Raw genomic sequence first — 131,994 nt, 5'->3', positions numbered from 1 at the left:
AAAATAGGCCTTTTCTCTCCCGAGAGCTTGTTCCAAAACTGTGGAACCCAGGCTAGCAAAGAACATCTGCAGCCATTAGTGGAAACCCTAAGAATTCTTGTGAATAAATAGATTGGAAACTAAGCTGGAAATTTCTCAGTGAGATATAAATTTTAAAAAATGAAATCCAGTTGAAGTACCCAGATTCCCTGGGAGAATACAAGTCTAGCCAACCCAAGTCTAAATACATGTGGTAGTGATCACTGTATGCTGTTTCCAGTTTATCATCAAAAACAATCATAGCGAAATTATTGTCATTCAAATTTAGCTTCTAATAAAGAAATGTTACAAACCTCCTTTATAATGAAGATGTTTGTTAGAAAAAGATGAAACAATGCATTTTTAAAAAACTTCCTCTCTTTTGGTTTTTTTTTTGCTGTTGTCAGATATCTTAGATAAACTTTAAATTTATCAGTAAAGGCCACCAATGAAGAGCAATAGAGATCAGGTAGATTTAAGGGCTGTAATTCAAATTTTATATTGGTCTGCTTTTTAAAATATTCATGTTGGTAACTCCTTGCAGATCAGACTCAGTGAAAAACTGTTCAAAGGCCAAGATCGCTTAACTCTTTAGACTTTCACTTTTATACTCTCTCTTTCCTCAGATGTGCCATCTTCATTTCATTTGCATGCTCACTCTCACAGTGATTAAGCTAACACAGCCCTTAGAGACTGTCTTCAATTGTTTTGATGTTCACCACTGGCAGAGTGCTATGAAGCAAAACATTCAAGTTATAGAGATTATAAGTTAATAGATATGAGTTACCAGCTTCGTGGGAAATACTTCACCCTTATAAAAAAAAAAAAGGCAATATTGTTTGGCTTGATTTAGTATAGCTTTGGTACGTTGAATAAATCATTTGCAGCTGGCTTAGCCCTGCACATGCTCTGGGGGTGAGGAACACATGCATGTTATCAATTCATTATTTATGCTGCAGCTCGTTACCACTCATGTGCTGGACAGCGACATCACTGTCTACTCTACATCTGAGGGTATAATAGTAATGGCAAGAGATATCAAGCTGTTGGGAAGAAAGCAAAAGCTAGACTGTGGTTGGATTAACATTTGATTGCCTAAACAGTACAGCTTTGAAAGCATGGGAAAATTTGCCGAGTGAGCCTGCTGGATTTTTTTTAAAAAACATAAAGCCTGCCAAACTCCCAAACCCAAGGCAAAAAAAAAGAGCTTGTGGAGAACTTTAATTAAAGTAAATGGGGAAATCTCCCCTCCTTCTTCTGACAAAAACATAAATACGTTATTTTGACTCTATGCTCAAACTGGTTCTTTTTCTCTACCCCCCAAAAAAGGTTAAGCAAGGAACACTCACAAGTGTTTTCTAGTGTTCCAGTCCCTATTCCCCTTTTTTTTGCCTATTATGGTGAAAAGGAGAACGTCTGTTCAAGAGAACACTGGCCCAAATTGTTCCAGAAGACCTAGTGCTTCTCAGAAATATGTGCATGTACCAAGTGTTTACTCAGTTTAGTCTGCTTTGGAGGCAATATGAAGTTTTCCCCCACTCTTTGCTGTATGGATACAGACTGCTGAAGTGACTGTACTAAGGATGCCCTCTACTGAGAAAAAAAGGATAGGAGTCTAAATCTAAGGAGAGCTACAGAGAAACTTCACCAGCTAGTACAAGTAATAAAAGACTGCTTGCTTTCAGGTGTAGAGAACACTGAGCTTTATTTCATTTTTCAATTTGAGAACAGTTCTGGTGAGTGTGTGGACAGACTTGGCTACAGAATTACAAATTATAGGGATCCTAGTAAATTAAACAGGGCATGGGAATGTTCCCAAGCAATTTGTCTTGATCATTGGCATTGTCCAAATGCTGGAAGGGACTCCACACATCTTTGGATGACATCAATTAGCAGTTTCCTGAACAAATTCTAGGTGTGACTTGGCAGTTGGTACAGGATAGTGTCCATCTTGAGTAGGGTGGATTTGACCACCTCATCTTGGGTGACCAAGGTGCTTAAATACTACAGATACACATTGCTCTATACTAGCTGGAATCATGCCAGAAAATGAACCTTGGCAGATTTAAATTATCAATACAGATGAAGCCTTAGAAAACAGGGATACAGGGAGCCTGAAAAGATCAACTGCTTCTTGCAGATGGGGCAGATCGTGCCTGACAAATGCTTAGTGCTCCTGACAGATGTTTGTCCATACAGTTCTCAAAAATCTCTAAGGACAGAGATCCCATAATCACCCCTGGCTGCTCATTAAATTGATAATCGTGCTTGGTTTTATTCAAATCTAACCTAGATACACCCTAGAGCAAAGTTAGGCAGCTATTTTTGTGTCCCAGTAGACTAAAGAAAGACTGTGTTTCTTTTCTCTTTGCAGCTACCATTTAAATATTTAGGATAACGATACGTGGTTTCAGTGTTTTCCTCTTAAAGTTAAAAATACCGAATTATTTTAAAGTTTCTTGTGAGTCATGGTCGGCAGATCTCTGAAATCACACACATATATGAGATATTTAAGTCAACATATTGACAACTCACAGAGCATAAGAATTCAGCCAGTAAACTGACTCATCCTCTGTTGTCAATGTAAAGACATACCCAGCTCCCGAGGCTGAGTCATCTCATGCAAAAACAGCTAACTGAGGTATGATGAGCATGTTCTAAAGATACCTATTTCTAACTGCTGACAACAGAATTAGTCCAGTTTTACTAATTCCTAATGAAAGATTTACAGAGAGTTGCTAAAACAAGAGCTGGAGAAAGAGACGTGATCTATTATTGCTAGTGCCAAATCATCTATCAGCAAATCCTGAATTCTTGAAAACCACAACACCTGTGGCATGTTCCTGTAGCAGCCACCACAAGCCCAAGGAGAGACCAACGGCCTCTGGGAAACATGAATAATTTTATTCTTCCTTATATGCTTTTGTGATCAATAGTTTTCTTGCAATCAGCTTGCACATGGGCTGCAGACATTTATGAGAAAGCAGGAAATGCTGTGTATGCTGGACAGGAGGATGTGATCACCACAATGTTTTTGTTCAGAGGAGTCTCCTGAGGGAAAAATAAACATTCTGTCAGAATGCAGTCTACCTGGTCTTTGTGTTATTATACACAGAGTGACATACAAAGGGTAAAGACACTACTGACCGTTTATGAATGAACCCTCAGAGTGACTGGCTTCATTGAACCCATTCTCAGAGAGGTATCCAAAACACATCCTCCAGCATTTTATCCTCTTTTAGCTATGAGCAGGAGACAGATATAACTAGTCATTCTTCTTGGAGCCTGAATATCTTCCACAGTAGTAAGAAAAACATTTGTAATGGAAAGCAAAACATTTGTTTTCTCCCCAGAAGGAATGCAATACTGGGAAAATTATTTTTAAAATTATGTTGATCAGATGCATTATTTACCAAGTTTTCTCCACTCTGCCAAAAGGAAGCCCTACTTTACTCCCAATTTCTCTGTCAAAAGTGACCTCTCTCTCTAATGTGGGAGGAGGGAGCCCACCAGCGCTTTTTCATTGACACAACTCCCTTTTCAAGAGTCTTTGAGGTTTTTTCCATGTCTTTTGATCATAGAAAGGATGGAGCCAGACAGGCAAATGCTTCCCATCACTTCATGTCCTAGCCATTATTATCGGAACTCCTTTGAAGCTGAGAACCTGACTCTCTTATCTGTGCCATTGTCTCACCTTTCCTGTTAACTTCTGCAGCCTTTCCTTTTAGAGTTTCCTTTGCCTTCACAAAGCACTCAGATAGGCACCAGAGAAAGCAAAAGCACACAGCCCCTGAAAGAGTGCAGTTTTCCAGAATTGCCACAGAGGCAGTTTCCTGGCATGGAGAAATAGTGGGGGTTTTAAGAGAATCTGCACAAAATATCATAAGAAAGTGATTTCATGGTGACTATGACAAATCACATGGTACATGTTGGATGGCATTCCCTGATTTCACCATGTGCCTGGAAGCTGCAACATACTGGAGTGAGACTGCAGGTCCCCAGAGGCTGAGGCATCCTCTCACTAGGGCCACTGGTGACAAGGAGCCCTTAGATAAAGCTCAGGTATTTGTAAGTCTTTCTGTGGAAGGATATTCTGTAATCTAAAAGTTGTATGTCTAAAGATTGGATTGAAATCATTGCTGAGTTCTGACTTCTACAGTGCAGATTTTTCTGTACTGACATTCTCACCATGGGATACACAAATCTTTAGACTTGTGTGAATAGTTGGTTACCTGGTAAAACAGCAAGGATCAAGACTTAAGTATATATTTTGGACATATTACAAAAATCCTATGCCCTAGTGTATATTACCGTGTCCCGCAGCCGTAGGGAGGAGGAGAGAAGATCCAGCAGGCAGGAATTGTGCAGCAAGATTGATTTATTTAATTATTTTACAAACTCTTTTATAGACTTTTTCTTCATAGTCTAATTGGAGAAAGGATCAGCCACCCCTTGGGGGTGATTGGCTAGAATCCTAAAACATCCATTATCAAAATATTTTTCTACTATACCATAAACAAGACTTTTCAAGGCTGCAGGTGTTTGGTTGTTTACATAACTCTGCTACCTCTTCTGTGAGAGAGAAAAGTCTCTCACGGGCTTAGAAAATAGCAAGAAAATCCTTGCTAGCAGCATTTTTGTATCCACATGGACAGATGAGTTTTAAATTACATAATGAAGTGCTTAAATTAGGAGATTAGTGTCCTTTGCATTTCCCTATAATCAGTGGAGAAAACTAGAGAGGCTCTCCAAAATACTGGCTAGTACCTCTCTCTGAAGTAGTATTTTGTTGTAATGCTAATACAAAAAGTACATGTAGGACATTATTTGCAGGCAGAGTTAATATCTATTACTGATGTAGGTGGAAGAATTAGACAAGCCTTTAGGTATAGAAACATTTCTTAAGGCTGGAAAGATAAACAACAAGTGCTTTGACATCTGGAACTGAAATTAAATAGTATATCCCTGTTAACACTTTTGGTATGCAAAGGAGGGAGTTATCAATATGAATTGTACTGAAAAGGAAGGTATCCTTAGGAAAATATATTGTTAAGAAAGAGAAGAACTCATAGTTGCTGGATTTTTTTATTTTTTTCTTAATAGCTTTCAGTTTTCTTTCAATGGCTTCACATAATAACTAAAAACATCTTAGTAACTTTTTGTAGTACTAGCATTTTCCTAGTGAAAGCTGCAGTCTCAGCTTTTTCTAATGAGGACTGGAACATACACAGAGAAATAACATCTCAGGAAAGAACTGTATGAATATTCATATTTTTGTTTGGTAGAATAATAAAAAAGAACAGAGAATGGAAAAGTGAGAACAGTTCCAAAAGAAATAAGTAATCAAGGTAAGATTTTTTTTCGCTTTCAAACCAAGCTTTTGTGTTGTAACCATGCCACACTTTTGAAAGAAGATTTTTGGATTAATATAAAATGTTAAATGTTTCAATTCTAAATGAAAGGTATTATTGGTAGTTTAGATAACTTCATATCCTTTTTTTTTTCTTTTTCTTGTGGTTTGTTTAATTTAAGGCATTGCTTAAATTAAAATATTACTTCAAAATTAAAAATTAAAAAAATAATTGTGAATATATCCAAAAATCCATAGGCAGTCCCCTGATAAGATCATACCACAGATTAACATTATAACAGTATATTGTGGGATTGTATATCTTCTTTACAGGTAGTCTGCTTTGAACTCCAATGTCAGCAGTCTTTTGCTATATCTGTGAGATAGAAATGGACTTTTACTCTCTGTTTCTAGAAAACCATGCCCTAAAAATTCCTTTTGTACGTGTAGGACTCTTTGAAATTACAGCCATACATGTGACGCGCTACAAGTCTCTTAATGGAACTTTTTTGGACAGAGACAGGTGATTGATCAAAAGTGAAACATTTCTCAGAAATTATATGACACTGACAAAGATGTTAAGAAGAACACATGGATTTCAGAATCTGCTGATTGTGAAAGCTTCCACATGAAAGCTGACTGTTCCTATTCTTTTGCTTGCCTTGCTGATAAGCTACCAAGTGGATTGCTGAGGAGCTGAGCCTGAAGGCTGCCAGCCTTTTACCAGCACGCATCGTAGATAAATAAGCAACACTGTGAAATGCATTATTATCAGAGTTTGGTGCCTCTGCCTGGTGCCACAGGGTACAAATTCTGCGAGCAGTGTGTACCCAGAAGCGCTGTTCAGCTTTAGCCTCTTTGGAGAAGACCATGTCCACTTTCCATATGTCACGAAGTTACTTCTGAGCACCTTGTGTTCGCATACATCCCGAAAACACTACACACTAAACACATGCTGACCAACAAGCCCAGAAAATCCCTGGCACTTTAAAGAAAAGCTAGGATTGCAATGCAGAGCATTACTTTGCAAAACTGTCCAAATTCCAGCAGGACTTTCATTGTTTAGACAAGAAAGATGGCAACAAAAGGACTACCTTAAATGACCTCTCTTAAGTGGAGTGTTAGCTTATGTCACAGCAGAACATCAGTAGATCTTGAAAGTCAGGGGAATATCATTAATTTTAAACTGAACAGATGAACAGGCTAATACAAGGTCAGAGACAACAGCACTAACACTGCAAGGAATATATACGCTAAAGAAACGAAAAATAAAAGTCAAGCATCTTTCAAAGCTGGGTTTACACCCATAAGGGAAATTTATACAGTGGATGAGAGCAATGTATTTGGAGATCAATATCATTCATTACACTACGAGAGAAAGCTCTCCCCTCTTCAGCATTAAAGTAAAATCCCAACAGCATATGATCAAACCTGAATTTTTAGATTAGTCATTGCAAAGGTCCCTTTGTGCAAAATCAGAGGATGATTAATTTCTTTTCAAATCAGACGACAAGTAAAGACCAAAAACAGGGCCGTTGTAGACAGGAAAGTTGGATGTATTCACTTGTACAGACACAGAACAACCCATAAATGTGGTAAAAGATAATATGGTCTCTACAAAGCAAATTTTTTGAGACACATCATTGGTGTAAAATATTTTTCTGTCCTCAGAGACATCACAGCATGTTTGTCTATATTACATGTTATCTTTTGGAAAAATAAGCCACCATCTGTCTTGTATTTGGTAACAAGCTTTTTGCTTGAAAATAAAGTAAACATTATGATGGTAAGACAACTACCAAGGTCAAAGTAAATAGCCTTTTTTTCCTGAGGAAAGACAATAGAGGACCATAATCAGTGAATCTGAAGAGTTTTGGAAGGATACAGTGATATTCTGCTAAACAAAACTAACATTTTATAATAATCAAAATAGAAATTCCATCAAATAAGAACAGTATTTTGGGGTGAGAGAATGGACTGCAGCAAGGTCAGGATCATCATGGCCTGCTTGACTGAACAGAGGAGGAAAAAGTGCAAGTCAGTGGTTCGTGCATGTCCTACCAAAAACTAAGCATTCAAAAAGACAATTTTGTTTATGGTGTTTGTTATAAAAATGTACGGGATGCTACCCGATAAAGCTGCAGGTAACTGAAACTGCCATGGAAGTCCCGAGAATACACAGAGGAATACCTTTCTTCCGTTATGCATGTATGGCTTGGAAATTGAATATCTTTAATAATTCAATGACACAATAAAGATTACAGAACAAAACTGCACTAGAACAGATTTTGCAGTCAAAGCATGCACCTAGCAATCGGATAATGAGAGAAGTCTGAGAGAGCTGGAACCCTAGCCTGGAGAAGAAAAAGCTTGGAGGCAGGGGGAGGTGGATCTTATCAAATGTGATAAAAGTACACATTGATATATTGATGAAGAAAAGCAGCCAGACTCTTCTCAGTGGTGCCCAGTGATAGGACATGTGGCAATGGGCACAGGTTAACACACCTGAAATTCCATTTGAAAGCAAGAAAAAAGTATTTTTTACCCTGAAGTTGATCAAACACTGGAACAGGAAGTCCAGACAGGTTGTGGAGTTTCCTTGAACATATTTAAAACCTGACTGGACATTTTCCTGGCCAGCTTGCTCTAGGTGACCATATTTGAGTAGAAAGAGTTGATTAGATCATAGAATCATAGAATATGCCGATTTGCAAGGAACCCCTCATGATCACTGAGCCCAACTCCTGGTCCTGCACAGGACCATCCTCAAGAATCACACCCTGTGCCTGAGAGCATTGTCCAAATGCTTCTTGAACTTTATCAGGCTGGTGCTGTGACCACTTCCCTAGGGAGCCTGTTCCGGTGCCCAACCACCCTCTGGGTGAAGAACCTTTTTCTAATATCCAACCCAAACCTCCCCTGACACAATTTCAGTCCATTTGCTTGAGTTCTGTCACTAGGCACCACAGAGAAGAGATCAGTGTCTGCCCCTCCTCTTCCCCTTACAAGAAGTTGTAACTGCAGTGAGGTCTGTCCCCAGTCTCCTCTTCTCCAGGCTGAACAGACCACATGACCTCAGCCACTCTTCATATGGCTTCCCCTCCAGACCCTTCACCATCCATGGCCCTCCTTTTGACACTCTAATAATTTAATGTCTTTTTTATATTGCTGCACCCAGAATCGCACACAATATTCAAGGTGAGGCCACCCCAGAGCAAAGCAGAGTGGGACAATCCCCTCCCTTGCCCAGCTGGCAATGCGGGGCCTGATGCACCCCAGGACATGGCTGGCCCTCCTGGCTGCCAGGGCATTGCTGACTCTAATTTAGCTTTCCATCTACAGTGATCTCAAGAGCTCTGTGATCCTGAGACACTTTGAAATGGAGAGAGCAAGCAGTTAAGCTCTGTGGACAGTCAGGAGTTCAGCAGGGGCCTCAGTGCTTGAGACTGCCTTCTTTATCATGGTGTTGCAGTGAGCCGTGGCCAAAGCCAGGGTCAGCCAGATCAAGTGGACCCAAAGGTCCATTGGTTTGATGCTGCCCCAGCCCAAAAGCCCTGAGCACTCATAAGGCTGTGATCCGTGCCTTACCTGTAGCCACGGTTCGCCCTTCCCCGCATTTCTCATATCAGGCCGCTTTTCCAGAGAGTTCTATGTTTGTCAGCAGCTAATTGGTCCTTGTTAATCTTCCCAGCCTACCCCTTCCCCATTTGCTGTAATCCCTTCTCCCCGCCTCTGTAACACCCTGTGGCTGATGTATCATTGGTTACTGTGTGTTTTCCACACCCCTTTGGCAGGGGTACAAAAGGCTTTGCAAGCCGCGTGGCTTTGGCTTCTCTCCATGGATTTTGCTCCTGAATAAACTCCTTCTCCCCACGGGAAGTCCCTCCACCTTTTTCCTATCTCCTTCGCATGCCCTCACCACCGGTGGGCAAGGCGAACCCAAGCAGGTGCTTCGCCGGCCCTCTCACACCATGGTCGGTCTCTGTCCATCCTCGCTCGAGGCAGGCAGAAGATGGCTCGGTGCCCGGGACATCGTGCTAGCCGGCACGGCACTGTAGCAGCAGCAGAGATGGAGCCATTTTACAAATAGCCTTTCTCCGTAGTCCAGAAAGGAAGGACATGAATGTCAGTGAGCTAATTGCCCAGTAAGGTAACTAAAGGCAACAGCTCCAAGTCCAGACACTAGGTAACTTGAACCAATGCAATTACAACTGCCTAGCACACAGCACATCAAGACACATCTAAATGGCAGACGGATGTTTGCCATAAAGTTTCCTGCTCATGCCATGAGACCTGCTGGAGCTCACAGTAACTTTATCACTGCTTGGGTAGGTTTCCCTTGCAGGACTTGGCTGTGTGAGAGGTCACCCTCTTTGTAATTATGGCTGCTACTTTTCTTTCTACCATGAGGGTAGTATGAGGATAAAGCCTTGCTAGGCAAAGGATGTGTGCTGCAGAAATAGTGGCTCACTCCTGCACACTCAGAAGAGTCCATGAGAAATTAAGTCCTTTCTTTTACTCCATTTATCCATGCATCTTCCATCTGGATTTCCCAATAAAGGATTATAGAAATCCTTGATTAACATGGCTATTTGGTTTGTACTTCCTATCCAGCCAGCAAATGTGTGCAAAATATGAAATCAGACATACCACAGGCTACCTCTTCTTCCAGAGGGGACGTAGGAAGGGAACCCAGGTCATTTACAAGTTTGTTGAATCATCAGTGATAATTACTAGTTATTGTTATTTTTGTATTTCATTAGGAATAACACCTATGAGGGAGCAGGAACGTAGGAAACACATTTATAACACAGTAGATTCATCATTTCCACTGTTCGTGAAACAGCTTGCAAACCTTTTTCACTCAGGGGTAACCAATTCACTTTCAAAGAGCTTAAATGGTTAATGATTGTCCACCTAGTGACTCAGAATTTTATTGATCTGTCTGTACCATTTAAACATGAGCTATCCTTCAACTAAATGCCCGGTTAAAGCTCTCATATTCACTGAATTTTTTTTAATAGGAGCTGAATTGGAAGTTTTCAAGCTTCTTCCTGTGACCAAAGATCCACAAGTACTTATCTTTTTCTCTTTTTCCTGGTTTTTTTTTTTTAGATCACAAAGTTTTCAGCGCTCTTAGGAGAAAAACAGAACTATTTTGATGAAAATATGAGATAATACCAGTTATTTTGCTAGTCAAGGACTCACACTGTAAAGCTATTACATTGAACAAGTTCAAAACACTTATAAGAATGGAAGTAGGCTTTAACTTTATTAGCCCATGCAGTCTGCAAGAAGAAAATTATTCTGATGTTTCAAAGAGACTGGGTGTGGGAAGTCAAAACAAATTTTCTCACAAATTTTAGTTTGATTTTTCTTTCCTGAATGAAATAATGGAAACTACAGCTTTTATAATTCTGGAGGAAGTTTTCTGGAAACAGGTTTTCTGCAATTAAGTTGGATGAAACAGTCCTTAGTAGAAAAGTGCAAAACAGAAAAGGGATTTAAGCCTCCAAAATGTAGAGAACAGAATTCATGAAGATTTTACTGAATTGCACAGCCTAACCCCGTCAGCATCAGATTTAACCAACTTTACTACTATTTATTTTTTCAGTTATCATAGCAAAGGACAGCAAATGCTCTAGATATTTTAGAGGGCAGGCACAACTAGGCAGTTATTAACCAATATTATTGTGTCTAAAAATGAGCTGAGAATCAACCCGCTTTAGAAAATTCCATGTTGGAGCTGCTAGTGTGTCGCGTGTAGACTTTGGTATCAAGCATAATAACCAATCTGTAAAAGAAGAAACCATGAGTATGTATATTTTTAGAGCTAGAGGAATGTTTTGAATTCAACCTGACTAGACTATATCAGAAATACTCTCAGAGAGGATGTTCTCCAAGTTATTTGTAAACCCATGTGCTAATGATTTATTTTAGCCAAGCAGGTGAGATGCTATAATTCAGGGCATAACAAATGAAGTATTTAGTGTGCCTTGCACATACTAATCAAAGTGAAGAAAGGCAAAGGGAACAGTCAGAGCTTTCACAGTTTGAGATGAGAATACATTTTATGTGAACAGTAAATATGTTGAAAGGGAAATTCTGGATGCTCAATTCTGGTTCTTTGTATTAAACAATAAAAATATTTTAAATGTGGGCTTGTCTTTTAGACCGTAGATCAAAACCCAGTGCAGTGCAAGAGTACCCAGTGAATGCAGTTATCAGAGAATCCATCTCTTCTCACTGGTTGAATTTTAAAGAATTTTGCAAACCAAATATACCTTCCAGGTAACATTTTTCCTTCTCTGCTCACACTTCAGAGATGCAAGTCTAAGCACCTAAAGTTAGGGTAGGAGTTCAAAGTACTGTTTTGATGGGCTAGAAACTACTTTTGCAGAATTTTCTGGCATGCAGTAAGGAAGAAAACTATTCATCACTAGTATAGGAGGAATGTAAAATGTTATGATGAAGACCAGCGAAGTACTCAGTGCATGCTGTATATTAAGACCAAATTTTATGCAAGAAACATTGTTTTGACAGTGGACAATAAAGTTTATGAAACCATTAATGTGAATTAATGCCGAAACTTATGTATATAAGACAAAACATTCTTAGTACAGGCTCAGAAATGACCTTCCTCAACAGCCCAGTTTCTTGTACAACAGAAGTTTGAGGGAAGCAGCCATTTTGTACTGGGGACGAGCTGCAATCGTGAACAGGTCAAACTAAACATAAAATCTATTTGCAGAAACTTACGGAACTTGACCAAGAATCTTATAATTTAGTACTGTTTGGTTTAGAAGAGAAACTGTATTTCCTAACTCAAGAAATATGGAAGCTGAAGAGAACATAATTCAATTTTATTCCCAGAATGTGGTTACCCACCTTTCTCTGAGAAGTCACTGTCAAATTTATAAGTCTCCAAGAAACTCCAAATTTACTGCACATTTAACTTCTGAATAAGATAATGGGCTGATGGGAACTGGAAGAGTAGATGGCCCATGATCTGTGTCAAGTGACAGGGCACTCAGCTTTCACTGTATCAAACAACACGGTTTGCCCCAAAATCATGCTTTGGGATGTGGTGGGGAAATCAGTAGCAGGTAGCTGATCTATGCCATAGTATTTCTTGTGGAGAGGGAAGCTGTAGGGTCCCATAGACCCCAAGGACAGGGTGACATGAGATGGGGGTGGCAGAGGAGCTAATGGAATCCTGAAGGACCTTACCCTTCCTCATCCTCACCCCAGATACAACAGCATCAGAAATAGTGGTTATAAATTTCTGAGAGAGACGCCAGTGTAGCAAGCGTATTCATATGTTCACAGAAGAGGGAACACTGGGGAAGGAACTTTAGTACTATTCTCTGTGTGTGTGTGTGTGTATATACACATATATATATGTATTTGTTGATGTCCAAGGTTTGCAATGCATGAACTATTTACTTAACACATAAAGTCACTGCCAAGGAATATTTTTATCGTCTATTGAATTTGGCAAATCTGGATTCTGCATTCATCTGTTACTATTTGCCTTTTGTTTTCTTCATCTGTTACAGAATTAGTGATTCGAGTCTGTTCTGAAGGTGTCATTTATCATTTTGAGCATCTTCATGTGCTTCAGTCCTGTGTGATGACTGTTCTCTAGTGAGGCTTATGCATTCATCCACTGAGGTCAAAGAAGTTCCAGTCATATTCACATCCCAGTGTTTATGTAACATTCAAATATTTCTATTTAGGCCTTAAGGCAAGGCAATGGACACCTGCTGTTTGATACAGAGTTCCAGTGTTTACCCAGGAAATGAAAATGAAATGCAGAGTTTTATGGGAGGGATATTTTATGGGAGTTATATATTTTGTTTGTCTCTACAAGGCGGTCAGATGGATTAATCCACCTGCTGTTGTTTGGTGAAAATGGGAAGATCAGTTCTTCCAGCTCCTTTGTTATTATTGCACTTTTATGAATGTGTTGTCATTTTAAGTAGTTTATTCTTTTTACCTACAGACAAATATATCACACTCTTACGTGTGAATGATTTGTTTGGTTTAGGATAAGAACATATGCACAATGATTTTCCTATTGACTACAATAAATTGTGTGAAGAAGTGTTGCCATTTAGGAGCATTTCAACCTTGATTGATATCTGTCTCTTTTAAAAAAATCTATTTATTCACCTTTCTTGTGAATAAATCCTAGAATAGTTTCTTTTCAAAATTTATATTTACATTTTTTATATTTTGCAAAAAAAGGCAAAAATTTCTACTCCTTCAGGCAAATCTTAGATGGTGGGAAATGCTGCAAGTGTTCTCTCTATGAGGTTTTCTCTACTCAAACACCTAATTCTATAAAACCTAATAAAGACTAAAATTTTCCATAAAAATTCAAAAATATTGTCTAACAAGGCTTTCCTAGATCATACTGAAAGTCCTTGAATTCCCATCTTCCATGTCCAATTGAATATAGGAATAAAGCACAATATTTCCATTAATTTTTTAAAAGGGAAGTATGAGTTATTTTTATGTTTTACTGCCTACCAGTTTAGCTGTCATTGATTCTTTGCTGTGGCTGATTTGCTGTCATGTTCTATTTGTAGTCATCTGCAGCCATAAAAAGCTGCCAAACACTGCTAAAAAGACAGTACAAAAAGGCTTTGCACACATTTTGTCCTATTGTTACAAAGAGCTTTCCCTTTAAGAATATGCTGTAGGTGAGATTTTTTAAGACTTATAATTGAATAATAATTAGAAATTGATTGTGCCACAAATAATTTCTGTCATTTGTCAAATTAATCATCAATAACTTTCCATATTGGTTTGTCACATTTCAATGACTGAGCAGTTTTGAGCCAGAAAGTCATTCTAAAACAATTTTCTTTTTCTTTTTGCCCAAGTGCAAGGAACTGGATCAGGAATGGAATTCCACAGCCAGACCAGACATGGCACTGAGCTGATCTCCTTCCTTCTGGGGGCCATCCCTGCAAAACTGAGCTGTGTGCACCCAGTCACAGAGTGTAAGAGAGGGGAACAGACCTACACCTTCTTTTTTCCTTCCTCCTCCAAATACCATGGCACACTATTTGTATGTGGACCAGAACACAGGCAGACAGAGGAGTCTGACATAGACTAAGCCTTCTCCACAGATCAGTACTATAGTTATTTAACCCAGTCTTTTGTAAAGAAGAGAGTGATGTTCTCCATTCTGCACCTAGTACAGATTTGATGTGATAGACCTATGATGAAAATGGTGAGGAGAAAAATAGGATTTGGGGGGGAGGTTGCTTCAATTCTTGCTATCTGGTGATGTCTCATTGAAGGCATGAGATAAGAAACAAGAGGGATCATTGTCAACTTTATCCCATAGAGTCAGAAGGATGTTTACTTCCACTTATCTGGTGGCTACCTATGAGATATTTATCAATATCTGTCTGGAAGCAAACACACCTTTTTATGAGGTCTTTGTCACCTCACTCTGGGTTTATACTCAGTCTCCATGGAGCCTGAGAAGCAAACGGATGTGAGCAGTCTCGACCAACAAGTGAGTGAAACAAAGATGCCAAATCAGGAAGACAGCATTCCTCCCTGCACACTCTGAGCAGCCAAGGAGAGGGAAGGGAAGGGAAGGGAAGGGAAGGGAAGGGAAGGGAAGGGAAGGGAAGGGAAGGGAAGGGAAGGGAAGGGAAGGGTAACATTTTCATTTTAGGAGCTTTCTTCAGTACAATTTCTGTGTAACTTAGTAAAAAATTGAGAAACTATAGGAGAAAGGATAGACACCTACTATCCTGATCCTCAAGTCAGTTTTGGTTGTTTATCCACTGATAATCTAATAGAAAGGAGTTAGCTATGTCCAGCTGTGTTCCACTAATAGCTCTAAGGGCTCCACAGGCTCTTTGGATGAAAGATACTAAATAGCATTTCTGTTCTGTTGTCAATTTTCTGTCAGTGTGCTAACCACCCAGCATCTCCCTCCTTCTGTCAGCATGCGAGACACTGCTCTAATCAGCAGCACATGGGCATTGTCATTGTGTCAAACGAAAGTAATCACTGGTTTGACAAAATCTCATTTTTCATTTTCTTCTCCAAGGGGCTTGGGCAGTGTTTGAGTGCCTGTACTCCTCATCTTGAATCCCAAACTGCTTTAGATGACAGACAGACACTCATTTCCTAGCAACAGCAATTTGAGTGTTTGAAGGTGAATCAAAACAGGAACTGAAAATTTCAAACAGGTAGTAAGATTTAACGGCTTAGTGAATTTTAGATACCTACAGGATTAAGCAAAACTGGAAATTGACTGACTTTTGGGAACCTAAGTCGCAGCATAGGTGGGGTTTTACAGACTGAATCCTGTTCAACATTTTTATCATCTGATACCTTAAATGAAGCGATTCAATCACCTGCGTGATCAGGCAGATTTCTTTGTTCTTCCACCTTCTGTGTCTCCTTAAAGAGAGTTTTCACTGGCTTTTGAGCTTACAAACACATTTAAGAATGCCTAAATAGATTTTCTGCAACTGCATTTACAGATCACAGTTTGACAGTCTGGGTCTTCAACATTCAGAATGTAGCCAGTATAATTTTGTTTCTTTTCCCATGATCATGAACCCGTGATTATTTCGAAGTCCCCACCCAACTCCAAATGGAGTCACTGGGAAGCGTTACCTCTGAACTTGATAACAGCATTCACCTTATTTGACACGGTTTGGTGCTATTGCAATAGCTGATAACACACAAGAGCAGGAGGGGGGAACGAGGGGGAGAAAGACATCCCAGGGAAGGAGCAGCAAGTGCTTGCACAAACCTTTCTTTCAGTTCAAGTATGTAAAGTGAGATAAATGGCCAAACTGCAGACATACTGTATGCAGCAGGAGCCAAAGGCTGCTCCCCAGATTGGCAGCTCCAGAAACCATCAGCACCGGATCCTCTCAGCAATTACCAGCTTGGAAATCTCCTTCCATTGATAGTGATGGACATAAACCAGCTGAGTCTCAATAGTGAGAGAACAGAGGGAGGAAGAGCCAGACAGCAGGACACAAACAGCACCAAACACTGGGACCAGCTGCAGCCTGCAGGTCACACTTCCATGTCAACAAAAAAATGTTATTTAATATTTTCCAAATACTGAAGCAATTCATCACAAAGTATAAGTGGATCTATAACGTCTGAGATTGCCTGTTGAAGATTAACTGGATGTATCACATTTCCAGTGCAGCAACTTAAATGGGAAACAAAATAGCCTGAACCTCATAGGCAAGGCACTTATTCATTCTCTGCAGTAGCAGGGTTCCCATGCTGGTCAGCCTCAGCCATGTCATTAAGGAAATCTTCATGCCAGAGCATTTGTATGCATGAAGGATGGTGCTAAAGCAGGACAGTGCCAGCCTGTCGGAATTCAGCTGATGTGAGAGTCTGATCAAATGTACGCAGCTGCCTTCATCTAATCTAGAGCCTGTACAGCACAAAATTACTGTGAATCACCAACTGAGACCGGAAGATTATTGTTTAAACATAGAGACAAACTGGCAGTGAATGGTTTGCTACTGGAGGGTGCCTCTAAAAATACCTACTTTCCCCCGCAGACAGTCTTCAAATGGACACCAGGCTTCGTGCCTGTCAGAGGTGGCACTTCCAGAGAGCCAGAGCTGCAGCAAGCTGCCTGCACTCACACGCTGCACTTGCTTCACACAGCTTCAGGATTTTATAACAGAACAAAGACCTTTAAAATACACAGCACAGAGGGAAGTCCCACATGAACTTTATAGAGAGGTGAAATTGTGCCACATATCCCCAAGTGTAGATGAAAACAAAAGAGTTTGGAAGTGGCTTTTAATTTCTGGCTTATTACTTTTTAGCACATCTAACTCAATCTATATCTGTGTTAATTGTATCTAAAAAACCCTAATAAATAATAATTCAGTGCAGAGCCACCCAGCAATGGTAATGACTGACATTTCTGTTCCCTGACTTCTGACTGATTGCATCCCAGTTGGACTCCAGCACTGGTGACATTGCCTCAAGTCAAGAGCAATGCTTAGGTAGTGACTGTGGAGCAAGACAGTTCTGACAGGAACTGCAATGCTGTCCCCTGTATTGTCCCTTCAGAATAGTCACTTACTGGGAACACTGATTAAATGCAGCACTTGTATGCCACAGTACCAGCTCTTCTACCAGACCTCAGGAGTGGGTTCATGTGCCCTACTTCAGGTGTCTAAATCTTAGATGGGCAAGTCTGAATACAGCAAACAGAGGAAAAATAAATCCCTCAGCATTTAAGCAAAACCTCTCATCTGACCCCAAAGCATTTATTTTTTCCCTCCACAATGTTCCTTCAATAAATTTTTAAATAATGTATTTCTACTGAGAATAAAGTTCAGTGCTGACAGTTTGAAACTCTGGTACAGCTTTTTACTCTATACACATGCAGTCAGCTGGAAAAGCACTGCCAGAGTCATTTACTTAGAATGAAGAGGGAGGAGGACATGCCTGTTCTGGTTTTCTTTTTCGATTTTTTTTTTTTATTTTTAAGAGCTCTCTAATTTTCCCGAGAGCAGTACCAAGGCTTGTCAATACACATCTATCTGAAACTGAAACCCTAACAAGCAAGAACCAATGGATATGCAGCCAGCAAAATTTCAAGTTCCCTTCTGATAAAATTCCATCTTTCAACAGCTTTTTCAAGAGTTAGCTTTGCACTGGAGTGAAGGAGAGGTGGCAAGGAACATTCCCTGATGTGTTGTCAAATAAAACAACTTCACTGGCAATATGGCTTGTTTGAATTCAGTTTCATGTAAATTTGAAATAAGCATGCCCCTTTTTTTCTTAGAAACAGTCAGCATTGTCCTGCATTTTTGTACTACCCATCATAGTTAATAACACTCTCTCAGGGTGCCCAGCTGTATTTAGCAGAAACCAGTTCAGACCCAGCACAGACAAATTCTGCCCTAGAAGTCAGATGTATTAATTAGTTAATAAGTGTAGGGCTGAAGGAACAAGCTTGACAAGAAACTTCCAAGTGATGTTCCAAGTGATGAGACAGGGACTCGTCTCAGCATGATCCCAGCAAGGGAAACCACCAGGGAGAGAGAAAATTCCCACCTAACATGCAAGGGTTGGCTACAGCCAAAGCTTTCAGCATGACAAGAGAGGAGCAGAGCAAAGCAGGACTTTGATCTGCCTGGAGCAGAAGTGAACTTCTGATCATTTAAAAAAAGGAGGATGACTGACAACTGATGAAACCAATTTCCTTTATCAGAGCTGGAGGTCTCACAATTAGCAAAGTTTAGGACAATTACAGGACTTTCTTCTCTTCTAGGTTTTGTGGTTTGTTTGGGCATCACTTTACATTACTGCATTACGCCTGCACTTTTCAGCCTGAAAGGACTTTTGGCTGTGTGCTGAGATCTCTGCCCTGCAAGCTGATCCATGAAGTCAGACCAGAGAAGTTTCTGCACAGCTGAAGGGCTGTGCTGGGGATAGGGCTCCCCAAGATGAGAGTGTTGGAGATGCCATGGTGGCAAGTGACAGTGGAGGAAGGCGGCTGCTACCCAGGAAAACAAGTGCCAGCTGAAAGAAGGGAATAATCATTGAATTCAAAAAGGCAAGAGGAGATTTTTAATTGACAAAAAATGAAGAAGGGATTGATTTTAAAACCCCTGACTTGTGAGAATGCAGAATAGCACTGCACAGAATTAGCAGCAGCTCTAAAAGAAGTAAGAAAATCTATCCTGGGGAAACATATTACAAGATTTGGTACTGTCCTTCCTGTTCAAGCTTTCCAATGAAAAAACAAAAAACCAAACAAACACCAACAAAAAACCAATGCAAGTTGATCTTGATTTGTGTGGGCTTTTGAAAGAAAAAAGGGTAAACAGGTGATGTGCCACTTTATGTAATTCACATATTTTACCACTTTGAAATGTGTAACATTATTTGTGCTGTTTGTGTTGGTGATGCATTCTTACAGCATCCAAATCACCTCAGAGGTGAACCGTGCTGTGCACACATCACAGGAGCCAGCCCTGTATGTCCCTGCACACACACATACACACACACCTCCCTCCCATTGCTAGTCAAAATAAACACAGCAGGCAAAAGGTCTGAAGAGAACCCACAATTACAGAGCTGAAATGTCCTTGTTTACAGCGAGGCAGCAGTGAGGCAGCATGGTGATGGGATCCTCACCCAGACATACCCATGCTCACTTCCACCAGGAGGTTTTACCACTTCTAAACCCACTACTGAAGTTGGGAAGCCAGGTCTTTACTTCAAAGCTGAACAACCCTCCTTCCTTCCTGGACTGGAAGGACTGTCCACTTCTAACCAATAACACAGTATTTAATGCTCAGTTCTGGTTTTTGGGAAGTGGAGGAGCGCAGGAGCAAAAGGCGAGGAAGCTCTGCCTTGCCTCCAGTGTGTTCAGTTCATGCCACTGTCAAAACTCTGCACAAATGGAGTCACAAGTGAGCCCTGCTCACTTGGCAAGTAGTTTGGATGTGCCTGCATTGGGTCATGCAGTGCCCAAACACCTGCCTTTTCTCCTGAATCCATACCATAGCCTTTCTGGTTTCTTGTCGCCACAGGAAAATATGTGAATAAAAGACTTCCTTGTTCTACAGGGTGTTGAAAATACAAATACATGAAAGACAAAAGATGCTTGGATCCCATATTAAGGGAATCATCCTCCTGTTCTGCAAGAATTATTTTAGCAAAATGCATCTGACTGTTACCAATTTTAAGATTTTATTTTTTAAGTGCCAAAATGTGTGTACAAATGCATTTTGAGAGAGAACTTGATACACTCTGGTCTTTAAAAAGGACAGATCCTTCTCTGTGCTGAATTTTTTTTAAAGTCCTTAAAAAACAATAACCTGCCCTTCACCACCACTACCCCCGGACTCTTACCCAGAGGCTGCACCATGTGCCTAACTAATCAAAGTGTTGTGTTATGATTGCCATGGTGACTGCAGTCCAACAGCTGCCTTGACATTTCATCTTCAGCTGCTTTCAAAATGCTTTCTTTTTGCCAAGGAAAACTTTTCACAATTATTAATTTTTTACTATGCACTGTTCCCTCCACTTACAAAATAAATATTTAGGAAAAAAATCAGCAGAAACTGCCTCAGTTCTAAAAACATATTTTGCTAATTGCTTTTGTTCTCATCTCAAGCAATTTTAAAGGTTTCTGAGGCTTTAAACAAAAAAGCTTATGCTTTGTTTTGAAGACCAATGATTGTGCACTACTGTGTAGGGTCACCGCAGGTGGCCAGGAGCAACCTCCAGCTCCCAGGTGCGAGGGCAGCTGCCCAGCCCTACCCAGCCTCCCTAAAGAGACACAGCAAGCCCATCCTCACCCTCCAAGCCACCCAAATACAGACATCTCACTTTGTTGTTTCCCAGTTTTGCTGCTCATTCTCCCACCAATGCTTTCATCTCCATGCACATTTCTCCTGGAACTTTCAGGCTGTTTCTACTTCTACTGTCTTTTGAGGAGGTGAGGAGATAAGATAGTAAACGACACAGCTAAACATGTCTGTTTCTTTCTACCCTAATAGAGGGCAGGTTGTGCATTGCAAAGCACCTGGCTGGTGTGGAAGCCCTCAGGAAAAGTTTTGGGGAAGTCAAAGAAGGTGCAGCGGTGGAAGACCATGAACTCCCCTTGTGGCATAGCCATAGGGTTTAGCATCTGAAGTGGCTACATTTCATGTACAGACAGGGATAAGAAAGCACCATACAGATTTTAAGGACATACAGAAGAGCTCTGCTAACTGAAGATTCGTTTCACTGCTATTCATTTCACAAACAAGCATTTTTTAATTAACTAAGCTGGTCGCCCCCTTTCTTTTCCAAAGGAGGGAAGGTCATAGACTTCCACTGAGCAGCCTGGGACATATAAGAAAGAACCTTCTCTGCAGCCTTTCAAAGCACTTTCTCCCAAAGATGCCTTCCCATCCTAGCCTGCACTCGAGGATGTCTTAGATAGACTGGTGCCAAGAAGGTGTGGCTGGAGACATGCTGGGGCATGGAGATGTGCACAGGACATATTGAAAAGAGATTGATTCAAAATCCCAGCAGGCTGGATTATCTGCATCTTGGCCAAGGTAGGAGACACATGATGTGTGTGTGTGTGTGTATGTGTACATGTTGAAAGGATTCTGACAATAGTAAGAATAAAGTTAAAACTCTGAGCCATTTAGGCTGACAAGGAGTGGGTTTAAAATGAAAGCTTCAAACCACTTTTTAACAATTTTTCTTTAATTTTAAGATATGATGACAAAATCAAATTAAAAGCCCTTATCTGAAAAGCATGTATGCTTAACAGGAGGAAGAAGGAAAACACCTTCAGAAGCAGTCAGCTTCCTGTCTTATGTTTTTGAAGTTGAGCTGATGGCTCACAGGACGGATCTCAAATATGTATATATATAATCCCCACAGCTAAAAGTCATCTATTTTAAAAGACAAGTGTTTGCTCACCCGAGGAACATTGTATTCAAGCTTCAGACTTTGTGATCCATATGGATTTCATCAACTTGTTTGCCAGGAATTTAAGAAAAACAAACTTTATTCATGTTCCTTAGAGAAACGAATTCACTTCATGGTCTGCACAAAAAGAAATACAGCTTCAGAAAAAAAAGCCCAGAGCATTCCTGGAACTAGAAGGTCAGAGAGCCAAAATAATGGATCCACTTAATAGGAGAAATTAGTGACTTGCAGTGGCATCTTTATCAGTGCTGGAAGTACATTTTTTCAGCTTAGAAAGTGATTTCATGTCACATCCCATAAAGGACCCCCAACCACGAAGTGCTTTCACAAGCCCTCCTAGAACCAGGCACTGCCACTGTTCTGAGAGCATTTAACTTCAAGATGGGGGTATATAATCCACTAGGAGCACATCTGCCTGCAGACTTACCTTTGAGGAGCTAAAGTTAGATGAGATGAGACCTATTCCATATAACCCTGTAACATGCCTTGGTATATTCTTTTGTGTGTAAAGAATTTAGTTGTATAACCCTAGGTTTGGTTTTCCAAGCTTGATAAAAACCTGTGGACCTCTACATAATTTATCAGTATTTTGTTTTCTGTATCACAAAGAACAGGCAGCTTCCGTAAGATGTGTTAACATACATTGCTGCTGCAAACAGAGGCATTTATCTCCAATGACACTTGCTTTAAAAGTACAGTCTAATGCAGGAAATATAAATTCTGATTCATTCTTAAAGCAAATAATTATGCAGATTAATCTCCATACTGCCCAAATTTAAATAGGCAGCCTAAAATTAATGTATGGCAAATCTTTATGGTTGCAACATTATAGTATGGTATCTCATCAGCTTTTAAAGAAAGCTGTATTTCTGCTCCATGAGTGGTTTGTTACATTGAATTAATGTTGCATTAGAACCCTTTCAGTAAGTCAAATCACATTACTCACTCATATAGCATTCTTGGCAAGCATCAAAATACATTTTTAATACTTAGGAACTGTGAGATTGAGCCAGACAGTGATCTGATGTTTAAAGCAGGACAAGGCACCTTAAGTCGAAATTGCAACAGAGGTGGGAAAAAAAACCCCAAAATCTATTTAAGTTCTTAAGTCAAAAGGCACCTACTGTTGGAAAATGTTTCTACATACCCCTACATCCTGAACAGAGTAGAATAATTTAGCCTTTTCTTCGCATGTTATTGTGAAAAATAACTTGTGAAACCACAGTTATTTTTCAAACAATACTGAGAAAAATCCATAGCTGATCTGTTCTTAGAAAATGAACCTGATCTATTTTAATGGTGTGTGTGGGACCTGTACAGCCTTGTGCTGTCAGGGAGGGAGGGACTGTCCCCTTCTGTCCTCAGCTGTAAAGGCCTCAGCAGTATTTCTTCCATCCCTTCCTCTGAGCAGCATAAAGGGACCAAGTCACATGAGCAAATCCATGGTTACCCCTGTTTAGCATTCAGGCGATGACACTTGGCTTGCTTTTCTCACGGCAACAACCTCCCTCAGATGCATTCAACCTCTTGGCTGTCCACCTTTCAACGAGTCTTCAGGTGGCTCATGGATAGACACTAAAAAAGTGAAAAGTCCCGCACGTCAGGGGTTAATTTTTATGCCGATGATGACTGTAGCTGTTTACTTTTAAAATAAATGCCTGAGATACAGTGCAACCGGCTGAGTGCACAGCCAAAAACAGACCTCAGGAAATCTTTTTGACAGCCAGGATTGCAGAATTGTTAGCATGGGTCTGCATTGTGGTTAATTTTTTTTTTTAATTGAAAATAAAAAGGTTGTGAGATCTCAAGGAAAAAAGCGGATGCTACAGAAAAAAACAAAACCACAAATGGCCGGTTTCTAAGAAGAGACATCTATGAATAGCACAGCATAAATAACTTTTTCCATTTTATCTGAAGGATTATTGTGGCTTTTCACCCCAGTTTATTTCAGCGGAAGTAAAGATGACTCTGTAATACCAAGCAAATAAACCAGCCTAATATAAAATGTTCACTAGAGATAAGAAAGCACACTAGGTTATTTATTGCTGTGTTTTTGTATTTTGTTTCTGTTGTCCTTTGATCTGTGCTAACACAGGCATTAAACTGACAGCTTAGGGTCACCATACGCACCAGGATATTGAAAGCCAGTCATGTAAAAGAGAGTATCAAATTGTTCATTTAGAGCAAGTTACAAGTTTTGGTTAATCACTTCTCCGGGGTCTAGTTCCATCCATAAAGATAAAATGTTTACTGGATTTTTAAAAAATTAGTAGATAGAGACACCGTGTGTGCTCCTGGCTTTTTAAGGTATAACCATCTGCAGCAGATACCGGGGTTGATTCTGCTTCCAGTTACAGTGGTGTAACAAGAGTTGCTTCACAGACGGCAGAGGAATTTCAACAGTAAATGAAAAAAGAATAAGGCTCATTGTGCTTTTAATTTTGTTTCATGTAGGCAAGAGGGGAGAAAATTGATTTTAGTCCCAGCCTTTTTTTTCTCATACATGTCACTGATGCATTTTCAACCCTTGGAGAATTGGTGAATGTGGGAATACAGGCTCTAATACAAAACAGTTGGCCTGTTTTCAGTTCCTAACACATACTCCAGAGTTCATGTTATGGTTATCAGAAAGAATCTATGAAAAATGAAGCTGCACACAACTGCAGACCATCAGCATGGCTTAACCCCGTCAGGCGGGGATGAAGCAGGAAGTGCTTTGTGACACTGACTGGCAGAAATACAAACTGATGAAGAAAACACGCGGCAGGAAAGAGGGTCTTAGACAGTGAGTTAGAGCCGGGGACATTAACTACAACTATACTCTGCCAGGGCTGAGATCAGAGGAGCTTGACATGCTTGTTAAAGGTTTCATCAAAAGGATTAGTTCCAGCAGCTTTTTTTAACCTTTCCTACAACACAATTTACCCAAAGGTGGCCGAGGGCAACAAGGGCTGCCCTGTGAGATAACATTTTTAATTGTACAAATGCCATTCTTGATGTCATAATCCCGAGGTTAATGCAGTTGCAGGTCCTGAACAGATGTGGTGTAGGCTGCCCCGTCGTACAGAGAGGTGGCCAAGCAGGCAGTGAAAATGGCCACAGTTCAGCAAGGAGTTAAGCAACTCTCCTGGGTGTTTTCCTACACTTTCCCTATGTACTTTTGCACTGTATTAAATGTTCTCTGCCCATACATAAAGCAAGCAAACAAACAAAAATATTGCTCATACAATGTGTGACCAAGAATCAAGAGTCAAGTAAGTATAGCCACTGCCTAATGGCACAACTCATAGACAGGGCAAGGTGATCTGTGAATGAATGAAAGAAAGAAAAAGGGGAAGAGCCCAGAAAATATTTGGATCCCACCATGCTAAATCTTACACCTTGTTGTACTTTAGCAATGCTGATTAATAAGAAATAAGTTTCAAAAGGAGAACCCCGACATCTTCTTTAAATTCAAATACACCAGCTAGATTTTAGCAGAGATCATATTTTACACATTTTGGAAAGAATTTTTTGATGGGTTTCTGGATGATGTACTCGCTTCCTCCTTAAAAAAAAAAAAACAAAAAAAACCCCAAACATTTCTTAAAAGAAATGTTCACACCACAGAGTTCAAAGAGAAAAGTTTTCTTCACTTTTAAACAGAGCAAATAGTTTGCTCCATGTGTTAAGTTGTTGCCTATGTCACCAGTTCCCAAGAAGAAAAGCATGCCTTGTTGATGTGACACAAGCATGGGAAGGTTGCAGATCAGTTAAATAAGAGAACTGAATCTGGGCAAATAAATTTTATGTGGGACCAAGTCAAATATTTTTGCACAACACTTCAAATATCTGCAGCATGGTACAGAGTAGTTCAGAGAAACTCATTCACTGGAGTAGGAATGGGTGAAAAGCAGCAGATGAGGACACTCTCTGATAAAGGGCAACCCCATTTTGTGTGTCAGAATTTGGGTTGTGTGTCACTAGAGGGTGCAGAAAATTGGGTCACTGCCATATAGGCTTTAGAAAAGCTAGGGAAAACCAACAATAGGTCATATTCTTCTTTTGTATGTCATCTGTGTGCCTACAAAAGAGGATTTGCCCCCATCAGATGCAGCAATTGTGATTCAGCATCTTCTGCCCTTAGACCTCACTTATCAGGGGTAACTGTGCCTCACAAGATCGAAGGGTATCTTTCCATGGATGCACATTTCTCTGCTAATGACCACAACCTTGTATCTCACAAATGTCTGAGGAATTAAAAGATCGTTAGAGTGATGCTTTGATTATCAAAAATATGGTTTAAATTTTGGACTTCTGGGTTATTAAATCCTCTCTTCAACCATTTCAGTTCTACATACCAGTTCAACCTCATGTGTCCATAATGCAACAGTGAGGTACTAATGCAGTTTATTCTTGCAAGACATTGCACAGAATACATCTCTTTATGCAAGTATGACTTTACAGTCATTAGGGCTGAAATTGCCTCACAAATCCCATCCTGTACTGCTCTGCATCGCTACACTTTGCAGCATTTGGCAAGGAAAGCCCAGTGTTTGCAAAAGATACGTAAAAGGAAGATTATTCTTCCTGAATACCAGCTAAGATAGGAATAAAGATGAAAATGATCATACAAGGAAAGGATTACTTAGTGCAGTGGAGCCAATTTACTCAAGAAAACTGATGGAATTGCAAAGGGAAGGCATAATTTCAAATAGGATTTGGGGGAAAGCTAACAGGTGCTGGGGAGCACTCAGGTCAGATGAAGACATCTGCTAGAGATGTCAAGAGCACAAAGGTAACTCTGTGTCTGGGAGTAGAGGGTAGGATAAAAATGACAACTGAACAGGAAATGTGAAAGACTGAGACTGCAGAGGTACATCCCAGCAAAGAAACAGGGTGTCAGATGGCAGAGTAAAATACAAACAGACACACAAAAACTGAATGCAGACACTTGTGAGGAGCCTGGGGAAAAAAAAAACAACAACAACAACAAAAAAAAAAAAAAAAAGAAAAAGAAAAGAAAAAAAAGGAAAAAAACCAACAGGTGCACTAGAAGGCTGGATGGCTGGCACAGAGGGATGATGATAACCTAAAAGCATTTCTGAAACGTGACAGGATGGCAATATTAAGGCAGAATATCCTTCCACCAGTCTTTGTAAGTGAATGTCTTTTGAGATGCTTTCAAGCTCCTATACACACTATAGGCTTGACTCTAAACTGCAAGCTGACCTATTGGCTACATCACATAGGAGATCTGATGGGATGTTTTCAATGACCCTGTGACTGAAATATAGAAATGAAACAGTATAATATAACATATGGGCAGATCAGCTTGCAAGATGAAGCAATTTATATCAGCAGTTCTGTGAGCTTTTAAGTCACTGAAAGCTGATCTTTTTCCTTTAACAACTGTGTGACTATGTTTAGTCAACTTGTGGTAGAAGGATACTGAAACATATGTATTCATACATTTAAATGAGTGAAAAAAACATAAAAAATAAACTGCCAGAGCTTTTATGCAATATACTTTTGTTTTGTACAAAGACAGAGAACCCTTTCAGTTAATTGCATGTTTGATCATCAATATCCTGTCTTTTGCAAGTAAATACTCCCACGTAAGAAATTCAAATAAGGCACTCCTGAGTATAGAAGCTTTCAACTACTACTTTCAGTTTTCTTATCTAGGTTATTTCATGTGTTGGAGTTCATCTTTCTCACAACAGGACTTAAAAATAACCTGTGTGATGAACTTTAATAAAATGCAATAAACAGAGCCAACAGTGTAAATTGAAATTAAACACATAGGATCAGTAGTAGTATCATATGATACAACAGGATTTATGAAACAGATCTCATCAAAACACTTGATTAGTTTCAAAAACATCTGTATCTAGGACATGGGCAAATTCACACTGTCTACAAGAGAATTGTTTTTATGATAGGTGAGCACAGCTTTGCTCCTGATTTCTGTGCAAATAAAAGTTTTTGAGACAAGGATCGTCCATTTCCACTAATTCTGTGGCAGAAGTCCCATTTTTGGTAGTGGTACAGTACAAGGTGCCCACTCAAACACTCCTGAGGTGTCCCAGACACTCATCTCAACCCAGAAGCAGGGGTACCTCCTTTCTGTAGGTGATTCTTGCTCTTTTGTTGTCCGCACAAAGGAAACACTGTTCACAAAGGGTGAACACAAAGGAACAGTGCTTTTAACCTTAGACACCTCTTGTGATTTCTGGTGCACTTGGGCTCCAAGTTTTGAGTCTGAACCACAGTATGCAGTCCTCCACGTGGAACTCATGGCTAAGAACTGTCTCTTTGACAGTTGCTATTAAACCAGCCCTTTCTTGCAAGTGGCAGTCAAAAGAGGAGAGAAAGGCCTCATATTTCTGACATGTCCAGAGAATAATTTAACCCTGGCTAGCTTCTTCTGCTGGCCTTTATGAGAACAAATGCAGTAAGGTTTATCCAGCTCTGGGAGTTGTTTCACAGCTGCAACCCCAATCAGCAGTAGACGTTTCTTTGGAACCTCAAAGTCGGTGTTTCACTTTCCAAAGTAGTGCCTAAACCACACCATCTAATAAGTATTTCCTTAAAGCTAGCTAAGCTTTTCCAGTCTATACTGACTTCTGTGGATCTGCTTTCTGGCACTTTCTCTCCTCGTGGCTTGATTTCACTACTGACAGAAACACAGACTCCTCTAATCTAATGTCAGCAGGCAGAAGGATGAATGTGTAATCCAAGCTGGCCCTCTCGGCTCCCTCTATGGTAAGCAGAGAGGAATTGGTGTTTTCAGACAGAGCCACAGCCCTTGCCACAACAGCCCCATCTCAAATGCCAGGCTGGATCCACTTTTAAAAGGAACTTATAAAAGAAACAAGGTAAAAGGAAATTGTGAAATGTGGTACCAGTTAGAAATTTTCCCAGTTTCTACACAACAACATGAAGAGGTTTTTGAACATTTTACCTAAATCTTTAGCACCAAGTGGACATAAATCAGTTGGTTCCTGTGACAGTAGGATCTGAATACATTATCTTCCAGCTCAAGGCTATATAAGGCTTTCCAGTCCCAAACAATGAATATTAGAAATGGCAAGAGTCTCTGCAACTCAGAGCCAAGCTCTGACAATGTTTGAAGTCAAGCTAAAAATACAGCCCCTGTCCAGATCCCAAACAAGGCAGGCAACAAATGCAGATGATTATAGGGGACAGAGTGGCAGGGATGTACAAACATGCACAGCAAGACACAACATTATACACAACATTGCTTCTTTCTCATGCTGACTGCTACTCCCTTTCCTTGTATTTCCAGGAATTTCTTACCATTTTTTAGCTATTCTACATTCATCCTGAAAGAATTTTTACCAAGTTCACAAATTCACATCAGACTGGGCTTGGCTGCCTTTTTCCAGGTTTGTGTCATGTAACTCCTTAACTCAAATGGCTTTTCATCAGTCCTTGTTGAGAAATGCAGTGCCCATTCAGGTTTCTGTTATTACCCCTTATTCACACTTTCTTAGCACGATGCAAAAATTTCCCCCAAGTTCAGAGTCATCAGATCAGTCACTCCCCAGTTCTTTGTGAGACAGACTCCTGCTTTGACTCTCCTTCCTTTGCAGCAGCAGTAGGAAGGATACTTCAGTGCCCAGAGATCAGTGTTGGGAAATTCATTCTGTAACTTTGGAGCAAGTCCATCTTTCTTCAACTGATCTTGTTTCTTTATATAAACTATACCAAAGTTTGTTTAACCTCTTATTCACAAACCTCTAGTGGTAGGTTTCCATAGCCTCTAGTCTAGTTTAGCATTTAGTCACCCCTTATGTTAGAAAGGCTTTTGACCAAAATCATTTCCACTCTAGTTTAATAAAATTGTTGAAATTATTTATTTTCCCAATGGACCTGAAAAGAAGATGAATTTCCTCCTTTTGGAGTTAAATTTAAATGCTATAATCACTCTCCCTTCTTCCATTGCATCTTATGTAATGCGAGGAATCAGCAAATAGTTCTAGCAAGTAAAAACTGTCACATGCATTAAAGGCAGAAACACCATTCAATTTAAAGAAGTCCCACATGTGGTTTTGTGCTGTGGAATGTTTTGAGGAACTGTTGCAAGTGTCTCTGTATTAACCTGGTCATTGTCTGGGTACCTTGACTTTCAGCTGAGAACTGCTTTTGTTCACTCATGGTAGGATATAACTTGTCTAAATATTAAGCATCTAACATATAGTCAGCTAACCTAAGCATACTGCTTGGGCTACCCCTGAATGAAGGAGGGAAGAATCCCTGGAGAGAGAGAACCATCCTTATTTCAGACCATTCCTCTTGAATGGGGATGAATCCATCACCCCTGACCACAGAGGAACCCTAAAGGATGAGTTTAATTTGGAGTGAGAGAGACTTTAAGCCTAGCAATCAACTCTGGCATCACAAATTGTGCCTTTACATGTCTATTTCAGAAAAAAAGTGTGGTTTTCAAGTGCAGATTTTTCAGGAGACACAATAAGAAAGTTTTTACCACTTTTCAATCCATGTCCTGTGTGGTGCTGTAGGACATCAGCAATACAGCCTGATCCTACCCAAAGTATGTTGGGGGCCCATCCTGTTTAAGGACTGTTTTTGCACAATTTTGCAAGCAGTAAATGAGTCCTGTAGCACTTGTGGGAATTCACATGGCCTGCATGGAAACAAGGAATGTAACACATTAAGTTACAGGAAAAACTTAGACAAAAAGGCTTAAAAAGACAGAAAATAAACCTTTTAATGGGCTCTGGCCTGGTGAAGACCAGAAGGTTAGAAAATGCTTGGCTGTACTGGTGCATGTCTTTCCTCTTATGGTCTACAAAAAAACAAAAAAAAAAGGAAAGCAGCTCAGCTCTTTCCAAGCCCAGGAGGATGGTGGTGGGGAGGATATTTTCCTTGCTGATGTTCAGATACACTTCCTGGCACTGCATCCTGCAATTTAATTTAGTGCGAAACTGTGCCTTAAAGCGTCAGTCTGTCTCTGAATAAAGACTAGGGGATATGGTTTTGTAGCAGTACCGAGAGTTTCTTTCTTTCTTTTTTTTTTTTTTCCCTTTCTTTTTTCTTCTTAGTACTGAATGCAGAGAGGAAAAGGCAGGCAGATGCATGTCATAAATAAACCCAAAGCGAACAAAGAACAGATGTCCCGAGGAACTTGCTGTCTCAGTATTTGGAGCACAAAGAAATGAAGTAAGCACAGCCCTTCATAGAGGAAGTCCTTCACTTCCTCAAGAAGTTCGAACATGCCGAGAAAGCAAAACAATTTCACAAGGCCAGAGTATATGGGCTTCTAATCCCATGAAAGTAGTATATGCTCTGCCACAAATCCAGAGTCAACAGAGCTTTCCTTTAATACTGGTACAGTATAATTAAACCATGGGCCTAATACCAGGAAGGTTGCCACTCATCAATTAGGAATTCTATTAGAAAGTGTCAGGAGCTTTTTTGCAAGATTAAAGCAAAGATTAGAAAAAAATTATCCTGGTTGCTCCTTTTTTCTCCCTTAGCTAATTCAGTGCATTATAACACAGATGGATCTTAACATTTTTCAGACCTGGGCAGCAACACAAGGAAAACCCACAGGGATTTCAGAGCACTGTCAGCTTCAAAATTCTGATTCATGATTATTCATATACTGTAAAAAACCTATAAAACAGAACGAAAAAATAGGCAGAGCTCACCATACTTCACAAAGAAAGGTTGTAGGATCTGCTCTATTTACTCTGCATTAAATGCAATTGTTTTATTTCCCTTGCAGCAAATCCCCTAAAAGCAGACCTGTGAGTGAATGCAGAATTAGGGATGTGGAGCAGAGCCAGACACCTCTATGCTCCTGGGGCTGCTGCCACCCACCACAGGGGCTATAGGCCAGCAGCAGCAGGGTCACAGAGAGACAACAGATGGGGAGGGAAGAAGTTGGAGGGAGAAACCACTCCAAGCAGCACAGCTCTGGCCACAAATATTTACTGATAAGTGCTGCTGGAGTGATGATGGTCTAGGAACATAGGCAAGGAAGGAGCTGGAAGGAGATGTCATATCTTTTATTAGTCCTAACCACTGGAGAAAAAAATAAAGACAAGATTTCATAACCTAAAGCTGAGCCATTATATCTGGAAGTTGCCTATTTTTTCAGTGGTATCAGTGTCTAAATAAAAGACATTGCCTGTCCCTGCAACTCGGGGTTCATAAGTATTTCCAGATCAGTGTTTTTTGCTATTACATTTCTAATCCAGCCTTCCAGAAAGCTGATGGGAAAATAAAAATTAAGAAGCCACCAATCGCAAGTTGGAGGGAGATGTAAATAAATAAATAGACTGGAAAGTTGTTACAAGCCGAAGAACCACATGGTCCTTGCCAGTTGCAGTTTTTGGACTCAGGCATACACCTGTTTTGACAGCTCTCAGTCTTGGCATGTGCTGACGAAAAGAAAACGGAGGGAGGTGGTAGCTGGAGTTTCCTGCTTGCCTGTCATGGTGCCACAGCAATTGACAGACTGGAATGCAGACAGAGCTGGATCCCACTTCCAGCTATAGTGGAAGATGGCCAGGAAGGACAGTAAGGACACAGGATGTCCAGTGCACAGCAGAGCCATGACTCCTCGAGGTGTGACTCTGTCCCCAGTGCTACAGGCAGCATCTCTCCTTGCACCATATGTAGGGGCTCTGTTCTTATTCTCGCTAGACTGCTGCTCATGCTTGTCACCACATCCCACTTTTGATCTTTTTTTTATCTTGTCTTCTCTCTGCATCTGCTTGTGTGCTCCTCTGCACCTCCCTGCCCCACTGCACTGCCAGAACCCCTGCCCAGCTCCGCTCTTGTCCCTCTGTCTCTTCCTCGGCACATTCACCCCAGAGCCTTGTTAGCTCTTGCCCCAGCTCTGGACAAGAGCTGTTGGGCCTGTCCACAGCTCCTTCCCCACCAGCATGGCAGCAAACTGTCCCCAGGGCACCTCTGCTGTGCCAGGGGACAGAAGGAGGCTTCTCATCTGCAGGGGACAGCTCCTCCCAGCCCCAGCTCCCTGTGCATCACCAGTAGGGGTGAGAGGCTGCAACCAGCAAAGGAAAACCTGTTGACTGAGACATATTAGACCACAGACACCTACTTCCCACGGGATATCTTTTTTCTGCACAGCCCAGATTTTCTCACAGACAAAGGGTCTCTCACATCCCCATGAGCAGGGAGCAGTGTGCTGCAGTGGGAAGCAGAAGTGGGGGATCATGGGAGCCAATTCATCTCTCTGAGTGCAGGAGCAATGCAAGAGGCAGGAACATGCCTTAGTTTTGCAAAGTGCCCAAGGAAAGACTCATAACATTCTGAAAAATCACATCTATAACTATATGACCCCTTCTTTCTCTTATTCAAGCCTCTATATCATCTTTTCCCCATACACACACAACATCTTTTGTATTATCACAGCTGAAATGACAGTATTTGCCCTACAAATGCCACAGAGAAAAGCTACAAATACTGTTTATTCTTAGAGCATGTTTTTATTTCTTCTGGTAGAATTTAAATATTTTTCTGCAATTAGATTTCAAAGGGTTAACTTACTATGATATGGAAAAAAAATAAAATAAAAGTTTACAGCTCCTGAGATAGTATCAGCCCATTAAACATAGGTAAGAATATGAGAGGGAAAGAGAAGGGAACAGATATTATATATGTAAGGAAAATTAAAACTCAGGATGTTGGGCGTGGGGGGAATGTGCTTTGAAGTACAAAAGTTCCATTGTTAATGTGGGACAAAACCTCCCCAGTATGGGACAGAGATAAAAAGGAGGGAGTTTCTAACAGATCAAGGTCAACCAAGATAGATGAATAACATAAATGCTATTAATCTCGTACAGCATGAATCAGAGAATTGCAGCGGGGTATAGCTGTGTGGCGGAGTTCATGGCATGAGTGTTTTATGCCACTTTGTATTAGATAATGAGCGTATTCATTACAGACTCCTACACATCATCCAAACTGGCAGAGAAGGAGCTTTAAGGAGCTTGAGAGAACAAATCAAAGAGCTGGATCTAAAGCTCGGAAAGGTAATAGGGATGTTCAAATACTGCCCCAAGTTTAGATATTTGCAGGCATTCATACAACCTGACTCTGCAGGAAATAGCGTGAGAAAGAAGCTTGGACAGCTTGCTGCTTATTATTTATCATGCTGCCTCTGTCATAACAGCTGATTTTATCAATTAAAAAAAAATACATAGAGCAATACAGGAAAACACTACACCAGAAAAAGTCTTCCTTGCTTTTTTTTTTTTTTTTTTAATTTCTCATGTCTGCAAATTCAGAGACACAAAGAAAATCAATTTTCATCTTGGAGGGCTTAATCTAAACATCACTGGGAAGCAAGGGACTGAGCCATACTGGAGTTAAAAAGTACATAACCAGATGTAATTTGACTTCACATGTTGCATTTCCACATATTATAGTCCCCTGGAATTCCAGAGACACGTGTTCCACAGGAGAAGCTTAAAGAATAATTTACCTTGGGAAGGAAGGAAATGAAAACATATATATGTGTATATATTTTGACAACAATCTGCAACCAGATTGTTTGCAGTGGTTTGCACTTCCATTTATTTATTCCAAACAAACATTTTAGCTCAATGGCATGGATCAATGTAGCATGTTTTTCCTGATTGTTATGCTTTCAGATTTTTGAAATAAACTGAAATACAGTTGGGACCAAATTAAAATTCCAAAACTGACTAATTCTTTCTCCCTGAGGTTAGCAGGGTTTTCTCAGCATGAACCTAGACTTGCATTCAATTCTACATTTTGGTGCCACGTAATCAATGGAAAAGGGCAAGCCCCGTAATGGGGCCAGCGTTCCACAATGAGCACATCCAAACTTAAAAAAGGAGATTTTCAAAGAGGGGCTGGTTGTTTGCATGCAGTAGCATCTAGAGGCTGTGCTGCATTTCGAGCTCTTCTGCAATATTCCATATATGCATATATGTGCATACATATATAAATACATGCTTTGTGTGTGTACATTTGCACTACCCATGCATATACATGTGCATTTTACATACATATTCATACAACACAAACTGCTTCTCTACCTGATCTCTAGGAGATACATTGTTTGAGCTTAGCGAAGGGAAGCTGGAGCAGGGGAGGGGAGGAAGAAAAAGAGAAGAAAGGGCTGGAATGGTTCGAGGTAAACCACCCCTCAGCAAACATCTGAAGACTGCTCAAAGGCAATGCCAATACTATGATCCAGCTAATTTACAAAATGGGCTTAAGCAGGACAAAAAGAATAATGGAAGATCAAAGGATAAGCAGCAGATGGGTTTCAAAACTGTCGGCAGAATTACCATTTTGTGTAGGGAAAATCAGGTGAAGGCAAGATTCAGTCAAGATTCAGACCACCAAGCTCTCCTTGTGGCTACCTATATCCAAGTAGACAAAAGATTCTGAAAACCTGTACTGGACAGCAGCACCAAAGCCTGAGTAACCTACAGTCCCTCTGAGCCTCCCTGGTGAGCCTGGGAGCTTCCAGAATCCCTTGCCTTGAGCACACTCCTCTCTGTCAAGAGGCATGCATCTTCCACACAGGCTCTGCAAGCTGCTGCTCCACATCCTGTAGACCTTACCTCTACTAGTGAACATGACAGACCTGGGATATTAAAATGTTCCGCCTCTTGAAAGAGGTGCTTGCTGCATCCGGGGTCCTTTCAGGGCATACCTCTGGTGCCTTTTGTGCACAATTTTAGCTCAGCTGGTCAGAGCACGGCGCCAGTAATGCCAAGGTTGTGGGTTCAATCCCTGTATGGGCCATTCACTGAAGAGCTGCACTTGATGATCCTTGTGGGTCACTTCCAGCTCAGAATATTCTGTAATTCTGTGAATGTCTCTGGAGAATGTGATTCAGGCTTCACCTACAAAGCTTACATAAAGAGACCATGGTGAAAAGAAGTACGTTGCCACTGGAAGTACCTTGCCCTTCTCCCTGGGCACCTTTACCTGGCAGGACAGGCCATCAAAAGTGTGAGCTGGAGGAGGAAGAGGAGTCAGAGGCAGAGAAAACCCTACTCTACAGGCTCACTGTCAGGGCATAAAGCTGAGAAGGGGGAATCAGAAATATCAGACCAGCTTCCAGTTTTCGAGTCAGTGCATGTCTTAGATAAAACCCATCCCCAGACTCCTTCCATTCCCTAAAAATTCCTAGCTACATTAAACAGGTACCCTCAGGGAGCTGTTGCTCATAGAGAGCTGAGCTGCTCTAGTAAGGGGAAACTAAGGCACCCTCTATTTCTGTAGAGGGAAGAAGCACCATGAGAGGAGGAACAAGAAACGGCACATTCCCATGAAAAATTGAAGTGTGTCATAGCATCTTCTTTCCAGATGTGGAGAACAAAAATGTGAATGCTTCATTTCTGACAACAGCCCCAGAAAGCTGGGAAGGCAGCAGGGGACAGTTGAATGTTCGCTCCTACCCCACCATACAGACACTCAGCCAGGGCACAAGAACAAACAAACAAAAAAATTGTAATATTCATAGCTGCAGAGTTACAGAGTTGTGAATACAACATTTGGGGGTTTTCAGTGTAATTACTACATTCCATGTATTTGGATTTGTGAGACCAAAAAACACTTCTCTCAGAGGCTTTTACCTCATAGTTAAATATAGTGGTGAAGCAGTTAACATAGTTTTATGCATCATCGTGTTGGCATGGGGTTTTCATCTTTTATTGGCACCATTTTATCCCTGGAGACAATAGGAGATTGTTCTCACTGTGTGTAAAAAGATCTTGTTCTGGCAAGTAGGGTTTTCCCAGTCAACAAGTTTGGAATCCTTGGTAAGGGAGAAATAGGCCGTGTTGGGACTGGCCTGCTAAGCACCTCCTCACCACAGCAATCACTGTGCCATTCACTGCTCACAGGGTGCTGCAGCTCAGAGCCCCTGCCTGCAGCCCAGTGAGGTGAAGGATGAAGCACCAAACCCACAACCTTCTGCTGTACTGCTATTACAAAGACGGGACAAAAGTCTATATTGATCTTCTCTAGGCACAAACTACACCATAACTGCTAAAAACTATGTGGTAAGAAGAAAATACGTGTGCTTGGAAGCCATTCTCTTTGCTAAAACCCACAAAATCTGTAGGAAAAAAAAGGTTCTGATTCCCTGATTTGGATGCTTTTGTGTACCCCTAAAGGACGTACAGGATTTTCTTTTTCATTCATCGCTTCCTGGTTGTATAAATAGTGCAATACACAATTACAGCAGTCAGAGGCATTAGGGATAAGAAGGTATTTACATCAGAGATGTACATACAAGATTATGTGAGAATGGTAAAGTTTTATCTCCATCTTTAAATAAATATTATGCTTCATCCACACCCAAAGTCTTGAAAGAAAGCTGTTTTAGTGTAAACAATTAACTTCCTGGCCAATCATTCAATTTTTTTGATGACTTGCTGCTGAGAAATTCAGATTCTATACTGGAGACTACACCTTACCAATTTTGATCAGTCAGATAATCCACCCCAAAATCACCCAGACACTGCAGTTTATTTGCAGTCATACCACAACATTTGGCAAGCCTGGTATTTCAGTTGTTCCTATTTGCAGAGGCTATAAAGTGATTTAGTTGCTAGCAGGTTTGACAGCAATTAGGAGCACAGGCATGAGCGATGGCAGCCTCTGCTGTATATTTCATGGGTGCCCACAGCTCAACCCTTCTGCAAAACATGCCTTGGATCTCAGATTACACTGGAAAATAAAGTCTCTAGTAGTTAGAGCTGCAGTCAGCTTTCAAAATGTTTACTGAGCATAAGGCAGTGCAAAAGTGATTAGAAACCCAACCAAGCCCCCAGGCTCTGCAATGATAGGAACCGCCCAGAAGGTCAGAGCTGAACTGAGATCCTACAGCCATGACTATTTTCCAGATGAACTGAAATTCATCATCTTGCGGCAGACAGAAAATGAAAAGCTATCTCCTTGCCCTGCAGGGATCAACCTGCAGCTGCCTTTCCCTTGCTGCCTTTTCTCTGCAAGGCCCAGAAAGCTATAGATGTGTCAATAAATTCCTTGGGTTTTTTCATTTTACTTAAGTCTTGAAAATAAACCACTGAAAGAAATTAAAAGGCATTTTTTCAAAGCAAAATGGGACTTGAAGAGCAGTGTTCTTAATGACACTGAAACAAACCAAGCTGTTTTGGGGCACATGAAATGCTCAAGCGGCTGCAATTCAGCATTATCTGCAAAATGAAGGCAGTAGTGCTTTTATTCAACAGCTAGCATGCTGGATTTGGGAGATACTGGTTCAGGATGTGGAATCCTTAGCAGTCATCTCATGGGAGAGGATCCTGCCTGCCCTGACAAAGCAGCCCTGTTCTGCCAAGCTCTGCTCCTGGAACTGTTCCACTCCTTTGTATAAAGTAATTACTTAAATATACATTGAACAAAGAGAGAGGGAAATTACTTTAAGGCCTATCAGTTAGGGCACTCTGCTGGGAGGTAAAGCAAACCAGTAAATAATTCATTAATGATGTTGCTATTTCAGAGACCTAATAAATTTTTATTGGTTAAGAAAAAAGTCATCATCAGTGACTGGGAAAATAGGCCCCAGACACCTTGTCACTTGGGGGTGCTGCTTCAGCATGGCATAACTGTCACGTTTCAAATGGATACGGATTGAAAAAGTCCCCTGCAGGTAAAATGAGAATTGCAGCCTCCCCGGCAGGTGTTTTAGTGACACAATTTTTGGATAAAATGGAAAGTGGAGTTTGTTTCAGAGCCTTGAAAAGGCTCATATCTTAAAAGAAGAGAATTGCAAGTCAGGCTTTTAAGGAGCTCAAGTCAGACTACACCTTTAAATAAACTGCAAAGTTCCTGAACTAATTGTTTTAAATGCATCCTCCCTGCTTTATTTGGAGGCTCTGGACGCTGGGCAGGATACCTACAGGTCCCACCAAAGTCTGCTACAGCTCCTTTGCTCACTGGCACCATAGCCCAGGAAGAGGTGGAGACAGACAAATAGCCTGAGAGCAACTTAGACACCACAAAAATTAATAAGCTCCTGGATTTCCTGAGATATAAGAAAGGAAGAAGACCAAGGTGCTCAACAGTGCCACATCATACTCCCCAAGTCTTGCTGAAGCAGGAACTGGGAAATGCAGCTTAATGAATCAAGTGTCATCAGGAATAATGACCATGTCAATCATTAGATGCAACGTTATGCCCATAATATTTTCAGCTTCAAACCACAGCACAGAAACGGAAGATGGCTAGCTCCAAAGGGAAGCTAATGCAACACAATGCATGCTGTTGGAGGATTTAGACACTCCTGCTGCGGAAAGTGGTGACACGGTGCCCTGAGGAGAGCTCCTTGTCCCACTTCTTTCCTGGCCACGGAGAAGTCTCCCTCTGACTTCCAGAGCCTGAAAACTTTGCCATCTGTTCTCACTTGAGGAAAATTCTCATTTTATCTCTTCCATTTGTATTAAATAGTTTTTAAACAGGAGAGGCTTAACATGCAGGCTGTGCAATAGCGTATGATATAGTTAATTTCTCTCACTATCTAATGTTAACAACATATGGAGACTGGCCTGAGCTGCCAAGGACATAAATCTATCCTTCCCTCCTGGTTTGTTCACTGAATCTGAATTTTTTATTACTTCACATTCCTCCACAGGACTTCACCAAAACACCTGGTGGGGACCTTCCAGAGGAAAGAATTTCACTCTTCTCAAAGAAAAGACTCCTCTTCACCCCACCCCCAGAAAACAACCCACCTCCCATCAGTCTCCTTTCCCCCAAATCCAGATTCCTGGTTCCATTGATACAGCACATTCCATTAGCAAAAAATGATTCATGTTTACAGTGTTATATAAATGTCTACAATGTTTCTTTAATGTTGTTTGACTTGTGGGTGACTTCAGAGCTCCTGATGGCATGGGGAATTAGTATCAGCTGGAGCAAAACCAGTGGCGGGCAGGTATTGTGCCAGCTTCCTCACCATTTTGCCAGCTGACCTCACTCCTGACACACCAGTTGGCTGCTGTTCCCTTCCCATGCCAAACTATGCAGTGGTTTTGAGATGCATACAAATAAACTATCCAACACACTGAATAAACCAATGTTTGAATTCAAGTTCCAGGATGAAGATTATTTACACAAACCTTGAACTCTGTCGCAACTAAATCTGGGCATTTCAAGGACACTGGATATCACTCTTGTAGCTTTTATTACTTACTGTAGAGAAACAGGAGATGAAATACTGGGATGCAAACTGTAATGACAAAGCTGCAAATGGGCTTACAGAGCAGCTCACTGGAAAACCATGGAAAAGGGAGCAATGCTGCAGACTTGAAATGGGCATTTTTCTCTCACTTTCCAAGTACAACTTCAAGAAAAACATGGATGGTTTTGTCCTTCTCCTTGCACACAGCATTAAATGGTGCATTCTTACGTATGGAGACATAAAAGATGCACTCTGCTTGCAATCAACATGTGCATCTGGTCTCTCACAAAGCCTGTATGTGAACAGTAAAATGGAACCAAATCCAAGATGTGAAACCCACATCTGCCTCAGGTGAAACCAGATGTTAATTGATGCCTGCTTATTCTCCTCTTTATGTATCCTGTCTCTTTACAACATATGTAATGTTCATATTTCATCTTCACTGTAGCAGTATGAACATCTTTCAAGTCTGTCAGAGATGGAGGACTAAGCAGCCATCAGTACAGCCTATGAACTCCTTTCTGTTAAAGCAAAAGTTGTCTTTAAAGTAACGAGTGCCATTTTCTTTAAAAAGTCTTTTGATCAGATTTGTTCCACTGTCTGTGGAACAAATCTGATCAAAGCTGCCTGTGGAAGTTAACTCAGCACTGTTTTCATAAAAAATACCTGGCCACATAATCTTGAGCAATAATTCTTTTTTTTTCAGTATTTACTGGAATATCATATGATGAACTGGATTATTCATTATAAATTTCTTCTGTCATATTGTCTTGCATACTATGAACTCATCTGTGTTTTAAAGAATGTGTAATGCTACATCTTCACTTTTTCAATCATTTTTATTAATTATTTTACTCTGGGTTTGGGACTTCTCCCCCAGTTCTAGTTCTTAATCCCATTTTCAGGAATACATTATGCCTAAAGAATATCAGCATGCAAAAGGTATTATTTCAAGGAACTGTCTTTTTTTTTTTGGTGGAGAAATTAATCCAGAGTTTGTGTTTGGAGAAAAACCCCAAACCTGAGAGCAGCAGGTAGAGAAGGAGGAAGCAGGGCTTGTTATGCCCCATCCAGACAGACACAGGGATCTCTCCTTGCAAAGCATAACACACCAGATCCCAATCCGTGGCTTTTTTGGTGCTGGGACGCACTGCACCTTTCACAAGCAGTGAAAGAAAGGACGCTGTATGGAGCAAACGGGATTTTATCGCTATGTCAACAACTGTGTGGGCCCCAGCATTCAGCAAGAGATGTTTGCATTGGACCTGAGAAGTTTCTCATCAGCCGGGGCAGACAGCACACACCACCAGTTTCACCACAAGGCCCCTGTTTGTTTTGGTGTCCATACAGCAAGGCGCAGAAACACCATGTCCAGCTGCTGTATTTCTCGGCTGGAGAGTTCAGGTCAAGCTCTCGCTGCCCAGTTAGGCCCCATGGAGAGGGGACGGGGAGGAGGGGACGGCTGTGGGCCAGAGAGCACAAGGAGCTGCCTCCCATCCACACTGTTTGCCAATGTGGAAAGGAGTCTCACAAATAGGTCACTCATTAAAACTTTATATAGCTGAATTCAGGAAGCCTCTTCTCACTAGAACAAGAGCAAAAGGAAAAAAACCAACAAAGCAGGTTTTTATTGAGCCTTCTGGGTGGGCACAAACACCAAGGATGAAGACAAAGCTCAGGTGAAGCATTACATTCCAGATACCCATCCAGCCCCTCAAAGAGCAACTGGTTATCCTTTATGCTTGTGCCAACAGCTCTGCCATCCTTTCCGTACCTCATTACAGAAAACCAAAGGAGGAAAAACATGGCTAAAATATTAAACAAGTCACATTTTCTGTGCTTGTTCTTTAACCAGAAACATTGATTGAGATTTAAAAAAAATCAGACAAAGCCTCAGTCCCACAAAGAAAAGCGCCTCTTCTAAACTCCCCCAGTCTTCAAGAGCAGGGGTACCACTTACAAACGCAAAGCAAAGATTATGTGCTAACGCTGGCAGGATTTGAGGCCTTGCAGCTTGTGAAACTACCCCAAGTGTGGTCTCTCTGCCTGGGTGGGGCGAGTGTATTCCATAACACACCTTCCTTTCATAGTTGTTTGGACCTGAGGATATTTTTCAGAGCTCTCTGAAACTTCCTTCCTTTGTACGGAAACTGCCCTGCCAGAAGATGGGATGCGGGGTGGAGGTGGGAGCGGGCAGACACTCCTATGTCACACAGTATGGAAATTAAATATTAACATGCTCCTTCTGCTACCTGCCTGGAAGTCACACAGTCACAGCATTTTAACTTGCATAGTGGTAGCGAGGGTAAGTTTGAGCTTAGAAGTGGTGTTAGACTCTCCCATTCCCCATTTTGGATGACTTCTCATTTCATGTAACACATTAAAACATTCAGGCTTAACCTTGTAAATCACAAGAAAATCTTGCTTATTTTGGAGCAACTGAATCAGTTTTCCAGAGTTGAGAAGAGTCTCCACTACTTCTTAAACAATATGGAGGTTTTTCTCAGGTTTTACCTGATTGAGCTTGCAGCAAAGTAAATTTGTGGTATCATGAAAATAGGTTTTAAGGTTATGCCCACATTGCTCAATGAAGGAATCATGGGTTGAAAGCAAGCACCAGAGCCCAAATCTTCTGCACTGAAGAACTGTTAGGTCATTCTCTGGTGCTATTTTGGACTGCTCTGAGTAAGTTCTCTCCCCGTTGACTGGACTTGGATGCAGTTCAGGCATGAAACTATTCTAGAGGAGGCTCCCAACAGGCAGTATGACTGAGACTGCAGCAGCTTTGACTCTCTTTCCTCTTCTACTGTCTCAGTCCTCCAAACACTGTCTCAGAAGTCCTGGGACAATTGAGCATTATATACATATGCAGCATGGATGCAGTCAGTCTGCTGCAGGTCTGCTGTATCTGCACAAATGCAAGCTGTTCTGCACCACTGGCCTGGGTGTTGAGGATCCCTGCCTGCAGCTGCACTGCACTGAGTGTCCCAGGCTGCCTCTGAAAATCAGTTTAACTCATGTCAGTGCAAGTCCCTAAGCCCCATCTGGAAAGTGTTGCCTAGCTGCTGAGCAGCACTCCTGCAGCAGGATTGTTGTTCTTTGTGCCAAGTGTCTAAGTAAAACTCAGAACTGGGGGAGCTCTCATTCTTACAGGGGAAGGATTCAAGAATCAAATGGAGCTGTAGGCCTCAGAGCACTTGGGTGACCCCTCAAAATCTCAAAATTACTCAAGTAGCAATTAATCCCAAAATAACATCTGGAAAGACTGTTCATAAACTAAGTAAATGAGCCAGGAACATGAAAATTTTTGACCAGCAGCTTGCTGTGTGGCACTCTTAACACACCTTGCCAGCTCTATCATGGAAACATACAGCCTCCACAAGCCATACCAAAAAGTAGCCTGGCCATGGAAACTGGTTTCTTTGGTCTTTGTAAAGAACTCAGCCACTTTAATCACAATAAATACCAAAATACTGGGGGAAGGAGTCCCACAGCTCAATGGTATGTTTTGTGAAAAAATTTTGACATCTGCATACTTGCTCCATTATGTCCTGACAATTCTTGGATCAGAAGGGAGCAAACAGCTGATCCTTATTTGCTTATGAAACAAAGTCTGTAGGAAAACAGGATTTCACAAAGCCCAAACCATTCCATTCGAAACACCACAGACGGAAGTCTATTGCCAAATACAAGGCAGGATCCAGGAGGCACCCAGGGGACTGGCAACTCTGGAAGTTGTGGTATCCTCAGCCACGGGACAGATGGTCCTGAAGGGCAGGAACACTGGAAACCGTGGAAAATTGCACAACTGAATTTCACAGAAAGAAAAGCAATTTTCCTATAAATAGAGAACTCTTCAGCAAGCTCCAGAGAGACCAAAAGCTATTGTTTTCTTAGACACATTTTTTGAAAGGTACATTTTTTGAAAGGTACTGAAAGGCGCAGTTTGCAGTCCCAATATTTTAAATGCTGATTCCATTGACTCCATTTTGGACATATGGCTTCGGGTGGAAAAAAGCATCATTTGAAATTGCATTTCTTGATCTGGTGACAGAGTAAGCCCTGGTAACTAGCTTAGACTAGATGGGAAATTAATGCAAACTTTTAGGCAAATGAAATTAGATGACGTGAGTCCTATGGCAAGTGATTCACACACTTAAACCTACAGCTAGTCTGAAGCAGGAATCACAGGAGAATATGCAGCTGCCAGGTATTGAGGAAGAGGCCTCATGAGGGAGATAATTTCAGGAACAATCCAGTACCCTGAGTGCTACAATGCTTAAACAAGTTGGCAGGACATAGCAAAAGACCCACAATCTTTTTTCAGTGTTGGAAATGTGAGCAATTCATTAGAGTTTCCACACTCTTTCCCTCCAAATGCCTTCTGCCCTTTGTCACTTGACAGCAGAGCAGTTTTCAGGGCTGCTCAGTAACCCAGAGACCTGGCTTACATTTCTCCTCATGGCAGGATTCCCCTGTCAAGAGAGAGCTCAGAGCTCCGGGGTGCTGTGGAAGGAGGCACTGAGCACATCCCTCATCAAAACTTCAGTGATGTCAGTGGGGTCAGTCATGACAACAAACAAGGATAATCAAGCACTGGGACAAGTCACCCACGGTGTGAGGAAAATCGTTGTGCTCTGGGATTTTTAAGATCCATCTGACAAAGTCTTAAGCAATGTAGTCTGAATTCAGCACAGGCCCTGCTTTGAACAGGAGCTCACACCAGATTACCTCCTGTGTTCCCTCCAACCTGAATGACTGGTTGTGTAGTGAGTGTGGAACTTAGTGGTCCAAAGGAAAGCAGGTAAGAAGCTGCCCAACCCTGTAACCTAGCTATAGGACTCAGATAGGAGCTGGGATTCTTGGGAAAGGTGATTTTTATTTATGTTAAATGTAGAAATACTCCTGAAAGCAGGAATTCAGGACAACCAAGCAATACACCCAAATCTGGCTTCATAAAGGAACTTAAATCAGACTGATACTCATTTCTCACTATCATCACAAAAAAGAACTGGTTAATATGGATACTCAAATGTGCTGAAGAGTGTGATGCTCATGTTCAGCCTGACCCCAAAGGCAAATGCTTTAGCCTCACCAAATCTGTTTTACAGATTACAACCAGCCACATCAGACCCAAGCTGGCTCCATATCTAAATTTCTGCACCATAATTCCCAGTAGTCCTGATGATACTAGTCACAGTCTAGGAAACTAAAGATGGCTCAGGATGAAGCTAGATCAGTTGCAAAGGACTTATTAGCCCAGGATCAGGGACATTGGGTGGCTGTGGTAACTTTTCCAAACTCAAACCTAAATCCAAAGCTCTTAGCATGGTTGCTGTGACTAAACAGATCCAAGCACAGACTTGGGCGCCAAACAAGACCAGTGCAGGTGTCAGTCCATGGGATTCACCATGCAGATAAGCTGCCTCTGGATAGCTGAGAGTTAATAGTATGGGGTCTATCATTTGAAGTGCAGAACAACCCTGTACTAATTAGGAGTACAAATAATACTGAACTGGATTCTATGCATTTCACAAGTACCAAATCTGGATTAAATTACACACGTGATTTGTAATGTGAACTGTTTAATCACTTTTGTAACACAGATGCTCTATAATTAGAAGCTCTAAAAAAGATGGGCAGTGGGATTGAGCTGAACACTTGCACAAGCATTAACACAGGCATCAAAAAAAGAATGAGAAAAATCCAATGAAATAAATATACAAAAATCACCATTACCACTACAATTAACAGTTTAGGGCTGAGATGCAGAAGTAATAAACAGTCTGCTGAAACTTCTAAAGCAAAAAAAGCAATCTTCACTAGACTTATTAAAAAAAAAACCAAAAAACTAAAAACCCACACACCATCTTTTCTCTTGATAACTTAAATGTATACTGCCCACACATAAAATACAGTAGGTCACTTTATAGACAGGGACCACAGACAGAGATCAAATTCTATATATAGTACTTATATAGCCCAAATACCATTAGTAAATCTTTAAAAAAGCCACAGGGAAAGAACAAGAAGTATCAAAAATGCTGTGATAGCATTTATGAAGTTTGTAAGAAATCTTTAAAGGGCATCTAGTCCAACCACTCTGCAATAGGAAGGAACATCCTCCAACCGGCCTTGAACGTTTCCATATATGATGCATTCACCACCTCTCCAGACAACCTTTCCAATGGTTCACCACCCTCATAAAAAAAAAAATTTCTTCCTTAGATCTAGTTTAAACCTAACCTCTTTCAACTTAAAACCATTATCCCTTGTCCTATCACAACAGACCTTGCTAAATATTTATACCCCATCTTTTCTGTAGGCCCCCCTTAGGCACTGGGAGGCTGCTATAAGAGCTCCCCAGAGCCTTCTCCAGGCTGAACAATCCCAGTTCTCCCAGCCTTTCTTCATAGGACGAGGTGCTCCATCCCTCTCACCATCTTGGTGGCCTGTTGCAGTGTGTGAGACCGCACTGGTCAGGACCAGTGGGCCAGTTGGCCCAGGAACAAAAGAGGTCTGCTGGTGGGACAGCCCCTAAGTCCTGAACCACCCCCCAAGGTTGTGGTGAGCACAAGGAGCTTTCCCACAATGCATTGTGTCATTATGTTGATATATGCTGTTTCTGTATTCTGGATTGGCCCCTTGGTCCCCACCCCTTTATACCTTGTTTGGCCCCCATCTAGGAAGTTCCCCTCTCCTGGTTCTCCCAGTGCTTTCTGTTCTCCTGCCCACCCCTCCTACTTCCCCATTGGTTGTTGCACCTTTGTTCCACCATCACTCTGCCTTCTTGCCCTCAAACCATCAGTTCTGATGTTTCCCCACCCCAACCAGCCCCATATAGAAACCTGCACCCTCATCCTCCATTTTGTCTTTTGCTCCTGGACCCTCCCCATGTGGAATAAACCCTCGTTGTTGGAACCCCATACAAAAGACCCTTCTCGCCTCTTTTCCACCGATCACCACCTTTGGACGTGTGATTGAGTGGTTGCACCACCCAGGGGGTGTGAGCCTGTGCCTGCATTTGGCCTCAGTGCCAAAGCAGCTCCCTCTATCTGGGGACAGTTTTGGGAAGATCGCGGCACCCAGCACTTCAGACTCCAGGAGAAAGCTGGAAGTGGGCAGAACAGAACAGTAGTAGAAGTGAACTAACCAGCAACACTACTGCAATTATATTAAACTACCAGACCCAGTTAATGAATGCATCCAAGTGAAGCATGCTTTACAGTTATTTAACTCATAAACAATTTATAGCAGCAGGAGTCCACGTTCCATGTGTAACTGGGCAATTGAAAGTCACGGGACTACACCATCCTAGAAAATTAAGAAGGATGGGCACCTGTGCAGCCATGTATAATGAAGAACCAATGAAGAATTTCTCATATTACACTAAGCAGATCCACACACAAACACAGTGTTTCTTTGACCACAAGAAAGATTAGAAGTGAAGACTACAAGAACAAAAGTAAAAACATGAGGATAACTATGACCATCCCTCAGCATGAAAGAACCAAAACTTTTTTAACTTTTTTTGAATAGGCACCATTCTTGTTTACACATTAAAAAAGGAACAAGAGCTGGATGCTGTTTGCAATACTTTTAAGCCTCATTGCATTCCACTTACCTCAAGCAGAAAATATACCATATTAAAAATCCAAGAAAGCTGACTATTTCATTTGAAAAGGGTTGAGGGCGAAAGGCAATTACCTATCAGAAATAAAATATGGATGTATGGGGATACAAATCATCGCTGCAAAAAATAAAAAAATACCCTTCAGAATTGCTAGGTGCTTTATTTATTAACTGCAGCCCACATGCAGTAGAGCAGCCTTCTGCCCATCCTTGCAGGAAGCATAGCCAGTGCACAGAAAAAGGAGAAGGGATGTGGAACTGGAAAGCATATGCTAGGTAGAGAACATACAGATGGTAAAAGTATACTCAGAATTATAAAGAAAAAAGAATCTCTGGATGATGGAAAAGAACAACATACACTGGAGAAACAATACCATGGACTCTGCTGTTTCTGGGTAGCTGTGCACATGTTAATCATGCTACAGCATGATTAGAATTTTTTTTTTTTTTTTGCCTTACTGAGAGAATGTTATTTCCATAGCAGAGGTTATTCATCGTCTCTCCAAAAGGCCAGGAAGCTATCTATAGTCATTTCATGAAATGAATGCATTTTGCTCAAGTGAACAATGCAAGCAACCACACAGGAGGGACTAATGCAGAGTATTATAGGAAAACATTCTCAAAAAGTGGAAGAGAGATTAAAAGGTTTCTGATGTTATGATAACACACGAACAAAGCCACTTTTCCTCACCTGCTGTCATCATTCAAAGGGAGGGAAGCGGACACAGAAAGAGTAGGGTGTTGAAAAGGTGTTGCAGGACAAGGACTGTGTCCATACTTTAGGTGAGACAGCAAAGCAGAAGCTTGGAGACAACCTCTGCTCTGAAAGAGGACTGAAAGTGTGAGTGACAGATCATTTCTGAAATGTGTTAATAAGTCCCACAGGCTACCTGAATCACATTCAAGATGTCAATCTTCTTGTGGTGTCCACATCAATAGAAGTAGATGACAAAACTGGAAAAATTATGATAATGCCATCTGCTCAAATAAACCAAAATTTTCTCTCCCCACCTCCCCTCTTCAGCTGTTTTTGCCCCAAGCTTCAAAGCCTTGTTTGCATTCATACAAAATCTGTTTACTTCACTGTGATACTGGAGCTTCTCCCCCTGCACCCCCAAGACACAAAGCAAAGCTGGCCAGGTGTCTCTAAACCACAGAGCCAGCTGCTCCAAACCAAGCTCACAGGAAATAGCAAGGAAAATATGCAGCATTTGACACATCTGGAATAGATTGCAGAGTCTTTGAAAATAGTGTCCCAGTTCCCTTCCTCCTGCTGATGAGATTTCAGGCTTCCAAAGTGATGCATCAACTATAGAGGATTAGACAACGTGTACATTTTTAACCCTACATATTCTTTCTGACCAAATAAGAATTTTTCCAAGGTAGTACACAAAGTATCTGCATGAAGCTTTCTATAAAATGCATGGATCAAACAGAAGTAATTCTACCAGAAGTTGCTACTTAATATGGGAAAATTGACATAGTTCAAAAATAGTACTAGTTGACTGTGGTAAGCATAGAAAATGAAGCAATATCGCCTGCTTTGCATGGTTGCATTAACTCCTTAAAATAAATGTTCTCACAGTTTGTTGCCATAAAATATGAGATGAAAAAGAGCAAGGAGGATTAGTTAGTACCTATTTTGCCAAGTAATTTGTCTGTAATTCGATGTTGATAAAAATACTGTGTGCATTTTTCGACACGAAGTACAAAAAAAACCCAAAAAGCATTAAGTCTTAATTAGCAAAACAAAGCAATGCTTTATTATTCGCTTCTTTTTCATCTGGACAATGAATGCAAAAGAACACAGAAACAAACAGAAGTTTAGAAGGAAATATCAGTAAGATATTGAACATAATACTTAACTTTCTTCTTTCCTTAAAATGCTGAGAAGTAGAGGTGCCCCTAAAATTTTAGTCACTATCAGTTATATCTGAAAGATTAGGAAAATGAAAATGTTTACATATGTATATTTTAAACATTCATTATAGATACAAAACTCAATTCAGCACTAGCTTAACACAACATAAACCTCACTGTTTTTAATGTTAGTAATAAAAAAGCAGAATTCTAATTAAAAAGAAAAATGGAGGAAACTATTTGTACTTTTTTCCTCAAAGGTGCAACCAACAGCCAATGTAATTTTGCAACTGAGATTCCAGTTGTACAAAGGACTGAGAGATGTCTTCTCCTATTTAAAGAAGAAGCATAAATTTCACAAACTTTAAAAGAAACCACACATGCATGAACAGTAGACAGTACCCCTTAAAGAGATGATATTTATAAGAACGTAATTGTATACCTTAAATGAATAAAGGGAGAGGTAAAATACACATTTTCTACTTTCAGAGCTTTAAGATTTTTTTCCTTCACAGATTACTTCCAAAATTACCTTGCATTTAAACTAGTTTGTTCTTATGAAATGGCAAAGTATTTATTCTATACAAGCATTATAAAGTGGTTGAATGATTTTTATTGAGAAGCCTTCCGTGTGGATGTTGTATTTATAGTGACCTCAAGAATGCAAACCTCCAAAATTACATCTACTACTAACTCAACCTTTAATAGCCAATTAACAAAAAATATGTATATAGCTCTAAGATTAAACAAAATTTAGAGAATATGCTGTTACAAAATATATTTTGACATATTTCCTAGGAAGCAATTAAAACAGTCATTTATGCAGAGTTATTTACAGGGGACTCAAAGTGTATCAGTTTTAGCACAAACCAATATATTGGTTTGAATTTAATAAAATATTGGTGAATATATGTTTGTGACAAGGAACTCTGGGGTTTAGTAAACTTAAAAATGTTCTCTACAATCATTAGATGAATCTAAATTACATAAAAAAAAACCTGCCTGAACCGGTTAATCTGAATCATTTAATGCATTTCATTGTACTCATAAGTTCAGATCACCAAGTCAGTGGTACATACAAGCTGTGAAACAAGTTACCACTCAAATCTTTCAGATACAACAAGCACAGATTAACTGAGTCTGACTGTACCTAATCTATACTTACAGAGAGTTTGTTCTTACTTCAGTACTATCTTTTTAACAAGCACATATACAAATGTGCTAAAACAAAAGGCAGCAATTATAAATATTTACTGGAATGACCAGAACTGGTACTTGAGCATAACCATCCTGTCATTCATTTTTGGAGCCATATTTTCACTAATTTATCTTCTGGTTTTAGTAGTCTTCTATTTTATTAACTTGGAGGGTTACAGATCATCTGGAAGTTTCACACCAGCATAGGAAAGGAATGTCTGTTCGATGCAGTCTGGAGATAAAGAAAAAGTTGTACTTCAGTTCATCACCGTGACTCACCAGAAGCAGCGTTGCTAAGTGACCAGCAAACCTGAACTGCAAGCAGAACAGCAGCCTCCCCACCCCCCATGTCAGGATGGGAGAAAAACCCCAAAAATTTACTGTTATTTTGTTATGATTTCAAAAGAACACCTGAGAATATTTTTAACTGTAGGGGTGTTACTTGTTATTTATTAAAACTAATAATCAGTGTACAGGAGTCACTGTAACAAGGACATTTTAATGTGATAGCAATTAATTTGAACTTCTTGTTTCAGTACTTAAGATGCTTCAAAAACATAATATTTATGTGTTCATCTCTCTAAACACTACACAGACCTTATGAGCCCACAACCCATACATCTCAGTGGTGCTTACAGGTAAAGAAAAAATTCAAAGCCACTGAACTTAGGACAACTCATTAACTTCAGTAAATGCTGGGTTAAACAGTGTTTTGTCCCAATGCAGAATCAGAACTGCAGAAGAGCAAGGAATCCCAGAGTGCATTATCTTACACTCTCACTGTTCTCTTCAAACTACCGTTCTCAAATACCATTTAGTCCTAACAACTGCTTTTAAAATAGTATTTTTAAACAGAATTGTACTGAAAGCTAACAGATATTTTCAGTCTCACCTCAACAAATTTCAGTATTCTGAAGAGATTACCACAACACTAAGAAAAGAAGCCATAAAGGCAAAAAGGCAATGCTGCCATGTAGCTGCCAATTTAGATTGGTTACTAAAAGGCAATATAGGCCTCAGTTAATTAATTCACTGCATAATTTGGAAAAAATGGCACATTTAAAAGAAATATTATGTCACAGTTATGTTAACAGATTTTTTTCATGATCAAGTGTATATTGTATAGCACACATTCATCATTAGCTGTTGCTACATGTTTATCACTGTTTTATTGATCCTGTGACCGATCCTGGAGAAAATTTATAATAAACTTTTCATTTTTTTGCAGCAAACATAGCTTCTCAGGTATGTCAAAATGTCAAAATACAGTCTTTAAGCATTTTTAGTAAAGTGCAGAGAAATGAAAATGCTGCAATACTTGTTTCTAGGCTTAAATTTATCTTGTCATGTAATTCAAATAAAAAAAGTTGAATGCAAATAAAGACCCCTGGTTTAAGTTACATAGTGAAGTCCAATAAATCCACTTAACGGATAAATAGCATTAAAAAAAAGAGTGGATATGTGCCAGATTGATTAGTCAGCTACCTGAAGGATACATAAAGCACATTGTTGCATACACAATAATCATACTTGTACATGACTGTCTTAATCCAGTCATGTAAAGAGAGACAATACTCAACTATTGTTTGCATGTTCAGACCCATGTCAATCAGATTTAATATGCAGGCAGATTAGTGCTTCCTAACTTGCTGACAACAGGTTGACTACTAAAGCGAGTTTTCCAACACAAAGGACAGTATCCTGACAGCAGCAGATACTTTCTTGGGGAAAAACAACATGTTCCTCTTCATTTTTGTTACTGAAAATGAGTTCCAGGGAAGACTGGAGGCAATGAGGATGCATTATTTACCTTCAAATAAGAGACTTCACACATCTCCAAGCCCACGAAGAATATATATGCAATATTCATGACAGATGTTCAAAAACCATGCAACTTCTACTTCATGACAGAAGTTTGATTATTTATTTTTAATATTTCATTCTTCTCCATTTTTCCTGGGAAAGATAACCTCATCACTGAAAATTGCTTACCTTCAGTACAAGAAAAAAAATCTTGTTCTGTGAGCAGCTGCCATGCTTTCAGACATATTTCTGACTTTAAGATAATTAACAAAGCCTCGAAAGAACAGAAGGAGTCCTGAAAGTGTAGAAAATGCACAAAATTCAGTATATTAACATATATCCATACTATCCTACATTATTCTTACTAACAAAAATTTTTAATTAGCCTAAAAAGTAAATTGAAGACTTTATTTATCATTCACAAATTCACCAAGCAAGTCAACTTTTATCTTGTGATACAAAGATTCAATTTTATGGAAGCCTTTTCAGAAATGTTTAGTTTTCAGAATTTTCAGTTCAAGTATCATCTGCTAAAAAGACTGCATGAAAATACTTATAAAGAAGAAAAAAATCCTGAAAATGGTCTGATTTGCAAATTCTTTTCAAGCAGAATTCTCAAAATAAATTACTAATGTGTTAGAAGACTACCTGGTTCACAAAATGTACATTTAGCAATGTATACAGTAAATGTACTGCAAGTCAAAAGAGGAAAAAAAAAAAAGACATAGTAAGGATTGCTCTAGCAAGAAGCCAATAATGAATTGTAGAAGATTATGACTTGGGATTTAACCATCTATGAAAAAACACCTGTCCAAGAGGAGGAAGAACAGTTGCCAAAGAAAATTACTCAACATATGTCAATATTACAGTTTTTGTCAACTCCACGTTTCAAAATCCTTTAAAAATATTTACATTTCACTGCATTTGAAAGAATATTTCAGCTAAGAGGAAAAAAGATGTACACAATAGTCACAGAGAAGTTACATTAGCAATAATGGTACCTTGAAGATATATGCTTATGTGCATATACACATGTGCATTTAAACTCCAAAGGTTCAAATGAAAATCTACACCAAGATTTTACAAGTTCAGCAAAAGATTTAATTCCTTTCTTTCCTGCATTATGCACTTTTTCTTCCTGCTGTCCTGGATGAGCCCCTGATTTTTTCCAGTGATCATTTCTTCTCTAAATGATTTTTGTTTGTGTTTTTTTTTAACTTTACTTTTGCTTTTTTAAACCAAAGTTTCATCAGGACATGCATGCAAGCAAGAAAAAAAAAAAAAGAGAAGACAACAGAGAATGCTCTGCTAACCAGTGGAACTTCAACTAAGCCGGACACACCTCTGTGATCAAGGTGAATTTTGCACAGAGAAGAAAAGCAGTAAGTTCTTGACCACAAGTCTACTACAAAACCTGCTTCTGAGAGGCTACCAGAGGAAGTCCCCCTTTCAACTGAAAAGCAGCTGAAACAGCAAAATGAGGGTAGGCAGCTCTTTAGGTGCTTGATAGCATACCTTCCGCATTATACATGTTGGAAAACCAGTCCAAGCTCAACCCGTATTTTAAATTTCTCTGTTAAGGGAAGAAAAAAAACCACCCCACTCGCCATTGTCTTCCTCAATAAGAAAAATTGGCTAGCATTTAAATTTCAAATTTAGAATTGTCTCTCTCCAATTTTTTCACTGTACATGACAGCTCTTTGGAATTAGACCACTTTGCTTTTCCGCGACGCAGAAGCGGATCTTTCCAGATGCTGAAAGAAGGAGAGCGAGCAAAAACAGATCAGTGAACACCAGAAGAGAGAAGATAGCAGTAAGTGGGCTCAAGGGTGTCAAAGCACTGTGCAAAAGAAAGGCTCCAACTCATTCATTTCTGGAGAGATGCTGGACATACTACTTTGTGTGCTCTAAGGGAAGGTTATTGAAAACAACAAAATACAGATCTGGTTGGCAGTGTTCCTATGACATGATAATACTCCTCCGTGTCCTGATAATAGCTTTTTTGGGTTGAATCCTCCTGTGGCGTCCTAGCAATCCCATACAGCCACTTCATCAGCTTAAAAACATTGTTGGTATATTTCATGCAAAACATACATAAGGGAATGCTGACTGTTGGATGCACACTGTATGCCTCAGAGTGACTTTTATTCCAAGGCATATTATAAACTTTGTGATTTAAAGAAAAAATAAAAAATCCTCAGACACATCAGACCAAAAATAAGGTTATCCCAAATTAAAGTGAGCTACTTCCTGAACATGTGCAAAAGACTAGTAAAAATAAAAACTACAGCTTTTTCCATAGACATGCGGGGGCGGGGGGAGTGCTAGGGGAAGAACACTAATTTCATCCTAGTGAAAAAAGGTGTAAAACCTCAGTCTCAGGCACCACAGGGCTTGGTTTTAATTAAAGACTTATCTGGAGATGTTTGTGCCTGCAAAGTCATTTCACTTCAATGTCTGTCTGTGCCTACAGAGAGTCATTTCACCTACTTCAATATAGTAACCTCAAACAATACAAAAACATTCAAGGGACCAATGCTGTGATGTGTTAAACATTTGCAGTTTCTACATATTTCAAGCAACCAAGTGCACCACAGCAGAGCAAGGTGAGCATTAGAAAGTCTGATGAATGCCCTTGAACACTAAAAGGCAGATAGAGAAAGTTTTAGGTAATGTTGTTTAAGACTTTTGGCATTTCTCGCAAGATAAATAGCAAGTCACAAACAGTCAAGATCTCAGAATTGGTGTTTTTTCTTAATTTATTCAACACTTCATTCTATCATTTGCTGTCAGCCACTTGCATCAATTGACTCAAAGGGAAGAGTGCCACCTACTGAACCAGCAACAGTTTAGCATGCTTCCAGAGCTGGAAACAGAAATTAAAATGCATAGCAGCATTCACTTCTGTAAAAGAAAATCATTCCAGATTCCATATTCAAATTACAAAATCCACAGTTGGAAAAAAAGTATAGTGGTTGGGGTTTGGTATGCCTTCATTACAAACAAACAGAAGAGCAGAATTTGATGTGCATAAGACTTTGAACATGGGCAGGCAGAGCTCTTAAGAGAAAGCTGACATCATGGGACCACTGTGATCAGCAAGCATGAAGCCATTCTCTCATCCTACTGAGCAACTGCTGATGCAGTTTGCATTTCAAAGGACTCAAAAAGGACGTTTTGTGACCTGTGCACAAGACAGCAGACTCCACCTTCCTGGGTTCAGTCCTATTTCTTAAAATTACAAGTCTCCGTTTTACACATAATCACTTATGCAGAAGAAAATTTTTTGAGCTGAAGTGTATTTGAATAGTCCATAGTTCACACAATAACACTACTATGGTAACCAATAACCTCATGAATACTACGGAAATCAAAACAACGCACAAAACTATCAGCAGCTAAACATGTGACGAAACTCTTACTTACAATGACATGATTCATCTCTGAGTACTTCCACATCAAAACAGAAATTAATTCACCTGCCACTTACCAAGTACGAGAAATATCCACCAAAGCCAGTACTGCCCATTGAAATATCCAGTAAAATAATCTGAAAACTGAAATTCATACATGAGGCTTAGCTGCAGTAAGATAGATGACTAAGGCATATTTAATGCAAATAGAGAAAGCACAGAGGAAAAACGCAAATTTAAATAAAAGTAATGTATCCTACTAAAATGCAAAACTAGTATTTGTGCAGCAGTTTAATACACAAAACACTTCTAGTATCAGTTGGTTTGTGGCAAAGTCATTTAAAATATCTAAAAAATGTGTGTGTGTACCTACATAAAAATATATATATTAAAAAGGCACTTGTATTATTGCCAGTAATCCAATGTTTTTTATTATAATGAATCACCGCTTGTCAATTTTCCTTTTTTCCCCCCATGCCTGCCATGCCAAACACATTACAGCAGCCTGCTGCTTTAGATATTAACACGAAAAGCCACGTTAGTTTAATCTTATCAGACAGGGATGTTCTGCTGACCCCACAAAAGAAGAGCTTTTGACCCTCTGTATACCCCCTACTGTTAATCGTTGCCACAAATACCAGCCCCATAAAGACCCCCAACTCATTAAAGTCTTTTCATTTTCAAACCAGCATTCAGTTCCCAGCAGCGAGCTGAACGCAACCAAATGAACCTTGAAGTGCCATTTCAACTGTTCCTTCGAGTGACCATGGCAGGCAGTTTTGTCCTCCCTGTGATGTGGGAGGCAGCTGGAGGGCAGGGTGTGATCGTACTGGAGACAGGTATCTGTGCCTTTACCAGACTCCAGACTTCATGCTTCACTGATAAAAAGGCTAATCAAATGTCTCTAAAACCCACACAAAAAGTAGAATGGGGACATGTGTGAAGAGTTTCCAGAAGGAATAAAATAACCTACTTAGCAGCTCTGCACACTTTCCATACACTTCCACCCTGCTATCATTCATTATGTTTACTGCATCCTGATAGTACTTCCCATTTGCCCTTTCTAGGACATTTCAGTATATCAACCAAGAAGTAGTGGGGGAGAAATAAAAAACCCTGCATGAACAAAAGAATGCCCACAAAACCAACAAAACATCAGCAACAACCAAAAAAAAAAAAAAAAAAAAAAACACCACCAAAATCAACCAAACAAAAGATACTGGGTCACATATGCAACGAGATAAAAATCCAATACATTTAAAGAACTCTAGGTATAGCTGGCTCTTTTCTTCAATTAATCCACACGTTTTTTCCAGAATAAAGCCAAATCATGTGAATTCTTGGAGGGTTTAATCTTATATACTCTTCATTTCTATCATCAAAGAAAAAAATAGAACAGAATTGCTAAGTTGAACTAAAGAATTGCTATTTACATTATCCCTATATTAATACTCTATTCCTAGGATATTGACAACACATTGACAATGATCCCATCTCACTTGTTAGTCAGTATTTTCAATTCAACATCATCTATGTGTGTATATATATATACACACACATCAATACACTTTTTGAAAAAATACAATTTCATTTAACTGGAAAGAAGATTTACTAAAACCAGTAATCAAATACTTCCCCACGTGCCTTACTCTCCTCAGGCCGAAACAGCCATGGGTGCAGAATTTCCCCAATAGTAAAACTGTGCTTTTGCTCCCCCTGCTCTTCCTTTTCCCCAGTAAAAACTGATACAGATCAAGCATATGTGAATTCAGGCTGTTTAGACACTAAAAAGTTTTGTACTACTGAACCTGAGTGAAAAAGGGTGACACAGACCTTCGGAAGAGCTTGAAAGAAAGCAACAGAACAATTTGGTGCACATAGGCCTGCTTGTGTGTCACCATTAAACTGGCTTTCAACACACACCTCATGGGCTTTCTGCTCTTGTCTCTAGGAAGGGAGACAACAGAGCAACAAGATGATCTTCACTATGAAAAAACCCCACTCCTGAGGTCTTGGAATCAGCCAGCTCTAATATTTTTGAATTAGTAGTGGATTGCATACAATAATTTAATTATAGTCTAGAACACAGTAATTCCACAAGGAAGTTTATTACATATTAATTTTTATGTTTGTTTTGAGCACATTTTCCAGCAGAGAGGAATAATAAAGCTGACATAATGAGCAAGTTCTGCCCTCTGTTTAGCATGCCTTAAGGGAAGCTGAAAATATCCCCAATGAATGCATAGTTGAAAAATTTATGTCTCTTCTCTCCATTAAGATAAATTCCATCTCAGCCCCTGAATTCCAACAAATACACCAGAATCACATCTGGTCCAGCAGCATTCCCCTGCTCTGAATGAGCAAAAAGCACATTAAAAAAAGCTCTAAGAAGAATGCAGTACATGTCCAGGAAGGACCATGCAACCTTTCTGCAACTTTTTTACTATCATGCTAAAATCAAATCAAGTCACTAACACACACACACACAAACAGGGAAAAAAAAAAATTTTAAAAAGTCATGGATGGAAGAACATAGAAGTTATCTAGGTTATCCAAGATCTTTTTCTTCATAAAAAGGGATGAGATTTTAAATGTTGTGTCTCACAGATATATAGAATTCAAGTTCAGAAAGCAGCATTACATTTCATCTAGCATCCACACTTAGCTAAGTAACTTGCATTTGGCTAATATAGCTTTTGGAAAAGTATCTAGTTTTGCAGTGAAAACATCAAGAATCAAGCATTTAAGATGGTAAAAATGTGACTAACTTAATATTCAAGTTGGATTTGATCCCATATGTATCTTGAATAAAAGAATCAAATACAAGGAAGAAATGCTTTCTTATATTTTCTTCCCAACAGACCAAGATATTTATAAATCTTTTATACAGGACACTGTAATACCAGTGATATTTTAGGTACTTGCTCCACTTTTTCTGTAGATTTTTAAATACCTGTGCAAGGAATGAGTCATTCTGCATTTATTTTAGTGGAAATGTGAACATCAAATGCTATGTCAGGTAAAAAAAGAAAAAATACTTATTTTTAATTCCCTTATTATATCCTTGAATAAATTGTTATGGGTTTGTTCTACAGAGTCTGTACAGTGTGAATCAAGAAACATACCCGTACAATGAGAATCCATTTGATCAGGGAGAGACCAAATCCACAGATTGCACCATACCTTCCAGCTATGGTATTTGTTATACAGAAGGATAAACAAAAGCCAATCCAGTTGAAAATAAACGCCACTATAAAATAAAAGAAACAGTAGCTTCTGTTAATCTGTATAGCTAAGCAAACAGACTTAACAGTAATTTCACTTTTAAACTACTAAGGACATGCTTACACAGTCAGTTAATTCCCTTCCGGTAATTCAGCCTTTCAGAGATTGACTTTGAACCCAGACATTCCCCATGGTATAGTCACTTAATGACAAAGCAAATGGTAAACAGGCTGGAACCTACTACTTTACACAAGCGAAAATTCCAACATAAAAGAAAGTATTGCACTGCAATAGACACCTAAACAGATTATACTGGACATGAAGGGTAAATTCACAAAAAGGACTATAACATACAAGATTTGGATTAAAACAAAGAACCACCCTTGCTACACTTTTATAACCAAAAATACAGTTATATGCACACATACGTGCATGTATCAACTTTATCCAGTTTGGATCGAACAGAATAAAACTATCCACTCTTGCTCTGTAAACATAGGATAGGAAGGAAGATAAGTTGAGAAGCTGATGTTTCATGGGTCTCCTTCAGATCTATATTCATGTCTTCTCTTTGAGATCTATCTTCATAAGACATAAGAAGCCTTGGAAGTTTTACGCAGAAGTTTAAGAAATCAATGAACAAAATAGGACATTGAGCATAACTACCACTGCTGCTTCAATTAACACTTTTACACAACCCCCAGTTTAACAACTTAAATTTTCATATCTGCAGATGTACTTGGCAATCAGCATCATCTGTATTGACTTCAGGTTGCATACATTACATCAGAGTGTGAGCATTCACAATTAGGGGAATGTCCCAGCTTGGGAATCAGTGAGGGCATATAAAAAGAAAACCACCGAACAGAAAAGCTGGAGGAGCTGGTAGAAGGCGGCACTCAGGAATTCTGGAGAGGACATGACAGGGGAAAATTGAAAACATTAGGGAACTCCACAGTAAACACAAGAATCACAGAGGATGGAAACAGGAATGGAAATGGGGCAGAGGGGAACAAAACCCCTGCCCACAAATCCTTCATGTTTAAAATCCCAAACTTAGCTACATAAAATTCAGACATTAAATCATGACAGGAAAAATAAGTCTGTCTCTTCAGTTAAAGTTTGAACAAGAACTAGGAACAGAAAATTGATCAATAGTTTTCTTTAATTAAAGCATTTTGAAGTATTATCTATAAAAAACAACTATTCTTATACTTTAAAACCTTCTTACAATTCTTCCAATAATCCACATGAAGATGCAATGATATGCTCACAAAATTAGTCTGTAAAACTGCAGCAGGATTCCATGAACTGTAAAGAAACTGAAGTTCCAAGAGAAGTTTTGGAAGGCTTCACATCAACATAGTCATTTAGTACAAGTGAGAAATTTTGCTTTTTAAAAGCAAAAAAAAAAAATTTTGCTTTTTTGAAATTTTGAAATATTGCTTTGGTCAGACACATGGGTAACAGACAGTGGCAACAAGAATTCTTACTTTTATACAAATTACTAATCTAAAAGGACCCCAAAAAAAAAAAAAGAAACAAAATTTTAAAAAAATTTAAAAAAAAAACCGCACACAACTTTGAACAGATGCTGATCCAAATTGGCATATGCAGAGGAAAAAACCAAAACCCTAAAAAAAAAAAAAACCAAAACCCTAAAAAAACACCTGCAGAACAACATTGGGACCCTAACATTTATCTATCTTTCCAAGACACCTTTATATTTAAGGGAGCCTATATAAACTGTTTTGATTTCCCTATTTTAAGCAAGCTCTCCAAACCCACCATCTTTTAACAGTAACAGATTTCAAATGCTCCTTATTCAATGCATTCTCTGATCCTGTCTCAGCATAAGAGCTCAATGTTATTTCTCCCCACTACTCAAGCTACAAAGGGTGACTTTGATTATGGTTCCAAAGACAAGTTACCTATGTTAAAAAGGACACAGGATTGACATGTTTCTAATGGTCTATGAGGACTAGAGGAATTCTCAGAATATATACAATTTTAATAGATATATATTTTTAAAAATTACCTCAACTCACTTGTAAATGTATTATAAAAGTTAGAGATTTCCCAATCATAAATATAGGAGGGGAAAAATTTGGTTTTTATAATTAAAGATGAACACTGACAATTCTACCCTACTTTCAATCTGAACTAAAGGAATACTCAAAATGGAATCCACAGTGACTGCATAGGTATTTGATGGATATTTAACATCAAGGTAACTCTTGAAAGTAAAGGCATCAAAATGTTCCAGTCTTGTTCACAGTAAGGGTTTTTTTCTCTTTAATCAGTCTGCTGTTCCATCAAGTTACATGAGCAGTTAATGCCAGCAGAAAAAATATAAACCTTATAAAAGTTGTAAACTATGCAAGTTCACACATTCCAATAAAACTGAGTTATATACAGAAGAAAAATCTCATTATTTAAGTTTTTATCTGTAACCATTTGCTAGAAAACTTGTACAGTGAGGACCTAATCAAAACTTTGTTGTCTTCAGCAGAATAAGGAATATGTTACTTCCACCTCTCAAACTCAGGCAATGTATTAAGGAGATTCTCCCAACACTGCCTTGGTGTTGCATCATTTTAATAAACTTAAGATGGGCAACAATAATCTATACGTGTTTTCCATCTTTCCCATTACTTCTCTCTCACATCCCACGTCCTACTGCTAACTCTGAAAATCATTCTCCTTGTCTCACTCTGGTCAAAATACATTATTTGCTTTCAGAAACGCATCTCCAGCTTCTGAGCAGACTACAATTCCTTCCAATTGCTTTCCTCTACATCAAGATCAGCCTCATTTGCTTATCTGTATATCTTTTTCCACAATGTGCATCCATGTGTATCTTCTGTCAGCCATGCAAGTTCTGAGCTTTACAACTTACACTGCATCTGGTAGAAGTTACTGCAGTTAATTCCTGTCTAAACTTATTATTGCAATGAAAGTTGTTCATAATTTTCATCCCTATGTGGCCATAGAGAAGCCACAGCACAAGTTCACCCATCAAACTCAATGAGGGAGAAAATAGATTGGTGAGGGGAGTGACCAGTAAAAGGAATTATGTACTAATTTCTCTAGAATTACCAACTTCCTTCTCTATCTACTAGAAATAACTAACTCATTGTACAAGTTCCTTGCTGTAACAAATGCTATCCTCCACTATTTTTCTGCATCCACTCACTTTGTGAAATGTAAATGACACTGCTCAGCTGTTCAAGAGATGACTTCATCCTTCATACCATATTAGCTTCCATGACATTCCCACACAGTGTACCTGCCTTGACACTAATACATGCTATCGTAAGGAAAGTCATTCCTAAAAATGAGGGGAAAGCATCTAATAAGCTGCTACAACCACATAATGACTTCCCCTCTAACTCTGAACTTCTGCTTGCCCATCCTCTTCATGCAGCCAGGTTTTGTGTGCATCCTGTAGATCTCTGCTGCAAATCAAACCACTGCAACAAGAATTGTTTTCTATCCCAAAAGTGATTACATTCCTGCTTGAGCCCAGCTTTCAATTATTGTCAACTTTCCTTTAATAAATTTCAGACATTTAGATGAAACTCATGCTGACTACACTGGCATAATGATTTTAGAGTCTACTTTTGATACTCTAGCACCATTCAGACAAGTGGAACTGATAAAAAGTCTGGTTTTTGAATGTTACAACTCCTAAGGTGATGACAAGAGGTGAGAGTAAGTCTGTATTAATGTAATTCACATAAAAAAAGCAAACATTAGCATTGCTGCCTCATGACAACAAAACTCATAATGAAACACATAAGAAACTGCTTTTTGGGAGGAGGAGGGTTGGACTAAAGGTGGTTTTTTTTTTAATAAAGAGTGTTCTTGATCCAGTGCAGTGCCTACATTTATGCTGTATTTCTCCTTAAGGTTTTCGGTAAGATAATTCCAGCCAAAATACAAAGTACATGACTTTTGAATTGTTCATACTGAAATACATCACACGAAATGATGACAAGCACACTACACTGTGATTTTTCCCCAGTTGCTCTAGCACTTCACCTGCTGATCTTTTTTGCTTAGCTTTCCACAGCTACACATTAATCACTTAAGTTTATATTCAGTGTGATGAAAAGAAGCCAGCAAAACTGATCTGAAGCCTTATGTTCCAAATTTTAGCCATGGCTTAAGCCTGTAATAAGATTATAATGGCAACTACATATACAAAAAGCAACTATGCTCAGTTGTAGTCTTCATTCCAGAATTTATTTGTTCATTTACTATTTTAATATATAGCAAACACCAAAGAGCTTAATGCTTTATACCTGGCCTAGACTTACTAAGCATACTGCAATAAATAATCCTCTCCAGATCTTCATGTGCCACTAGGAACTGTTCTTCCCATTCCTGCATACAATTTGTTCCATTCATTAACTGGGACACATCTTTGCTCCAGCCTGACGGTTCACCTATATACTGATGATGATCACTAAAAGCATTGGCTAGCAGTTTCCACAGAAAACAGACAATTTTTTTTCTCAGTGGTTAATGTTCAGAAACATTCCTTGGCAATTTATTCCTACTTCTTCATTGCCCTTGTTACTATGTTTTTCTTACTACCCAACTAGAAGCTTCCTCATTCCAATTGTTTTGTATTATATCTAATGCATACAGAAAAACTATGTTAAGTCAGATTGTTTCTACAGTAAGAAAGAAGTTAGGTGATTGTGTATGAAGATCAATCTGCCTCCCCTAATTACCAGAGAGAAATAAGCACTCAAAACAGTTCCTCTATCTCCCTCCAACATTTAACATTTTAATGAAGTGACTTCCCCACAGCTTCTCTTGCATGACTAAGGGAAACCTGCATAACATTTCTGATGCAGGCATACAGAAGTATATACAGGCATAAAGTAACACAGAGGAATCCTCCATGGGAAATTCAGCCATGTTTACCCCTCCTCAGGAAGCATACACCAGGAGGCTGTGCTCACCCTGAGCTTGTGCTACAACACTGCCTTCCAACTTGTGCCCAACCGAAACCCCCAAAGCAGGTATCCCCCAGCTTGTGTGCAGTTTATGGACTGTTTGAGGCACCTAACAGTTTGAAAACTATATGAACATTAATTTGCAAAACTTTGGTATGGTTATTTTCTGTTCAAATACAGTGTTTGGGACAACATTTACATTTCCCTGTAAAACAAGATTTTATTGCTGTGAGTTGTATAGAGTGCTTAAACAGGCCAGATGTTCAAAAAGAACAGGTCAGATTTCTGTATGAGAATTTAAGCTTCGGTTGTACTACTGAACACTTTTCTCCATTTTTTCCTCCTTATTAACCCATCTGTGAAGTTCAAATTCATTTTTCTATGTTGTAAGGACAATCCAAAACTCCTTTACACGGTTTCAAAGAATCGAGACAAGCTCCACAATTCCTCTTGGGGCCCACAGGAAAAAAGGTTGGGTCTAAAGCATTCCTTAAATGTAAAGGAAAACCATATAAGCCTTTTATTAATGTCCAAAAGAACCTTCTTCAGATTAAGTACCAGGATGAGTTTATCATAGGTCAAAAGACTTCCACTAAAGGCAGATTAAGCATGAAAACCAAACCCTTTGGTCATGACAGTTACTTGCTCTATCACAATTATAGCTGTGTTCAAAATGGAAAGAAACAGCTCAGAAATTCCTCCCTTTTTTTGTGCATAAAAAAAAATACTGAGAAACTCACCTACTAAATACTTCCTCTTGCATTCTGAAAAATTTCTACTATGCTACATAAGGCACAGCTGACTTAAAAATACATAATAAAAAACACATGAAGTGGTCTGATAGCAATTTTTTTTCCATTTTGCATTCATAGCAAAATTAATATATTCATATATATATACACATATATATTCATTTCCCTCAAAATGAGAAGCTGATAGACATCAGCCCTGATCATTAGACAGATCACCAACATAATCACAGACTTCAAGAGCAACACCAATTTCTTGAAACACAATTTTCCCATTAGAAATAAAACAGGTTGTTTTCCAAATTTTTTCACCAAGTTTCTGCACCAAGCAAAAAAACCCCACCTCTTCATGCAAAAGACTTCTCTTCTTTAGTGTGTATTGTCTCATTCTTTTAGTTCTGCTAAACAGAACAACACTCTATAGCTTAGATGGGAAACAGGCCTGTAACTGGCATGCACCAGACTCCTAGAACAACCAAAACTCCCCAACAAACAAGAAACAGATCTGGCCACGAGATGGCCTCGAGACAGCAATTTTATGCAACGTGGGCAGCTACCACTAGATGGTGGCTACATATCACTAAGTGATTGCAATATGCAGGTAAGCTCAGTGAAAAGTTTATTTTACTACATTTCACTTGAATAAAATGAAATTAAAGAATGCTAACTTACTCTTATACTTAAAACAAAGCTATCTGCTCCCACTTCCATCCCCAAGATCTTCCAACGCTGTACTCGACAGTCAGGGGAGGAGGTGGGAGAGCACAATTAGAACAAACCTTTCGTTCCCTCTCCTTTCATAGAGAACAGTTCCTGATACAGTTCTCCTACATTTTAACTATTTGAGGGAATTTATTTGAGGCTGTGATCTGCCGCCTCTACTTGCAGCATTTAAAGTTATCCCACCCTGGAAAAAAACCCAAAAGATAGCCTTACTGTAAATTTCATTTTAATTACAGCTCTCTTAAATCTACACACATTAGCTTTCTGGAGACTTTAATCTCCTTATTGGACAAACATGAATACACGACCCACTATATACAACATACCCTCATTATGTTAAGCTCATTTTTCATTTAATTCTCCAATTTCCTAAGAAAAACTACCAAAAACTAACATTATAGGTCTATTACTATGACTGTTTTTGTGAACTCCTCGTACTCTGAGCACAGACAGCAAGTTTATCAATTTCCCCATGTAACCAGTATCCATAATAACCTACACATCCCAATTAAACACAAACTTGCATAAATACCTTACAACGTGTAAGCACTCATTTTATGCGTTTCCTTCATAGGCAAGCCAAGTTTGCAATAAAATAGTCTCAGAACAATCAAGAAAAATTATGATCTACAGAGTATTTTTGTCCAATGTGGAAGAGTACTGCTCTGTGCAGTCAGACTCAGCTAAATACATATTTGAAGAGAAAGTTGCCAGTTTATCCAAATACACACTTGCATTCTTGAAGGTGGACACAAGGTTCTGGAAACGCAATTTTGGACAACTGTGACTTAAAGGACTGACATATTAAAGCCAACAATCCCCTTGACCTCCAAGTGCAGTGCCAATGAAGGCCTGAATCAGAATTTAAAAGCAAGAACAAGTTCACACAATAAAGGACCTAAATCGCTTAAACACAAAAAGTTACAGCACATAGAAAAGGGAGAGGAAAAAAAGGAGAAAAAGAAAAATGAAGTCACACCTCCCTTTGCCCCCAAGAATATACTCTTTCCATGCTCCCACACAGAAAGAGGTCAGACTACAGAACTCACTACCCTGTGTCTTTATAGATTTGCTATGTGAGGCAGACACATATTTTTACCCCAAGATGCAAACACCACATTGTCCCAGTACATCACACACCAACATGAAAAAAACCTTCTGTGAAAGCATGGTAATCTGCATCTGTAACAGTTAAAGAGATTGCAAAAAAGATTACAGAAGAAAGAACTAGTATGAAACCTAGGTTGAAAGACATGGACATTTCAGTGGATAATCAATCAGCTTTAATCCTGATGAATTCTCAGCGGAACAGATATATCCCCAATAGCAAGCTTCCATCCAGGGTGCCAAATACATTTATTTCAGAAAGGGAAAAAATCGTCAGAAATTAGAAAGAAATAAGTAATTGGTAAAACTAACACAGCTTCCTTGTAGAAACAGCTTCTAGTTGCTAAATCTAACTTTGCTGAATGCAGTACACAAGTTACAAGACGTGCACAGTGTGCACACAGTACACGATGAAGAGCTACAGGAGGGCTCGCAATCAGAGGTTACCTGAAGACAACACATTTTTATATGACAGTGGTTAGTTCAACCTGAAAATGAGTATGGTTGGATTTGTTCCAAAAATCCATCCACGGCTGTTTAATTCACTATGCTAACATTAGCAACTTTTACACAGCACACCTCTCTCAATTTTTTTCTAGTAAAAAAATCAATTGCCAGATTACCATGACCTGGCCTTTAATTCAAGCTGGTGGTCCAACTAGAAGATGATAGAATTTCCAGTGCTAGACCTTCAAGCATTTACTATGACTTTGCTTTATCCCCTTATCTGTGACAGATGCCACCAAAAAAAAGGCAGGATATTTGCTGTATCTGGAACAGGAAGTGTTTATATCTGTGCACAGTCAGAAAAATCTGTTCATTACAGTACATTAATGCAATTTATCACAGCTCTCTTTTATAGTCCATAGAAAAAAGGTACAATTAATATATACCTCAGTAGGTCTGGGATACAAGATAACTTACTGAAAAATGCCAACATGAAGATGCCATCATTGCCAACTCTAAGCTGATCTGCATCACTGAAATCATCCCGTGGTGGATACTCTTCTTCCTGGATTTACAGGTTAGTGATAATTTAGTGAAAAGTTTAGAATAACTACCTATAGGATAAAGTATTAATCATGTTTCTAAAGCTAGAAGAAAATTAACATTTCCGTAACATGTCCACATAAAGGAAGTTTTAAAAAAATAATTTATAACTATAAAACAAGTCTTATTTGTTGCTTATATTGACAGAGCCCAAATTTTCTGTAAAAGTTTCTGTAGAAGATATGTATATACTGTCTATTCATCTTAAATGAAGCTAGAATTATTTCAGATTAGTACTTCAACAATCAAAACCAACATAATTCTTTTTTTTACTGTAACTATCTTGACATGTAGCCAAACTACTAAATATTTTTTTGAAAAGTTATCACACAGTATGGTCTATAGTTTTCCTGCTGGAAAGGTCTTCTAATAATTCCCTAAATATAAAATAGGTGATGGAATAAGGTTAGTATCTTAAAATCAAGTGTTGATGCAACAGCATTGCACTAACAAATTTTATAACCCACAGCAAAACATAAGCAAGGCAAAGAACACCTCCAGGGTCACTAGAGGGCGCGAGGACATTAGAAGTGTCTAAAAGGCTTCTAAGCTCAAAAAGCACAGTACTTGAAGTCAAACAAAGCAAACAAATGTCAGTCAAAACGATCCAAAGATTTCTCCCATTGTGTCAAAATGCTGGACCTTAAAATACTGAAAGGGAGAGTTGCTTTGCTTCTCAGCACTCGATTTTCAACAGAACTTGGCAGATATTATATATGCAGTTCTATGCACAGGTGAAACATTGCTTCAGCTGTAGCCCGGCAAACACTAAAGTTTTCACAATTATAGCACTTCCTAAAGAGCCTAATGAAAACTAAGGCCAATCAAACACCATTTTTATTCTTAAATGAGTAACATCAAAACAATGCAGGATGACACAAGTTAAATAATGCTGTCAGTAGCAGCAGTAATATGGTCTAAACAGAAGCACATGTAACATTCTTTTCCTAATTTTTGCTCCTATTTAACATAATGTATTGGAACTGATATAAGAAATTACCTATAAAAACAAACGAAATCAAGAGAGATCAATTCAATTGAAATTTACTTGGCTGTTTCACCCACAAGCACTTAATACAGAAATAATGTTTATGACTGAAAGGGCATTAAACAAGCACAGTGGTCTAAAGCTCGGTCACATGCTCCCCTTTGTCAACAGAGCAAAATAATTTACCAAGGTATGGCAATTAGGTTAAAAATGTGCTCGAATGACTGCTGTACCAACTCAGAGCAGTCAGCATCACCCTTAGTAACATGGCTGTGAAATTCCAGCTGTGCTCTGTATTTCAGATTAATTAACCAAGACACTGTATCAGATAACTTACTTTAAAAACACTGCTATTCACACAGACAATTCCAAGGAAAGCACAAAAAGCCAGCTGAACAACAATCTTAAGGGGCTATAATTCAACTCCACATAATTTCAGGTGTCTCTAAATGGTCATCTTAAGTGACTAAGAAAGCATTAATTTATTTAGCTCAACTTTGCTGCAGCTACAAGACTGATTGAGAGGAAGGGAATGGGAGGGAAGGAAGGGCTGAAAAAGCATTTTAAAAAGAGCTGCATTTGAATGCATTTATCTCTGAAATGCATGCCACAAAAGTTCCTTTTTCAAGTCAGGACAAAAAAAAAGTACTTTCGATTTTAATTTCACAAGGTCCACAAAACCCCATACATAATAATTTTGGGCTTTTTTTAAACTGTCTGCTAACTACTGTACTTAATACTGGTATTTCCAAAACAATTAGTGAATTATGCTCCATGAAAAAGTTGCCTCAGAAAAAAGAAAATTTTGTTCAATGACAGTAATAAGTTTAGCAGAGGCTTCTCTGAGGCTTACACATGTGAGAAGCACAAGTCAGTAAGTACAGCCCAGGAATATGAGAGCAGACGTTTGCAAAAAGCACTGTTGTATTAAGTGTGAACAAGTAGTAATTTATCACACTCCATAGAAAAGAAGGGGAAATTGAGTTCTCTTTACTGTCTGTAAAAACTGGCATACATAAATTATGAGAGTGTTTAAGAAATTAAATACTTAGAATACTAAGAAATTACATCAGCCTATATCTACATCATTTAGGATTATGAGGTTTTATGAGCAGTCCTGCAGACAGAAAACCCTAACTGACCACTGCTCAAGTCCCACTAATACTGGCTGTCTTTCAGTGCTCTCATTTGATCTGGTTGGTGTCAATTGCCCTAGTCTTTCTTCGAAATAAAATTGTTTGCCACCATGTACTGAGGAGTGAAAATGGGCAATGAAGACCAACTGTCCTCTACGCTGATGCTTAAACATATTTTCATCAAATACTTCTGTGACACTTTTATGAATGAGATTATATATTTTATTTATATTTTTCTTTTTAATGAGAAGTATGTAACACAACACACACAAATCTGTTAAGATATTTAACACTGTTTCAGTATCTCATTGATTTCTGATGAATTTAGACAAGTTAAGGAAGATAGACAGCATTTCTCGCTTCTAAATAAGCTGACATCTGTAGGAACAGAAAATTTATTGTTCCTATGACCAGAGAAACATCTAAACAGCGAATTATATTATCAACATAAATGGCAAGTCACACAGAGTAATTTCTCTAAGCAAAAGAACATCAATGGTACACAGCATCTATTGAAGTTGAATCTATTAACTCCCTGTAAACTACAGTGCTCTCTGTAGTACTCTGCAAGAGGAGGACTGTTTTTTCTCCTTAATGTTTTTTTAGCTTTTTTCAAACTGAAATCTAGCATGGCATACAACCACCTTTAATCAAGTAAAGAACCACTAAACTGATATAACTCTTCCCAATGCAATGTTTACAGAGAAAAACTTCAGAGGAAAGGGTTAAATTACTTAATAAACCCCAAAAATTATGCCTTCAGTATATGAACCAATATGGAGAAATTAATAGTGGGGGGGGAAAGGCACAATTAACCCCAGAAGCATTTGTTTGCCAGCAGGAAAATTCATAGCAAAGTCTAAACTAGAGAGAACTATACCATACCTCTGGACGACTGAGGAATATTTCATCAAACAGACTCCTAGATTCCCTAAACTGGGCGTGCTAAGCATGTAAAAACAGAAAAACATAAGACAAATGCAACTGAAAAGCATTAAGTAAAAGCCATTCATTGCAACATACAAACAAGTCATTAAACTGTTAGCAGTATTTTTGTCCATATTAATTGACCTTCCAAAACTGACCTTGAGAATTTGGAAAGAAAAAGCCAGGATAACTAATGCTATCACTACTGATGACACAGGGCTAGTAGAATTTCTTTGTTGAAATGAGACATCTGGGAGCATTTGAAAGGCATGCATGTTTATACACAATCTATTCCTGTAAGACAAGCTACACAAAGAACTATAAAATTACTGAAAGTTTCAGTAAATATTAAGTTTGGATTGTTCATTTTATCTGTTAATACAGGGCCTATGATGAAGTATTTAATATGATCACATTAAGGATCTTTTTTTTTTTTTAAGTGCCCCACATGATTTGGGGGAAAAAAATATGAAAGCTGCTTATTAAGGGTCCTGCCCTTTCACGTCATGTTCCTCTCTTTTGCTTAATGAATACATTTGTAACCTTCACTGCACACTTTGGAGAATACCATGAAAATTATCAGCTTCACACATCACTCAAAGTAACATTTAACTTTTTCCAACTGTTCACATTATTGCAGTAGAGGCAATATATCCTCAGTTTACGAGACCAGAAGCACAGAACACAGCAGAGTTCACATTTGTAAGAGCACTAATTTCATAAGGCTGAAAATAAAAACTGAAAAATCTACATGTTACATCATTTGTCTATGTTTTGCAAAGTGTGTAACATGCAGGTCAGGTAATGTCTGCAGCTGTCGCTTGTGAAAGTGAGAAAACAAACTTTGCACTACTGTTACATAATTAAGTTACTTATCTGTTCTTCCATGGGTATTCAGAGCTAAAGCCTTCCCCCAAAGATGGCATACCACCACTGAAACTGTAACAAGACCCTTCTTTCTTATTCCAACCATCTGCCACATTAAGACAGTTTTATTACACAGCCTTAGTCTATCTCAGTGTAAGTCCAGAGGTAATAAATAAGGTAGGGATTTTGCGGCAGCATCACGTGGTAAGATAATTAAAATGGCAGTAATTAAAACTGCACTGGCACGTAATTTTAATATCATCTACAAAACTGAAACTCAGCTTCAGCATTTCTTACTTTTTTCCCAAATCCCAACTTTGCAACCTTAATGCTGTTTCTCTAATACAGCTTGTGTGTGTGCATGCATTTGCTTAAAAAAAAAAAAAGAAAAAAAAAACCACAGAAGCAAACTGAGCAGAATTACTGCCAAACTTGAGCTCTTCGGCAGTCAGCAAGAATGTGATTTTCAGATACACTGTGCAGACTTCTGATACTTAGTACTGCCATAAGTCTAGAACCTTTTAGTCAATCTCTGCATTGGGGGAATGATAGTATGTTCCTACTGATTTTTCATAAGTAAGTGAAATTCTTGTGGTGTCAGCACGTAGTTCTTGAATGTCAAGTTCTCTGGTATGTTCTAGCAAAGCAGACTGTGAAAAAGTTTATTTTTCACTTCATCACTGTATCCAGCTCTCTTGCCTCTTAACTCCAGATTCCTTTTCCCTCCCTGCTCTTCTTTTCTCACACGCCAGCTTCAGCTCCTTTCCCAGTACTACATTTTGTCCCCACTTGGGTTCCTTTCTCCACCAATCCCAGTTTATCCTTTTCCCTTCTGTTTGTCATTTAAGTCTTTCTACTCTGTCCATGCCATTGCTCTCCATTCATCCTTGCCTTTTCTTGTTTTGACTTAGACACATCCTCTCTGATCTCTGCCAGAGCCAGTTACCTGCTTGCTCAATCAAAACCAGACTTCCCACAACATGTAAGGTTCAGAGGCTCAGCCTCTGTTCAGGTGTTTCTTCCCACCACCCATCACTGAAGACAGCTGAATCTAGTGGCTTTCCCCTTCCCTTCTAACTGAAGGCTAAGAATAATAAAACTGCTTCAGGGCACACCAGAAATTGCTATTTCTCAGGTTCAATGATTTCACCGAAAGCAGTGAAGAGCAGCCATAAGGTGTATCTACTTTTAGTTCTGTAATTCTACTCTGATACAGAACATTTGAGAATGTTCTCTGGGAACAGCACATCTTACATCCCATCCCCTTCAGAGCTACAAGCAGCCTAAACATTTTCATGCAAGACCATCTCCATGCATTTACAAAATTTGAAGCTATATGTATCAACTGAGGAAATTAATTTTTCAAAAATCTGTGGATTGACCAAAAGCGGGCAGACTGTTTGAGGAAGGGCAAAAGAAGTTTCTGTCACAGCGACCTGAACTTGTAAGAAGGAGTACATAAAAGCTTAAAATGACAAGACAAAAAATACTTTTTGTTTTGGTTTGGGGTTTTGTTTGTTTTGCTAGGTTTATTCTTGCAATTGGCTGAACCCCAGACTGAGTTGTCAAGGGAGATTGCTTGTTTGTCTGAAGTTTGCACTTCATAGGGTTCTAGATGTAAGAACAAGAATCTTGCAAGAGCTGCACATCCTGCCTTCAGCGTCACAGGTACTCTAAAAGTTAGGGTTTGGGTTGTTAATGCTCCAAGTTTGTAATTTCAGAATAAGGGTTTCATTCAGACCAGTATTTCAGCAAAAGTTTTACTTATGTGACAAGCAGTAAGGACAGACTACAGAGAATCCATGCTCCTGTTAGAGTAGATAAAATATTACAATGGAGATCATCCCCTCACTGCTAAAATTTGGCAAGTAACCATTCAAAAACCATGGTTTCCTCCTAAATTCAGCCAAACAGATTTGTGTGACACTGTCACTGGTGATGTTACACAAATCCACTTTAACTTTAGCTGTGCATACCTTAAAGTGAGTGTTGTGCACTGTGAGCACTGTGCAGCAGTCCAGGAAGGACCTACCTCCTGCTGGGTGAGTAAAGGGCTTTTTCCAGCCACAAGCACACTGCAGCCAGTAAGGTTTTAAATGTATATCAAATGTAATCACTTTTGATCTCAAGGAGGAGATTTTTAGTGAAAGAACTGGAAGTCTTTTTTGGGTATAGTATATTATGGTCAATACTACCAAGCAGAACTTCCACATTCCAAAACTTGAGAGAAAATAACAAACTTGCTTACAAAACTAACATTTATCACTAACTGCAGACATCAATCTTCTGTTTTGAAGACTGTATTCTTCTTAAGGTTAATTCTTACAAAACTAGAAACACTGAATATATGCCTATTTATTGTTTACCACAACTTGTGCAGGGGCTTTTTTGTTTTAAGTACTTGGAACATTTCTTTGAACATCAGTATTTAAGTTTCCATAGATCAAACAAGAGGAACCTTTCCTTTTAAAAACTACCTACATGATTTGGGGTCATGACACTTCCAGACTGTTGGAATTCTCCCTTTCTCTCTAAAGGTCTATGGTAATTCTTTTGTTTCTACCATCCAAAACACTAAACAACAGCAATAACTCTACAAACATTAGTAGGAAATACCTAATTAAAAGTCAACAAAATACTAGATAAACTATTAAAACAGGGCAACATTCAGCTTTTAAAACTGTTTAGACAGCTATGTCTCTCAAAAGACTGAATATGATGTTCTTGTCACAGTATTTTACAACTAACTTACACTATCTATATAAGCCTAAACATCCAAAATATTTATATTATCCACCCACCATTATTACAGTAATGGGTCATAATATGGGCCCAATTGTTATAAATAATTAGCCTAACACATTCCACAAAACTGAAATACAACAGAACTGTATCACTTACTCGCTGGGCAACTTCAGCTGCAGCAGCTGCCATGGCTGCAGCTTTGGCCTTCTCTGCTTCATCGTACGTAGGAAGAGAGGTAGCTACACTGTATGGAGGTGGTACAGGATAAAACTCATTGTGTGTGTCTGTTCAAAATAAAAAAGTTATTTATTTTCAAACCAGAAAGATGTCAAGAATATTAACTTTCACATGCACATAATTATCTACCTTTAAAGTATATTTTTTTACAGAGACTGAAGATATTTGCATTTTAAAGTTTGTAAAAATATTTTTAAAAGAAAAACTTTTAACAGCTTCATGGTGCCTGTCCATGGGCAGTGTGGACAATCCCCTGTCCTTGTGCCTGGTGGGGATACCCCTATCTCCGAGTGAATATCCCCTACGGGGAAGAGACCTAGCCCGTGTGACACCTGGGATGTATGGGCAAAGACATTAAAACATGCATCAGAGGAGCCCCAGGAATTGGATCTGCTGGGGTCCTCCAAAGCTCCCTATTGCATCCACTTCTTTTATAAGGGAATTGGAAAACAGAATGTGACAAATCCTGTACAAAAGGCTTATAACTCAGAAGAGTGGTGCAATCATACCACTAAAACATTTTCAGCATCCACCAATAAACCCAAGGTGTTCCAACTGGGCTTGTTCTTAATTTGTGGAGATAGGGCATGGGCAGGGCTTCCATCCTGCCTTCAAGGAGGACCATGCATGCTTGGCCGGCTTTCCCTACTAGCTCCAAACAAAACTCAAATTCTTAATTGGCGACATCAAAGTGAATTGGGTCTCCAAAAGAGAGACCTAAGACAATTAGATCCAAACTGCAATGATGCAATTGTGGATTGGTCCAGGGTAAAGAAAGTGGCAGTCACCCTTTTTCTGCCATGGGTGGCCATCGCGAAAGCATTAGAGGAGATTTCCCACCTGGAACGCTGGTTAGGCAAGCAGGCCAACCTGACATCCAATGCATTAAGTCAGGTCCTTGAAGACGAAGAGACCACCAGGCACGCGACCCTCCAAAATCGGGCCGCAATCGATTCTTTGCTACTGGCCCATGGACGTGACTGCAAAGATTTTGAAGGGCTTTGCTGCTTCAACCTCTCATCGCATAGTAAGGGCATCCATGCCACAACTCAAGAAATGCAGGACCATATTAAAAAACTGCAGGTGGAAAAGGAACCAGAGTGGTTTGAAGAGCTCTTTGGACCTTGGGGGTTGAAAGGGTGGCTGAATTCTTTGCTCTGACTTGCTCTGTGGGTTCTTTTGATAATTCCTATTTTTGTATGTTTGTTTGGTTGCTTCAAGAGGCTACTTTACAAATAATTGGGGCAGGCCCTGTCTTTAAATAAAGAAGGGGGAGATGTTGCAGTGTATGAAACCGCACTGGTCAGGACCAGTGGGCCAGTTGGCCCAGGAACAAAAGAGGTCTGCTGGTGGGACAGCCCCTAAGTCCTGAACCACCCCCCAAGGTTGTGGTGAGCACAAGGAGCTTTCCCACAATGCATTGTGTCATTATGTTGATATATGCTGTTTCTGTATTCTGGATTGGCCCCTTGGTCCCCACCCCTTTATACCTTGTTTGGCCCCCATCTAGGAAGTTCCCCTCTCCTGGTTCTCCCAGTGCTTTCTGTTCTCCTGCCCACCCCTCCTACTTCCCCATTGGTTGTTGCACCTTTGTTCCACCATCACTCTGCCTTCTTGCCCTCAAACCATCAGTTCTGATGTTTCCCCACCCCAACCAGCCCCATATAGAAACCTGCACCCTCATCCTCCATTTTGTCTTTTGCTCCTGGACCCTCCCCATGTGGAATAAACCCTCGTTGTTGGAACCCCATACAAAAGACCCTTCTCGCCTCTTTTCCACTGATCATCACCTTTGGACGTGTGATTGAGTGGTTGCACCACCCAGGGGGTGTGAGCCTGTGCCTGCATTTGGCCTCAGCGCCAAAGCAGCTCCCTCTATCTGGGGACAGTTTTGGGAAGGTCGCGGCACTTCACCACCTCCGCACGCTGCTGCGGCTACCCAAGGCAGAAACCTTAACACAGATGCTGGCAAGGAGTCAACAAACTTATGAACAAAAAAAATCATATTTGTTTAGTTATATCCCTAGGCATTCCAACTAAATGCTTTTTATCCAATCATACAAAAGACATACACACAAAAATATTGGAAAAAAAAAAAAGCTTTTAAATATCATTATCAATCTGTTACTTCAGTCTGGTAACAGCCATGCTGTATTCTTATTAGTGTGGCCTGGTTGCCAACTCCAGGTGCTCTCTGAAAATCAGTTTTTCCAAGATTTCAATCTCAACACATTCTTTTAAAAATATTCCTTCCATCAAAATGGAGCACAGACTTCATTCTTCTGTGTTGTAACAGTAAAACATCACTGTATAGAATAGAATTATTAACAGCATTTAATTAAAAGTACTTAAAATATGCCTTGAGCTTCCTCCTAAAGCAAGCAGTAGCTCATTACAAGGCTGCTTACACGGTAAAGATTTGTCAGCACAGATCACATGGTCAACAGATTTGTCAGCACACCAACACAAGGATGTTATATATAGGGATAATTCCACACAGCTATGTATTATACTTGCAAACACTGTCTCAAAGAACAGGGAGAGGAAACTGTTCTTTTAACCAACATTAAAAAAATTAGGTTGGTAGTTACTCCTAAAGTATTTATTTGGCACATGGGAGACACAAATCCATGCAACTTTACTTAAACAGGAACTTCAATGTTGCCTGCTGTTAAGTCTCCCGTATCCGCAAGAAAAGTCACAATCTCCTAAGAAAGGGAGCAGTGAATAAATGGATAAGAGACCCATTACTCATTTTTCATGAGAAGTTTTATCAAGAGCCTTTAAAGTAAAATTAACCTTTTCATGGCAGTATTGTCACCAAACCATGTCACACACTAAAGAAATCTGAGGGGGTTTTTATAAAGAGGCAATGAAAATTGCTAATGAGGTCTAATAATGGAGCACTACTCAAAGATGTAGATTAAATGTGGAAATGAACTACAAGCAGACTTAAATAAAACCTATTAAACTACTTAATGAACATCCATTTAGTCTAACAATTTGGAACAATCAGCGTAATTTACAAGCATGCTTCTTCTGAACAAACCAAAGGGCTGCACATCAAAGGACAGCTTTTTACTGCAATTGTGTGCATGGAAAAAAAAAATACATGGCAGCATCAGACCACTTTGAACCAAGGGCTGATTGATACACACTCGTCCCTGACAACCTGCTGTGCAAGAAAAATACCTGAGGTTGCAGCTGCTTCCACAGCTATGCTACAGTAAGGTGGAGGGGAAGTATCTGCCTCAGGTAAGGCTGCTGTCTGCGGAGGCTGCGGAGTCTCTGCAGACGTCGAAGACTGCTCAGCTGCTGAAGGCTCTGGGGAGTCATCCTCATTGTGAAGCTTAGGAGAGAAACACACACATTTCAGAGGCATTCAGGGAATACTTCCCATGACAACCTAATACTTGCAGAGACATGCTCAAAGAGAGACAAGATTACTGCCATCAACAAAAGAAATTATTTACAAAACAGCACGTGACCACTTCAAGTAGTCCAGCTAAATTCTTTTAAGTAATCAGCTAAAGATTAACTTAACTGCCTTGCCTTTTTTTTTTTCCCCCGGGAATGGTTTTCTTCTCAGTGATGTTCAGGGAGTCTTCCATGTTTACTGGAAATCTGGAGTTTTCCATGTCTACTATATGGCAAAATACTACTATATGAATATTTTAATACCATTATATTTTTGTTCTTATATACAGTCATAAAATGTATTAATCTATTTTAAAACCCATCAGGTGAGAAATATTATTGTTTATTGTATTTATCTGGAAGAGAAAGAATTAACACACATTTCTACTTCTGTAACTGGGACTTTCATTCTCCTACATCTTGTCAAAGAGCTTCTCCATGCAAATTCTAAGACTTCTCAAAATATTCTGCTTTTCTTTACACTCTGGAAACAAACTTTTCCCAACAAAACTTCAAGTTGCTGGTTGTTTGGTTTTTTTTCTTGATTAAGATACAGCTTTGAAAAAGACATGTCCAGTAAAGCATGTGCAGAAATAAGAATTTAGATAAGGAAGAATGTTGATTAAAACTGTCAGATCCAGCAGCTAATATCTTTTCTTAGAGAAGATATTTTTGACTCTTTCAGCTAACTTGATAGTGCTAGAATGTATAAAGCTTTTAAAAAGAAAGAGTACTGGAATTTAAAAAGTGCTAGTTCCAGTAGTGTGAACTACAAGATTATATGCCTAGAAGGCAACAACTGAAGCACCACATGTAAAACCCAGACCAAAAAATAAGATTAAGTTACATATCTAAAAGAAGAATGCTATAATTTCAAATTGGTACTTGTTACAAACACCCTACAGAAAAATATTATTTCAGTAACAAATATTAAGAATAGAACTACAATTATTTCCTATTAGGCAAAGTACAATCAGGTTACTGGAAAAAGTGCATTCTGAGAAGAAAGAATGCTAAATTTCTTATTAAGCAGTGTAACACTCCAAATTGTTTTCATATGCAGATTATATCAAAGTTCACAGAACGGTTGAGGTTGAAAGGGACCTCTGAGCCCATCTAGTTCAACCTCTCTGCTCAAGGAGAGACACCTACAGCTGGATGTATGAGACCACATCCAAACGCCTTTTGAATACCTTCAAGGATAGAGACTACATAGGCTGTGCAGAAAACCTGTTTCAGTGCTCAGTCACCTTCACATTACTAAAAATAAGGAGAAAAAAAAAAAAAAAAAAGAAAAAAATGTTTCCTGACGCTCGGAGGTCACCTTCAATAGAAATGATAGGTGCTTTTGAGGGTTTCTGGGTCATGAGCAATCAGGTCATTTAATGCCTAATCAGTAATCCAGAAGTAGCAGTAATATGAGAAGTATTTTTATCCATTTAGAGTAGTTAAAGCCAAAGAAAACAAAAACACTTCAAAATAACCTAATACATGCTGGGATACAGAAAGCAACTGAGAATACAAACCACTCAACTCTAAAAAGGTTGAACAGACCAGAAAAGCAAGCTGAGAGCTACAAATGTTATGGTTCTAAATTAAGTACAATCATTCACAAGAAAAATACAGTATTGCAATGGACATAGCCAAAATAAGCCCATTTTTCAATAAAACCATCATTTGATTAGCTAAGATACAAAAAATACACTACTGGCATAGTTCTTACACTAATAGCTCTTACACTGACCCTCATTTTGGATGTGTATGTAGCTCTGACTACCCCACCACAACAACCTGGTCTTTGGGCGGGGGAAAAAGTAAAGCCAACTTAAATGGATCTTTGTTACTTTCATTATTCCTCTCCTGTCCTCCTCCTCTTCAATCACTGCAACTTTTTTTCCCTACCATGCCACAGTAAGTGCTATCACTATTCTGAAGATACAGAGATTACTCCTAAAAGAAACCAAACAAAAAACGTTGCCATTCCCCAGAAATTTAATTTTACACCTCCTACATGCTTTTTTGAAAGCTGTTTTACTGCAAATTATCTGCAATATACTAACAGTGGAGTAATTAGTAGACGATGGAGTTAACATGAAAATCAGACAAGAGCATGTACATGAGACTTCTTGCCTTCAAAGACAAAGGTAACAGGTCATTCAATGGTTAAAGCAACTGCAATGGAAAAATTCCATCCGAAGGGCTCCATACAATAGAGAGACCTGTTATACCCTTTAGTTCACTCAAAGTGTCTTTATTTTGTAAGACTTATATTCAGGAACCAAGTATTTCTGTTTATCCTCTCTTCTATTATAAAGGCCTCTCAGAAATTCTGAAAAGCACCAAGGTTATCCCAATGCTGCAGCAACTTAAAGAAAAATCCTGAACCCTTTAATTAAAAAAAAAAAAAGAAAAGAAAAAAAATCACAAGAATTGGATTAAGTAGCTTGAGTGTTTACAGCTAGAATAATAAACACAAGTTGTTCCACAAACACAAACCAGCTTTTGTTAGTTCTTGTTCAAATGTCCTGTATTCTACTCTCTCCTCAAGGCAGTAACTTCAACTCCTTTCAGAGGACAATTTCGCTGGGTTAAAAAACACAAAACAAAACGCCACAACTGCACCAGAACTTGCCCCAGTAAACTGGAAATTTTGCCCACACCAGCAGGGTAGACAGCACCAGTTATATCATTTTTGTCTTGAAGCAACTCTGTCTTGTCTTCACAGAGCACTCTCCTCTCTGGAATAACCAGCCTCCCTGAAACCAGGAGGAATCTGACTACCTCTAAGCCTCCCCCTTCACGTTTAATTTTGGCTTCTACTGGCAGTAAATTTAGAAGTTATTTTTGGAGACAGGGGAAGAAGAGGCCTGACATTCTGCATAGACTTCATTGCCATAGAAACCAAGCTAAAAACACCCAGAAAAGAACAGAAAATGTCTGTTTCAAGGCATTACTTATGCTATGTACTTGAATGTCACCTGAAGCAGCATTTAACATTGAAAGTATATAAACAGTATAGATGATTTTGTTTTTCTAATACAGAAGAATATTTTGCCTACTTTTTAATTAAAGGACAAAGGAAAACTTACAGTTCATCATCTCAGCCCCTCCCAAGCCCTCAATGAACCATTATTTGGTAGTAAGCAATATAGCTGCTTTTGTCAAGATCATGGTCAAAACAATTATCAAGACCTATTAAACCACAGACAACTTTAAATTGGTACCTTCCCCTATTCCCTCCCTCACATTTTAAAAGCTGGTGACACTGAAATTTTTCCTTCATGTTTTAGTCTGTACTTGGGGTATCTGGCTGACTGTATGGAGCTTTACTGAAAAAAAGAAGTGAGTACTTTGCTATTAGACACATTACTCTTAAATTGTTAATGCCAGTATTTCAATCTCTGCTTTTGCAGCCCTCAAACTACAGTACATTGCATGCTTGTATTCTCAAAATGTATCTGTGTTAGAACATGTAAAATTCAAAGATCAATTAAGGAGCAATGGCTGTTCTACTGACAACAACTCAATCTTGTAGTAACTACTAAAGGGTGAACAGCACAGGAAAACATAATTGTTTCCTTCATATGATTTTTGCCCAACACTATCTTCAGTTTCTTTCCCAGAAAAGATCTACAGAACAGTGATTCACTATTTCATTTCCAAAGAAGTTAAAATCAATGCCAGACCTTTCAGCACCAAAATATTGTATAAAATACAGCTACCTTTATTTTCTAGTTTTACATTAATAATTTCTTTAAAAAAAGAAATTATTCTTTCACAATGTACACAATTATTCCTTCTACAAATTGATTTCCTTAAGTCTGTTATTTTGTGTAATTATTTCCAAAGTAATCAGATGCAACATATGAAATCAGCTGACAGCTTACAAAGAAACATGACCCATGAGAAAGTGCTTAGAACAGAAGCTTTTACTGAGGGAACTGATGCAGATATTTTAAATGTTTAAGTTTATCAAAATAAAAACTAAAAGATCTCATTCTCTACAGAACACTTTTCATCTATCTGCAGGTAGTAACTATCTGACCTACAGATGTTTGCTTTCCTGGCTAAACAGTTTGCTTCATTTCTGATGAACTGACTAGTTGTACAAGAGTGGCAATATAGGCAAGTTATTCAATTATGCCACTTAAAAAAAAATCAGGAGAAAAGGATATAATAACATGTCTTATATCACCTGTACCATACGTACACAAGATTAGAATGATGCTCTCTGATAAAGTGCACTGAAGTAGAACACGCTAATTCTAGTCAGTGTAAAAACACCACTCATTTTCTGTTACCTGATTTTACATTTCAAAAGCTGCTCTTTACTCCTTTCACAAAATATGATTTATGGAAACCAGTACATTATAAAATTACTACAACACAACTTCAACAGCATATTGCAGATATTTTAAAAATCCTTTATTTATAAACATATGCTTTTTTTGCTCTGCGTACATAATTTCTTTAGTGTAGCACAAAATTATGCAGGGGATACTGCCATATAAGTTAAAAACAAAACACCAAACAACTAGCCAGCTTTCTTCTCCTGTTTCTTCTAATACCTTTATTACAAGCTCATCTTGTCAAAATGTGACTTTTAGGTAAATTTTAGCAGTGATGGTTCTGTCTGGGGCACCACAGAGCTACACAAAATTCTCATTAGCAATCATAAATTACAAAGCACTTTTAACATATCCTTCTTTCTACCCTTCAAATGAAATTATGTTTTTGAAGAAGCTTTGACTCCTCCAGTTTTGACCTCATAATGATGGGTCATGGGTATGTGAACCCTCATGGGTTCTTCCAAACTGTATTAAAACTAATAATATTACAATACACAGAAATTCCACAATGCTGGACCTAATATTTTGCTTTAAGTAAAACTGTAGAGGCAATCAAGTAGATCATCCAAGTTCAACCTCTGTATGCAAAACAGTCCATTGATACACTTCCTTCACAAAAAGGAACTCTTGGCATCTGAGATTTATCTTCTTCATTTGGTAGAAGTTACTTTCGCCTTCTATTATCTATTTTTCAGATTATGACAAGAGGTCAACAAAAAATATCCATTTATTGTAGCTTCTAGCATTAGAGGGAAAGGCATGACAGACTCAAGATTGCCAGTGCAGTGCATAAAAAGAACTCTGGCAATTCTGCATTAGATTCATGACATCTTCCATACTGGTACACACGTATTTATTCCACAGAAATCATAACATTGTAAATATGATAGGTGGGTAACTACAGTAAATATAACAATGGGTTAGGAAAAAAGCTATCATCTTCATTAAGGTTACAGGGAGCTTCTCACATCTGTTTCACCTGATGCTCTCATTTTGCTGAAAAATTCAGATCCCTTTACACTTGCCTACTGGTAGTGATTTGTAAGTCTGCACTAAACTACTCTCCACAAATGAGGCTTGAAAGCAGACAACTCTTGCTACATAAAAATAACTTCACTTGAACAAATAGAGGCTGCAAATTTAATGCTTGTTTTGTAACCACATACTGCATTTTTCAGCTTTGCTAGTCTAAAAATAAGATTTATTTATCTGTTAATAGCAAAATCGTAATCTTGGGATTTTCAAGACAAAAAAAAAAATCTTGAAATAAAATTTGATTCTGAACCGGTTAGAAAAATACTTCATGTTGTTTCTTGTTTCTGAATGCCACCTAATAGTATCAACAGCTCATACTATCATTTTTTTATTTTTAGAAAAACACATAAAACATATATCATTAAACCATAATCACCACTCATAGAATCACAGACTGGTCTGTGTTGGAAGGGAGCTTAAAGATAACGGAGTTCCAATCCCCTTGCCATGGACAGGGACACCTTCCAGTAGACCAGACTGCTCAGAGCTCCATCCAACCTGGCCTTGAACACTTCCATGGATGGGGTGCCCACAGCTTTGCTGGCCAACCTCTTCCAGCGTCTCTCCACCCTCACAGTAAACAATTTCTTCCAAACACCTAACCCAAACCTTCCCTCCTCCAGTTTGAAGCCATTCTCCCTTGTCCTGTCACTGCATGCACTTGTAAGACGACTCTCTCTGGCCTTCTTTTAGCCCCCTTTAGGCACTGGAAATCTGCCATAAGGTACCCCCAGAGCCTTCTCTTCTCCAGGCTGAACAACTCAAACTCTCCCAGCCTTTCCTCATAGGAGAGCTGCTCCATCTCTCTAAACATCTTGGTGGCCTCCTCTGGACTCGCTCCAACAGCTCCATGTCCTTCCTCTGCTGGGGACCTCAGAGCTGGATGCAATGTTCCAGGTGGGGTCTCACCAGAGCAGAGCAGAGGGGCAGAATCCCCTCCCTGGCCCTGCTGCCCACACTGCTTTGGATGCAGCCCAGGACACATTTGGCTTTCTGGGCTGCAAGTGCCCATGGCTGGGTCATGTCCAGCCTCTCATCCACCAACACCCCCAAGTCCTTCTCGGCAGGGCTGCTCTTCATCTGTTCATCCCCAGTCTGTGTTTGTGCTTGGGATTGCCCCAGTCCAGGCACAAGACCTTATACACTTGGCCTTGTTGAAATTCATGATGTTTGTACCCACCCATCTCTCAAGCCTGTCAAGGTCCTTCTGGGTGGCATCCCTTCCCTCTAGCATGTCAACCACACCACACAGCTTGGTGTCATCAGCAAACTTGCTGCAGGCAAGTGCTAAGATCAATTGGCTCTGATTTAGGTCACTGGTAGCCACTGAAAAATCGAAACTAAAACCAATATTCTGTAGTTACACTTCGAGAATAACTTTAAGAGCAGAAGAGATAAATAAATCCTTCTGCAAAATAAATGTTTATATCTTCTTGTTTATTTGGAAAAAAAACATATCCACAACAGCTATTTGAAAGAAGTATTTCACAGTTTTCTAGAATACAAGAATTCTTGAGAAAATAAGCCAAACAAACCACATTGTACTTTAACTTATTAGCTTTCTCCTCAGTATCTGGTTTTTATCCTCCACAAATAAGGTAGTTTACAACATGCCTTTTTCTTCAAATGCATGTTTTAACACCAATCTACCATGAATCCATGCAGACCAGCTATCAGGAAGGCAACTATTTGCAGTTCACTACCAAATGCATGCTCTGCTGAAATATAGTCCTGGCCACAGCCACAGCACTCCAGAGAAACCACATCCTCTAAAGACTAGTGAGCCTTCAGATTAATAAACACTGAATACTATGAAATTTTCAGCTACTTTTCACTTTTATGTATTCAAAACTAAGTGATTAAATCTGATTAGAATTCCTGACTGCACAGATGCACATCATTTTCTTTTCCTCACCATCCCATCACTTGGCAAGCATCAACCATCCAACACCCAGATCTAACAATATCCTTTCATGAAAGTGAAGTGGGTTGGTTTGTTGGTTTTTTTTTTCATGAGGCATCTCTGCAGCATGCTTTCAACAGCAGTTAATATGTCAGAAAGTCAAACATGTAAAATCTGAACTAGAAGCAGGAAAGCTGAACAGAAGTCCATTGCTGCCATTCCACAGCTGTGTAGAAATACCAAGTGTGTCTGTCAAACAGGGATTAGATACCATGGAAACCCAGAACCTCTGGCGGCAAACTTCAACTGAAAAGAATCCAGAGATTTATACTGAATGCTGTTGCCAGAGAATGGCTTTTCTACCACAGTGAATTTCCTTGTGCAAAAATAAAGTAATCTGTAGCAAGTGAAAGTGTTTCACATGCATGTAAGTGATACTTATATTATCTTAATTATCTTTTAACTAGGGATCTTTAGGCTACTCAATTTTTCAAGGTTTTTTAAAAGAATCTTGTAAGTCTGATTAAAAAAAAAAAAAACATAAGCCAAGTAAAACAATGGTGATCAGGACTTCATGAAGGAAAAGAAAATAAAAACATTATAATGTGTGTGTAGATATATCTGTATAGATAGGTCTCTCTTTCCATCCCAGTGACGACCTCACATATAACATTTTACTTGCTCTTTCATTTTACATGGATTATAACCCAGATTTAACCAATTAATTACACATTTAGTAGCGCAACATACACATCTGCATTCATTCCCTATGGCTTCTATTGAGATGTATTCCTTCCAATCCCTCCCATTAACAGTAAAATTAGAGCTATTAGTGGATATGAGAATGTACCTGGTGTGAATGTGTGAACTCTCCCAGAAAAGTACATGTTCTAAGACTAATGATATTAGAATTATGAGCTTATTCTTTAAAGTATATCCATTTCTCTCCACCTTTTTTGAAGGTTTCTTGTCTACTTGAGAATTATGCCACAATAATTTTGAATACTGGAATTTTGGTATGATCCAAACAGATACATGCTTCATATTTACTGTAAAACTATGAATTGGGCATTGTTTCCTAGTGTTCTTCCTATTGCATAATTATAGGAATAGATAAATTTGCCAACAAAAAACTGATGTCTCTAAATATTAATAACAACAATGGCTGGGACCAACATTTTCAAATCTTCACACATGAGTATAAAAAAACTCTAGGAAAAAAAAAGTTGTTAAAAGATTACTCTAAAACTTGTACACAATGAGGTATTGCAGTTATGATCTACTCCAGAATGCAGACGTTACTAAAAACATTACCACCTATCATGTAGCCTTCTGTTTGTCAAATAGTAACTTGAGAACAGCTTGAGGAACTGGTCTAAATTCTGTAAACAAAGTATAAAATGAGGTTTTCCTCCTTGAACACTTTCTGGATAGAAGAAACTCAGTAGCAAAACAGAAGCGTGTTACCAAGACCAGAGGTCAGTCTAAGGGCATGTTCTGTCTCCAACACAATCACCAGCACACGAGCCTTAATCACTTATTTGACATCCATTTTCCTCAGACTCCCCAATATTCACAGCAGGTCCATTACAGCTGGTAAAGTGTACATCTCTGCCTATTCCGCTTGCGTCTGTTACGGATTGGATGCACGTGAGTTTGTTTTCTTGAATCTGCTAATATAATCTGCCTGTATAATCTTGTGTATTAACAAACTACATATGTTTGCTTCTCCTTGTGTAGTTTCTTTTCTAAATCAAATCTCAATGAGCACTCTACAATTTTCATATTGCACAATTTGGTGAATAACAGCTCCACAACCGCTTTACCCCACTGCCTTGGTCACTTCCAACTCCCACCACCCATTTCAGACCACTTTTAAGAAGTCTGCTTCCCCTTCCTTTCTGTAGCTCCCCTCGTGAGCAACCAAAACTGCGTACAGTACCCAACACACGGACAGATCCTGTGTTTCATACAATGACACTTCCTGTTCATTCTCACTATATTCCCTAATGATGGACAATGTTGCATCGGGATTTGCTGGCAGCTGCCACTAACCAACAGCTTCAGCAAACCAGCAGTCACAGGTCATGTCTTTACGTAGCAGCAGCTTTACAGAATCAGTACAGAAAGTAGATCCTGGTCACTCTTAAGTCACACAGAACAGACACAACAAGTAAACAGTAAAAGTAGAGGGAACAGGAAAGCCTGTAAAATTAGGAAATGTCACAAAGAGCAGACTCACTATTCAACAATTAGTTTCAGCTTCCATTTTAGCCTACATGCATTTGGGCTGCAAAATTCAGCATAGATTGAAAAAGCTGAATATTATAATAAAAATGTTATTAAATTAAATAAAATTTAATTAAATAAAAGCTCTAAATATGTTATACATATTTCACTTAAAGTACAATGGGAAAGCTCAAGCACAAAAGCTTCTTAAAGACAGGGCAGGAGGATGCTGTAACGATAAATTTATTTTACAAGGGAGTAACAAAGATGAAGGGAGGTTTCTTCCTGGAGATGTATTATGGAAACTGAACTGCTAAAGCAGCATACAGTTTCACCTCAAGGCCATGATTTGAAAGAAGTAGGAAAAAAAGGACTCAAGTTTGTGTCTCTTGTCCCATGAATAAGTGTCATTGAAAATCCTTCAGAAAAACTATAAAAAACTTTAAAAGTCTCAAGTTTATCGACAACCCAAGAATTTTATTGCATGTGTACTTAAATAAAGCCAGCCAAGCAGAACAGTTTCCTACTCAACAATATGACTCAGTAGCCCAAAATTAAATCATTAATTAAATAAAATATAAATCAGAGGATACTATTAATCAATAAGACCAAACTCTAGTCTTATTAGCGGGTCAATCATGCTCGACTTTTTCAGTATAACTCATTTTCTTAGTAACTGGAAATGGAGTAGTCAAGCTCATCAACTCACAGAGATATTACAGACAAATTTCAACAGCTTAAAAAAAACACACACATACACAACACCAGCTGAACCCACTTACTGTGAATTGCAAGAACAGACTCTACTGAAAAGATTTTCATTTTGATTTGCAACTCACATAACACTAATAAACACTCAAGGTCTTTCCTTTAAAAAAAACACATTTATGTCCCAACAGGTAGTTGAGAATTTTTTCAACCCTACTGTTAAAAGAGTGCTGACTGAGCATTTTAAAGCAATCCTACAAAATATATGGCACAAAGGACAATTCTCTGGACCTCTCAATTGCCGGAGAGATGACGCACATATCTGAAAGCAGGCACTTTCCAGCAGGTTGGTTGATTATAAGGCATCTAAACAAAACAAAAAAGCAGCAGTCCAGGAAGTTCACCTCTTTGGAAGACAGCAGAACACGACCATATCAGTGCTATCACTAAATCATAGAAAGTATTTTCAGGAGGAAATTAAAAAAAAAAAAAATAGTAGACATTGAGGCAGGTGAGAAAGGAACACAAGCCACACCATTCAACATCAGCTGTGGCCCAGCACTGCAGGGCTTTAGTGGCTAGCTCATTTATTTGAATTATGCACCCATTCTAGAATTTGGAACAGATTTTAAAGAGCAAACAGTTTGTGCAAGTTTTTTTCCTAACCATTTATTCCATGTATTTGATGCAAGTCAATTTTATGACCACAACTCTGGAGATTCAATTAAGAGCCTTAATGCTTCAGTACATTCCTTGAAAGATACCTTAAGGACTGTTTCTGTTAAATTCAAAAAAAACCCCAACTGATTCTTAAGTACCATGATCAAAATGGACAATTGGCCTCAGTATCAGCCAAGATCCCTATCCCAATTGTTTCATGTTTTACCAAAGGTGCCCCTTATTCCTCAAAGATGACAAGTGTTAATTACACTAACCATTACCAAAGCAAAGCTTAACCATGTGCTTGTGCCACTTTAAAAGAACCCTAAATTTCTTCCCTGCAGTAAGGAAACAACTGCTACTCTAAGTATCTTCTTTTCAATAACCTCTCCTTAGGGCTGCTCTACATAACCTTTTCAGATAAATCAGGGAAAAGCAAAAAGCATGTTCAATAGCTCAAGCTACATATACATCTTTACAGAGGACATGATTCTGACCTCCCCTACAAGAACAATCAGTGAACATTTACAGGATTACTTTCAACAGGTAAAATATTTTTCGAAGCTAAAATAGACAACCTATGTTTGTGCATATGTTGTTACCCTGCAATAGTGGGGAGACCAACTTTTTCTTCATTTTTTTACAGGAAACCCACTTTTTACAAGTAAGAAGGTGACAAATCACTGCCCAGCACCTAGTAACTAAAGAAAAAGAAAGATAGGTTTACAAACAAAAATAAAGCAATATACAGCTTATTAACCAGATTTTATCGTGTCTACACCACTCAAAGATTGGAGGATTTTCTTCTAAATTGTTCTGTGCATTCCAAACACAGCTGGAGGCACAGCCATGGATGAGGTTGTGGGGGGATGACTCAATATCTAATGTTTTGGCTATGGAGTGGTTGAGGAGAAAGTTAGACTATCTCAGGTTTAGGCTAATCTTCGCCTACAAGAATGGAAGCAATACTTAAGTGGAATAAACAGGTAAATGTTAAAAAGGAAACATATTTTTCACTTTCACTGTAAATCAGACATGCTCTGAGTGCCTGACAAGACTTAAGCACAAACCAGAAAAAGTTAGTCATTCTCATTAAAAAACACAGCTGGTGAAGGGGGTGCCCAATTTACTAAAATCAGCTACTTGTGACAGTACTTGCCCAGGAAGTGGGAGACCTAAGCCTGAGGCAGCTCAAACCCACAGTTTTGGCTCTGCAGTAGTTCAGTTTCAGTAGGAAAAGTTGGCAGTGCCTCTCCAACCTAACAAGTTGCCAATTTTTTTTTTCATTCTTTTTTTACTCAATCTCTTAGAATTATTTTTCTTCTTCATTTGAAAATGGTTTCCCTGATTTGAGTGTACTGGTATATGTCTATTTGTTCATTTCCCTTTCCAAAACAGCTAGAAATCTAGAGGGAGGTTTGAGGCTATGAAACTTTAGAAAATACTGAAACCTATTACTGTAAACTGAACACTGAGGTCTCACAAAGTTAGGTGTGATGACATTACTGGTTGCCAAATCTTCCTTGTTTTGTCAACACTGTCTCTGGGAAGAGAGTTTCAAAATATGCCTATAATTAGACATTTGTCAAAAGTAACTCATTTTCTCCATCTACTAATATTTTGTATTAATGTACTGCTTGATTTCTGACATTATCCTGATGTGGTCCCTACCACATTTTTCAGATACAAACAAGCTGAGAAAGGGTTTACAATTTCTCCTTTTTAAAATACCATGGAAAGAACATCTAGTTTGGCCACAACACAACTGACTCCTACTCAGAACCTTGCTATTTGAAATCATTTTATTCATGTTACTGAACTTTCCTACTAGGATTAGAAGACTTACTAGATGTGACATGCATGCCACAGCCTGAAGCTGCCTTTTTACATTACATGACTTCATGTCACTGCACAGATCAGGTACCCCTTTCTTTGAGCTTTCATGCATCTTTCAAGAACCTAAAAATCCCCCGGTTTCACAAGATAGGCTCAGCCACACCAAGATCTTGCTGCCACTAGAAAGGCCAGTTTTGTTCCCAGCCTTTCCTCCTGTACTACCTTTGCACAGATCCAACCTTAGATACTGGCCTACCAAGACCTTTGGTGAAAAACCTGAGTGGAGCAACCCAGGTACATTTTGCTGGTTCTACATACTCTTCTTTTTTTTGTTGTTCAGTATGGTAAAACTGGTACCTTATAAAACTAAGCCAATTTGTGTGCAAAATTGCTTAGGTCATTCTATGCCCACACCTAAAAGAAATGAAACTGCCCACATAAAAACCCAGAAAGTTACTGTAACCACTGATATTCCTGGTGTAAGCCAGGGTTTCCTCCCATGAATCAGCTGCAGAGCAGGGTATTATGTCAGTGGCCCTCCAAGAGATTCAGAAATCAGATAGTAATGGCAATACACAGTTAAACCACCCTGCTTTAAATTTATACAAAAAGTATTGTACCTGTCCAGTACCTCAGCACCTTTACTTAGGAGCAATGGATACAGAGATTTGAAGCTTATTTCCTTGGTTGTATAAAATGAGAAAGTATTTAGAAACTTAACTAAAAAGTGGAAAAAAAAACCCAAAAAAACCCCAGTAAAATGTAGTCCTTTAAGTATTAACTACATCCCTACTGCATCTGCAAATTTCTCAACATTTATAATTTTTTCTTTGTTTGTGGCAAGATTCTTCATTAAAAAATAGGGAAAAAATGTTTATGAAAAAGTAAAGCTATTCCTTCAAGAAAAAGACTACTGTTTAATAGAGAAATTTGTCACAGGTAAGGGCTACAAAAATAAATTAAAAATTTAAAATGTCTATTATTACATTCCAAAAAACAACTGATGCAAGGACAGATCACTGTCTGAAAGCATCATTTACCTCATTTCAGGAGATTCTCATTTGCTTTTCTAAGCTATTAAAAGTCTGTACTAGGTGTGTCGTGCAAGTCAGTGCAATGAAAAATTTTATCTTCTTGCAATTGAGGCTCATATCACTAAAAATATCACTGCAACTGTCACAAGCAAACAACTGTGACACTTATCAGTTAATGCATCTTTCCTCAGTACTTTTCAGTATTATAGATTTAGCCCTCCAGATGCAGAATTTTATCTTCAAGTTACGACATCACCTCATATCTGTGGAAAGCAACAGAATTTCCCTAAGCTAGCTTGAGCTGTTCAGTAACACCCATTACATAAGATTTTTCCTAAGACAATAAATACTGTAGAAAATACAGTAGATATATAGATATAAGCTAGTGGTCTTACGTCAAAGCCATAGCATTACCTATATTTGGGAGTTTATTTGCCAATCACTATTAGACTCAATCCCCTGAAAAGAAAGAGGGAATGCATTTTTCTTTCTTCATATTTCCTGTGTAGATTGACTTTCATGAGAGTTACAAAGACAACTTGAGTTTGATCAAGGTTTATAACCAAGTAACACTGGGAGAGTAAAGAGTCAGCAACAATGCAAGTAACAGATACAGAAATTAAAGCCTTATCCGAGTCTGTGTTTTCCTATAGTGTTTACAGTACAAATTTTCATCTCTTAGCCCCATTTCTATAAGCACACACAACTCACACTCATACAAGATTGACATCCCTTTTAAAAACCACAATTTCTTTACCCCTGTATAGTGCCAGCAGGCTGCCATCAGTCTTGCCTCACACATCACTTACAAACCCCACCAAACCCAAGTGCTACAGTGGCATGGCAAGTCCAGGAACAGCTGAACTGACATCCCTGTGGACAGCTGCCTTCGGCTCCACCCGAATCAGTTTGCTACTTACCCATTTTACCACTTACCTATTTAGCTCTGACCAAACCCTAAGTCAAAGACTCAAGACTACCTGACCCAAAATTGGTTACCCAAAACTTTAATCAAGAAAGACTGGTTATTATAACTTGTGAGCAGTAAAGCTGGTAAGTCCTGCAGCCTTCAATACAATTTCTGTGCTTACATCACTCACATGCACGTGAAGCCTTCCATCATGACTCAGTTAGCTGGAAAACCACATTTCTAAGTAAAACAGGCAATCTCAAGCTTTAATGCTGAGTTGCTCTCTCAGCTTTATGTGCTGCAGAAAACAACTGCATTTCCTTTTCTTTGTTTCAGTACAGATTCACAAAGCATCATTGCAATCACTTTTTCTGCAAACAGGCTGGACTAGAAGCAGATGTTTCAGACAAGATAATAATGCTATTAAGGTCATATGACAAAAGCTAGAAGGTAAAAACAATCAGAATAATGATTACTGAAGAATTTTTATTATAATTTTCCTAAAGTTGATGCCTAATCCAGCGAAGAGCAGAATAGGGGAAGAAATAGAAAAAATACAGCAATAAGTACATGATACAGCTGAACTGACTTATACCTGCAAGGAATGTCAAATGTAAAATTTAAGACACATTTACCAACAGGAATGCAGTCATGCAAGTGACTAAGGAAAAGAAAAAAGGAAGTAAAGCAAGACAACAAAGGTTGGCTAATTTACTTCTAATGTCACACTCCTGCAGGGAAGCATGACAAATTCTTACCCATCAATTACTTGTCTTTTTGCCCTACGAAGAGAGACAAAACAGGAGGGGCAGAAAGCAATACAAATCACACATGCCCGCGGCAGATAGTTACGTAATGCTGACGTACTGCCTGCTCTTTGCTCACTACACTTACTTTGCTGCAATTCCAAGTACCAGCTTTTAACAGCTGCCCAGTTAGAACAGTTTTAAACTGCTTTGTAAATAAAATGCATACACACAAGGAAGAACAAGATAGCTCTAAGGCTTCATAATGTATCTCCAACAGAGATAAAAATAAGAAAAACTGACAGCTTTATGATGAGACATTCTCTGTTTCATAAGAAGTCATAAAATTGGCTTTTTGAGATAAAACTCTAAACTAAATTGCCTGTCAATCCAAAGTCTGATTTAGTTTAACTTACTTGAAGAAACCACAAATAAAAAGAGAAAGATAGCTCCTTCAACTTCACTGAAGTGCTACTGCTAGGAACAGAAACACAAGTCAGTAATTCTTTTGATAATAAGATACACCTAGAAATCTTTCTATTTAGAAGAGAACTTGCCCTGAATAGAGTCAAACAGATCAGCTAGAAGTAAAGGCAGAATGGGTACAAGCTGGGCCAAAAAGTGTTTATTATTAATCATGGGAGAAAGAAAAAAAGGAAAAAAAAAATACAGAGAACACAGCAGAACCGGCCAGATTTCATAAAAGTAAATTCACCACACATTCATAAAATGTGATATTAGCCATATTTAGTCTTTTTTTTCCTATATTTTGTCTTTAAAAACTAGGACACAACCATAAAATCTGCAATGATCTACTGCTTAGTACCTATCACAGTCATTATGTAAGCAAATACATCACAACACTTAAGATCACATGCTTGAATAATCAGCTGCTAATTAAGTATATCTGCAATTGCCTTGTTCCTTCCTTTCTCTGACCCAAAACAGTAAGTAAACAACATTATAAAAATGTCTATCTCCAGCAGTCAGATATAACAAAGAAACTAAAACATATACTCCTTCCTATGGAACAGTAATCAGTAAGGCTGTATTTTAAACTCTAGAGCACATCAGACTGATTTCCAACAAATGACTACACAGATTAATATACACAGCAAACTGAGGAGGCCAACTTATGCAGTCAAACATTAAGCCCTTTTGGAAGGCCACACCAAAGAGTGTTTACCCAAAGCTGGGCATCAGCACCACCACTGGAAGTTCCTAACAAGCATAAGATAAAAATATTACAGAGACAAATTATTTCTTCACGTGGTTTTTTTTGTACTTCTCTGAGTAACGAAATTAAAGTTTCCCTTCTACCTGTCTGGCCTTTAATAACATATGCTTTCAAGGCCTTTTAAAACATGGCCAGGTTACCTCAGGCCTCAGGGAAGATACTGTTTGTAGGCTCTCGAGAAAATGCTCTGCCAGCATTTTCCTTCTCTGTTGCAGAGAAGGAGGAATGACTTTAGGACTTCTACTGATTTCAAGTTATGGAAGCACAGTGCAAGAAAAGAAGTGTGCTAGAAAGCACTGAGCCACAAAGCAGTTGGTGGCCAACTACCATCCTAAAGGCATACGTCACAGGGTGCGTGGCGTGTTCATCAGCTCTATGACAATCCTTGTATCTAAGTGCCCAAAAGCATACAGAAATCCACAATGCTGTAAGACTATCCAAACAAATATTCCAAATACAAGAAAGGTGTTTCCTATTATTTTTTTCTTAAATCATAACCTAGGAACAATCTGAATGTAAGTACCAGTATTCACATATGCACAGAAGTGTGATTACTTCTGTGGACATTCTTTTCACTGCTCAAGCTGTAAAGCACAAACACTAAGATAAATAATTCAGGAATTAGCTGAAAGATTGCAGTAGAAATTAGAATCACAGAGAGTAACAAAGATTTCAGAGCTCCTGATCTTTACATTCATAGCAAAGCCATAAAGTACAAGGAACTTAAGAATAAAATTGAAACTTTAAGGAGATTAACTACACCTAAGTCATTTTTGCACCCAATAACTAGAAAAGCTTATATATTTTGAGTATAACTGACATTAAGCTAATGACTGCAAGATTTATGTAACTGACATTAAACAAACGAATGCGAGAAACAAACAGGACAATCAACTCGGGCAGGACAATCAACTCGGGCAGGATGAAAATCTTTGTATTCTACATGATTACTTCTGTGGTTAAGCTCAGGAACGAAAGAAAAACTGGTCCCAGTGACCCACAAAGCTGCAGACTGTTCTTGAGAAGAGTGTGCTCGTGCATGTGCATACACAGACACAAACACACTGAAGGTCAGTCTCCCCCCTGCATTTTACACTTCCCTCCCTCCCTCTAATCTTCACACAGGCCTTGCACTCTATCCCTGTGCCAGACAGCTACGGGCTATTAGAAATCACAAGGTTTCAGAGGTTCGCTCCGCGGCACGTACTCAGCAGAGACAAGGACCCCTGCCCCTTCCTCCCCCGGCTGCTCCGCACCAGCGCAGCGCACCCCGCTCTCCTCCTCGGCCGCGCTCTCCCAGGAGCCGCCACCCGCTCCCAGCACGGGGAGGCGCCCGGGAAAGCTCACCGAGCCCGGGCCGGGACCGGCCGCACGGGAGCCGGCGGGAGGGGAGAGGGAGGCGGGCAAAGGCGGCCTCCCGAGCAGGCCGGGCAGCCGCCCCCACCGAGGCCGGGCCCGCCGGGGGGGCCAGGAGGAAGCCCCCGCCGCCCGAGCAAGGCCCGGCTGTCAGAGCCCCTCCGTGGGACGGGCCACGCTTGGCCCCGGCCCCTGGCAGACCCCCGCGCGAGGGAGCAGAGGCGGCGGCGGGGGGAAGGGTGCCCCGGTCGCACCGTGCCCCGCCGCGCCGGCCCGAGGGGACGGGGGGAGGAGAGCGGGGCCTCGCCGGGGACGCCGCACTCACCACTTGGTAGCGGCTGACGGGCTGGTGGCGATCCATCCTGGCCGCCCGCCGACACGCACGGGCGCGGCCGCAGCTCCTCCGACCTGGCGCCGCGTCCCTCGGTCCGTCCTTCCCTGCTTCCTTCCTTCCTTCCTTCCCCCGCCCGTTCGCCCGGCGCTGCCGCCGCCCCGGCCCTGCCCCGCTACGGCCGCCCCCCGCCCGCCCCCGCGGCGGCGGAGCCGGCCCAGGCCCCGCCCCGCCGGGAGCCGCGCTCGCTCTGCCCGAGGCTGGGCGTGTGCGCCCTCCGCCCCCGCGCGCTGCTCGGCCGCGCTCCGCTCGGGGCCGTTCTGCCGGGGCTGCCGAGAACGGGTTTTCCTCTTTCCCCGCTCTTCGCTCGGCAACTCTGTTCTGTGAGGCTGTTACGTCCTAAGCCCAGAGCCTTGCCTAGATATTTGTCGCTATTGATCACCATGGGGCAAGAAGAAGCAGAGCATGGCACAGAAGACGTCTTGGGGATCCGGAGAGTGATTTTGAATAGGCATGTACCTAAAGTAATTAAGAGTCCTAAGCCCGTTTGCCTGCTGTTCCTGTGAAGGCAAAGCACCGTTCTATGGCAAGACATTATTGCGATTTTCCTCTTCTCTCTTCCTCCTAAAACTAAATGTTCAGATGTTTTATGACCTCCTGGAGTAAAACCAGTTTAAAACGCCTGCACCCATAAAGGTGTATCGGATGAGGCTGACTCATTTCTAGGTTCCGGAACTGCCAGATGCGTAGCTGTGGCACACAACAATTTCAAATAGTCATAGATGCATCTCTTGGCTGCACTGGAGAGGAGTGTTCGCTTGTGCAGCAGATATAGCTGATCTGCAAGGCAAATGCTCTCACAAAAGTGGCTATCGCTAATGGCCGGCACGCAGAACTTTATCCTGCAGCTCAGGTCATCACCTTTCCGTAGCTGCTTGCTGACCTGAGCAGCAGGGTAAGTGCTTTTGTGCAGGCAGTCATCACTGGCGAGCTGGGTGAGGGCTTGCGGGAGTGAAGTGCCAGTACGTGCGCGTGGGAGGGCAGAGAAGTGGAGAGCGAGCTCTATTACTGGAGTTATGTCTCTAGATGGGGGTGGGAGCAGAGACAGGCAGGATTATAAGGGAGGAGGTGAAAGCGTGAGACTTTGTGTGTGTGCCTGGTACCTTGCTTGCAGCCCATACCTGGCTAATGCAGCAGTTACTAAAGCTATCCAAATGAAAAGAAAAACAAGTTTGGAAAGTTCGGGCCTATTCTGTTTGTTGTGTTTGTTCTTGTACAACTCTGTTGCACATCAAAAGCCCCAGCAGTTAGGAAACAAAGTTTGCAGGGAAATATAGGTTAGAAATGGATTAATATTGTTTTCCTAATAGGATTTTCTCCTTTTTCATCTTTATACATAATGAATGTTTAATTATTCTGTCCTAAAAGTAACAGTTATTAGTTAAGGTCATCTTGACTTTAAGAAAGTTTAAACAGAGTATTGCAGTGTGTTTCAGTTACCAAAAGCTCTTAATTATATTTCCAAGTTTCATGGGGCATGGAAATTAGACCATCTGTGTAATCAGTTTAACATCTTCTGTATTGTTAGCAACAATTATCTCCAAAGTAAACTTTTTCTGAAGTGTTTCACATGACAGCTCAGGAAGTTGTCACCTGACCTCCATAGCTTTTAAAGTGTTGTATCTCAGCTCTGCAATACACTGTCCTAGAAACTCCAACTAGTTAAGAGCTGCCGAATGGAATTTGAGCCTGAAAGTGTAGGAATATAATTGAGTAAGTATTGATTAAGATGTAACCTTCAGTTCTGAACTCATGCAATTCATGTCTTTTAAGGGAAGAAAGGATAATAGGCGAGAACCAAAGTGTATTTAATAGGAAAACTGGAAAATATTCCATAGCACTTGGGAGAAGAGTCAGTAGAGGCAGGAGAAGATTGAGCAGAGATAACACAGTTGTGTGTGGAGAGGGAGTTTCATATTTAGGGGCAAATATTGGACGGGTGATATAGCTTATATACAAGACCAAACTTCTTTTACTTCAGTAAAATCAGTGTACTTATGGGACTTGTATCAAAGCAGACCACATGACTAATTTAGGCTTTAAATATGCCCTTCTTTTAATTCCTATTCTTTCTGGAACATCAAAATATATATTTTAAAGTTATGTAACTGGATAGGAAGTTATGTCATTGTATTGGTAAAAGGCTAAAAATGGAAGATCATGCATTTTTTTCAGATCTTTGCATTTTCTAAAGAGTGTTATCTGTATATTTGACCATGGCATAGTATTAATCTATAAGGCAAAGCAATTGGCAAGCACTAAGGTTCCTTCAAATCACAGAATCACAGAATAGTTGAGGTTGGAAGGGACTTCTGGAGGCCATCTGGCCCATCTCCCTGCTCAAGCAGGGATACCTAGAGCAGGCTGCCCAGGACCAGAGGGTTTTTGAATATCTCCAAGGACAAGTTTTCAGGGCAACTTAAGTCAATGCTCAGTCACTGTGACAGTAAAAAAATTTTCCTGATGTTCAGAGAGAGCCTCTGGTGTTTCTGTGTGGGCCTATTCTCCTGGTTCTGTCACTGAGCATCGCTGAGAAGAGCCTGGCTCCATCTGCTCTGCACCTTCCCTTCGGGTATTTATAGACATTGATGAGATCCCCTCTGAGCCATTTCTGCTCCAGGCTGAAGGGTCCCACATCTCAAAGACTTTCTTCACAAGAAAGATGTTCCTATCCCTTCATCACCCTGGTGGCCCTTTGTTGGATTCTCTCCAGAGAGTTCATATTTCTCTTGTACTCTCTTGTACAGAATATATATTGAATGTAGGAAATGTGTCTTTCAGAAGTGCTAGGGCTTTATTACTTAGATGAACAAATCATGCAGATTGTCCTGTTGACTAAAACACTTGAATGCTAGTTTTAAGATTTACTTTTTCGGTTTAACCTTCTTAAACCTTAAGTTTAAGTAATGACAGTAATGGTTTAGGACTATTTTCTGGATATTTACTATTTTACTGAATATTGTTTTTTGTCAAAGAGCTGTATTTAAAGAAACAGAAATAGTGCTTCAAATAGCATGTCATCAAAATAGTTTCAAGTTTACATTTAAAAGGAAGTATTGCCTCAGATTTTTTTTTTTTTAGGAAAAAAGAAATTTAATTGCTGTTAGTCAGCAAATTTACAACAGTTTAAACTTTGTTCCACCATGAAAACAAGCCAAGAAAAGATTCTTCTCAGTAGCAACAGCTCTTGCAAGCCCAGTTCTGTGAAAAGTTGTCTTGAACGATGGCATCTGAATTCAGACAAGTCTGAACTTAGTTGCACAAAGGCAAGCAGTACAGGACTGTTAGCAATTTTAATCTTGTTTTTCATTCATTATTCAATCAATGGCCAGCAAATAAGAAAGCACAGTATTTGTCTTTACATTTCTTCTCCTGTATAAGCCTATCCAAATTTTTAAGGTTTCTTATGGAACTTACAGAGAAGGTAGAATTCAGAACTAAGTTAATTTTATCTTAAACCAAATACACACATATTTATATTATTCTATAATTTTGTACTATTTTAAGTAAATATAGCAGTTACTATAATATTTTACTTTCTGTATTGTATAAATAATTTAAAAATTTAAAAGTAGAAGCTGTACATTCCTATTCAAAGCCTGGGAAACAAAGTAAAATTTCAGGTTTTATAGCTTTGTTTTACATCTTTAACATGTGTTTTTACACCTCTAATACAGATCATGTCAGTGAGAAATAAAGTGGTTTTTTCCAAATGTAAATCTAATGAAATTAATATACCTAATTTACTTATGGACCAATCCTAAAGCAGGCTGTGAATTTATTGACTGTATTTATTTTCATCTGTATTTTCAAACTCCTTTTATAAACTATTTGCTTTTAAATCTATGTTCCTGGTTATGTAAACTGCACAAAATTTGCAATCTCTTTATCAGCTTAGATACTTATTTAAGCAGGAAGCTGGCATAAACAAACCACTGGAACTGAGTTTCTTAGAAAGAAGCAGCAGGACTTTGGCTTGGTTTTCTTCATCTTTTCTTCTCCTTTTTAGGCAACATAGGCAATGCCAGAGCCATAGTTAGTAGGAAAACTGGGCTACTTTAAATATTTTTTAGCCAAATGTAGGTTTTTCAATTACACTGTCATCGTTTGTGTTTAGTGTGTATGTACATGTGTACAGTCTTGTAAATCTGGCCTTGGGATATGCCCAAATACCATGCAAATGTGTCTGAACCAGGTTTAAAAGTCATTACTGCAACACAGAGCTCAGGTTGGGAAACATCTCAAATATTTGCCTTGGTCTAGGACAGATTTGGCAGCCTGCATGGATCTCCTTACTGCCACAGCTATTTCCTGCTAACTCACAGAGACAGTTCTGAACTAGCTCAGGTATATTCTGACAAGCTCCTCCTACTTTGTCTAAGCTGGTAGCATGGTTAGATCCCTACATCTCTGTTGTCTCCCTTACAATCTACATTAATTACGTTTGCTGACTACAAGTGCAGTTAAAGCAGGAGACCACAGAAGTGAAGGAACATCATCTTTCAAAAAGGCTTCAGACAAGTTCAGGGAGCCAGTGCTCACATTAGCAGCAGCACAGCTTCTTCAGTACAGCTCAATGGTTTGGCAAGGAGAAAAAAAGGGGCATAATGAGCTGCCACTGCAAGATGATTGCTTAGCCAGTTCTGTGCAGTAAGCTATGAGCCTAGAGGAAATGGTAGAGAGTCCATAAATAAAGGCTGAGGCAGTGTGTGCTTGGCTCTCAGAGTAGATTCTTCTTAAGAAGTCGTATTTCTACGTAAAGTGACACACTGAGAATGAAGAATGAATGCAAAGGCTGCTGGTGTTTCACACAGGTGGCAGAGGAGGGTCTAACACTGAGTAAAAAGGATCTGCCAAGTCTCACCTATTTGGAGAGGCACATGTACTTGAAAGAAGTCAATTTAAAGCAGAAGAATCACAGGGGTGAACACATGAATGTGTGCTAATTTGAAGTTTTTCACTTAAAATAAGTTTGTCTGGTAAAAATCTGTGAGTTTATAACTTTTTTTTTAAATCCCTTGTAATAAAATATAATAATTTAAATATTTGTGTGTTATGAACACTGATGGTAGACAATACCTAAACACACCACAAATGTCAAAAGCTGAGAAGTAACTAGAATTTTCTAAAATTTATATGGCCTAGCTTTTCAGTGTGTTTTTAGCTACAGATCTGATGTTAAAAACCTGATGTTGACAGTTGCCAACATGTGCTATTATGTAAATACACAATGTTTAACAAACAAAACAATCCCCCTATGGCTTTGAAGTTTTCATTTAACAAGTGATGTTGAATGGAATGTGCAGAAGTCAGTCAGAGCCGATAAAACCGATGACAGCAAAATTGAAATACAGAATAGAGAATGTAAATATACACCAAACTGTGAAGGAATGTGGGAAATATGTGAGAAAATACCTCCAGCTGGAAGACAAAGAACAACAAAACAATCCCCAAACCCTTGTGGTCTGTTGGGGAAAAAATGGAGGAAATAGTAGAAAATACAGACATCTGTAGGATTAGTGCATTGAAAGTCAATGCAGATGCATGCTACAAGAATAAATCCAATGCTGTTATGAAGTCTTATTTGGACAAGATATTTCTATTCTGATCTTGGCAATACTTGTCATTTTTGTAATATCAATAAGGCATGATTAGGTAGAAAACAGTTTTAGCATGTATTCCTTAGGAAAAAGATTATCAAAAATTTGGTAGTCCATTTATCTGAAAGCTACTTTGATATTAAATTGTCTGTATGCAAAACAAAATCTAACCAGTTAAGGCCTTGATGTTATCTGAAAATCATTTTGTTATACAACTACAAGAGGAAAGACCAAGCAATAGGTACACAAGTAACTCTATGCTCTTGTAGGGCCAGTGTTGCTGTATTAACTGCAAAGTATGCTCTCTGTCCTAATGGAACAGAAGGAAGCTGGATACATATTCACAGTAATTTACTGCTAGGTCAGTAAGTCTGATGTGTTGGCATTTCTCCTAATGCTTATAACACAATATAAAAATCTATTTGAAAAAGCTATAAAATGAAAATGATCTTTTCAGTACCCAAATGATGCTGATCATTCAAATCAGATGTGCGGTGACACTGCCCTGCACAGTACTGATAGTGGTTTTTTTCTAAATAACTCTCAGTCTTTTCATCATTGTATATGTTCCCCATATACACAGCTCTTGGGTAGGCTTTATGCCCAAATTGATTTTCTTCTACATAAAATAAAGTTCTGCATAAATTATAAACCTCTTTTATTTTGAACCCCCCTTTTCTTCTGTGTTTGTAACATAACTGCATTAAAAATCACACAGTGGTTACACAGCTGTTGAGCTGTTACAGTGGCTCCTTGTAGTGCCAGCTTAGTCTCCTTTGAACATAAGTCAGAATACAAACAGGAATAGAGCAAAATATAACAGAAATTTTGTTAACCACCAGATCATCAACCAGACCTAGCCAGCTGCAATGCTAACTCAGCCTAAATTCTGGCTAAGGCCCCATGCCTCTAGTTTCCTGTTGACTAAGCATTCTGTTTCTTGGTTCAAATGACTCTTCAAATGACTTTCAGAGGGTTTCTGAGGTACATAGATTTTACCTACTAGCTAGCCACATAAGCTTAGGTAGCATGTGAATATGACCACTTACCTCAACAGATAATTCGTTAAACATGGAGAAAAATGTTCTTTTTCACTGGTCCAGCACACTAACAGTCAAAGAACGTTGTGCCCCAATGTCAGAATATACTGTGCTATTTCAGATAGAGACAGTTGCTTAAATTTTACCCAGTAGCTGCTGAGGAACTAGTAATATGCAAACACATAAAAGTTTCTCGGGTCTTTTGCATACTCTTGTTTTGAAAAGTATGTAGCTCTCTGGAAAAAATGCCTAGTTCAGTGAATCTGAGTGGAAGTGTCCATCAACATCTGAGCTGACCTAGGTAGGTAGGCAGTGGTAGAAAGGAATAAATTTTGAGAAATAATCTTCAGTGGAGATTTCCACTTGAAGCTAGCTTTTGTTCCATTGTGTGGTATGTGTAGGTAGCTTCAGGCATGGTATTTCAGCATTCCTGTCAGTTTGGAGGGAAAGAAGGCAGTGCTATACTTGAAAGTCTTAAATGCTGCTGGTTATATGCAGAAGGGCTCTAAAACAAGCAGTTCAGCAAGGGTTTGATCCTGCATATGCTTATGTGAGTTCAGCTAATCAAAAGGAAGAATGCTAATCTTGAAGTATTTGTCAGACATGTTGCCCCGATTTATTCTACTATAGAGCAGAATGTTAGCTCACCTAAATTTAGATGTTTCTGTCACAGATGTCTGCATTGGATCCAGATAATTGGGTATTTTTTATAGTGAGTGGAGGAAAAAAGGCACTTCCGTGATGCAATTCATCTCATTCTGAGAGACTTGCTCCTGGTCCTGTCACTGGGCACCACTGAAAAATGTGTGACCACCTTTTCTTCATTCCTTCCCTGCAGGTATTTATACACATGGATGGGAGCCCCCTCAGCCTCTCTTCTCCATGCCCAACTCTCTCAGCCTCCTCAAGGAGCCAACAATGAAAGGTGCTTTCCTGGACTTGGTACTTACAAACAAGGAAGAATTGGTCAGGGATATGAAAGTTGGAGCAGCCTTGGCTGCAGTGGCCATATGACCACGGGGGTAACAGAAGGACACAGAGAGAACACTATCCAGAGAGGAGGAAGCAGAGCAAAAATCAGGACCACAAGCCTGCATTTTGGGAGCTCAGACTCCAACTTCCTCATAAAATTTCTTGGAATAATCTCATAGGATATAACTCTAGATAGGAAAAGGATCCAGGAGACCTGGTTTATATTAAAATATCATCTCCTTCAAGCTTAAGAAAGCTCCATCCCAACGAGTAAGAGATCAAAAAAAGGCAGCAGAAATCCTGCATAGATGAGCAAGGAGCTCCTAAACTAATTCAGATATAAAAAAGAAGTGCATGAGATGAGGGAAATGACAGGTGACCCACAGGGTGTGCAGAATGTATCTTTATTAAGGGTATGTTTTGCAAAAAAATTAGCAGAAGATACTTCATCTCAGTGTTGGAGCTTATTTTATTTTATTTTATTTTAATATCTCATTTGATTAGCCCTTTCTACCTGGAAAGTTGAGGAGAAGGACCTTCAAGGACTAATTTTTCTCACCACGTGATAAGGGAGGAAAGATGAAAGAGGGAAAGGATATTCAAGAGTTTGAATAGGAGACATGTCTCCTGTACTTCTGGAACTCTGTTCATATGCCAGCCATATTTTCTTGAGATGAAAACCTTGTGGGCATCAACCACCATGCTAGTTCTGTGGCCAAATCAGAAATAAATTTAAAAAACCACAAACCAGGTGCATATCTCAGAAAAGAGAATAAGTGACTGGGAATCAGGACCATTCAAATGCAGCATGTTCCAGCCATAATTCTATAAGGACACTGAGTGACAATTAAGTGAGCTTATTTCCATCTAATTTAGAAAGCTCTTCAGTGAGAGCTTCAAGAAGTGCTGGATCATGTGCTGACAATACTGCTATTAAGATGGTGGGAACTGAAAATGGAGCCTCTATAAAATCTGCAGGCAATATTGAGTCTCAGAAGGAAGAGTAGGCACCAGACAAGGGGAAACAGGTGAAAAATAATTTGCAAAACCTTTGGAAACTTGGAAACCAACAAATGGGAGAAACCATATTGGCTAAGATGCTGGCTGATTACTCTGAGAGAGTTTGACTATAACTAAGAAATAGTCCTTCGTTCCCAATACTTAGAGACCTGAGACTGCTTTCCTAGGTCCAGTTTCCCTTGACCATATCCCAACTCCATTTGAGGGACATACTCAGGCATGCATTATGCCAAATTCCCTAGCCTTTGATATTTAACATACCATGTTCCAATAGAAACAAAGCCAGGACTTGTGAGCTGAATAGGACCCGTAGCATCTTACAGCATCTTCTTCTGTTATTTCCAACTGGAATTGTGCCAGAATCCCAGTAAAAGTGAATCTGCATGTAGCAGCTGTAGTTAGAAGTCAGAAGTGCTACAGGAACAAGGCTTCAACTCAGGTGCCAACAAGTGACACAGAATGTTATTCAGCTCAGCACACAAATATCCACTTGGTAGGATGTGCTGGTCTCAACTACTTTCACTCATTGACAGATGTCTCAGTCATGAAGGAAGTGTGGTATTTGTTGGGCTCATTGGGACATCAGACTTACAAGTGATAGAAAACCTGGTTCCAAAGTGTCATATACCAGTTGTTCTGATGTATGAGCTCTTGCTGAGGTAAAACATCTGAGATAAGACCTTGGTATTTGCATTTCAAAACAGTTTCGCCAAGCATGTGCCTTTCAAAATGACTTTTAGAAACATTATTCGATCTGAGCGCTATCAGAGCTAGGTAAAGTAAATGTTAATAATTCACTCTCCTTGAAGATCAAGGAATGCATCGCCAGGATTCAAAACATTTTCAGGACACTGTAGGCAGGACTGGGTGCCTCAAATGGAGGCATCTGTTACAAGGTGAGCTATCTGTCCAGATTCTTCAACCTTACAGCCCAACACATACAGTACCAATACGAGTAGCAGGCTGCAGGCTCTGTGTGTTTTAAGTTGACAAGACAATTATTAAGACATATCAGGATTCATCTGGACTTGTATTGGCCTGCCTGAAGGTTGAGGTTAATTTGTTAAGCTGTAACAGCAGTTGTCTGATAACCGGGTGACGGTTGCCTGATTTGTTTCAGCCTTTACTTAGCTTCATACAGCTGAATGGTATAAGGCTTATTGCAATATATATCTTTATAAGTAGTAAATACAACATGTAGTTTTTCTTTCTCTAGTGATGATGCTAGAATAAAAATACAGGGTAGAAATGTACAGGCATAGGATGATAACTGGAGGCTTAACAGTGGAGACACAGGTTGATAACAGAGGCCCCTGGTTGTAAGCAACTTGGGAGCAGCCAGTTACTGGCTACCAAAGGAATACAACCTGGGCAGACAGGTAAAAGAATTTAAGGGTGACAAAAAGAGGAAAAAACAGGTATCTGATATAAGTAAAACATGCTGTACATAGTAGATTTTGCTGTAATATGGAATTGTGAACCAATGAATAAGGAGCAAGCAAATTGTGTTAGGAAGTACATTATAATGACACTGAGAAGACCCAAGAGTGAGGAGGAGGAAACCATCAATACCAACACCATATTTTCAGTAAAGAGAAGTAAGAAGCCCCCCACATCACAAGTCTTCCATGGATATCTTGCTATGACATACCCAGACCCCCTAGATAGAAGCCATTAACTTCAGGACAGGATCTCTATGTCACCAGAGTGACACCAGAAGGGTGAGCATAATACCAGAGAAAGGGACAATTACTATAAAGTTTGAGTATTTTGATTTTCACTCTATGATTATAGGGATGAACCATAATGTTTGTATAATTGGAATTATAATTGAGAGTATCATTATGTTCAGACTAATAAAAATTCTTTGATTAGACTATCAAGACTTTAATTAGACTAGCAGTAAATTCCCAGTTCTGCATAAAATGTATGTGACCCACATAAACTGCATAAATTATATTGCACCAAATTGGCAGGGGTGACCTAAGCTGTAATTTAAATGCAACAAATCAGTACTAAGTTTGTGGAGAACCTAGTTTGTGGGCCTAGATTCTTAAATCTTGATCTAACTACCAACTCTATTGATTTGATTTCCACAGACTGTAGTGGGAGGTGGGGTGTCAGGCTCATATATAGGCATCTAGCTATACCCTGTGTGCCTTCAAAAAGATACTGAAATGTGTTTTGACTTTCTCATTGTATAACTGAAGAGATGCCAGGTACTAGCAGTCGATTCATGGATGCTAAATACAACAATCAGAGTCACAGAATCCTGTAGCTTATATGGGACATGCAAAGGTCAACTAGGCCAATTCTGCTCAAAGCAGGCCCAATAAGATCAGTTTGCTCAAGCCTTGCCCAGTCAAGTTTTGGATATCTCCCAGGATGGAGAATCTGTTTCAACTGGAAAACATTAATTCTTTTTCTCTCTGTTGACTGTAAGAAGGGCTTTTCTGCTAACTTTAGACAAGGACTAATGAAACACTGAGGAACCTGATGTAAAATCACTGTCGAATATGTAATTGTGGATTGGTGTCATGGAGAGGATGCTGATCTAAATGTTTGTGGGGTTTTTTTGTCTGACTCAGTCTAGTTAAAATGCTTTTATGCAACCTCAATTTTCTTCCTCTTTCAGCAGTTTTTGGAGATACAGTCATAGCTCTGAGCAAGCATTCAGATGGAGGAAAGTTCCTCTCATATAAACTCCTAATATATTTTTTAGTGAAAGAAGCCAATGGACACAAAAAAATTGGAATCATACCAAGACATGAATATTTTTAGCACCAGATGTCTGAAAGAACTAGAAGACCCTTAACTCTATCTGAACCAGATGTCCATAAGACCAGAGCTAAGAGGGGAAAAAATACAGCTTTTCAGGCTTTTTTTTTTTTTCCCCCTGAAAGAAAGGTACTGCTTAAATAGGAAATATTTTTGTCATGGGAGTTTAGGGATCTGTCACAGAATTAACCTCTACTAGCTCTGAGAAGGCTGCTTATCACCAGGATACAAAATTCAGAGAAAACAAAGGACAAAGCAGTATGAATCTTTGCTGTAACTTGTTACTCTGCTGTTTCTAAACATTATACCTGACATATATTACTGAAAAGCGTAGTGATTCATGTGTCAGAGAGAATAATATTGAAGCAATACAGGAAATCAATGCCAGTATCCTCTATTTTTCAAGATAAAGAGGCTATTTTGTCCAAATCTGGCTGGAAAATTAATATATCCAAAAGATCAAGTTGCTAATTCATTTCACTAGTAGTACTGTTGCCACTAAAAACATGTAATTATATTTAGTGCTTCTATTTGCAAACCCCATTAGAATTGGTTTACGTTATCCTAATCTCACAGCCTGGCTATAAGAGCTCTTAAATCTGAAGAACTTAGATTAAATACCTCTTTCAGGAAAAAAATACTGCCTATACAAAAACAAATTACTAAGGCAAAAACGACAATGAGTCAGTCCATCGATGGCCCCAGGAATTAGTGACTGGCTTACTTCCCAACAGCATGAGTAGGGGAAAAAGCCCACACCACTATGTGGTGATTAGGCATCTTTCTTCAGATTTTCAGTACAGAAGTCTGTCAACATTCAGGACACAAACACAATCCCCATGGATGTTGCTAACTAGAATATGTCTTGAATGTGTCTTAAATATGTGCACTATGTACACCACAACTGGAATATTCATAGATGAGTGCTCCAACTTGGTTCTCCAGAAAAATAAACAACTGTATGTTGACTTTGTATTTAATGTCATGCAGAGTTCAAGACTTGGAGCACCTGCCTCTAAATCTGTAACTTATTTAAGTCCACAATAACCAGGAAAACTGTAGATCTTAAACAGCTGTCTGCTGTTTTCACAAAATGAAGCTTGAAAGAGTGAGTGTAATGATTGCTTGTGACTTTTGAATAATCTCTTTGTGATTCAATATCTCTCGTAGACTCTAAAATCTGCCATAATTTCCTCTTATTACTTCAAAGTTCAAGGTGCAATCTAATTTTCTTTCACAGTAACGCACACTCAATGGTACAAACTAACCTATTTCCCATTATGAGAGCAAAACAGAAGCAGCATCTGATGTGCAGCCCCTCAGCACCGGTTATCTCCTCAAGAGGGTGGCAGTGGATGCAAAAAGACATAAATATAAGTTGTTTGGTGTTTTGTGAAAACACATAGAGTTAGTTTACTAAGGCCACAGGAGGATCTTAAATGTCTGTCATGATTTAAAGACAAATAAACATGTAGCTGACAGCAATGAGAGTTTAAGGTTATTTCTGAATTGCAGGTAAATGTTGTGAAATTGCTGTTGCTGTAAACCTTGCTATAGAAAATTCATAAATTTATAATTCAAAAGAGTTCACGAATGAACTCTTCCTGAAGGACCACTTCCTTCCTGTAAATTCTATGGAACAAGAGCAGATTTCCTGCAAAAACACTGATTCACCTGAATGAGAGCAGAACTGGTTACTTAAAAAGGGAGATGATAAAAACAAGGTTACTCCAGCAGCTAACTGTAAGGGAAAGTATGTTTTCCCTGGCTACCTCAGAGAGCTACTACACTGTCTGGCATTCCCCTGAAGCAGTGTCCTTTTCTTTACAGAGGCTGGATGAAAGGTCTTGCATTGTACTTTATCAGAGGGAGGCACAAATGCTGAAGATATTGTGCCAAAGTACACATTAGTATTTGATTTTTTAAAAATACCATTGTGTCCCAAGCTAAGGAACAAATACAATTTTATATTTTCCTGTGTCTTAGTAAAGTAACATGTTGTCACTTCAGCAAAGGATGAATAATTGATTCAGTGAGTCATTATAATTTCTTTTAAAATAAGTCTAGAATAAAATAAGAGTGGCTTTTGCACTAACAGTAAGTACCACAATAGTAGAACTTCCTATGTTTAAAGTAAGCAAGGCTAAACTAAACATCTTTGAACTGTGAGGGCCAGATACTTTGCATATCCTTAACTACTTTCATATGCTCAAAGAAAGGAAGCAGCTTTATAAACAGGATTCATAAATCCCAGTGAAATAAACTCAGGTGTCATCAAAATGCTATATTGCGCCAAAACTTTTTTTTTCCTTAAATATTATTTTCTGGAATTGAGTTGCTATCCCATAGACTACTGGATTTTAAAAAAGCAAAGCTGTGAAATAACTTGTGGCAGTGATTAGATTTGCCCCAGTTCCTGGGAAAGTAAGGCTGGATGACTGCAATTATTTCCTTTCATTGTCTCCCTTTGCTTAGTTGTGCTACACAAGTTACCAAATCAACTGGAAATGCTAGATAAAAACTAAAAAACCACACAAACAAACAAGCAAACAACACTCCCACCCCCACCCTTTTCACCATTCGAGACTCTAGGTGAGGGTCATCTGAAATTCCCTGGGATAATCAAGACATCCTTATAGGGCTGGCCGAACCTAGGAGGTACCTCAGCTTTTTTTGAGGTGCCTGAAGGCATCTGTCTGGGAAACCAGAAGGCCTTTGAAACAGCAACGAAAGTTAAAGCAACTGAACCAAACTTTGGTATTTTTTCTGTCTAATTATTTTCCTTCTCCCCACTCAGCTCAGGAAACCCACACAGCAGTCTCATAAGAAATCCTCATAAGAAATAAAGAAGGAGCTCACAGTAGCAATTCATTTTCTTAAATTGATAACATTGTCTTTCTGAAATATTTTTTTTTTAAGTTCTCAGTTTAAAAACAAACAGACTGGCTTAAATTTTCACAGAAACAAATCATTAGTAAGTGAGACAGAAGCATGCTGACAACAAAGGCATAGAAAATGAGTAAAATACTGTATAGATCCGCAACTATATCCACTAACAATGTGCTACTATTACAAGAAAAATGCCCAGACAAATCATGGGGATTTTAAATTATGCAGCTATTAGATAAAGGAAGAAAAGTGTGTAGAGACAAAAAATATCCTGAAAAAAACCAGTTATGCCTGCCTTTTCCCAGATCTAGCAGTTATCTAGTAAATTAAAATCTCTCTCCCACAGATCTTGGCTCATTTCTATTCTTGGATGGACTGCCATGAAATTCTTAATACTACTTCTACACATATTTTATATATGAAGCAAAGAGTAAACTCTAGAGAAGGCAGAGCAAGAGATCAAGAATACTGAGAACAGCCAGGACTTGAGATGTCAGAATCTCTTTTCTAGCCATTATCTGACTGTGTTGGAAAATAGGGTTTACTTATTATCCAAGTTTTCGATAATAAAGTATCATAGAAACATAGAATGGTTTTGGTTGGAAGGGAGCTTAAAGATAACATAGTTCCAATCCCCTTGCCATGGACAGGGACACCTTCCAGTAGACCAGACTGCTCAGAGCTCCATCCAACCTGGCCTTGAACACTTCCATGGATGGGGTGCCCACAGCTTTGCTGGCCAACCTCTTCCAGCGTCTCTCCACCCTCACAGTAAACAATTTCTTCCAAACACCTAACCCAAACCTTCCCTCCTCCAGTTTGAAGCCATTCTCCCTTGTCCTGTCACTGCATGCACTTGTAAGACGACTCTCTCTGGCCTTCTTTTAGCCCCCTTTAGGCACTGGAAATCTGCCATAAGGTACCCCCAGAGCCTTCTCTTCTCCAGGCTGAACAACTCAAACTCTCCCAGCCTTTCCTCATAGGAGAGCTGCTCCATCTCTCTAAACATCTTGGTGGCCTCCTCTGGACTCGCTCCAACAACTCCATGTCCTTCCTCTGCTGGGGACCTCAGAGCTGGATGCAATGTTCCAGGTGGGGTCTCACCAGAGCAGAGCAGAGGGGCAGAATCCCCTCCCTGGCCCTGCTGCCCACACTGCTTTGGATGCAGCCCAGGACACGTTTGGCTCTCTGGGCTGCAAGTGCCCATGGCTGGGTCATGTCCAGCCTCTCACCCACCAGCACCCCCAAGTCCTTCTCGGCAGGGCTGCTCTTCATCTGTTCATCCCCAGTCTGTGTTGGTAATGGAGGTTGCCCTGATCCAGGAGCAGCACCATGCACTTGGAGTATAATAACCTTGCATTTGGTTCTATAATATTCCTTCCTGGAATCTGACTAGGTTGCAATTAAGTATTGATGAGAAGTAAAAACTATGGATAGTAATTACACTAGCCTAATAGCCTCTACCTCCCAAGCATTTAATATTTGAGAGATATCTGTAGCTTGCATTACTCATATTGACTTTTTTTCTATGTCAGATATGTAGAATTTTTAGATATACTTTACATATTCAAAAAGATGAGTTCAGAAGATGCTTTGAAAAATTATGATGCCGGCTGGTGGCCACTTAATTTTGTCTGTCAGAATACTAATAAGGGAAGCTGACTACCTTGATCTTGCTCCAAAAATCTGCCAGATACTCAGAGAGGGGGAGTAAGAACAAGACAAGCACATAGTGACACATCACAGAATAACTGCCCAGCCTGTAGCTTGCAAAGTGTATGCACCTTCTTTGTATCTAACAGTCCCCATAGAATTTCCTTCAATACATTTGTTCATTGCTTTTTGAACTCTTGTGACATTTTAATATTCCAGTGCCACATGGCCAAAACTTCTACATTCTGTGAAGAATTATTTCCTTTTCTGTTTGTTTGTTTGCTTTAATCTGACCCTCACCACTTCATTTGATACTGCTAAATATTTTTTTTTCAAAAAGATAATCAGCAGTTGATGTCTATCCCCACTCTTCACCCTACTTATGTAGACTGATGCCTTCTCTTTTCCTGACCTCCAAACCAGTGAAGAGCTGGTGGTAGAAGCACTGCCTATATAGCTCTGAAGGAGCAGAGGGAAATACGGAAGATACTATCACTGAAGTGGAGAAGATCTGATGAAGACTAAAAATGGATATCTTTTTATTGCAAAGAATACAGCTACAGAAAAATTGAGAGAATGTTTGATTAAGCTTCTTAATTATCTCATAAGAAAACAGCTTTTTCTGGAAACTAATATGGCAGAAATATATTTTTAAATGAACAAGAGGAAATCATATTGCTTGGGAACAGCAAAATGACATCCTGGTAAATCTCTTGATTAATTATAAAATGAAAAAGATAACAAAAAGACTTAACAAGCTAGGTTTAGTAGTCTGAAGATATCACAGTGAAACAGATGAACAGTTAGACACAACAACTTTGGAGAAAGCATGATGAGATTAATTTGAAATATTATCTTGGCATCTCTGTCATTAATGCCATCTTCATTACACAATCCCAAAATCAAAGGAAATGAGAAGGCAACATCAATAGGAGATTTAAAATAAAGCTACTCCTAGGGGATCAAATATTTTATATTTGTCAGCTACTCAAGAAAAACATGAAAAATAATATTAAACATAATGATTTTATAAAATCCGGGGGACAGGGGGGAAGAGCACATTGTGACAATCTGTAAAATAGCCTTGGGTTTTAATGACAAATTAGGAATCTCAAAATACTTGAATGATAAAATTAGGTGCTGGAAGCTGAAAAATGTACTATATAGATAAAGAAGGAAATCTCATCAGTATATCAGTTTAGGAGTACTCTGGGATATATGGTAGCTTATTTAAAATGACTACTGAAAAAATGGTTCAATAAAAAGATAAAATTTTCAGAATATCACAACTTCAGAAGAGTTCCACTATCTTTTTAGATATGCTAATAATTTGGTTATGAAATAAGATACATAGGATGTGGAAAAAAAATAATTATTGGATTTGGACAAAAGAATTTGAGGTCAACAACAGCAACAAGAAGAAACTTATTATTGTAAGATGACAAATGATATTAGCCACCAGTCTGTAAACATAAATATTATTAAGTTAGAGCAATTGAAATTACTACAAGCATTAACTGAGAATTATTTGGGGACAGAGTAAATTAAGGCCTTAGGGCAAAGATGGAAAGCTTATAACTATTCTTCAGATAATTTCAGTACCAAAAATTAATTGTGAAATAGTTTCTCATATAAAAGATTCTAAACAGGTTTTTTTTTTTTTTTAACATTTGAGTAAGAAAAACAATTCAATATATTATAAAATTAAGTACAAGCCTATATTTGGGTCAGTGAATTTAATTTTTCATAAATTTATAAGAACACAATTGTCCTTTGAATTTTCCATCCCTTCTTCAAGAATACCTTGAAAGAATAAATAGGTTCAAAAGGAAGGATACACTCAAATATCATTTTCATATGAAATAGGCTGATTTTTTCACTTTCCCTGAAAATCTTTCCACTTGGAGTTTTTCAAGGATCATCACCTCACAAGGACCACTGGAGATTCTGTGTTCTTTAAGAGAACTAATATCATACCGACAGAAAAAAGAAAGTTGAAGTGTGTAATGCAATGCTGTACAATACTGATGCCACTGTTTTTCTTACTAAAGCAATCTGAGGACTGATGAACATCAAAATACTGAGTTGTAAGTCATTGATATTTTCATGGTTCATTGAAGCCAAAAGAAGCTGTGCACTTCAAAGAGTGAAGTCTGTGCAGAGTCTTTTTTTTTCCCACTTTGAGCATCTAACATGAGGACATATTTTACATATTTTCAGCCTGAAAGTTGTTAGTTTATCAACTAGTTTTTAGACATGACTTGCTGGAAGATGCATTGCTGTAGCAAAGGAGGTAAAGGAGTATAAGCAAACCAAGCCAAGTCATTAGTGTTGCAGTTTTATTCACAACTATTTGCTGATGATAACCTGAGTCTTTTTGTGTGCCTAAATTATATACAAATGGGCAATGGAAGGAGCATTTCTGGGCATCTACTGAGCAGTCAGAGGAGGGGAAAGCCAATACAGTTCTCAGAAGGAGTGATCCAGCTAGCAAGTGGCATCTGGCATGTCTTCTAGCCATCAAGTGTCCTCGTGCATTAAGGAGGAATTTTTTGCCCTGTACTCATTCAGTTATTCAGGCCACTGTATTTTTTAAAATTGGTCTATAATTAGGCCCTAAATCCATACACTTAACTTAAGCAATCGAACTTTCTAAATTATCAGGCACCTGGAAATTTCCACATCGGCTTGCTGGGCTATATTAAGAAATCAAACGTACCAAGGACTGTTCTCTGGCACTAAAGGCAATTGGCATGGAGCAGCCCTCACCCCCATAGCTATGTGGCTAGGCTGTCCATAACAGGGTGGCCTGACCTAAATTGGTTGTTGGGAAACATCCCTTACCCATGCTGTTACCCAAACCATGCCTAGGAACTGTTAGAAACCTGGGCAAAGCCCAGACTTCTCCCAGGGATCATACTTGCAGTTTAATGATACAAAGCATGTTGTCAAGTAACAATAATAAAAAAGATTATATTCAGTTAGAGTTTTCTGTAATAGTCTAGTACAAAATTAATCTATCAATATGTGTGAAGTTTACAGTTTACAATAATTATGGACACAAAACAGACATGTCTGTGAATGAGATGCGGAAATAAAGAATGATAGCCAGTCCTTATTTCTGTGCTCAGGAATCCTGACTTGCACCCTGTTGTGAATTAGCAATGCAAACAAACTTCAAAAGGAAGTACACATTCCCAAGGTTCAGTCACACATGTGCCTCAGGGTGCTAATGTTTGAAGACAAAATACACCACATAGAAGGAGGAGTTGGTCAGGAAGACGTACATTTTCAAATGCAGCATCACATTCTTGCTTTGAATTATTATGAGCAAAGATGATGTTGCTTGAGTCACAAAGGAAAATGGTAATAACGTACAAAGTGATAGAAGAAAAGCAACATAAAGTGCCTTGGTATAATGAATATACATGAAAAATCAAAAGTCATAAAGCACAGAACACTAAAAAGTTATGTAAAACCATGGTTACAATTAAGATAAAGATTTAGTTTTGAGAAGCCTAGAAATCAGAGTGGTATTGACATTCCATGGAATTGTGGACTCTTTGTAATAAAAATAGGCAAGAATGGCAAGGGTACTTCTAGCAAACTTAACTTTGGGATATTTTTCTCCTATATAGGAGATCCATACATCGAAATGCATGGAAAACTGTAGGTTACGGGGTTCTGGGGTCCAGTCGGGACGGCCGGACATAGACGGTGACGGATGGAGACGAGAGATCTCTATAGGCAGGTCTTGGGACACAGCCGGTTTATTGTAAAGGGCGTGGGTATTGGGGCACTGCTCAGAGCTGGTAGACTCAGCTCTGAGCAGGCCCAAGAGAGCAAGAGAGTGAACGGGTGAGAGAGAGAGAGAGAGAGAATTGAGAATGAGAATTGAGAATGTCTGAAGTCCTGGTTACAATACAATAAATCATCTTCTGCACTGAATATTCTAATTGTCACTAACCAATCTAATACAAGATACAAATCCTATAGCATTTACATACAGCCTATAAGAGTTCTTATATTACCATAGAGTGTTACATCTTAACTTCTAAAAACTACTCTTTGGACCCCTTCTGCTGAGCTAGTAGGGTCTGCTCTGACCCTTGGACCTGTTTGCAAGCAGAGGGTATTGTTCCATCAAGAGGGGATTACTTCAGTCGGCCATACCATTGTTTTCTAGTTGTTCAGTAACTAAGACCTGGTATTTCAAAAGTGGCTTTCATTTCGATGTTGCCTGTAGTTTTCATATTCCCAAAATCTTTTGTCAGGCAATCATATTTCCAAGGCTTTCCTGTTTCATCTTCCCCAACAGAAAACTACTGCCCTTTTTCATACAAATAACCTGAATAGAGTATTCAGGGGAAAAATCAACAGTATTATCCCTATGATAATTTATTGATGTAATATATTGTATTGTTTGTTGCCAACACATTATTAGTAACATAAATAAACATGCCAGTGGTTTTTATGTCTATATATACAGTTGTGAAATGTATTAAAGAGTTTATGCTGAGTTACTATTACACTGGTAAAAAGGACAAGATGCTATGCTAGCATGAATGTTATTTTTTTAGCCTATTTACAAATTACATGAAAAAAGGTATTTTTAAACAATTCAGTTTAAAAATCAGACTGTGTCCCTTTGCCATAAATCCAAGTCCCAGCAGAAGCACCTAAGTGAGCTATTTATAATTTTGCTGGTGCCAACAAAAGCTAGGTTTAGTAGCAGCCATACCACTCCCTGAGGAACAGAGAGAGCTGGCCCTGTGGTTGCTTCAAGAAGAAGCCATGGGTCCATGGAAGAGAGGGGCAGAGGCACAGCCTTGTGCAAGGTGTAAGGGGCCTGAGATGGAAAAGGGCAAAAACCCAGACAGAATTAACAGAGAGATGGAAAATGCCATGCTCTATACATTGATTAGTTTGGTATCAAAGAGGTCTTGGGTCAAAACATAAGAATTTGAGAAATGCAGTCCAGATTTCAGATATCTTTCTTTTGGAGCAAGTGTTTTAACTGCTATAAGGTTGCACAGAAGTAAGTCCTTCCTTCCCTCCCTGGAATCTAACTGGGCCCTTCAGGGAGCACATACATCCAGATGGGATCTATCTGACCTAATTTTGGACACTTAACATCTTGATAATTAGATCTGAGTTAGCCGTCTGGACTATCTTCATAGTGAAGAAACAGTTGTATAGCATCCTTCCTCTCAGTTAAAATAAATACTCATAATAAATAGGTCAAATTAATCACATCCTAGAAATGTTGTTAATTATAAAGGGAGACCAAGGTGACCAACAGAAACACAGAACATAAACATACAACATAATTCAGGCTGCAAAGGACCTCAATAAGTCTCCAGTCGAACCTCCTGCTCACTGAGGTCAGACCAGGTTGCTCAGTGTTGTGTCCAGTCAAGTCTTGACCACTTCCAAGGCCAGAGATGGCAAAACCTCCCTGGGCAGCCTGCTTCCCTGCCTAACTGTCCTTGGGTTGAAAAAAAATCTTTCTTATGTCCAGTCTGTCTCAGTTTGTGCCTGTCATCTCTTCTCATCTCACCATGTTCCACTGGGAAGAACAAGGCTTCACCTTCTTGCTCACCTCCCCACAGGCACTGTTAGGTGAGGGCTTCTATTAAGTGTCCCTGAATCCATGACTTCTTCAGGCTGAACAAGCTCTTGTCCTCAGCATCTTCTCAGAAGCCAGATGCTGCCCCAACCACTCTGATGGTTTTCTACTGAACTCACCTCAATTTCCTGTACTGGGGAGTACAGGAAATCGGATTCAGTACCAAAACTGAATATGAAAATATTTCTGTGTTAGATAATGCAAACATTATCGTTGTGGTCACACACTGCTCAAGAAGTGAAAATGGTTCATCCAGTTTGGTCAGAGAAGAGAAATCCCCTAGTACTGACTCCAGTTCTGTGTCATGGCCACTTCCAGCTAGGAAGCAACCGCTAGTCACAACCAGGGCATCTGGACCACTCATCAGCCAAATGATGGATGGAAGACTTGTCCTGCACAGAAATTGCGAAACAGAGTTTAGGTCTTCTTGTATAACTTTGGCCAAGTGCTGCTCCTCACCTGGAAAATTGGGTTAATATCGGTATTTTCTGCTTAGCTTTTAACCTTTTCTACTACAATCTTTTGCTATGCATTGACATTCTGACTTCTCAGCATCAGCTGTAATTTGTAGGTATTTCAAAAAATAGGAACAGTCAAGTAGAAAAATAGCAACGTAGCATTTGGCCAGGTTGCTGGCAACCACAGTGTTTCAATACTAAAGATGAAATGCTGACTAAAGCAAAAAAACCAACCATACAGTATATTACTATTTTGAATGGTTGCAAGAATCCTTTTCTGATCCATTTGTCCATTATATCAGGACCACAACCTTGGATTTGCCTCACCACTACGGGCTTGCCTGGAGATCACTGGATGGTGGCTGACCTTGATAGTTTGTCACAGACACAATTCCCACACACTCATCTGACTTCCCTTGACCCCAGACCTGCCTCATTCCCACGGACATGTCTGGTTGCCCAGATTGCTGGCTCACCTGGTTCCCATCACCACCTCTTGTCTTTTCTCTTTGGAATTGCTGCCCTGCCAGCCCCTCCATCATTCCCAGCTGCCAGCCCCAGTGGCCTTGTAGACTGTCCCAGGGCTGCTGCTTCCGGACAGAGCCTAGCTGTAAAGCAGGCAGCAAACACAGCTGTATCTCACACCAGGGAGATGCAGATGGATAATTTTATTTTAGGTTGTACTACTGCTGCTCATGGAAGCACTTGTAATGTTATGAACTGAATAATCCTTCTTCCTCATCCAACTCTCTTCTTATAACTGTCTCTCTTCCCCCACCATGGCCTTGTACTTCACTGCTTTGTGTATGCCTCAAAGTATCAGTAGCTAATGTTTTGGATAATGTTTAGGCATGAACACAGCTACTTTCTGTGTATTTGCACAAACACAAACATGCATTTGAGGCTCAGTAAATAACAGAGAAATACGACCTCTACCAACTAGAAGATGCCAGAATTACAGTGTAAAAAGGCCGAGTGTAGACAGTATATCTGGCCAAAAAATTTTTTATTGTTTAACTATATAAAAGTCCTTTATCTTCTCTTCCTGTTCATTATCCTGTAGTAGAACAATTATCCAATATATATTGGATTATTCTGGCTACATAGCTGTTGGGCTATATATAGCACAAATAATCTTGGGCTGTGACCTTGAGAAAATCAATAGAAAATGTCTGCAGGGGTTTTTTTAGTGCTAAGATGTTAATTCTTTAATTTCACTTATTAAAATGGTTTTTGTGTGTGTGTATATGTGGGGAAATTACTATACTCCACTTAAGTTATAGTTTATTAACTTTATAATTTTTGCCGAAGAAAAATTAGATTATCTCTTCCAAAGTAATTTCATGCCCTTAGCTGAAACTGCCCACTGACTCCATGTAAAAATTGACCTTAATGGGACAATACACGAATTAATTTAACCCACTTAAATATGGCTGGACTTCAAAGCCAGCTGGTATTTTCCCCACATGGCTTAGCTGAGACCTCCTCAGTCAGCAGAGCTGGGTCTTCCTCTTGCTTCCACCTAATTTGACATGGTATCTATCCACAGACTTTCAACACCCTCTTGAATAAATAGTGAGGAGCACTGTTTTTTAAACCAACAAGATTATAATAAATGTTGACAAGAGTCAGATTCGGGAGTTGAAAGATACCCCTTTCTGTGTGTCTGTGTCTATGCTTTCATTGCAAATAAATTTAAAGGAATTAGAAGTCCTGTTGCAACCTGTGACTTCATTATTATTATCAATATTTTTAAAACTTCTGATTTATGTGTGAGTTTTGCCAAAGCTATTTGAACGTTAAGGAAACTTCCCTGTCTGACCATCCAGGAGCCACTCTGGCAGTCACAGTCACCACCTGAGACTGTCACTGCTGGGACTGAGGTCCCTTCACAGTGGGTGGCTCTAGGGAGCTGACAGCTGCCTGTCTTGATACCCCACACATCCCACTCTCACACAGTCAGACCAGGTTTCCATACTGGCTCAACCCTAGGATTTCCATAGCAGAATCTCAGATATCTGGATCCTTAAAATAATTTAATCATGGTGCAGTCATAGAATAACAGGCCAAGCTGGTGCCTCCAAGGACAGACCCTGAACAATGAGCTCCCTGGACTTTCACACCCTCACAGTCTGTGCATGGCAAAGTCTGGGGTCTTCCAGCTGAGTCCTCAGCTCCTGCTGTGTCTCTGACTGTCTGGTCACCTGGCTGGGCCACAGGTCCCTGTGCCCTTTGTTCTGCAGAGGGCCAGCAGTTCATGGCTTCTTGCCTGGGGCTCCAACACCCAGAGCCCAACCTGCAGCTCAAACTGCACCTGTATCCCGAGCTACCAGCACTGAATGTATTCCTCAACACAAATATCAAAGTAATTTCTAGCCAGGATTTCTTGATTACAGATCAACATGGAAATATGAAAAGGACACAGCAAACAAATATATTATTCTTTATAAAACATTCTCATATCTCTAATTCCACGGCCTAAATTTTAAAATGCCATCAGTTACTTTGAACGATTTTTTGGGAAACTCACCTAAATTATAAATGGGCCTGATTTTGACAAAATGCTACAATCAGAAAGTACTATGCAATCACCCTCGGAATATCTGTCCCTTTTCAAGTATCTCAGATGGAAAATGAAATTTAAGCACTTGAAATCACAGGCTGATATTCATAAATGTAAGATGAATATAGAAGAAATCCTGTTACTGTTCAAGTTCTTCCTAAAATTTATTGACTTATGTAGGGACAGTAGTGTACAAATTCTTAATGTAATAGTTGCTCAACAAACAAGAAACTTTTTTTTGATTTTTTGTTTTTAATAAAGGCATAATATTAAGAAGTTTAACTAGCTTCCCTTGAATTTCCTTTTCTTTTCATCCTACTTCCTCCATTCAAAGCTCTGTCCGTTGGTTTGTTTCCATATACTTAATTAGATTAAACTAATCCACATGTATCTTAGTATATTTATAGGATATATCATTCCCTCAATACCCTTTGCTGGTGACAGTAGTTTCTATTTTTAGTTGAACAACGTATTTACTGAGTGCTGGTGCAAGTGTTTGGCTTCAGATTTGTAACAGAGTCAAGGTTTATTGAGCCAACAATTTCGTGGACATATTAATATGGCTGATACTGAGGATACAAATACTTGTGTACAAATTCTGGTTATATTTCCAAGAATTATATATCTAAAATTCTGTCAGCTTCAGTCCTTTGGACGTGCATAGGATTGTTTTGGTTTTTTATTAATTAAAACACAGCAAAAACATACCTACATAACAAACAAATAAACAAACAAAAAAAAAAAAAAAGGAAGAAGAGCAAATACCAATATCCAGTTCTTTTTTTTTTCAAAACCTGACAAAAATTTAATTTCACTGCATTTTACTTCATTTCATATAATTTCATTTCAGGATAGCCCTTACCATTAGCCGAAAACATTCCTAAAAATGCTTGTTTAGAGTAGAAGAGTTTCTGCCAGTGGAACTGTCTCCCATGAGTATTTTGGGAGAGCTCTCCCTCTAGTGGGAAAAGAGAAGACTTTTGGGAAGAGGTGTTTTTCCGTCATACCACATGACAGATATACACGATGGGTCGATGCTCCAATATGGGAAGAGGAAAGAAAAAAAGGCATTTTGCTTACAATCAGAAGCTAGATGCAGGAAAAAAAATCATTGTGGACCACCTCAGAGTGTTTTATGGAACTGTATAAAAAGGTGATTATCATCTTCTGCCTTTCCCAAAGGGAAAAAACCCCCAAACAAAACCAACAAAAAACCCCAAACAAAAACAGTTCTCTTATATCAGATGTGCAGCATCTTTTATGTATAAATATATTTGAAAGTCCTTCAGAACTTAATAACATGACTGCATAAACAGCAGGTAGAAAATCCTCGTTTATTTATTGATTATTCTAGGAAGTAGTCCAGTTTCAGATTTCTGAGAAAATTCCGTGTTCCTGTTGTATCAGCATTTAACATATAAGCCTAACTAAAACCAGAAAAACTGTCTCGACTGTCTTCCCTTCATCCACTGTGATTCATCAATGCTGATAAGCTTCATCCATTTTGATAAGCTATACCTTCCTCAGAGGCTGCAGAAGAAAATGTAAACATACTCTGGAAAAGGTGTTAAAAATGGGAAACCTTCATTTACTTTGTGTGGCTACACCAGCCATTCACTACAACCCTTTGAGCCCTGTTATTCTGCCAGTTCTTTACCCAGTGCACTATGTACTGCTCATTCCACAATTGGACAACTTGTCCAGAAGGATGCTATGAGGGACAGTATACAAAGCCTTACTAAAATCTAGACATCTACACCCACTGCATTCCCCTCTTCCATGAGGTGGATGACCCTGTCTTAGAATGATATCAAATTATAGTTGTACAGGAATTTCTCTTTGTGAGCCCATGTAGATTGTGACTGATGACTACATTATTCTTTAAATGCCTTTCAGTAGTACCCAGTATAATCTTCTATATGATTTTACAGAAACTGAGGGTAGAATAAAATGTCTCTAATTTCCTGGGTCTTCCTTCACTCTTTTTGTGGATGGGAATAACACTGGCCTATTTCCAGTCAGTAGAGACCTCTCCCAACACCCAATACCTTTGGTAGATGGTCCAGAAAGGTCCTGCCATAACATCCACCTTCAGAACTCTGGGATGAATCCCATCAGGTCCCATGGACTTGTGAATGTTCTGCTGATACAGCTGGTCCCTTACAATTCTGGTGTCCACAAATGGAGAACCACTGTTCCTGCAGCCCTGTGACTCGGTGACTCGGCACCCCAAGGCTTATCAGTAATACTAAAGACTGACTCAAAAAAAGCATTAAATGCCCCTGTCTTTTCTTCATCACCATTTGTCAGGTGACCAGCTTCATCAGGTGTTGGTTCAGTATTTCCCTTAGACCTCTTCTTGCTATCAACATACTTTAAAAAGCCCTTTTTATTGTCTTGACACAACACTGACAAATTTCAGTTCTTGGACTTTTGTGTTTTCTCCCTACAGATGAGAACTACAGCTCTATGATCTTTCTGCAAAGCCTGACCTTGCTCCCAGAGAACATACAATTTCTTCTTCCACCCAAGTGGCAAAAGGAGTTCCCTGTTCAGCTAAAACAGTCTTCTGTCCCACTTGCTTGACTCACAATACCATGGCATTGCCTGCTCTGGGGCTTGTAGAAAGTGGTTCCTCAAAACTGACTTGCTCTCATAGAAAGCCCTAAGTCCTCAAAAGGCAGGGCACTGCAAACTGGCTCCCTCAGCAACGTAAGGCTTGCTCATTTCTAGTCCAGGATAGTGACTCCACTGATCTTTTTTCTCATTACACTGAAAATTTTAAACTCCACCACTTTGTGATCAGTGTAGCCAGATGATTATCATTCGTACTACCATCACTTCTCCTACAAGTCCTCTATATACAGATAAGAGGTGATAAGATCTTATCTGTTGAGTATATAAGGAACCATGGGAAGACACACAGAGAGCGATGAAGTGACCTGACATGTTGCCTTGTGCAGTCTGAGTGAGAAGCCAGCCTCCTGCTCCCTGAGTGCCTGGGATAGACAGTCTGTGGCCCTGAATGACAGAGCTGGCCATCAGCACAACCGGCAGCCTTCACTCGGGCATTGCCTGACTTGTAAGCTGTCATCCTTGTAGTGCTGTCAGTGCTCTTTGGACACAGATCTCAAACCAAGGACATAAGAATGAATCTTTTTTCAGTACTACAAAGCCATCACACAGATTATACATTTTAATTTTATTCGGGGAATTCTTTAAAAAGCTTCACCCAAGTCCTGCTACAGGAAAGCAATGCAACTCTTCTGTATCAACTGGTTAAGTAGTAGAAATGATTATCAGGGTGAAACAAGGCACTTGCTGATGGTTTTCTCTCCAAAGTCAGTAACATCTAAGTGGTATGAGAAATTATAAATGAGAAATCTAAGAAATTATGACAGAGGTGAGATATGGGAAGTTCTAACAATTGCTATTAAAAAGTTGGAGAGAATTTATGTACCCTTTGTGTCTTTAAAATAATGCTTTTAATACCTGAAAATTTCTGAGTAAACATAAGATCTGAAGTTAGACTAAAACTATAAAAACACACTGAAAGACATGTTCTAATATTAGACTGCAGTGAATCAAGTTTTTCTCCTGTATTTGGATTCTGGTAAACTTCACCTTCCTCGATGTCTGCATATGAAAATGCAAAAATACCCCTTAAAAGTTTTTAAAATGTTAAAATAGTATACCAGCCATTCATAAAATTGCAAAGAGATTTTTTTCCTTGCTTTTTTTGTTTTGTTTTGTTTTATAGGAATTGAGGAAAATATCCAGTGTTTAACTTCCCCTAATTAAATATTATTAAAAAACTTGGGAGAAAAAAACAAGAGAAGAAAAAGAGGATTCCACAATGTCTCCTCTTACAACAAGTTTAGTGATTTTCCTCTGGAAATAATCCAAGTTGCCTCTAAAAGCATGACCAAGAAGCAGCAATGTCTGTGCTCCCTCTCCTGGCTCTGCAGCAACATTGACCTGGGCAAATTCTAACCAGGCTGACATCAGGCCTGAGGTCTGTGCACAACAGAAAGAACAAAAATGTAAAGCACCGTACTGTTTCAGTTTCTTCACTGAGAAAAACTAAAAGTTGCTTCAAATGGAAATTAAAATTATTTAAAAAATATTTTATTTCCAAGCTTCTCGAAAGTTTTTTTCCAAGATCTGACAGTTAAAAAATATAAAAATGCCTTGCACAAGGGACAACAGCACTTTTCCCATATTTGTAATGCTGCAGGTAATTTTTAAGAATAGTTAGTTACACACATCCTGATCTCCATTGTGGGTAATCTGAAATCTTTAAAATAATAATTTATCTAATAAATTTTTCACAAAGAAGATTTAAATAACCTTTTTAATGCTAAAATTAGATCCTTTTTAATTGTGTAATTGTAAACCCAGTAGCTCCCCAAAACCAAATGGTACCAGAAATAAAAAGTAGATAGCTTCATCCTCTCAGGAGTAGTTTATTTGTATATTTCTGTAGGACGAACTCATAGAACCAAGACTTTGTCACTTCACCGTACGCGATTATGTATAGTCTACAATGAAGAAGAATAGGTGGTGTGAACAATACAACTTTCACCTCAAATGTGACAGAAGGTATCCTTTAAAATTCTTTGCAGTGGTTCTACTAAATTTAACACAGAGAGCTTACATCTGTAGTACGAAGCCATCCTTGTTGGATTAGTCATGTGGCATCTCACAGCAATCTTTAACAATGGCTGGTTTTTTCAGTTTTAACTCATAAAATTTTTTATTTATAATTGAAAATAAATTAGTGGTTTCAAGATAAATGGATAAAGTGCATCCTGGCACTTGAGATTACTTTTTCCATTTACTACAATTTGAATATGATCTTAGATAGCTGAGCCATCTCAGAGGCAACAAGGTTCATACTGTGACTCAGGAATGCCTTCTCTCCGGCGTGGTGTACCCTACACAAAAACTCTGAAAAACAATTTTCCTCTACTCTTCTTCAATTTAATAAGAAGGTGAGCTGGGCATGAGGGGTAGCAGGAAGGACGAAATAGAGATCCTGCTTGCTTCCTCCAATGTTTTTTGTATTAGTAACATCTGAAATGGAAAGGATACCATATCTTTTTTAATTTTTTGCACAAGATTTGCAAAGCAAAATACACTAGACAGCACTAAGTGAAAATCTGCTACTTCAGGAATCAACTGTCCGTATACTGTGTAGCATGACCCAGAACTGTAGGCTTATGGCCAAAAACGGGACAGTGCATTAGGTGGCGTCTAAGACACACTGTAGACAGGACATTGAAAATAACATTTGGGATGGACCAACCTAATTACTAGGGAGGCAGCCTCTCTTCCCTAACAGGAAATCCTACCCACAGCATGTGTTCTTCATGACATGACAGCTGAGACCGAAGCAGCACCAGCATCGTCACAGTTGCCTCCAGCCTCAGCCCCTCCTTCACAGCAGTTTGCCCGAGGGAATTGGGGAACGCAGGTAGCCTCTTACCCCACACACAGGCATAAGTTCAGGTGTGGCTCTGCCCCATAATCATTTGCTCGTGCAAACAAAGGATGACACAGTAGCTTGAGATTCCATTAAGAAGATTTCTGGAAGAAGAAGTTCTGCTGGTTGGTGTCATAGGGGCAGAGTTATGAGCTATGTCTTTCCTTTCCTGCTACTCTGCAACTTGGGAAGGAAAGGAAGGAGGTATTAATTACACCCTGGCCCCTTTTCCAGTCATCCTTCCCACAGGCGCAAGCAGGGGCTAAGCTTAATTTTGCTGCCATTGGCAAAGTGGAGCAATCCTGCCTCTGCTAGTACAAGTTAACAAGCAAGTCCACAACAAGCTACCCCTGCATTAATACAAACTAATGAGGTTCGACACCACCAGCATCTTGACTTACAAAAGCAACAGTTTCTACTTTTCAAAACACAAGGACATTTAGAGATACACAATACAGGCTTAGCATAGTGTGACTTCAAAGTGTGAAGTATTCTGATAAATATCAACTAAATATCCCACTACTGGTCTCTAAGCAATAATTAAAACCACAGAATTTGTAGGTTTGACTTCTGATGGTTGTGACTTGTTACAACCTTGGCTTCCAAGAAAACCTGTTGAACAACTGTTAGGTCAGTTCAAAAAAGCAATGCTCTATTCTATGACTTGCAATCTCAGGCTAAATGCTACGTGCACCAGCTATGAATACTTCAAACACTTGTGGCTTTGGGACACTCTGCACAAAGCCTTTTATAGAATTGTAGGGTGGTTTAGGTTGGAAGGGACCTCTGGAGTCCTCCCCTGCTCAGTAGGGCCACATAGACCACTTTTCTCCAGCTATGTCACCTATCTGCTTCCTGCAGCAAGAGGAGGCCGAAGAGATATATAATCCCAAAGTTTAGGTCTGCTGTCTAGAAAGACTATGGACAAGAACGTTGTCTAATGTCCACAGCTTATTTAATAATTGAATTTCTGGTTTCAAGGTTAGAGGAAGACATTTACATCTTACAGACCATCTGCTCTGAGAGCTTTTACAGGCCCTGTTTTTTAAGTGGCAGTGGCTCTGTTTGATTAAATTCACTATGCAGCAGTCAACAGTAAAAAAGCAAAGGACTAAACATTCATATAAACATTGATCTTTTTGGATCACAGTCAAGTAAGAGTATTACAAAGCTGACCTGCTTTGTGATACCTGTGAAAGCACAAGTAGGTGTATTCATGGGGAAAGGCAGAAGTGCCTCAGCTTTCAGATGCTCAAGAACTGATAAACACTTCCTATTTGTGAAGGATGGAAGGGGGAGCCCTCAGGTCTGGATCAATTCTGTGACATGATCCTCAAAACTTATACTGACGCCTCCTGAAATGAAACTCGCTTTAGCTAGCCAAGGAGCATCAGGAGGAACAACATTTGGCTCCTTAACACGGAGTAAAGACAGTACATGTACAGATACATGTCTATATAGCAACCAATGGCAAACCCCAAAACTCACTGTAAGTACAAACTAAAAATCTGAACAACATACAAAAATGGTTTAGTTCCATCAATCCATCTTGATGCCATCCAGTTTCATCAGCCCTGCTTTTTTAGACTGTGTGTTGATGCTAGGGGCTGTAATATGCTGTAGGGACATAGAACCCTTGATCTTCAGATCATCCACTCTGATACATCTGAGGTCTATAATGCTGAAATGCCTTTTCTGGGAGACACTAGAAGCCCCAAGTCTGGAACGGGTGTATTATACCTCCTATGCAAAACCAGAATCACATTTAACACCAGAAAAAACCCTCCAGTCAGAGATGAATGTTTAAATACAATTACAAATGCAATTGCATTTTCCTAAATAAAAAGGTGAAGCGTTAGAAGCATAGATTGAAGAATTTTGTAATGACGTAGACCAGTCTGGCTTGTCTTCAAAAGAAAATTAAAATCACTTAAAAAACAAAAAAACCAAGCCAAACCAAAACAACCAAACCATACACAAAAAAATAAAAAAGAAGAAGAATTAACTTTTTTTTTTCTGTATGACAGAAATACTGACTAATGAAGGTAGGATAGGTTTGGCAAAAAGATGGATGATGTGCCTAAATTTATTCTCTTCTACAACTATTTTCTGTATTTAAAAAAAAAGGGACAAATCTGAGTTAAAAAGACAGTTAAGAAAATATCTATGGACAGTTAAGAAAATGTCAGCTTTCAAACAAAAATCTTTAACAGTTAAAAATTGCAGCTTTACACATTGATAAAGATTGTTTATGAGCACAAGTTCCATGGCTTTGGAAAGGAGTCAGAGAAAAAAAATCTCAAGAAATGTCAGGAAGGATCAATCTCTCTTAACTTCACTGGCCGCATTCAGCTCTCACGTTAGCAGGTGATCCAATAAAAATGTGGATAAATACAACTCATTGTTTTTAGACATCAAAGGTCACTACATTGTGTTTGATAAGATTACCGAAAACTAAGTGTACACCAAACCTATGAACTTTGGGAGTTATTATATATGAAAACATCTATACTACTCTGAAGAACTTAACAAAGGTTTCCTAAGCCAAAAGGACTGTTAGGAGTCTGTGATGCACGAATAAGTAAAAGCATTAGATTTGTATTACTTTATTTGCATAACAGCTTATTTATATTTTGAGTTTATTGATGTTAAAATGCAACATTTATATTAATCCACAGAATATATATGTCATTTTTCATAGTTTTGAAATTATGACGTAGTTACTTAGTTCCTATTAAATGTTTGATACTCATAGGTCGTATACATGATACAGATTGTCACTATCACATATCAGCTGTAACTGATTTTTTAAATGAAAGTGTTAAATTGTTGAAACCTAATGACAGCTGTTCAGCGTGTTCTTTTATTGCTTTCCAACCTTTTCAAAGATTCATTTTTCCTTGTTATCTTCTTCAGGGCTTTTTTGTGCAGGTAGGGATGAAATTTAGGGTCTGGTTTTTTCCTTTGGACTGTATGTGAATTTTACATTGAACAGCTACAGGAGAAATAAAAACTTACTTGTTTTATGACATTGTAGAAGTTAATTATTACTTTGACCCTTTGTACAGATTCTCCATTACGTTGCATTAAATGAAACATGATCGTTACAATTTTTTTTTCAGTTAAAGTACTGATTTCACATGTGAATGAAGTTTGAGTTAAGTAAAAACTATTCCTTTTTTGTGTGTTTTAAAAACTGCTACTAACAACCTAAAGATACTGTATCTTAAGTAGAAACCACCTTATATATAGAAGACACTTTATTTTTCAGAGGAAATTATTGCCTCAGACCTAATAAATAGTTTTATTTTGTACTCCTCTAATTCCAGCTGTGAAATGAAATGAACATTGCCCAAAAATGCTACAAAACAGTGCAGTCACTTCTGAAGACGTGGGATGTAAATATTTATAAGGCTTTTAATATTTCAAGTCTGCAAACTCTAGAACTGGGAAAGCCAGCATTTATTTATTTATTTATTTATTTACAGTTACAATGAATATAGCCACAGAAGTGTGATAACAGCACATTTCTGTAAACACAGAAATGTTCAAAAACTACCACATGCAGGCAAGTCTTATCCAGTGCATAAAGTGTATTTGTGCAAACCTTTTTGTGATCACTAATTTCATTTAGTTAGAGCATTGTGCTTCCAAATGGTTGAAAAAGCAGTTTAGAAAATGAAATATCAAACACAGAAAAGTTGTTACTGTGATTATATCCATACATTTATGTGGGGAAGCCTTAGAGGCTGTGTTTTTTTGCTGGCTGTTGTATATCCAAGGATCAAAGGTACTTGCAAAGATGAGAGTGGACTGATGCAGTGCTTGTCTGAATTATTTCCATTAGACACTGACTTTTGCAAAGAATTAAGGGACAGATCCAAAATAAAATTAAGATTCTTATCACAATGCCTAATCTCTGTGCGCCTGTCCCTTCAGAGACCCATCACAATCCCAAGCTTAGTGACCTTTTCTACATGTTCACGAGGCGTTTAACTTACAAGTTGGTGACTGTGAGTCGAGGACTTTTTACATGTTAACAGAACAGTTTCCAGAATATTTCAGGCTCTGGTGAATTTCTGTCTACTGACTGGATGTGCTGTTCATTCTCCACTGTGCAGGAAAACCAAAGTATATCTTGTAATTGGGAAGTCCTCACCAAAGTACCTACTAAACTGGCAGCTTATTTAGTTGGCTTGCTACACTCTCCAGTCTTCAACAAGCTTTCAAGGATGATAATCAAGCCATAAATAATTGTGTGCAGGCAGCCTTAGCCTCTTCCAGCTCTCATTTAGCTGTCTTAGTGACAGTCACTTGAAGTTCCTCTCCCTCTGTGAACACCAGGCAGGCAGTTCAGGAGTCATCCCGAGAAAGGCAGAGTGAATGATTTCCTTGAAACACTTGCCTTTGTGCACTGCCTGTGCACAATGCCTGACTCAGGAGCTCAGGTGCGATGCAGATCTTTCGAAAGCCCAGATCAATCTGACTGAGGGACATTGAGCCGGGACATTTTCTTTCAGCACTCGGGCACCAGTGAAAGCAGCACATACATAACTCTCCATGGGAAGGCACCACACTGGTGGGCACAGCTGTGCAGGGAGCTGTTCCATGTGTTCCCACTGCCGCAGCCCGTGGGGATGTCCGAGCAGCGGCGTGGGCTGGGCTCCCCCACCAGGTGCGCCCTGAGGAGCTGGGATCCCCCGCGTCAGGAAGATACGGAACTTTGCAGCCAACTTTCATGTTTTAAAAAACATTTTTTTTGGTCCCAGCTTTTCTTAAAAAAAAAAAAAATTAAAAAGTAAAAAAAAAAGGGATGTTTTTCCTTTTCCTATCAGTGGCAAACATTTCTGGGAGTTTGCACATGGGGAGCCGAGAGAGTATTGGCTGTGCTTCCCCTCCTGCTTGTCCAGGGTGCGGTTCCTTATTGCAGCTCCCGACTGGCTGCGAGACTGGGGGCTGCTCTCCACTGGTGGGAGGGTGGAGATGGGCAGCAACTCTGTCCAGTTGAGGGCTTATTACAAGGAATAATCCCGAGCACCAGTACAGATTGAGGGTGACCTGCTAGAAAGCAGCTCTGCTGAGGAAGACCTGGGGGTCCAGATGGACAACAAGCTGTGCATGAGCAGCAGTGTGCCCTGGTGGCCAAGAAGGCCAGTGGTATCCCGGGATGCATCAGGAAAAACATTGCCATTAGATAGTGGGAGGTGATCCTGCACCTCTATGCAGCCCTGGTGAGGCCACATCTGAAATGTGTGTTCTGTGCTCCTCAGTACAAGAGAGACATGGAGCTCCTGGAGCAGGTCCAGCAGATGCTATGGCCTGTTCAGCCTCAAGAAGAGACAACTGAGAGGGGGTCCCATCAGTGTCTGTAAGTATCTGAAGAGAGAGTGCCAAGAGGATGGAGCCAGGCTGTTCTCGGTGGTGAGGAGCAAT

General features: G+C 39.2%; 1 protein-coding gene across 3 annotated transcripts; it reads right to left on the bottom strand.

Annotated features, from left to right (window-relative positions):
- Positions 1-49,400: 49,400 nt before the first annotated feature.
- NDFIP2 (Nedd4 family interacting protein 2) lies at positions 49,401-96,564 on the bottom strand. Of its 3 annotated transcripts, XM_048295695.1 has the most exons (9): positions 96,409-96,563; positions 77,856-78,012; positions 74,583-74,710; positions 70,773-70,832; positions 67,638-67,725; positions 59,065-59,189; positions 56,017-56,083; positions 52,716-52,821; positions 49,401-50,955 (listed from the first exon to the last, which is right to left on the bottom strand). In XM_048295695.1, exons 1-8 carry the CDS (start codon positions 96,442-96,444, stop codon positions 52,718-52,720), a joined length of 765 nt encoding a protein of 254 aa, XP_048151652.1. In that variant the 5' UTR covers positions 96,445-96,563; the 3' UTR covers positions 49,401-50,955; positions 52,716-52,717. The 3 variants fall into 3 exon arrangements, with proteins under 3 accessions (XP_048151652.1, XP_048151653.1, XP_048151654.1); XM_048295696.1 differs by lacking the exon at positions 56,017-56,083 and having other exon boundaries at positions 96,409-96,564; XM_048295697.1 differs by lacking the exon at positions 70,773-70,832 and having other exon boundaries at positions 96,409-96,562.
- Between the last annotated feature and the right edge of the window lie 35,430 nt (positions 96,565-131,994).

The sequence above is a fragment of the Corvus hawaiiensis genome, chromosome 2, assembly GCF_020740725.1.
Source record: "Corvus hawaiiensis isolate bCorHaw1 chromosome 2, bCorHaw1.pri.cur, whole genome shotgun sequence".
Classification (NCBI taxonomy): Eukaryota; Metazoa; Chordata; class Aves; order Passeriformes; family Corvidae; genus Corvus; species Corvus hawaiiensis.
This window is presented reverse-complemented; position numbering and strand designations above follow the sequence as displayed.

Excerpts from the sequence above, each read along its gene's own strand:
- NDFIP2 (XM_048295695.1), bottom strand. The coding sequence starts at position 96,444 with ATGGATCGCCACCAGCCCGTCAGCCGCTACCAAGTG. Across the intron at positions 74,711-77,855 it reads GGAAGCAGCTGCAACCTCAG|ACACACACAATGAGTTTTAT; the intron begins GTATTTTTCTTG and ends TATTTTGAACAG. Across the intron at positions 59,190-67,637 it reads CTTCATGTTGGCATTTTTCA|TGGCGTTTATTTTCAACTGG; the intron begins GTAAGTTATCTT and ends TTTATTTTATAG.